Source organism: Desmodus rotundus, chromosome 4 (genome assembly GCF_022682495.2).
Source record: "Desmodus rotundus isolate HL8 chromosome 4, HLdesRot8A.1, whole genome shotgun sequence".
NCBI classification, from domain to species: Eukaryota; Metazoa; Chordata; class Mammalia; order Chiroptera; family Phyllostomidae; genus Desmodus; species Desmodus rotundus.
Window position 1 is genome coordinate 102192215 of NC_071390.1, and position 121896 is coordinate 102314110.

Below are 121896 nucleotides of genomic sequence, written 5' to 3' on the forward strand. Positions count from 1 at the left end.
AATCCAAATATTGTCGAAGAGCATTTTGAAGAAAATGTTTTTAGTACACCTGTGCATATACATCAAAAAATAGACTGAAGGGAAACTAGTTAAGTAAGGTATAAATATAAAATTATCGTATAAAACAGTACTGATTAAGCACATTTTCACCTTTACATGCTTAGTTTTAATAATTAAATCAGGTAAACATCTACTTTCTTAATAGTTGTCAGAAAAAAAAAAACCAACCTGTCCTGTTGAGGCTTTGTGCTTCTCTTCCTATGCTGGAAATATATAATACGTTGGACGGAAATTAATGTGCTAGCAATGGGGTAGATAGAGATTTGAAATTTTAAACCAGTAGCCTTCTGAGAATCATTTTGTCTCAGTTTTTAAACAGCATGTGTTTGGGACTCCCAGTGTTCTTGACATGAACTACTAGACTAGGATGTAGAACCCTCACCGACGAGGCCTTGGGTGCCATTCCAAAGGAATTACGTTCGAAGAGTGGTTTCCCTTTAACAAACGAGGCAATCAGAGGGACAGCGCTCTCAGGGGCAGCAGGGCAGAGGGCAGGGTTTTTAGGTTGTAAGAGAACCCAACGCCATGCTCTTCTCCTGAAGGTCAGTGGGTATCTTGCTAAATCTCCTATAAAATTACAACTTTAAGCAACAAATCTTAAACTAAAAAGGCAGTAAAATGCATAATCTCACTGCCTATTCAAATTTCAAGTTTCAATTCTCTGGGTTTATGTGTTATACAAAATAATAAATGTAATCATAAAAGTTTGTATTTTTTCTATTAATTCTGTGGTAAACACTCTCTTTTTAACGATTATATTATATTCTAATAATTTCTTAACCATTTCTGTTACTGGCAATAAAAACTGTTTCTAATTTTTGCTGCCACGAATAACATTACAATACCTATTTGTATGATTAAAACTTCTTTTTTTAGTGGAGAGATTATTCCTCTAGGGAGAAATTGCCAGGAGTGAGATTACATGGTCAACGCCTATGAATATTTTTATGGCTGTGAAATGTGTTGCCAAATTGCTTGCTAAAAGAGTTGTACCAAATGCAAGTTGGCTCTTAATTAAAGGTCAGATTTATTTTGATACAAGATCAACATATGTGTTACATTAAACTGAACTACTTATCAGCTGGTGAGAAACAACACCTATCATTTCTTAACATATAAAATAAGAACAAAATGCAGGAATCGTGCCCAAGTCTGTCATACTGTGAGTGGGCCAGGCCATCGCAAATCTCGCTTCTGTTCCTTCTGGTCGTAACTGCAAAGTAGAGCCCTTCTTCCGGAAGTTACATTTTGGACAACCTGTGGCCTAAGACCCAGAAATGAAATTTCAATTCTTCTTTTTGCCTCAGTACAGATGGGAGGATTGAGGCCATATATATATATATTTGTATATAGTCAGAGTGATCTTGATTTTACTTTGTAATCTCCTTCATTTGAGGGAATTAAGAATGAATTTTATAGCTGGTTTCCAAACTCCAGGCAGTCAGATTCTGGTGTATGGTTTAAAAATACTGCACACAAAGGGTTTCTTCTGCAAAATGCCAGAATTGCATAATTTTGTTATTCTTGGTTTAGCAGATACATTTCATGAAAGGGCTGAGTGCATACATAAAAGCACCCAGGGAAACCGGAGCCACAGGTGACCTATGAGAGAATGGATCCTTTTCAAGACATGGATTTAATTCAGCTGAGCTATCACAGGATCTGAGATTTAGTGTTTTAAAAATTGCTCAAGGATGTCTTGGTCTTAGCAAAGGTGACTAAATCACTTCCTCTCTTCTTTCTCCAATATTTTGCATTCATTCTAGGGGTTGTTTTCTCTACATGACTTCCCTGTGCTGAGTACTATGATTTAAACTTCCTTGAAGATCAGGACCTCTATTTTTCTAATGTAATGGCCACCTCCTTTTTTTATATATATATATAGTCTCCAGACACATCTTTATGGATCACTAAAAAAGATGACTTCATTTCTCAAGTGACACACGTTGTGGCATTCACCAGCAACCAGAGCGACCTTACCAGGTGGAGTTTTAAATGTTGGGGAGATACCAAAGAAGCTGGCAAGAGAGAACAGGAGGGTGGATGTGACAACCCATGTTTTCCTGTTGGGGTTCTGGTCTTGGGAGCCAGCGTGGGGGATGGGCGCTCACCTTAGCATTGTTAGTGAATAAAGGGGCTCGAGAGAGCAGGGGTTTCGGCAGGTGCCCTAGAGTCAGAAAGATGTGGAGTACGTGTCCGTCTCCATCACTTCATAACTCTGAGACTTTGGGCAAGATCTTTAACTTCTCTAACCTTGGATTTACCTTCCATAAAATGGAGTTAATGCCTACTTTCCATAGGAATTAGATGAAAGCTTTTCTTTCAAATCTTACTCCCGATGGTGGCTCCCAACTGCTGGCAAGCAAAGGTAGCTGAGGTTTAAGAAAAAGCACGACTTTGTATTTTCTTCTAATTTTACTTCTGGTATGATGGACTCAATGAAAAAACTTGTATATATAAAATATTTAGCAAGTTTGTTGGATACAAAGTCAAATTCAATTTTATTTCTATAAAAGAACAATAAACAACTAAAAAATAAAAATGAAGAACTATTTATTTAAAGAGCACTTAAAAACAATATACAAATAAATATAACAAAAGATATGTAAGTTCTACACCAAAAAGTTAAAAACATTGATGAGATAAAGACCTTCATACATAGATTGGGAGATTTATTATAGTCAAGATGTCAGTTTGTCCCAAATTGAACTCTATATTCAGTGAAGATATGTATGGAGAAAAATGAACTTCATCTCCAGTCTCATGTAATATACAAACATTAATAAAGATGAATCAAATCTCCTAATATAAAAGCTAAAATTCTAATAGTTCCTAAAAAATTTGGAGAATATATTGAGAGATTGGAGTTGGCAACAATTAATTACAGTGAATGCGCACACAAAATGTAACCGTAAAGATAACAATTGATAAGCTGGATTTCATCAAAATTACAATTTGCTCATCAAAAGACACTTTTAAGAAAATGAATAGACAAGCCATGGACTGCGAGAAGATATTTGTAATACATAGACCTGACATACATATTTATGTATTTGTAACACATGGATCTGGATTTGTATCCAGAATATATATAAAGAACTTCTACAAATCAATAAAAAAAAATAAGAAACCCAATATACAGAAATGCGTAAAAGATTTGAACAGACATCTCACAAAAGGAGATACATGAGCGATCAATTAACACATGAAAAGATGGTCAACCACCATTCATCGGGGACAGGTGAATTAAAATGTCAATGTGATATTAAGCACATCTACTAAAATGTTTAAAATTAAAAAGCTTGACAGTACCAAATGTGGGTGAAGATGCGGAGCAACTGGAACTCACATGCATCGCTACTGAGTATAAAATGGAGCAGACATTTTGGGAAAAAGTTTTGCAGCTTTTTATGAAGTTAAACACATACCTACCCAATGAACCGGCAATTAGGCATTAACTGAAGAGAAATGAAAACATTCATTGATCCTAACCTAGAAACAATCCAAATGTCCAACAATGGAAAAATGGATAAACAAGTTGTGATATATTCATACAAAAGGATACTTTCCAACAATAAAAAAGAATGAAGTACTGATATAGACCATAATATGGATGACTGTCGAAAACCATTATGTTGAACAAAAGTCAGACACCAAAGGGAACTCACTCTATGACTGCATCTATATAAAGTTTAAGAACAGACAACACTAATCTCTGATGATAAAAATCAAAACAATGGTTGCCTGTGGATGTGGGTGAGGTTGGAGGGAGCACAAGGGAAACTTCGGTGGTAATTTATACTTAAGATCTGTTCACTTAATTACAGTTAGTAGACGTAATGAATGCATCTGAGTCCAGTCCGGCTGGGGAACCAAATGAAAGCAGCTTAATTTATTTTGTTTCTCTGGAATTCGAAGTTCAAAAGCTATATCATTGACTCAAATATTTTCTCGCCACCATTTATTTGGTACATCTTTGCAGTTTCAAGTGGTAGACCATGATTATTTTTACACAAATAATTTCAGTCCTTGAAATTTAAAAAAGGGAAAGAAGATACTATTTCACAGTTCTATAAATATAGTAAGAGCAAGGGAAGAGCAGCCAACTATGGTTTACGTTTTCACTAATTTCCAGAAAGTAGCTTTAATTACACGAAGTTTCTAGCACTTGTAGTACTCTTGTCATGCCTTTGAGTGCTATATACTTAATGGCACTATGCTTCTAGACTCAGCAGAATTGGAGGTCAGGGGAAAGGGCGTATTGTGGATGATAGAAAAGCAAGAGTTCTTTCCCTAAACATTGACATTTTTAGAAGTTAAAATACCTGAGTGATTGACGAATGGGGCATTTTTGGTGGACCATCAATTGACCTGTGAGCTGGACCCTTGTAATCAGAGGCTCTTCATCCCTGCCCCTGCCCCCATCCTTGAATTATATAGTCCACCCACCATTTCCCACGAAGAGCTATTGCAAAGACACAGCCTTGACAGAGCACTGTGTTGTTGAGACCATCTGGACAGTAAAAATGACTGAACCTGGTTAAGGCCTCTATACAGGCTTTTAAGATACTGACAGGTGGGTACAGAGGCCAACTCTACTTGAGACACTCAAGCCTTGTCTGTAAGTTCCCTTGATTATTAAACCTGCCAACTACCTAGCTTGTACGAAAATGTATGTAGAGAGCAGGTAATTGTGATAAGTTTGTTGTGCAGTGCCTGCCTTGTGTGGAAATTGGAGGAGAATATTGGGAACCACTCTAACTGGTTTCAGAAGCTGTAACCCCCCCATGGCTAAGGCTGAATAAAAAGACCTCGGGACCATAAGCCACTAAGGAGACAAATGTTATCTTCCCACCTGGGGCGCCACCTCTGCCCCCTTTACTTCATCCTGCTTGGCCTCAGGCAGAAGATTGGTTAGCCAATGATGGGTAAGATTCCTCGAGGGAGGGATGACCTAAGACAGGTACAGTTGTGAAGGGGCCATCAAGGAGGAACTTGGGGGACTACAGAAAAAGGGGGTGATGGACCGTCACTGCTCGGCTTTGACAGAGCCTGAGCCCTCAGTCTATCTATAAGAAGTCTCCTAATCTCTTGGCTGCCTCACTTCCCCCACCTGACTTAAGCCTGAAACAATGCTGGAGGTGGGTGCAGCCCTGTGCTGGAAAGGGCAGGTTCCCTGGGGGATGGACCTGAGAAAGAATGCATAAAACCCTGTGAAACCTGCTTTACTAAGAATGTTCTCAGTTTTCTGATAAGGGTCTCAACATGAAATGAGTTTGTTTCCCAAAGTTTTATAGCCCTTTAGCTAACTGACCCTGACTCAGAATAAGCCCTCATAGTTCTTTGAATGTTATCTGTTGTTTGATCATTATTGCCTGACAATGCTTGATGAGCTTTACCTGTATTCCTGTGCAAATTGAACCCAATAAAAACCCATTGAGGAAGAAGCTCAAGGCCCTTCTCCTCTGAGAGACTGGCCATCCTTCCTTCCCAAGCAGATCATGTCTTGGTAGAATTATTCTCATCCGTGACAGCTGGGGGTTCTCTGCTGGACAAAGCTCCCCCACAGGAGAACCCATATTCAGTGATTAACATTGTCAAAAAATGCAAGTAACTAGCATTGTTCAAGTAAGAGTGGTGTTTTTTCTCTTTTGTGGCATTGTAGATTTCTGTTGGCCTAACATTTCATTTTATTGGGAACCCATTTTCTACCTGGTCTTTCTTGACAAGGTTTTTTCTCCTACTTTAAACAGTTTCTAAATAAAATTCTGCATTTCAAGAGTGAAGAGTAAAAAAACAACAACAACAACAACAAAACTTGCTACCTACCAATCTGGGTTTGTCTGCCTCTTTCTTTGTTCTCTCCCTGCCCCCTGAGGGATGGGAGTCAAAGGGTGAGCGCAGTTTCAGGTTTCATCTGGTGAGAACTTCTGAGATTGCAAACCAGCACGCATGCTGAGATTATGTAAATAAATGTAGTGTAGTCTAAAATTAGCGTGTTTTATAAAAATGATTTAGTTTTCTTCTTTTTTACACACTCATCTACTGATGGACACTTGGACTGCTTCCACATCTTGGTGATTGTAAATAATGCTGCAATGAACATAGAGGTGCCTATGTTCTTTTGAATTGGTTTTTTTTGGTTCCTTTGGATATATTCCCAGAGGTGGGATCGCTGGGTCAAAAGGCAGATTCACTTTTAAATTTTTTGAGATATCCCCATACTGCTTTCCACAGTGGTTGCACCAATCTGCATTCCCACCAATAGTGAAAAAGGTTCCCCTTTACCCTTCATGACAGTGTGGATGGACCTGGAGAACATTATGCTACCTGAAATAAGCCAGTCAGAGAAAGACAAATACCATGTGATTTCACTCATATGTGGAATCTAATGAACAAAACTGAACTAACAAGGAAGATGGGGACAGACTCATAGAGAGCAGGATGGCAGGAAAGGGGGTGGGGATGTAAGGGGTGGAGGGATTAAGCAAAAAGGAAAAAGGACTCATGGACATGGACAACAGTGTGGTGATTGCTGGGAAGAGGGAGATAAAGGGGACTAAATGATAACGGAAAAAGTACAATAAAAAATAAAAATAAACAAAAAGACATTTAGATTCTGTTGTTGCCTCATAGAATTATAAACTATATATTATAAATTATGTCTTCTTTGTGTATATCCAGTTTCTGAAGTCTTGTTTCTTCCTCTTGCTCAGAGGCAACTTTCTAGGTACTGAGGGTGGGCTGAGCTGAAACATGGAACACAGGCAGGATCCCTCTTGTATGTCTTATTGACCAAGTGTTTTTAAAAATCCGATTGCCTGTGGTAGAACCATGGCACTACTTAATCTGTGCATTACTTAATCAGACAGTGACTCTCCTTTTTAAATAAATTAATAGACTACTTTTTGTAAAAGCACTTTTAAGTTTACCGAAAAATTGTGCAAAATGTACAGAGTCCCCAAATTTGCCTCTCCTTCCCCTCCTCCCACTTCCCCTGTCATAGATACCTTGCATTAGTGTAGTACATTTGTTACAATTGATGAGCCAATATTGATGCATTTTTAATTAAAGTCTTCCGTTAAATAAAGCCTCTGTATTTACATTAGGATTTACTCACTGTATATTCTGGGGGGTTTTGATTAATTTTGAATGACATGTATCTACTTGTAGGTATCACACAAGATACTTTCACTGCCCTACAAGTCTTCTGTGCTCTGCCTGTTCATCTCTCCCCGACTTCCACTGTCCCCATAGTCTTGTCTTTTCCAGAATGTTGTAGTTGGAATCATCATAGAGTATGTAGCCTCTTAAACTGGCTTCTTTCACTTAGCAATTTGCATTTATGATTCTCTCATGTCTTTAGTGTCTTGATGGTCCATTTAATTTTGTTTCTGAATGATATGCCATTGTATGGATGTATCACAATTTGTTCAGCCATTCTTCTATTGCAGGACATCCTGCTTGCTTCCAGTTTTTGCAATTATGGATAAAGCTGCTATAAACATTCGTGTGTAGGTTTTTTTGTGGACATAGTTTTCAACTCACATGGACAAATACCACGAGGAAAAACTGTCCTTTTTTAATAAAACTTTTACATCTGGCATTAATATTTTGATACATCATAATTTGCCCTTTGTAGCTGGCTCCTATGCCCTCCCAATTACTTTCCTTTAATACCACTGCAGTTTCTGCCACACATGAATCACGGGAATGCCAGACACATGTCAACAACGTTGCCTCTAAAAAACAAGAAAATGTTTGAAAATCTTACAGGAACTGTCTTGTACTCTTGATATTTATTGATAGACATGGCCTGTGAAATAGCCTGTGTACTGTTTCTGCAGGTGGATGTTAATGCTAATAGTTATTCCTACCAAAATCCTCTGCCTTGTCATTTCTGGTTCCTATAGTCATAGCCATAGGCATAGTATAAGTTCTGCTTTTAATGATGTCCCCGCCTGTTAATTCTGACCCAAAACACTGTCTAATAAGGAGAGAATAATGACTTCAGAGGTCATATGATCTATAAATATACTTGATACTGGGAAATTTTCTTAGCCTTCCTGATCTTCAGTGTCCTGTGAAATGGGCAATACCATCCCCCTTGCAAGGCAGTGTTGAGGGGTGTGAATAAAGCCTGGCACAGTGGGGCAGCCTGCTAATGCTGTGGTGGTGGTGATGTTTGTACAGCAAACATATATCCGAGGAGAATACGGTGCTTTGTGCTTCAACAGGGAAGTTCTATCTGAACAATAAGAATGACGACCAGGTCACATAAACATGTCTCCCAATAGCCTCCCTTCTGTTGATGTCCACTCACACCTAAGAGCTGTCTCCTTGCCATTTCTGACTCTCTTACTGACCTGCCAGCAGAGTTTCCTCCCATCCAGTGGTGTCCCCTTAGGATCTAAGGATCTAATAAGTAAGCATTTCATTTCTTTGTCCATTCCTGTTCCACATCCTTGGCCTTCCTTCTTCTCCATGCCGATGTGAGGCTTCCTAATTATCATGCGAAGCTTTGCTGCATGTTCCAGTCCCCTGAATTTGTCACAATTCCCCCTTCTTTAAGAAACCCCCAGGATACTTGGTGACTGGCCATTCGTTAGCTGGTACTCATAAACTATTTTCTGCTGTTGTTAGTCAACTTGAACTTAGGGAACCCTGAATTCTACTTCTTGAACTCCACACAGTGTCCTATCATATATAGCTGTGCAATGAATGAATTCATTAATTTCATTCAACCCCAGAAACTAAACGGTGTTCGGCAGCTCAAACCCATAAAGCTTTAACAGATTTCGGAGCAACTTTAAAATAGTAAGGATATTCATTTGCCCAGGACAGTTTCAGCTTTAACTGGAAGAATATAGACTTATCAGATATCTCTGAAAGTCCTTTCAAAGGGGGTGGCTCTGTCCATTGACTCTCTATGTGGGCAATCCTGATTTGTCTGTGGATTAGCTGGGTTTGATCTTTCATATCAGTCACCAGTCTCAGCTTCCACCACAGGCATGTTGAGTCTGTCATCTCTTAAGGGGCATGTGTGACAACATTAGCCCAGGTGATATGTGACTAAGAAAGTGTGCCTTTCTTCAACTCCAAATAATATGAGAGATTCCAGGTCCAAACAGAATATAGTGGTGGATTATTTCATAGTTGTGTTCCTGTTATTCTCCTCTCTATAGCTAGATGTTTAACTGTCCTCCAAGCCAGGGGTCCTCCAAGCCAGGGGTCCTCAACCTCGGGGCCATGGACTGGCACCGTTCCCAGTATGTTAGGAACCCAGACACAGCAAGAGGCGAGCTTGAACGTAATGCATGCTTGAAATCATCCTGAAACCATCCCCTTCACCCCCCATCTGTGCAAAAATTGTCTTCCACAAAACTGCTTCCTTGTGCCAAAAAGTTTGGGGACCACTGCTCTAAGCCACTTCTATTGCTGTCACCTGTGAAACTGGCAATGAATTGTGCTGAAGGGGAAGGTTATTAGCAAGGGTAGTAATGTAGTACAGGTTATTTGTAGGACACTCATTCTGAGTCTTGAGTCTGAGTGAGGTCCAGAAAGCAGTGGAATATTCCATGTGTCCCCCCCCACCCCGCCACCCACAGAGGACTTCTGTTGCCCCCTGGGTCTGTTTCTCCTATAAGGGTTGGAAGCTGCCTGGCAGAGGCTGGCTGAAATGAGAGATATCCTGCCTTTAGCTGTTTCAGAAAAGTGACCCCAGTATTTGAGGAATGATGAGGACAGAATTAAATATGAATAGAAGGCTTGGACTAGTTCCCGTTTTCCTCCATAACGGGTATTCACTGGTATGACTGTTATTTTTGTGACTATCACTTCATCTACATTTTGACCAGCACTTGGAACGCTACCTCTGGGCAACTTAAATGACAGGCTGTTTTCCAGGATGAAGTAAACTGGTAGAAATTTCCATTGTTCATCAAATCTGGTGCAAATGGTTTGCCTGAGCTAGATATTTTGGGGCCCTAGGTGTACTTCTGAAGAAATAAGTGCTGTTGCTGCTCCAGGTAGAAAGAGGTCAAGGAGACAGCTAATCGATACTTTAGGCTTTTGTTATCCAACACTGTGTGAGAAGATAGCCTACATTGTTCAGGAAGGAACAGCAGTCAGCTCTGCTGGATTCCCACTGCTTCCCAGATTTTGCACTATTAGCTTATTTTTTCCAACACGGTTCTATAATAACAATCCACTCCTTTCCCTGCACTCCTGGCCCCTCACCATATTTTATTAGGCACATGCTGAAAGAAAAGGTGTCTGTGCATACTGTTCCTCTTCATTTGGCTCGAGGGATTTCCCTTTGATTTGGAAAGAATAATCTTTCAAATTCCGCTATAAAATATACAGGCGAGAGAAAAAAGATTACGCTCCAGGAATGAGCACCAGTGTTGACATTTCGTTCAAAGAATGAACTAAAGGTAAATTTTCTGTCGTATTGCTCAAGTGAACGATCAATTACTACAAGTCTGAATTATCAGCAGTGCTGCTCACCACTGACTATATATACAGCATGGTTTAACTTTGTCTCCATCCTTCAAGATACTAAAACGTAGCTAATACTCAGCAGGTACCTGCAGGACACCAGGAGCAACTCCACAGCCGCCCTAATTGCTCTCTCCCTGGTTCTGCCCAGAATATTTATGGTGAGTAGCCAGTTATCTCTTCTTTGGCAGCCGGCCTGCTTTCCTGTGGGGTGGAATTGCCCGCATTCGCATTTGCAAACAGAGGCTCACTCAAGTGTCACTAAAGGAAGAGGGGGTGGAGCCAAAAGGGCTTTAAAAAGGAAAGGGGAGTCATTCCACTTTTCAAAAAGAGAAACTGTGTTTGGGGAGGAATCGGATCTTCATATTTCTTCTTTCAGCTTCATCAAGGGTTGTGGTTGGAACTTTCCACCAATTCTTTCCTTTTTTTTTCTCCCTCAAGCCTTGACCGCTGCGCTCTCCGTCTGTCACAGTGGAGTTAGCCTCCAGAGCGTGCAGGTTAAATTGCGAAATGTGTCATCAGGATGTCAGGTATTTCTTACTGGTTTCCCAAAAACTTAGATAAAGAAATCTTTCCTAGAGTGTCCCTTTCAGGTCGCATTTGGACACTGTCTTGAGTTGAAGCGGAAGGAGGGAGAGGGCAACAGCAAAGAGCCCCGGAAAAAATGCTCCAGGGCTACAGGCCAAGCCCGGTGAGCGTGCCCGGGGTCCGACGTACGCACCTTGCCATGCTCCACCGAAGTCAAGTCATTTTCTATTGAAAGTTCAAGCCCACGAAGATCATGCTGTTCTACCTTGTCATTCTGTTGCCGGTAGTTTTTAAATTCAGTTTTGTTAGTCTCTCAGCACTCCAGCCCTGGAACTGTCCCTCGGGAAATGGGGATTCTGCTTGTGCGGGTAAGTAATTCCACTAAACGGAATTCATATCTTCTTGGAACTGCCCTCAGCTACCTGTTCATTTTGTCCTGTAAAGTTGGGCATTTTTTTCTGATTTGTCTTTGGGTGTGTATATTTGCTTAATTTTTGTTTTCTAATGTTTGTATAGTTTCTTACTGGCTGTTAGAGCTACTCCGCTACCGGCTATAAAAATTCTCGTGTCTCAGACTGTGTGGGGGTAAATGTGTTTCATGTTAAACTAGATAAACATTTCTTTTCATGTCTTTATTATGACATAAGGAGTAACTGAACACTTAGTTGATCAGCTTTTTATTGGAAACTGGGGGAACAGATGGTGTTTTTTTTTTAACTGTCTCTCTTTAAAGCATAAAGAAAAACACCCTCTAGTAACGGTGTATGAGAACTCCAAAGCTGCTAAAAAATCAGTGAAAAATGGATGAGAATTGGGAACAAATGTGATTCTATTCTGAAAGCCAAGCTACGCTTCACCTTAGACCTCCTGCCACCCGTCCCCCGCCCACTCTTCCCTTTCTGGAGCTCTGACCCTGCTCCAGGTTTTTAGTAACAGGTGCATTGTAACTTGGACAACTGCTAAGAAATGACAATATGCCACATGCCCCTCCCACATTAAGTGGCCTTTAATTCAGGAGAAGGGGGAATTTTTACTGAATGCAAAATAAATTTCTGCTTGAGGGCATTGCCTGAATAAACCTCTCTCTCTCTCTCTCTCTCTCTCTCTCTCACTTTTGATTCATTTTTATGGCAGTCGTTTCCATCTGTTACAGAGTGTGAACTGCCCTGACATTCCTTTCTTGTCATTTTGCCCTTTTGAGAAGGGATCTGGCTCTTGACAAGAGATAAACTGAGGAAATCATAGTAAAGTGTCCAGGAGAAAAATCTCTGGACGACAGCACAGAGCAGTGGGAGTAAAGAGGACAGTTCTGAGCTGGACTGCGGCGTTGGGCTCCTGCCCTGGCTCCTCATGAAGGAAGTTACCAGGGAGGAAGTCAGGTTCCCTTGCTCTGAATATGCAACTCTGTCCCCAGGCCATGCTCTAGATCTTGTCTAGTGTCTTACTGGCTGTTAGAGCTGGACCAGGTGAGCAGAACCCGAGGGTATCGGAAGAAAAGGCTAAATTCTCATGATCTCTATGACCACAGCACCAGAAACATTTCCACGTTTGTGTTACGTACGCAGTAAAGTCTTGCTGAATGAATGAAGAACCTTTCCTTGACCTGCTGCTCACAGAGTTTTAGAGAATAGCAACAAAAGGGAGTGACTAAAGACAAAAATGACCTCCCGAGCCTGTTGCTCAGCTGTTGGAAGCAGAAGTAAAAACTTTTGGATGCAGATGTGTCAAATGGACTGGAGCGTCCCTGGGTTGGATGAACTGTTCCGAGAGTAGGTGGCCAATGACTAGAATCAGGCACGGCCATTTGCATGGGACGTGAAGGGAGATGGGAGCCTGCCAAGGGGCAGAACTTGAGAGGGAAAAAAACCCCCATAGGAATGAACTTTTACACATAGCTTTAGAGTCTCTGGGAACAACCCAATTCCTGCTCGAAAGTGAGCTCGTGCTCCCCGCCATGACTGCCCATGGCTCAGAAGTGTTCTTGTGGGGCCAAATGCCCCAAGTAAACTTGAAGGCCAGGGCAGAGACAAGGAGTTAAGGGGACTGTGTCAGAGTGGCAGGAACACAGGTCTGAGAAGCAAATACATCTCATTTCAAATCCATGCTACCCACTTAATACTTGAGTTATGCTGAAATACTGCGGGGAATACAAACGCCTCCCCTTTCAGGATCGTGGCAGGGATCACATGAGACACCACGTGAAATGCCCCCAGCGAGGAGGCTAACAGGCTGTGCTCGGTAAATGTCCTCTTGGCTCCACGTCTTGGCTAACATTCTTTGATCACATCACACCCTGAGACGCTTCATTTGAGCAGTGCAATGACATGGCAGAGACCTCACGTGGTGTGGAATGTCTGGATGCCACTTTGTGACTCTGCCTCTTTGCTCCCTTGATCCTTGCATGTCACTGGTTTAAACCGCCTACTTTACACTCCGTGTCTCGTGTTAGCTGATAACTGCCTGGGTCATACCCCGTGCCCTTTGCATTTCAGAGGATAGTATTTCTCCTTTCTAAATAGATATGCCATCATCACCCCCTCCGCCATTAAGTTCTGCTTGCCTTATTTCTTGCCCTTGGCAGCAAGAGAGACTACCTCTGGCCAGCCTGACCCAGCAGAAAGAATGCTTTGTGGTGTGACAAGATTCAGGTAACTTTATGCAACGTTGTCACTCATGTGACTGCTAGCCGAATAAACCAAGCGATAACACAGAATTGGGTTTTCTTTTCATTACCTGCCCCGGCCCCCCACCACCCCCAGCCCTCCTGCTTTTTAAAAAAAATCAACTGAGTATTCTGCCAGCTTCTGTTTGAGCCACAGTAAGCAAGAAGAACAATAAAGAAAACTGCTGGCAAGTAGCTTCGGAACTAAGCCTATTTTGCCCTGGCACAGAAATATCAGTTGAAAAAAGGAACTGTTCCTGTTTGCTGTCTCTACCTGCATTATTTATATGAACTTTCTTTGTAAAATAAAGGGAGAAGGAGAAGTACAGGCCAAGCCTCAGAGAGTTGGCTGCAGGAGGGATTGTGGGGCACTAGGTTACCCAGCTGACAGGCTGCTGTGGTCCAGCACCTCCCCTGCGTCCTGGGACAATCCAGTACTGGAGGGGGGAAGGGAGGAGTGTTAATCCTCCAGGGTGGAACAGTGCCCTGATTGATCCCCTGGGGTGTGAAGCTGTAGCTTCCTGGTGAAGCAAAACAGGCATATGCTCCCTAGTTTATTAAGCTCCATGTTTCAGTCCCTTTGCTCCCCTTTCCTATTAATAATTAGTTAACTACTGACTGCAACACATCTGGGTCAGAGTCTCTTCTGGGGGTGGAATCCAGGCATCATTTCTTTGGTATCCTCCCTTGGTGATTCTGACGGGCATAATGGGCAGCCTCAGTTCAAGACCACTAAGTTCATACATGTAGAGTGCATAAAACAGAGCCTGGCTTGCAATAGCACTCAGGAAGCCTTAACTGCTGTTAGCATTTTTATCATTGTTAAAATAATTTTTATTGGTGGTAATTGTACGAGGATTTTCCACATGTGGCTTGGTTTCTTCTATAATAATTGAACTTTTTTTATACTTGGAAAATACCACATTGAAAAATCTGAGATAGTTTTACAATATTAAAAATTGTAGTCAAGATAATTTTAACATTCATAGCTTGTATTTTTATTACTAGAAGTAAAGTTTATTAAAAATGCAAAAACTTATCAAACTGACTTGAGTAAGTGGCCTCGCAGAACTGCGGCTCCACTGTTTGTCTTTCTGGGACATCAACTGATAGAAAATTCCACTGACTGCAGACTAAATGTGCTTGTAGATTTCTTACTAGTAATAATTTTATTTGACAACAACAGTGAAAACAAGACACTTGAATGTGATCATTTATATTTCATATGTATTTCACTTTATATTTGGAACCTATTTCTCTAAAGTTTTAAAGAGATGTGGAGAGCATATAAATAGTTCTTTAAATGAATTTCTATTTTGGACCTAGTTGGGGGTTTTCATATATATGACATTCAATTAGAAGTCAGAGGTGCGAATTCTTTGTGTTCAAAGCAGAACAAATAATTGATTGTTTCCCATCAAAATAAATGAACAAGTACTTTGGTTTAAAATTTGCCTTCATGAATATCCATTTGAAATAATTTCTTGTTTAGTATGAATGGTTTTTATTTTTATATTAGTAGTCTCCAAACTCCATTCCATCTATGAAAAATTAAAATATGGACATATGCTCTCAATGTGTGTTTATTTATCAGTTACATGTTACAAACATTACACTACACATAATATTTCTAATATTTTCTTTCCATTCAATAGTGAACCTTCTTACAGTCTGTAAGTGGTACACATCCTACTTGGGAGAGACTGTTCTAGAGAAATAATAAGATGATGGAATAAATGCTTTATCTTTCTTAGCTCTTAGCTCCTTTCACTTAGGCATGAAGACATAAGCAAAAGCATTGCTTTTTTTTTTCTTCTTTTTCCTAAGTAAGGGGGAGTTCTTCATAGTGAATGACTTTTCTCAGAGTGAATAATGGAAGAAACAAAATGTGCTGAGATCCTTTCACAAGCACCAGAAGGAGAGATCACAGTCCTAAAGATGGGCTGCAGTTTCAGAAATTCCAAGGCTGCATGGTGCTGGAGTCACCATGTCTTAGGATTTTAAAAGGAAAATGGTCTGTGCCTTCATACTGTATCCTGAGGAAACCCTGTGTGTCTCTCCTAAGACAGAGGATTTCTGGACATGGGAATGCTGATGTGGAAGGGGTGGCTCTTGTGTTCCTCCTGGCTCTTCCACAGAATTACTGACCTTCTGTGTGCCTTGCTTCCGCCCTATGCCATCCCTTCCCCGCACTTCCCAACCTCACGCTGACACCGCCCTGGTTTACTTCTCTAAAGAGCCAGTGTTATGAATCGTGAGGGGACAGACTTTAACTGAAAGTTTGGGGGAAAAAAAAAATCCTGGCCCCACCCTGATCCAGCACATCAAACAACTAAAACTATTTTTTCATTCTTGTTTTTAATTCACTTCTGTTCTTACATTTTAAGTGATTTTTCTCTGTGGGAAGACTTACCATCCATCTCTCTCAGGTGCCAGCCTTCTGCCTTCTTGGCTGACCTTGGTGAGGTTGACCTACACCGAGCCCTCTTTCCTGGACCCCCTTGATCTGTTGCGGATGACCTACACACATGCAGGACACTTTAGGTTCCTTCCTCCTCCTCCAATTCTGTTTTCCCGATCAGATTCTGGGCCTCCTTTTTCAATAAAAAAAAAGAAAACCTAAAAATTACAAAATAGCATACTGAAGTGTTTTAGTAAACAAAACATTGTTTCTTGGAAGAAAATTCTGTCCACTGGTTTTAAACCAAAGTTTTCTTTTTTCTCTCCACAATGGGAGAATGTTAATTTTGAGACAGAAGCAAAGCTTTTCGAAGGTAGGTCCCAGGTGTTGGGAAATCATCCGGAGGGAGGACACGTCCCTGTAAGCTCAGGCTATGAAGGAAGGCCGCAGTTAGGGAGCCATCTTCGGCCTCCTGCGCGCAAGTCAGAAGTGAGGCAGGACACTGGCGTCAAAATAGACTGTCATAGACCTGGTGTTGCCCAGAGGTTGTAAGGTATTCTCTGTATTGTTCTTTCCTGTTATATCCGTTCCTTAAAGACGGTCGTATTAAAAGTTGGAGATTGATCCTGTACTGAGGAAAATGAGGCCAGACCCATGTTTTAGATGAAATGGTACAAAGGATGGCAGGTGAGAGGGACCGTCTTCCAGAAGCACTGTGGTGTCACAGTGGTGTGGCCGGAGGTGGAGGAGGTCAGATGAGAACCACTGATGGGGAAGGTGAGAGAGGCAGAGTGTTCCTCAGTCAGTGGTCAACTACTTGGGGTATCAAATAGTTTGGACTGGGAATCACTCACTATATAACCTTTTTTTTATATTTGTCATTGACTTGGTAGTTTTCTTTGTACCAGTATATTTAGATTAATTTATATGTTGTCCCTAAATCCAGATAGTTAAAAAACCAGACATTAGCCTTCAGACTAAAGGTAACAAAAAGTTCTTACCTGGAGAATAAGTCTTCTAAAGTCTGTTCAACATTCTTAACCTTTTAGTCACTTTAATTATAGTGGAGAAAACTAGGAGAAGAAACTAGTAATTTTTCAATATGTGTAAGTTACCTGATCTAAGGTATCTCAGCAATTATTTTAATGAGGTAGTTTTTGTGAACTTGTTGTGAACAAAAAAAATCTAAAGACTCAATAACTAACCTCAACAGCTGGAAACTACTGCATTGGAGAGGTTTTTCAGAACGTCCAGGCTAGTTTTAAAGAAGGTACTTTCTTTCAAAGAATTTCTACATTCTCAAATTCTATGAAACAGCTTGATATTGACTTTAGTTTAGTTATTACTCCAAATTTGAGAAACTCTAGAACTAGGGAATAAAATGTTAGTTTAATTATGTTGTAGTGTTAGAATTAGAATTAATTTTAAGAAGGAACCAGGAACAACAGCAACAAAACAAAGATGAAAACCTTGACCATTGGAATGTAATTGTCCCCATTGTCAATTTCTTCCTTGCCCTCAAATCAATACTTTACCCAGAATGATAACACGCTCACCATGAAGGAAGTATTACTGGATTTCAGGTGAGCCAGGAATGCAGATTCATTTTGTACAGATTCTCTGTGAACATTAGTGTTAATAGTGGCTTTGCAGCAGACCTTTCCACTCCCGTCCCCAGCTGTCGCACTTGCTGGGGCCCACAAAAAGACTATGATGGAGATCCGGGCCTCGAAGAATTAGCAATGTTTTTGTCAACTGTAGAAAAAGAAAAAAGTTACGTCAAATAGAAGAGACATTTACACTTCTTGAAAGATCTCACTATATTTGAAAAGACATTTCTATTTTATTTTATATGGACAATGTTACTAACCTTTGACAGCAATTTTGGAATAATGCATGTGAATGTCTTTCTTTTGGAGTTTTCTTCCTTTACGTTGTCATTCAAAGATTGCCTTTGATGCTGGAAATTACTAATGTATAGAAAGTTCAGTCATTTAACTAAATATAAGGCAGACTCTTCTGCTCTCATCACCTTTGACCTTACTAAGCCTGGAGTTTGAATTGGTGTGTGAGTCTGTTCTCACTTATGACCTTGATTTTCTGATTCTCCCAAACTTGGCCAACCATACTAATGTCTCTCAGTGTCCAGGATTTCCAAGCATTTCCCAGGACACTTAGTACACTGGAATTTGTGTGAGTGTGAAGGCATTTGAGACCCAGCGGACTTCTGTGACAGTGACCCATGGTGTGCCCTGATTTGCAAACCCGCCTCTCAGTGGCAGGCGAGCAAAGGCCTTTCAGAGTAAAGACCCACCTTCCTCTTCCATTCAGAACAGCCTGGCATGGTGCTACAGACCAGCTTTGTGTGTAGGAAGTGGATTTCATCACGAGGTGGTTCTTTTCATGAGTAGATGGTCGCTAGGATACGGACAGCTCTAACAACGTCATGGCAGCTGCCTGTCCTTCAGCACATGGTCTATCAGTGGGGAAACAGTGTTTTATTTCGTTCACTTCGACACTCTTCTGGTTAAAATTTCTAACGCATGGAGAAGGATCTTTTTTCTTCCATAGATTCCATTCTTGTATAAACAGATCAGAGACAAAAGATCAACGAAACTCAACATTGTCATAATATGCGGCTGCTGACACCAATCCTGTGTATTTGGGGCATTTCCCTTATGAAATTTAAAAACATGCCCAGAGACGGAAGCTACCAGGGATCTTCTGGTGTTTTCTGCCTTCCTCCGAAGCACACAATTATTCTGTTGATTATAAATATTCAATACAAAGGAATTTAAACTCTCCTTGTTCAAGGAAGTTGTAACAGTTACTGTTATTAATGTGGATTGGCCCAGTATGTGGAAATACATGTCTTTTAGATTTAAGCACTATTGTTGAGAATTTAAAAAACTCCAAGTGGATCAAAGGCTTAGGTTTGAAAACAGATCTGAAAAATTGACTGAAACTTATATTTCTTGGTTATTCTTGGTTATTTCTTGGTTGAATTGTGGTAAAGTTTACATGTAAGAGGAAAAAAAGTTATATGACAAAAATTTCAGTCTAGAATCTCAGTACATTTAAAAAGCATCTGACAATATTCAAGAGAGAATGATAAGTGACTGTCTTTCAATATTGATATACAGAGGTGGGAAGAAGGAGGTTAATAAATAATACAAGGAAGGAAGGAAGGAAGGAAGGAAGGAAGGAAGGAAGGAAGGAAGGAGGAAGGAAGGAAGGAAAAACTGTGTTTCATGTACTTACAACTGTAAGTTGTAAACCTACATTTACCCACCCCTGTTTTATCTTCTGGAGCAGAAAGCTTTTAAACAGAAGCACACTGTGAATGGATGTCTTTCTGTAACATAAGCTATGTTGATGTATATGAAATGACCAGGTTTTACATCCAGCAGACAGGATGAAATGCCATTTTTGAAACAAAGGATAAATTTCAAATGGAATAAATTGTGGTTGGTGCTATACATAAATGGATTGATGTTGTCATGGGAAAAAGTGGGGCAGTTTTGGGCAAGTGGTTCTAATGTCACACTTGCTTGTTACTGTAACTTTGCATGAAAGGGTCCTCTCACCCTTAGTCAGTGCACTGTGCCTAGCAGGTTGTGCGAGGCCTCAGCGCTTGAAATTAATAAGGTCCAGTTATATGGCTGATATGAGTTACTGGCACTTACCTCGTGAGATTGTTATGAAGACTAAATACATTAATTCATATGAGGTGCTTAGAATCTTACCTGACACAGCGAGTTCCCAGTAAATATTAGCTATTACTCTCCACCAAATTCCATAAACTGAGACATTAAAAACACCTTTGCTTTTGTAAATTTTCTAACCCTACTTTGCAAAATTTCAATGATGCTTAGAGAAATCTAAAGTTCGTTTATTGGGATAAGTCAAGTCCTAACAATCATCTTACCCAGGGTGTTCTCTGTGACTTGTTATTACCTTTATTTATTTATTAATTATTGGGGGTGACATTGGTTAATATATTACATAGGTTTCAGATGTACTGTTATTATCCTTAATGATAGACTGTGGCACAAAGTCTTCAATTAATTATTTTTTCTAAGTAATTATTCTTGCCCTTTGTCACATTTGCTTTCAACATTTCTAGAAAATTATATGGCATAGTTTTTCTTGATATTTATATAGCTAAACACAGCTGGAGCACAGAATTCAGCACTGGTCAGGGTGGGATTAATGATAACAATGGAATTGAATTCAGAAAACATCTACACTCCAACAATTCTTAATTTTGGGGTTTTTTTTTGTCTATTTGTGTAGGAACTCTCAGAATGTGGTATTCATAGGCAAATACTTACTTGTTTGGCCTTTTAGTTTGAGCAACATCATTGTAAAATTAGTAAAAGGAGAAGATAATATGTTAATTACAAATATGACTCACACCAAATTTTGAACCTCTAAGAAATTTTTTACAGATTTAATCAATTTATTGATTTTTTTAGACTTCCTTCAAAGAGTTGAACTTTTAGTGTCTCTTCCAGGGGATAGTTTGCTTTGCATTGTAGGTTTTTTTCCTTTAGCAGAGCTCATATTGACCCTAGTGATTTGGCATTTGAAGTTTAGAGAAGCAGAGAGAAGGAAATATTTCACAGAAAATAGGAGTTAGGGTGAATAACATCTATTTATGAATTTACCATTATCTTAGGCTTCTTTCCAAAATGCCACCAACAAGGAGACCATCAAATTTGGTGAGACAGGCAGGATAGGAATTGACTTGATAAATGTTAGATTACAAAGGACCTTTAAGATCATCTGACCCAACTGCCTCATGTTACAGGTGAGGGGTTGAGATCCAGGGAGATGAAGTAAGTCATCAGGATCCTATAAGACCTAGAACTCAGGACCCTGGGCTCTTATTTTATAAAATTCACCACACACATGTCACCTCCTATGGTTGATTGTTGAAAGCCCACCCATGTAATGATTAGCCCTTTCTACTGAGAAGTATTAATAGTATTATGTTGGGAAAGTCTTGACTGCTGGAGGGATGGGTGTATAAGGGACTAAATAGTAATGGAAAAAATACAATAAATATTAAATAAAATACAAATAAAAGAAAGTCTGTTACTATATCTAGTTCTTTATGTTGAAAGCATCCTGTAAGTAGGATGGAGATTTCCATTTGCATAAATTATACCAATATATTAATTCAAGTCAATTAAATAAATTTTATTCGACAGGAATTAAGTGTTGGGATGGACACTGGTAACATCACTGACCCAGATGCCCATGGTTTCCTGGGGGGATGGGTGGGGCTCCCGGCTCAGAGGCCCAGGTGGGAGTGTGCTGCAGCTATCTGATGACTCACAAACCATGCAGCAGTTGGATTTAGCAAAACTAACTCTTACAAAATCCAAAAAGGGGCTTAAAACCCTTCTTTCAAAGGAACTAAAGATTGCAGCCAACCATGCAAGTCCAAGAGAACAGTAAGGGAGGGACAACACTGACGCTTCTCTTATTCCTAGAATAAGCTCTTTGTTGACTTATTGCGTAAGACGGAAAAACAATGTAAATCTCTCTAGAGTTGACAAAAAGACAGCTTTCAAAATGGACTTATGTTGATTGTTAGTAGTAATGAACCTCACAACAAGTTTAAAAATTGCCTCAAAATATTAGTTAAAGGTAATATGAAGCCACCAGGACAAGCAAGCTGTTGAAAAATAAATATTCAGAATGTGAAAACAACTTTTATGATTTTTACAGCTGTGTTCAAAGTTATTTAAGTTATTTAAATATTTTAATGATATTTAAGACTACATTACTATGATAAAAAGTTAGAAGGCTCTCTTGAGGCTTCTGACATTATAACAAAAATGGAAAAGCCTTGTGCTGTTAACAAAATATGTGTTCCTTTTGCTTCCTGCTACAGTCAACCATCGCCAAGAACATGTGGGAAACCACATGACAACAGATTAAAATGCGTTCTTTTGTTAGCAAATACTATTGAAAACTTCACAAAAAGCATTACTAAAATTTTCAAGAAAATAAGCATTAGAAAAATTACACAGCTGAATGAAAATAAAGGTGTTTTCTACCATATCTCAGCTTATAGTATTTTCTAAAACCTGAGTTAACATTAATGTGAAAATATTCTAAGCACTTGGCATGAGTTAATTTATTTAGTCTTCATAATAGTCCTATGAGATGAGTGCTGTATCATCTCCATGTTAAGGATGAAGAAACGGATGCACAGAGAGGTGAAGTAATGAGCTGAATGTATAGGGAAAGGGGAAAAAATGCCCCTTCCCTCCTCTGGTCATTTTGGCTGGTTGAAAAATCAAATTGACATGGGACAGATCTACAAGAGAAAATAAAATTTAATGGCATGTGCAGAGAAACCCTGCATACATGAGAGGTTTAGAGCCAGAAAGTTAAAATGGGATATGTGTGACATTCTGAGCTGGGATGGGGTAAGTCACCTTCAGAGGGTAATTGCAAGAAAATAAGAAGAGCAGCTGTTCAGTAATTAGTAGCTTGCCCTGCCATGTAGATAGGTCAGAGAAGGTTATTTATGATAATCTCTTATTATGGGCAAGGCCCCTAATTCAAATTCTTCTAGGTAGTTAAGAAGAGGCAGAGTTTCCTTTGAGCCTGCAGGGTTTCAGTTGCCTTTAGCTCAAAAATAATCTGCGTACCACAGAGGCACATCTTGGGGTGACTTGTCTGAACCCCTCCAGTCACTCAGCTAATAAGCAGTAAAGCCAGTAAAGAGTCAACATGGGTACACTCTGTGTCCAGTGCCGGTGATCTTAGCCACTCTCGTATATGCCTGTGACACTTTTTCATTAGCCAGTTTTAAAAAATGCATCAGAGAAGAAATTTCCTCCGTGGTCAATGACTTCTTTACATATTAACAAATGTATTATGAATGCAGCGGTGACGGGCCACTGCACTCACTGAAACGTCCACAGAAGGGCTCTCGGGGGAGCTCACATTGGGCCTAGAACGCAGCTGGCCGCAGTCTCACAGGGAAGCAGCGCAGGAAGGAAGTTGAAACTGGAACTGCACGAAGTGCGATGGGAGCTATTGCTGTCATCACTCCTATGAAAACAAGAATAGACTGGATTCTTCATAATACTTCATATGGGATGGGGAACAGGCATGAAAATATTTGTCCCACGTGCTTCCCACAGAGTATTTTGAACCAAAGCATTTAAGAGCGCAATCAAACACTACAGGGTTTTCTTTTTTAAAAAGCAGAAGCATTTCAATATTTTGGACCTTTTCTGTGATAACAAATAGGTATCACTAGTATGTTTTTCAAAAAATAAATAGAGCAACAGAACTCTCTCCCAGTTAAAGGTGACATTCTAACAGTGAGTAAGAAAGTGACTGCTGATTATGAGAAATTCGTGTGTGACGAGAACAGTTGGAAACAGATATAGGAAATTTTTCCATTGTTGTGAGATTAGGTTGTTTAACAAAGTCAACATATCATCTCTTAAAAACTCTCACATGTACAGTATTTTTTTTAAAAAACCCTGTAAATTGAATTTTCCAAACTATTTTTAAAACTTCCAAGTAGAGAATTTATGTCTTTTAATCTATTTTTAAAAAATATATAAAATATATAACGCTTGCTGCACACTCTGCATCAACTTTTCCAAGCTCACCAGCCTCAACTGTCAAGTGCAACAAGGACAAGAACAGGCTACATCAGCCCTCCGGTGACAGCCAGTTCTCGCTGGACCAGACCATGGCCTCCGCCTTCCGTGCACCTGGTGTAGTGTCAGCCTCTCCCTGTGCAGGAGCTGGGAGGAGTTTCCCTCCCACCTTTGCCATTCTTCAAGCTGCTCACCCCTCTGTTCCCAATGTGCAAGGGGCCCTGGCCCCTCTGGCCATCCCACCGGTGACAGCAGCCGATCGCCATCCCAGGCCTGGCAGGGGCTGCAAATTCTGTCCTGCTGGTCAGCAGCCTCAACCCCATGACAGTTACACCCCAAAACCTGTTTAGTCTTTTCAGTGTGCATGTTGATGTGCAGCAGGTGAAGATTTTGTTCAATAAGAAGGAGAATGCCTTGGTGCAGATGGCCAATGGGAGCCAGGCCCAGCTGGCCACGAACAACCTCACCAAGCACAATGTGCACGGGAAGCTGGTGTGCATCACGTTCTCCAAGCACCAGAACGTGCAGCTAAGGACTACGGGAACTCAGCCCTGCACTGCTTCAGAAAGCCAGGCTCCAAGAACTTCCAGAACATCTTCCTGTCCTCAGCCACCCTGTACCTCTGCAACATCCGCCCTCCCTATCTGAGGGTGACCAGAAGACCCTCTTCTATAGCTCCGGCAGTGCTGTCAAAGGGTTCAAGTTCTTCCATAGGGTCTGCTGGATGACGCCTATCCAGATGGGTTCAGTGGAGGAGGACGCCCTGGAGCTATGACCGGCACAACCACAGTCTGGGCGAGAACCACCACCTGCGGGTGTCCCTGTCCCAGTCCCCCATCTAGGCCCCACCACCAAGGACTGGCCTGCTGGAAGGTCCTGGTGACAGCTTTCATCATTCCAGAAAATAGCCACTTTAAAAGCAGCTGAAGTGACCTTAAAAGATCAGAGATTTTTTTTTTTTTAAGAGAAATCAGTTTACCTGTTTTTTAAAGAATTAAATCTTGGGGGGGAAAGGCAGAGAACTGTACTTGAACAACAATAAAATAAAAAAAAAAAAAATGAAATCTAATTCACCTTGCTCACCTGGGGAGTGAGGGTGCCAGGCTCAGTGAAGGCAATATGCCTGCTCCTCCCTGGCCCCACCTGCCTTCTGCAGCCTGTGGGGTAGGTGGTCCCAAACCTCCACTCCGCTTTCTGGTGCCTTAAAACCGACTGCTCTGGCAGAGCCTTCCCGCAGTAGCAAATGCTTATCGGTTTGGGGACTGAGCGGACAGCCTCCTGTAGGGATCATGTGCCTGGCATGGCAGGAATAGGGTCTGCTGACTTCCCGACCCTCTTTTTAATCAACTGTGTGATTTGCCCCACCCCTGGCTTGAGGTGCGCCTCCTGGGCCGAGATCCCTGAAGGTACGTCCCTGGAGCTTCCTCAGCTCGAAGCTTTGTTTCGTCATAAATCCCTGCGTCGTGCCTAGATGCAGTTGCAGACATCGGTGCCTAGCAACATTTCCAGTTGACTGCGTATTCTAATCTTCATTTATATGCAACGGAAATAGTTTAAGTAACTTTTTACTTAACAAGATGATAAAAATGGTTTGAGTGTAATCTAAATTCCCTCCTATATGACCTTGTATACTGTACTTTTAATTTTATTCCTTGTACTTAAGTTGCAGGGCAGGATCTAATTTCCAGGGCAGACTGGGGGGGGGGGGCACTGAGGAGCCAGGCTCTTCCTAGAGAGCCCCAGGCCTGAGGCCTCCAGGTGCTTTACACCTGTCTTCTCTCCAGGAGGACAAGGGCTCTTAAATTTTCAGGGTTTCTTTCCTCCTGCAAATTTGGGACCAGAGTTTTTTGTTTTGGGGGTGCTTATAAAGCTGGGACCCCTTAAGGTGCAACAACAGCCCGTGAGTTTAGCTGTCTCCTTCACCTCGTGTAGTCCTGCACTCCTGGGTCCCAGGGGCTTCCCTGTGCTCAGACCTCACGCTGGCCCACCCTGCTTCCCAGGGCCGGACCCCTGAGTGTTCGTGTTGGGGAAGGACAAGGGTGTAAATATGTATTATTTTTTATACCTGATGTAAGACATGAGGGGCAGGAGACACAGTTTTTTATGGTGACACAGATACATATTTTGATACCAGCAATTACAGGCTCAGCATTATAATGTGGAGCATGGCACATTCCACTGCCTGACCAACAGCTCGTGATGTGGAGAGAGATGAATGAAAGTGATTTTTAAAATAAATAAATAAATAAATAAATAAATAATATAATACCTTCTGGTTAGTTTGCATTTACCAATTAAAATCTAGGAAGATAGAAATTTGCTAGTCTAATTCACCAAAATTTGTGAATAATTGATGGATTTAGTTAAAAAGCATATTTTGTGATTTTTATGCATACAGCCAGTGAAGCATTTTTTCATTTGATGCAGATATAATTATAACTATGAAGTATCTTTGTTGTCTATGATGTCTATCAATCACTAAAAATATCAAAACATATGGAATTTTGATCAAATTTTTAAATTCCTATGTCAAATTCAATCTTTTCAGTAAATAGAAACTAATAAAACGGTAGGCATAATCTCAATTTTTGACATGCAGAGGGACTTTGGGGCTGTGGGACCTGTCCAACGGGACACGTCCAGCAGAGAGCAAAGAATATAGTAGCAAAACTCAGAAGACGGATTTCAGAGACGTGTGTGTGTGTGTGTGTGTGTGTGTGTGTGTCTGTACCACCTGGGAAACTAAGGCTGGCAAGAGTATTTTAGTCTGGTAGCAGTAGCCTTTAAATAAAATTGAGCGTAATTTATTCTGACAAGCTAAGTGATATTCAAACATGTTTACTTAAGATGAAAAATTCCTGATAGCACAGGAACCTTAAAACATGGCTCACTGTTCTTCCAAACTGCATTAATATAAGATTTTTAAAAAAGTTATGTGAACTGTGGTTTTAGCCAAGAGAAAGACACATAAATTAATGAGTTGGACTAGAATATCCAGAAGTGAACTTATGCAAATATGGTCACTTGATCTTTGATGAAGGTGCAAAAGCAATTCAGTGGAGAAAGGACAGTCTCTTCGGTTAATGGTGTTGGGTCAGTTAGGCATCCATGAGCAAAATGATGAACCCCAACCTGCACTGTGCACCTTATACAAAGATAGACTCAAAATGGATCATAGATCTAAATTTGTTGGGAACTGCCCTGCCTGGTTTCAGAGGCTGTAACCCACCATGGTTAAGGCTGAGTCAGAGTTGGGACTATAAGCCATTAAGGAGAAAAAGCTTATCTCCCTGGCAGGGGAGCCACCTCTGCCCACTTTACTTCACCTTGCTTGGCCCTGAGCTTGACCAGTTAGCCAATGACGGGTAAGATTCCTCAAGGGAGGAACGCCCTTAGACAGGCATGGTCACGAAAAAGGCCCACAGGGAAGGACTCAGGGGGCTATAGGAAAAGGATTTGCCCCTCGGCTTTGACATAGCCTGAGTCCTCATTCTGTCTGCAAGAAGTCTCCTAATCTCTTGGCTGCCTTACTTCCCTTGCCTGACTTAAGCCTGAAACAATGACAGAGGGCGGTGCAGTCCTGTGCTGGAAAGGGCAGATTCCCAGGGGAATCAGGCCTAAGAAAGAATGCATAAACCCCTGTGAAACCTGCTTTGTTTATACCCTCAGCTTAAATGATAAGGGTCCAGGCCTGAAATGAGTTTGTTTCCCAAAGTTTTATAGCCCTTTAACTGACAGTAAGGAGGAATAAGCCCTCAAAGTTCTCTATATGTTATCCATTATTTGACCCTTACTGCCTGAAAATGATTGATGAGCTTTACCTGTATTTCTGTGCAAATTGAACCCAATAAAAGCCCACTGAGGAAAAGGCTCTGGGCCCTTCTCCTTTGAGAGATCGGCCATCTTTCCTCCCCAAGCAGATCATGGCTTGGTAGACTTATTCTCATCCGTGGCAGACGGGGGGCTGCAATAAAGCTCCCCGACATAAAGCGAAGATGTAAAACTATAAAACTTTTAGAAGAAAACGTAAGAGGAATCTTTGTGTCCTGGGGTTAAGTAAAGGGTTCTTAGGAATGACACCAAAAGCATGATATAAACAAAAAATTGATAAATTGTACCTCGTGAAAATGAAAACTTTTGCTCTGCCAAAGGCAATGTCAGAGGATGAAAAGACAGCTGCATGTTGGGAGAAAACATTTGCAAATTACACATCTGATAAAGGACTTATAACCAAAATATAGCTTTAAAAAATCTTTTCAATTGCAACAACAAGAAAATAAGTAACCTACTTAAAAGTGGGCAAAGGACTGAGGCACATACTTCACGAAAGAGGATATACAGATGGTAAATAAGTCTATGAAAAGGTGCTGAACATCTTTAGCTGTGGTAGGCTGAATGTGGCCCCCAAATATGTCTGTGTCTTAGTTTCTGGAACCTGTCAATATTACCTTACATGGTAAAAGGGACTTCCCAAATGCCGTCTGAGATGGGATGATTATCCTGGATTATCTAGTTGGACCCTAAATGTCCTTATAAGAGGAAGGCCATAACATCAAAGGAGGAAGAAGGCGAGGGAAGCCGAGAGAGATTGGAAGATGATACGCTGCTGGTTTTGAAGATGGAGAAAGGGGCCATTAGTCAGGGAATACATTGAATTGGGATGCAATATATTATGGAATTAGATATAAAATTATCCAGGTGATGTAATTATAGGAATCCACTTAAGGGGACCCACTTTCTAATCAGTTCCTGGAACATGGTACAGAGAATCTGGCCTGATGGTGAGCACCGCTAGAGCAGGGTTTCCTGAATGGGATTCCTTGACACAGTTGAACTACGGGTCACTGAACAGTAAGAGCTTCAGGTGAATTCAATTTATGACAAGTAGCATGGTGTTGAAAAGTGAGAATCTGTACTAGAAAGACATGGCTTTAAACCTCCACTTTGTTATTATTGGTCATGTGACTATGGCAATCAACTGTTTAAACTTCAGTTTCTTCTTCTGTAAAGATGCTGAGAGCCCCTACCTCCTCTAGTTTACCCAGTGAAATGAAATAATGCTTTCCATGTGTGACCCCAGAGATAACACAAATGTTGGCTATCACTCTTCCAATGCTAGTCACCACCCACCTTCTTGGAGAATCAAAATGTGTAACAGCACATGAAATCCTCTGAGAAGTCCTGTTGAAAAAAACAATTGTGTAGAACCTGCCAGTCTCAGTTACTATCCTGAGAACGTGGGAGCAGGCCTCTCTTTAGGCTTGATAATGAGAATGCAGTTGATATGAGGGCCAGGTAGGGGCTATCTCAGCTTCAGATGACACATTTCTGCCACTCAGTCTCTAGGGTGGCAATCTTCATTCACAATTTTCAGGAAGCAAAATTGAGCCCCAGAGCGTGCTTTACAGAATTACGATTTAAATTTACATCTCCCCTTTCTGAATGTATTATTTCTGAACCACTTGGCATCTTTCTGTCTCACCTGCCCCGATTTCTGACGCTCATGAATAAACTGAGAAGGTTGCGATGGCCCAAAAGGGAGATGCGTGCCCTTTTAAGTATCATAACTGAAAAAAGAAATGAGGATAGTCTTTCTGAGTGAAACAAAGCTTTCCGCACTTCATAAAACCCACGCTGTCATTTATGCCAGCCCCTTCAGAGGTGGCAGTACGTGAACCCCTCAGGGCCTCCGGCAGGAGCAGTGTGAGGAGGCATCAGTCTTTCTGCCCACAGGTCCATCAGTTTAGGTCCATGTTTTTTCATGGGGTCATTGAATCCTGAAGATCCAGAGCTCCCTTTTCTTTCTTTCTTAAAAAAAATTTTTTTTTAAATCCTCACTAAGAATATATTGATTTTGGTGAGAGATGTGGAAGAGAAACATCCTCGGTTGTCTCTCTCACACCCCAACAAGGAATACGACCCGCAAACGAGGCATGTGGCCTGACCCGGAATCAAACCCACAACCTTTTGGTGTCCAGGATGATGCTCCGAAACTGAGCTACCTGGCCAGGGCCAGAGCTCCCTTTTCACTCTTTGTTCTGTGAGCCTTTAGTCTGTCTCCAGGTTTAGAGCAGGAACCTATGCTGGTCAGGGTAGGTGGCAGAGTTGGCCTGAGAGAAGACTAAGATTTCTTGTCAATCTGGTTGTCAGCATCATTTATGTGTTAACTAGTTCCCATGAGCCTTGGCCCCAAGGCCTGCAGAAGACAGTCCATTTCTTTTCCCGCTGACCTGTGTGGAGCCACTCCTGTAGACTCAGAGCAGATGACGAAGGGCCCGTTGTGAAATAGTCTGTGTCTGCCACCCGCTTTAGTCAAAGCCTGCTTTTTCGTAACTGAACTCTGAGCCATGCAGGCCCCGGTTCCTGGTAGTCACTAATAAAAATCCTCACCATGCTCAGGACATTCTGGGCTCCTGTGTAACTCCTGAAGATCCCCTCCCAATCCCCAGGTTGAGAAGTCAGAGGTTCCAATTGGTTTCTTGTGACCTGTTTGCTGTCTTTGGGGTTGTATTCCTTAGAAATGGCGTTTGATTTTCTATGCACTTTCCTCTCGAACTGCACCCAAAATAAATGCTGCAGGTTTTGACGTGGGAAAGTTTAGCTGTTCAAACATGCACACCCTGCTGACATTCAGATCCCCACACTTACCACACACCGTTGTTTATAGTCTTGGACAGGTCCCATAAGACACTAACCTATTTATCGTTTCCAGCGGCGGTACAGAACAGTGGTTATGTCACCAGGCCTAATTCACAGTCTTTCGTTTTCTTTTAGGTCATGTTACATTTCATGTCTGCAATGAGTGATACTCAGCCCAGGCCCTGGTTTACATAAAATGATGCAGAGAATATAGGAAAAATGAACAGTATTTTGAGGGAAGTGGAATTAAAATCCGTTACACAAAATGAAGATGGTAACATCTTGACATAAGACAACCCAGACCAAAGCAGGAAAGAGTACTGGATTGGGAGTTTGGTACCTGGGTTCTAATTCCAACTGTACCACTAACTAGCAGTGGGACTTTGGGAAATATTATTAAATTTTCTCATTTGAACTAGATTGATGATTTCCAAATTCACCAAAATGTGAGAATCACCTGGAGTGTATATTCAAAAGAATAGATTCTTAGCCCTCAGCCCAGACACACTGAACTGGACTCTCAAAGGAAGGGACCAGGGAAAGACACACACACACAGTGCCCTGCGGGGCTCCTCCGAGGAACCAATCTGGGGAAGCACTGAATGAGGTGATAACTAGGACCTCCTGTCCTAAGAGGCTATGATAAAGCCTAGAGGCTGTGATTCACAGTGAATAGGAAAAATCTGAGGATAAAATCTGTTCATTCATATTTGTTAGTATTTTACCAATGTTCTTTATTTGTCTTTTGAGAAGTTACTGAAGTTAATGCTATGGTTTGTGTTTTATGGCTCTAAGTATTCTCCAGATTTCTCCTTTCTCTTTTACTCACTGGCAGTCAAATCTGGCCTTTCCTGCTCCTGGGGTTACATTAAAGATAAGTGAGGTCGGCAGACGAAAGTCTGTTTTTGCTGTTGTTGTTATTGTTAGTAAAATAACTACCATGGGATGAACTCTGCTTTCATGAATTTGCTAGATCTGCTAGTGTCTTTGGCTTTGTTCCTTTTGGTAAAAGCCCAGGCAAATAGACAAATTACAATTATTTCTGCATTAGTTAATATGTTTATTTAAAAAATGTGAGCACCTATTATATACAAAGCATTATGCTATGTTCTGACTAAATGTTTAGATTATCTTTCCTTTCTCTCTTTTAACTGTTATTTTATTTTTTAAAAGATTTTATTTATTTATTTTTAGAGAGAGGGGACAGGAAAGAGAAAGAGAGGGAGAGAAATATCAACGTGTGGTTGCCTCTCATGTGTCCCCGACTTGGGGGGACCTGGCCCACACACCCAGACATGAGCCCTGACTGGGAATCAAAGGTACGACCCTTTGGTTTGAAGCTTGCACTCAGTCCACTGAGCTACACCAGCCAGGGCCTTTTCTCTCTCTCTTTTTTTTAACCTGGAAATCTCCCATTTAGTTATACTTTTAAATGCATAAAATATTTTCTTGCTCTCATCGATGTAGCAACATATTAGGAAGTTAATAATATATGTTGGGAATATTTATTTAGTTCATAGAGAATGTCTGATACACATTTCAAAGAGAGGACTCCACAGCAATCTGTGGCCTACAAATTAGCTTGGTCAAGGGTGCTTTTCCTGTTGCCTTCCCTTTCTCCGTGACACATTGCTATGGGAGAGAGGGGCTATGCCAACATTCTAGTCCATGGGTTCAAATCTCAACCATGGCACAAACCTTAGTGAGAACTTGGCTGTGGAAATAAGCAAAGATGAATCACATTTGTGTAGTGCTCCACAATTAATGATGTATTTTCACACCTGTAATTTTATTTATTTCCCTAATAATCCAATGATATAGGCAGGGGGTCCTGTGAGATGCCCAGAGGAGCTAATGGAGCCTGGACTGGAAACCAGCCTTCTGGCTCTCAGCCCAAGGCCCTTTCCGTTTCCTCTGTGATCCCTCTGATTCCACAGCTGAGGCAGCAATGCGGAACAGGCTCTCCTACACATCTGTGCAGGGCGTTTGTGTCAGGGAAAAGATATGAGAAGAGTGATCTGAGCTAATTCTCTCAGACATTTATGCCGGCATCTGTTTCAAACTCTAATAATCTTACGCTTCTTCCTTCTTCTTGTGTCTCTATTCTGACATGTCCTCTAAAATAGAGTCAATATTTTCTGACTGTAGAACACAATCCTTTAGTAAAATATTCTTAATCCATCATTTTGCTTAATACTTGGAAAGCAAATACACGTATTATGTCATATAAATGTATTAAAGTCTAATGTGAGAACAGAAAGGAGTACGCCCGGCAGGGAAGCAAGAATATGTTAGAATTGTCTCCAATCCCCCGCACATCCTATTGATTCCACAACTGTCTGAAGGCAGAGTGGCAGGAGTCTCCTCACCCTCAGACAGAAGAGACCGAGGAAACTGACCTGGCTACAGTGGGTGGAACGGTTCCCTGGCAGCATCTCGGAGTTTCAAAGGCAAGCTTTCCGTAGAGTCAGCCCGTAATTTATGCTGAGGTTTCATAGAGTGGTGTCAGGTTCTCATACAGGTGTCAAGTACTTGGGAGTCAGAGTGGCCATGTGGCTACCACCTGAAATAGGACAGGGTCCCAGGTATCAGGTTAGGGAACACGGCAAGGCCTTGCAGGAATCAAGAGATCCAGTGAGGTGCTCCACCCAGATCCAGCAAATAAAAATATAGGGCACTTAGATAAATTTGAATTTCAGGTAAAGTGAATAATTTTTAGGGTAAGTGTGTCCCATGCAATGTATGTGCAATCCAAATTTAGCCGAGCACCCCGTGTTCTATGGCAATGCTAACAGGGACAAAATAGCTCAGAGCTTTCTCAAGGCAGCACCGCAGTCTCTCCCGCTCGCACTGAAGACCGCTAGTCCTCACCATCTTCTTCCCCGCCACTGCCCTGAAGGCTCTGCTCCTGAGTGCGACTCGCGGAGGGAGCACATTTCTAAAACAATAGCATCTGTGATATTTCTAACCTGCGTAATTAACACGTACATTCCTGTAGACCATTTCCACAGTAGAATGCTGTAGGTTGTTTCTTTTTGAACATAAAACACCATTTTATAGATAAGAGAAGAAAGTGCTTTTCTCTTCAAATGTTTCATTTTCATAATTTGGCAATGTTCATTTTTTACAATCAATTTGTGGAGAAGATAATTTACAAAGTTAATTGTGAACATGTATAGAAACTCTTTATTCTCTATATAGTAGTCTTTATTTAAAATATAAAGCCAAGAATTAAAAATTAATAATACTTGTGTTAGTTGTTATGGGGAAGTATTTTGTCTGAATCAAATAAAATGTCATTAAAATACACAGTTCAGTTTCTTTCTTCCCACTCAGGTCCTGCACCCTTCTTAATTTTTTCTCATGGAAATAGTATCTTTAGAATTGACCTGGAAGGAACCAATCATGACAAATTGGTGACAGATGCTGGCGTGTCAGTGATCATGGATTTTCATTACAGCAAAGAAAGAATCTATTGGGTAGATCTAGAAAAACAACTTTTGCAAAGAGTTTTCCTCAACGGGACGAGGCAAGAGGTAAGGTACCAATTCCCAAAGTATTTGAGGGACTTTTGTATAAGCTGACAAACATGGTGTAGTTAACTAATAACATATAGATAAGTGAAAATTACATTAGAATTTGAATGTGTATGTAGCATTTGTAGGTATTTATTTAATCTGCATCTGTGCCTTGTTATTGAGTAAGCCTATGAATATGTTATTGTTATTCAGAAGCTACCTAAACTAGAAAGTGAGGATGCCAATGTAATTTTGGAAATATGTCAGCTTATTAAGTCAGATCACCATTTTACGGTTAAAGCAGATTATTTACATGATTATTTTTTACTCATGTGGTTCTCAGTTGGGGAAAATTTTGCCCCTCAGGGGATATTTGGCGATGTCTGGTAACAGGGCGGGTTGTCACAACTGGACCGGGGAGGGGGGAGGATGTGCTACGGCATCTAGTGGGCAGAGGCCAGGGATTATGCTAAACATCCTTCCATATGCAGGACAGTCCCCATGGCAAGGAATTTTCCAGCTCCAAATGCTAATCATCCTGAGACAGAGAATTCCTGCTTTGCCTATCTAGGGTGTCTGTTGCGGGTTTGGGCACCTGATATTTAGGAAGAAAAACTTTTTCTTTGTATTCTCAAGGTGTTTGCACTCTGAAAAAATAAAGGAGAGAGATATTAAGTATTTTGCTTCAAGTACATATAAAAGATGTTTAATCTTTCTTTTGAACAGGTAGAACACTTAAATAAGTCCCAGGAGGAATGTTCTTTCTATTCCTGGGAGATAGATTACAAAGAGCGTGTGATTTAAGAAACCTTACGCATTTATTCCCAGCACAAAGTGCCCACTGTTTTTGTGTTTTCTTTAAAACTAAACCTTCTCTTTTCAATTATCCCTAAAAGCTTCAATTAGGTGCTAATCTGTTTTATCGCATCTTTAATACTTGCTAATCTCACTTTTAACAAGGATGGCTGCTCATTACTTTCCAGCCATCTGTAGAATTGTTTCAAAATCTTAAGTCTAAGAATCTGGAGCATTTCCCATCACAGAATAGGAAAAAGAGTTAAATTGTCGTGAATTTATATCAAGCCATTGGGAAAGGATTGGCCTGATGCCTAAAACCCACTATGATATCCCCACCTTTGGGTTAAAACCTTGTTTATAAAGGGTAACCATTAAAATGTAAACAATTTCCTTGGGTGAACTATATATTAATATATTAGCAATTGGTTAAATGGATTGATCAGATTACTCTGTTTGAGATGTAGGGATAGCATAGGCTCGTGAGAATGCTAGATCTCTACCCAGATGCATTCAGTGTGGTCAGGTCAGTAGCTGGAAATCAGCAATGATGGGAATATTTACACCATGGATATCTGCAACCGGTAACATTGCGGCTTTGCCCCTCCTCCCACCCTCCACCCCCAAAAGAGACTGGCTTACCTGCATGCCATGGAATTAGGAGGTAACAGAGGTCTCTGTTGGGTGGTTTTCAAATGAAAAAGTGAGGAACACTGCCCAAGAAAAATAAAGAGAAACCTTGCTCTTTGGGTCATAGGGTCATGTGCAGGGGCACTGGGGATTGTAGAAAGGGAGGGGCCTGGTGGAGAAGGAGGGGACAGAAGAAAAGTGGGGCCCTAATGAGAAATTCATATATGTCAGAGTTCTGCACACAGACTCCAAAGGAATCTTGCCAGAATTTGGTAAAGCTTGGAATTGGATTCAGGTGAGAATCTGGAAAATTCCATTAGCAAGTGGAACTGAATAAACAATCTTTAAGGTAGCATAGAAATCCCACTGTTACTATAGTTGAAATTATTAATGCATTATGACTGATTTCCTAATTTTAGTAAGTACAGAATGACTTTCCATTTCAAAGCCATGCTGTTAATTCTATGCCCAGAAGTCTTCACATGGGAGGGTCGACACCGCTGCGTCAAACAACGGCACTGTCGCTGTGATTATCTTACCATTAAAATAGTTTTGGAAATGCACAAGAATGACAAGTACTTAAAAGAATAGGCTTTTATAGAAATGATTTTGTTGTGAACGGGGAAATGTTAGTAACAATTTTGAAATTTGATTTTTACAGAAAGTATGCAATATAGAGAAAAATGTTTCAGGAATGGCAATAAATTGGATAAATGAAGAACTTATTTGGTCAAATCAACAGGAAGGAATCATTACAGTAACAGATATGAAAGGAAACAATTCCCATGTTCTTTTAAGCACCTTAAAGTATCCTGCAAATGTAGCAGTTGATCCAGTAGAAAGGTAAATTCTGCTGTTTTCAGATGAAAATTCATAAAATCACAACATTTGACTCAAAGGGACCTTCTCATTGAAATCAAGGCCCTTGTCTATAGTACAAAAACGCAATTTCCAATGGGTGGAAATGGTGTTTGCCTGGACTCGAACCATGGCCGACTCCCTCTACAAATATCACCCCCCACTACCATGGCTTCCGGCTGTAGAAGCAAAATTCTCCTCTCACTTCAAATCACATGGAAAATCTATTAAAGGGCAATAAACATTTGTCGAATTGAATTTTCATTCACAATAGTCAAACTTGTCCTGTGCAGACATCTGGGGACTGCTGAAACACAGAGAGTTGGCAATTCAAGTGACCCGACATTCAGTTTATGTGTCTAATTAATGTGTTTGCCCACAGGTTTGTATTTTGGTCTTCAGAGGTGGCCGGCAGCCTTCACAGAGCAGACCTCAATGGTGCTGAGGTGAAGATCCTGTTAGAGACGTCAGAGAAAATAACAGCCATGTCGCTGGATGTGCTCGATAAACGGCTCTTTTGGATTCAGTACAACAGAGAAGGAAGCATTTCTCGTATTTGTTCCTGTGATTATAATGGAGGTTCTGTCCATTTCAGCAAACATCTTACACAGTAAGTTTTGTTTTTGCTGTAAAATAAAATGATTTCCATTTGAAGTCTGTGTGATAGGTTAACTGTACTGTTCCTACTTAAACCAATATAGTGGTTTAGTAGAGATTTTGGAGACTTGAGTTCAAGTCCCAGACTTACCATTTATTACACAAGTCACTTTGTGCAGGTTACATGACTTCTCTTATGCTCAGTTTCCTTTAATATGGGGATAATAACAGTACCTATTTCTTGGGGTTATTGTGAAAGTTAAGTAAATAAACAAAAATAATTAACAGAGTATTCACATATAATAAATTTTTACATGTTGGTTATAGTTAATGTTTCTGGAATTATTATGTCATGCATGTGTGAGGTCATACACATTTGATTTGTTACCTTGCCAGGAACCAACCAATTGTCTTGCTTTTGGCAAGAGGCAGAAATTAGTCCGAGTGGAATGGACAAAACCACAAGTCTTGTCCTGTTCCCATTTTCTTCCCTATTTTATTTCCACCACACTTATGTGCTGACTAGCAAAAGAATGAGACAATGAATCTAGAGCTAGAAATAACATCCTATTACTTCAGGTTATGACTACATAAATAAAATGTTAAACTTAGTACTTGTTTCTAACCACCCCCCCCCAAAAAATGGAAAATGTAGGTCATTAAAATTCAACTAATAAATTGAAATGAAGCGAAACTTTAATAAGCCCAGGAAGAAATATTTTGCCATACTTTATGGGGTTTTTTTCCTGTTGTTTTTTAGGCACAATTTGTTTGCAATGTCCCTTTTTGGTGACCGTATCTTCTATTCAACATGGAGAAAGAAGACAATTTGGATAGCTAACAAACACACAGGGAAGGATATGGTTAGAATTAACCTCAACTCATCATTTGCACCACCTGGTGGCATTAAAGTAGTGCACCCATTCGTGCAGCCCAAGGCGGAGCATGACGCTTGGGCCGGTGAGTCATCTTTCACCTTGAACAGGATCTGGCACTCAGTTGCCTCCTGTCCACTTGTTCAAGCCAGACACTGTGGAGCTATCCTTGAATTTTCCCTCTGCCTCATCCCCAATTTCCCATCCACCTCCCAGTCCTTTCCACCCCTTCTCTCCTCCACTGCCTCCATCACAGTCCAGACAGCCAGCATTTCTGCCCTACTGTAGTGGCCACTCATCCGCTAATCCTTCTCATTTCCTCTCTTGCCTTTAAATAGTTAATTTGATCCACTCGCTTTTCTGCTTAAAATCTTTCAAAAGCTTTCCTTTGCATTTAGATTGAAATGTAATGTTTTGCCTGGCCTACCAATATTTGACCACCCTGATTTAGCACTCTTTCTCCTCCTCCGCTGGCTGGACTCCAAAAGGGGTCTTTCCATAGCTCCTCCGAATGCTGGGCTCTTCATGCCTTTACACTCCTGCAGCCCCTCTTCTCTCTGCCTACACTTCTCGTCACCTCTGAGCTTAAGTGTCCTGTCCTCAGACAGGCCTGCTCTGGGCGTCCGGTCAAAGTGGGCCCTCACCTCCTATTTTTCTTTTGCTATACCTTTCATTGAACTCCTTACAAGGTGAAATTACATATTATTTTGCTTTCTTTTTTATTTTCCTTCCACTCAATTATAAATGCCATGCAGGAAGGCACCATGTTTGTTATTTATTTATTTTTTAAACCCCCTATATTCAGTGGTTGTGTATTTATTTATAAATTATTGTAGATAATGTTAGTAAAATGAATGGATTGACTGAATCTAGTCACAGTTCCAAATTTCTGTCTTTAAATCTAGTCTTCTCCATTTGAATTCTTTAGCATGCACTTATTTTTTTAAGATAGGCTCCTCAATATGGCTTATATACCACAAAAATGGTGTTACACTAACATTTGTTTTGTGTGAAAGTTTTATTTTAAGGTTTTCAAATAGACTTAATTTTATCCCCAAAGTAGTACATAAGGTTTTTGAAGCAGAGATGGAAATGTTTGCTTTCTGTTCTTCCTAACTGTTGGATGCCACTGGGGTTTGGTGATAATGTGGGAAATGGACTCGGAGTCCCTAACACAATTTGTACAGAAATGTGAAGTTTGTACCTGCCCCAGACATAGCTCCTGAGAGAGCTGTGGAGACTGAACAAGAAGGCAGGCGTGAGATTTCCGAAGGAAGGCTGGAATCTAGGGGGAACTGGCATTATTACTTCTTATATCCTCAGGAAGGTAACCAGTAGTGTGAATGTTTCTTATCTGATAATGACTATGCTTTTAATGCAAGTAATGAGGAAGTGTCACGAATAAAACAAATTCCAAATGGTGAAGCACTTATTCAAATAAGATGTTTTTTAAAAATTGATTTACTTGAATTTAGAAAGCAAGAGTTATGGGAAATAATTCAACGGTGGGTTACAGCATAACACTAAATAGCAACAACCTAGTGGCAACACTATAAAATAGATGGTGACCTTATGCCGGGTACCTTCCAGGGGAGATTTTGACTAAGGCTGTCTTCAAACTCATTGCCCAAGTGGTGATGACTCCTAACAAATTGAGAACCAATAACTATTACTGAATAAGTAACTATGAGTCTCATTCATAAGAGTTATAGATGTGTCCAGCCTCCTCCTCATCACCATGTCTTACATTTACATGTAACCTCATAGTTTCCAACATCTTTTTATGGCCATTATCTTGTTGGTTTGTCACAGCAACACTGTGAGACATACAGGTCAGCAATTATGGTAGTCATTCCACAACTGAGAAATCTGAAGCCTGCAGAAATAGAGTGACTTTTCCAGGGCTGCGCAGCTTGGTAACGATGGAGCTGGGAAAACTTCCTGCTGATCAATCTGTCAGTTTAGTGTTCTTCCTCCTATCGACACTTTAGTTCTTCAAAGTCCTTCACTATTACCCAGCTTTCTTGATAAGGAGTTCAAATAGGATAATCGAAAGCATGAATTTCAAAAGAAAATCTATAATAATTCATTACAGAACAGCTTCAAACAATGTGGCAAATAATACAGTAGAATTTGGCTGGGAAGCCCGTGCCGGCTGCAGAGCTGCAGACAAACCTGGACTCCAGAGGCAGTTGGCAGTGGAGCTACTGTCTCCCGCTGTTGACCAACGGGTGTCATCCACACGTGCCCCAGACGCACAGGGCTTTTGATTTCAAGAGCACTGTTACCTTTGCCATTATGAAAGTTTTGAATTGTTTTCTGTGCTTTTTCGAGCAGGAATTCTTCACCTGCGATTTAGTGTCTGTGAATCTCTTGATTGTGTGTGGTAGATGAAAGTATGCATTTGTGTCCCCAGGGATATGATATATAACTTTCACCAGGTCCTCGGAGGGCCTGAGATCCTTCACATCTACAAACATACTTCTCTGGAGGATGGCTGGTTCCTCCCAATAACAGGCTTACAACCGAGGCTCCTCTGCTGGGGAGGACAGTAGGAGTAATTTGGTTTGCAAGGCATGTAGCAGTGAGTCGTAGTGAGACAAGGAGTTAACAGAAATATCATTGATATTATTTTTGTTATAAAATGTAAGTATTTATACACGTAAGAACATAAGTAAACTTTGTGCAACGTGCCTACACTACCATTTATTAGAATGTTCTACAAAACACTAGCTCCGTGGGATTTAAAGAGATTATTTGGGGAAAAAACATTTCAGGGTCAAATGATTTAGACAGGCTGGGTTAATAAAGTTAAACAAGACTTTTCTTAAGTGATTTCTCAGAACCACTCAGATGGGTAGGTGCCTTGTTAATATGTAAGGGCGGTACGACCTGGGACATTCTCCTATTTTACTTCCTGTGCCGCAGCCCACTTGACTCCCAATATATTTCCAGCTCGGGCCTCTTTCTTAACATTTAGACCATTTAAAAAAAAAGACGGAAGCATGGTGAAAGTTTAGCTGCAAAGATCCACTGCAGAGTTAAGCTCTGAGAATTCAGTCATCCATCTGAGAGCCTGCTCTCAATTTCTTTGAAGTTAATTTTGAGATCATATGACTCCCTGTTTTTAATTTTTTGAGATATTTCCATACTGTTTCTTACAATGGCCATATGACATTCTCCCCAACAGTCCACAGGATTTCAGTTTCTTCTGGTTTTATATAGTTAAAACTTATCGATTCAAATTCCCAAAGCTCTTTATTTTTCATAGAATCTCAGCAAAATATGGATTGCTATATATTTCTAACATATTTGTAGATAGCTATTGACATTTTCTTAATGACAGGGTCCCATTTCCACATCTGTCTGGGGCAAGCATAGGGCTGGTTTGGGGCACAGCTGGGTTTGTGATGCAGGTTTGCCCTGACACCAAACGGCTGCCACTTGAAATGCCTTTTCAATGGCTGGAATGGCTCTTTATCAATTTCATTTTCTTTCCTGCTGTCGGCTCTCACTGCTTGCTGGTTTTCACATGCCTGGCTGTGACCTCACTTTATCTTCTAATCCAGGGCTTTTTCTTGCCATTTGTTTATTGAGGAAACCAGATCCTTTGTTTTGTAGAATTGTTCACATTCCGGATTTTGCAGATTATATCACCCTGGTGTCTTTAATGTGATTCTGTATTTCCTTGAACAGATAGGTTAGGCTGAGGAGCCTGATCAGATTCACATTTTTTTTTTTTTGCAAGAACATTGAATAGGTGCTACTGCCGCCAGTACTGTATGCTTCCTACTGGCCACACCAGGGGCATGTGGTGGCTGGTTGGCTGGTTTTTGTTCTTTTGAGATGTGTAAGATTCCTCAGCAGTTCTGGTGTTGCCAACCTGGTCCATCCATTATAAAGTTTCCCATCAGCCATTTGCACAACAGCTTTAGAAGCTATTGTTTAACATTGCCTATAGCCATTTTTGGTTACTGGTTCAAAGTGAGGGCATTCAAGCCTATCATCACTTATGCGTTTATTAGCTGAACAAATTATTTTTAAATTTTTATTGTATTTTTTTCCATTAGTATTTATCCCCCTTATACCCTCTTCCACCCCCACCTGTCTCCCCCAACCCCCACAATCACCACACTGTTGCCTATGTCCATGAGTCCTTTTTCTTTTAGCTTGGCCCCTCCATCCCCTAACCCACCCCTCCCACCCCCAGAGCTATCAGCCTGCTTTCTATCTGTCTGTCTCTGTTTCACTTGTCAGTTCAGTTTGTTCATTAGATTCCACATATGAGTGAAATCACATGGTATTTGTCTTTCTCTAACTAGCTTATTTCACTTAGCATAATGTTCTCCATTTCCATCCATGCTGTTGCAAAGCTTAAAATTTCCTTCTTTTTTATGGCCAAGTAGTATTCCATGTGTAAATGTCCCATAGTTGTTTTATCCACTCATGTACTGATGGACACTTGGGCTGCTTCCAATCTTGGCTATTGTAAATAACACTGCAATGAATATAGGGGTGTTTATATTCTTTTGAATTAGTGTTTTGGGTTTCCTCAGATAAATTCCCAGAAGTAAAATTGCTGTGTCATAAGGCAGTTCTAGTTTTAATTTTTTTAAGGTAACTCTGTACTGTGTTCCCCAGTGGCTGCACCAATCTGCATTCCCACCAACAGTGTGATAGGATTCCCCTGTCTCCACATCCTCACCAGCATTTGTTGTTTGTTGATTTATTGATGATAGCCATTCTGACCGATGTGAGGTGATATCTCATTGTGGTTTTAATTTGCATTTCTCTGATGATTAATGATACTGAGCATCTTTTCATATGTCTATGGGTCATCTGTATGTCCTCCTTGGAGAAGTGTCTATTCAGGTCCTTCGCCCTTTTTTTAATTGGATTTTTTTGGTTTTTTGGTGTTGAGTTTTGTAAGTTTTTTATGTTTTGCATATTAACCCCTTATCAGATGTGTCAGTGAATATGTTCCCCAATTAAAGAAATTTTTTCACATTAGCTGTATGAGAAGAATCTTTTATAGGAAAGGTAAATGCTTGATTTTTCCCCATAATTTATCTGTTTGCAGAATAAGCATTAGTATAGATTACAATGGTGATCTTTCTCAAAGCATCTTTATAAACTCATGGATTTAAAAATATTTGACATGTTTTTATTCATTGCAGTAATATCATTTGGACACTCAAACTGCACTATCTCTCTTTAGGAGGATCCCAGATTGAGGCTTCTAGTCCTCATGGGAGAGATGGCCAATAGGGTCATCTCACTTGCACTCTCCCAGCAACTGCCTGGGAGGTCTGGAAGCTGGGCTGAGGCTATGTCTGGGGTCAGGAGAAAGACAGCTAGCATCATGCAGCTGCTTCTGCTGTCAGGGAATGCAGTGGTTTGGGGTGTGGTGACAATGGGCGTGAAGGATACACACCGTGCATTTTTATTTTGTGCTATGGGCTGGTCAAACTTGTCAGAAATGGGTGTAAAATATAAATGACTGAGTGGGCCTGAGGGGCTCTTCTGAGAATCAAAAGCATTTCTTTAACTGCTTGGAGGCTGCTGATATGTTTAATCTCTGATTTTTAGAGAGGTTTAGATGATTAAGGATACCAAGTACATGAATTCAGGCTGAGTGATTTTTTTTAACTATAATTAAGATAGATTTCCAGTAGCACCAAATGATCATGGTTATATTTTTCTTCCTTGTTATTTTCTATTAACAAAACAGAATAAACTTTTATATTATGCAGTTTGGGAAGTTATTTGAGGAAGTCATTTATTTAGGAACTCACTAATAAGAAAGATAATAAATAAATAAAACAAAAATAGAACTCTGGGTCTTATAGAAAAATATATTATTTATATGTGTAATAATTTTTATATTTATATATTGTATATAATACATTAAATATATGAAGTCTGTCCAGAAGGTATCTAGCCATGTAATATAAAAAATAGAGACATTTATTGGAGAAGATACAAGATACAGAAACATCGTGCATAGGACAATGACGCCTCAGTCTCCAAAGTTCTCACACAGTTCTCCCAATCGCCATCAGCTGACCCATCGTATTTTCCTGAATCTCATCAACAGTCTGAAATCTCCTCCCTTTCAGAGGTGATTTTAGCTTTAGGAAAATCCATAAGTAGCAGTGTACTAAATCTGGGCTGTAGGGGACCTGAGTCATCCAGGTGACTTGATGTTTTGCCAAAAAACTTTGTACAAGATATGTACACTTGAACACTTAGAGGCCATTGTAGGGATAATAACTGGCCTAATTTCAATATTGTTATGTCTCAGGGAACAGGGTGGCCCAAGGGGAGGGAGGGAGATGAAGAACAGCCAGTCAGGCAGGCAGCCAGAACACAAACAACATTAACCAATTAAGTTCACTATCTTACTGTAAACAATTAAAACAGTAACATCAAAGATCACCAATCACAAATCATATAACACATATAATAATAATGAAAAAGTTTGAAATACTGTGAGAATTATCAAAATGTGATGAAGAGACATGAAGTGAGCAATTGTTGGAAAAACAGTACTGATATGCTTGCTCAACACAGGGTTGCCACAAACCTTCAATTCATAAGAAGCCCTAATATCTGCAAAACATAATAAGGTAAGCGCAATAAAATGAGTAACACATGGTAAAGGGATGGGATCTACAACTGGAAGCCTTGAGCTTGAGTCCACATCCTACCCCTTATTCCCTGTACATGATCCTTAAGATTTTATTTTTTAATCTGTAAATGGAGGTTAGTACTTGCTCTACATAGCTCAAGGGCTTGTTATGGAAATCAAATGTGATAATGTAAATGCTTTATAAGTGTTCAAATTTTTTATTGCATATGTTATATATTGCGGGTGCAAATATTTAGCTACAAGAATGATTAGCGTGAATGGGTTCAAATGAAAGAGACTAGTAAGGCTTTGCGGACGAGGCGAGTAGAAAGAAGGTATGATCAGTGGAGGATAAGGAATCCCACGTGCATTGTTTCAGAACTGGGCCAGGGTAAAATCTATAGATTTATCTGGCTGTAGTAAAGCTCCTGAGAGCCTGTGTTAGTCAGTTATTGAAGGAACAGTTGGTAGTGGACATTAAACTCCATGATTAGGAGCTTTAATTTGATCTCAAAACTAATTAAGCCCCACTGCCGGGCTCTGGGAAGGGGTATTATCTGAGGTCAGCAACCGCATTCTGAGTGCCAGCCTCGGCCTAATTTGAAGCTAAAGAACAGCAGAAGATTAAGGAGATTAAACAAAAATATAGCCCTCAATCCTCTATGTTTTGCCACTTCCTAAAATGACCTTTTAAAGTGTTTAGTGTCTGAATTCAGGTCACATCATCAGCACATTCAGAGGACAATAGTGATTGCTCTCCTGCCTATGCTCATCTTTGAAAGGGATGTATGTTGGTAATAAGGTCATTAAAACCATCAGCAGCCTGGTACAGTGGGAAGGGTACTGGGCTAGCATAGTCTGACCATCTGTTTGAGTTCTATCTCTAAGGTTGACTGGAAATTGAAGGAGAAACCAAATAAAGGAATTAAGCTGCAGGTGACACGGGCACAGGTTTTTGTGCATGTGTTCCAGGTGTCTGCAGTACTCCTGTGTTGTACAAGGCCCCATGCTAAGTGGGACTGTAAATGTGAATGGAATATATACCATATGCCTTATTCTCAGAGCTTTATTAATTAATGGAAAAAAGGCAAATATACATAATTGTGATGATGATGGTGATGATGGTGATGACGATGATAAAAACACACACAAGGGCAAGTGAGAGGTGGGAAAACAGTATCCCCCGCAAAACAATTTGGATCTGGATGAAGAAAAGAGCATTTCCTGCACCCTAGATACTAATTATTTTCTTCATTAGTCAGTTTGAATCTCCATTAACATACCATAAACAGTAATTAAAGCTTGAGAATCTGTACAAGTATAAATTTAGAGGAATGTACTGCAGACATCTGATTCTGTATAGAACCATTAAAAAATTTTTTAAGTGAAAGATCTCAGACAATATCTACTTCAACACTTTAATTTCATGGATTAGGGAACTGAGATCAAAAAGAAAAGTGATTTAATGTAAAAGCCAGGGCCAAGAAAGAACTCAGGGTTTCCTGATTCTTAATCTAGCGGTCATCTATGATGCCGGGTTTGGAAATATTTTTATAAGGGATATTTACAGGAAGCATAAAAGTTCAATTTTTTGTTGCCTCAAGAAAGCAATTGTACTGTGGTGCCACTAAAAGTCCAAATCAGACTTTCTGGATTTTTGTTGTTGTTTACTTGAAAGCTTTTTAAAAAAAATTAAAGTTAAAATTACATGATTTTTTAAAAAAGAAATTTGCAGTGGGTATATTTTGTCTCCAATAAATTTATAAGTTTCTAATTTTAGTCATTTACTGTAAATTATTGTATTATTTTTAATTTTGCTTAGTTACAATTTTAATATTTGAAACCAGTGGGAACATGAAAGACAATATAACTATAATTCATAATTGGCATGAAAAAACATGGACAGGAAACAAAATTTTGGAATCAATATCCCAAAACACTCTTCAGTGTAAATCTTAACTTACTTAGTAGGTCTTATTGCAAGAGTGTTGAATAATGGGCAAAATTGATTGTGGATTTAATTCTGTAAAGAGATCTGAATAAACAAGTTTAAAATAAGTAAGGAAGTAACACAGACTAGGTACAAGGAGGTCTTGGTAACCAAGATGAAGGAGAGATGTTTCGATAGAACGTTAGATTATTGTTTCTCAGAGTGTTCTGGAAAGATCCCAGGGTCAGAATCAGTCTGAAACTGTGAAACATGCAGATTCCTGAGCCATTCCCTTGACTTATCAAATTAGAATCCCTAGAATGGGACATGCCCTTCAGGGGGGTCTCAGTGCACACTAGGGGCATTTTCAAGGGGTAAGAATATGTTTCTACTGTGCCATGCTGGTATTGGTCAAGAGAGGTGTTTAATGATTTAAAATAGAAGGAAACAGAGTCAGAGTGAGGAGACATCTACAAGTAGATAAACAGAGACACACATGGAGAACGGTCTCTGCCCCTTGCTCCACTGTGCTCAGGCTCTCGCTGGTTTGTTTCTTGTGCCTTTGACGGCAAGGCTGTTTTCAGCAGCTCTGCCCCTGGGTGTGTGGTTCTTCTCATGATTCAGAGGTTCTCACTGACCTCAGCCGTTTGTGAATCAGGGTCCTTGACACCCATCTTCTTCCCTTGAGGTTACCCCTTGCCGGAGCTCTGGCCTCCATTTCTACCAGCATCCTGGGATCTGCTCTCACATTCAAGCTTATCTCAGTATTTTTCAGAGCATTTTTACAAAGGTCTTGTCATGTTGAAAATGACAAAGAATAGGGAGTGCAATTTGAACAGAGATATACGTGTTACTAGTTTAGCCCTTGACTCTGGCTCTGGTAATCAAAGGTATCACATTGGCCATTTACTGTTCATGGTATTTGGCTAATTCAACCCAAGAACCTTCCTCATTGAACAGATTTTACTATGTACCCTGGGCTACTTTGTAAAACATGGAATGCTGGAAGCAATAAACTCAGACATTTGAGATAAGACATATCACACTGGTATTTATTAATTCTGAAAGATGTTGTTCTTGAAATAATGATCCTAAAAACAGCTAAATATATAGATCTGACCCACAAATATGATACTTAAGAAAAGATATTCTTTTACAATTAGAAAAATAAATGGGTTTTGGAAAGCTGTGGAATCCATCTACAGAAGTCTGACCCGAGAGCGGTGGCCCCCTGCTGCTGTCGCAGGGAGACTAGACTTCTTAAGAACCATGGTGGAACCATGCATTGTCCCGTCAAAACACACCTCTGCTTCAAATAAACCTTCTTCTCTTTCAGACCAGAAACTCTGCACACTGAGGAGAGGTAACTGCAGAGGCAGCGTGTGTGGGCGAGACCCTAAGTCCCATTTGTGCACCTGTGCGGAGGGATATGCTTTAAGCAAGGATGGAAAGTACTGTGAAGGTAATGTGTGGTGGCTCTCTGAAGCAATGACCCTGGCTGCTCTTCGGTGGGCCATCCAGAGCCTTAATGTGAAACCAGTCTTACTCCCCACCTTCTTTACCCAGAAAACAATTTTATCTGCCCTACCCCAATGTTTTTAGCGTGCCCCCTACTGGGGACCTGGCGGGCAACCCAGGCATGTGCCCTAGTCTGGGAATCGAACCAGCAACCCTTGGTTCACAGGTCGGCACTCAATCCACTGAGCCACAGCAGCCAGCGCTACCCAGCCGCCCCCATGTGTTTAAAGCCTTTGTAGTATATTCAGGTCTTTTTTTATTGCTTCTGTTCCTAGATCAAATGCTTTCAAAGGCTGCTCAGAGGTTAACATTAGACAGGGTTTCTCTGAGTGGACTCCATGGACCTCCGTGGGTTTGACTGTGTGCAAAATGTCAGTATTTTCAAATATTTTAAGGAAGTAGTTCCATATAGTCAATATTCTCAAAGAGTATGTGACCCCACATCTTATCCCATGGAGGTCTAGTGAGAATCTGGAGATACTGTGAAGCAGGCTGGCCATCAGAGCTCCTATTTGAGACTCCAGGCCACATTGAACGAACCCAGGCGAACAATGGCCCTTTCTCCAGTGAGCTACTGATGACAAGAACCCAGTGGTAGTAATTGGGGTGAGCCAGTAGGTAAATGTGACACCTACATGTTAAGTATAGTGCCCTGCTTACCTGGGACTAGTTGGAGGGAGCCATCCCATAGAACAGTGACCTGGAAGGCTGTCTGTCAGCTGGAAGGAAGCTGCTGAGTGTGCCCAACTTCAGGTGAGGCCTCCTGTCAGCTCTGAGAGGCTGAATGTTCTACTCCCGCTCTGTCAGCAGAACAGGAATGTTCTATTCTTGTCAAGAACTGTCAACAGTCCTGCTTTAGCTGGCTTTAAGTTGCTGTATCTTTTTAGGGGACATTGTACTATTTTTTTTTCCCAAGGGTAATTCTATATTTGAAAGTTTTAACTATGACAGAATAAAAATGACTTTCATGGTAATTAAACTGACGTATTCTCACCCTTTGCTACAGTAGCAAACAGAGCTTTTCCATGGTCAGGTACAACGGGTATAAGTGAGAACTATTTTGGGCTGACTTATTAGGGGGTACTACAGTTTATTTTCAAAAGTAACCATCTGTGTTTTATTGTTGTCATTGTGTAGATGTCAATGAATGTGCCTTTTGGAATCACGGCTGTACTCTTGGGTGTGAAAACATTGCTGGATCCTATTATTGCACATGCCCTTTAGGGTTTGTTCTGCTTCCTGATGGGAAACGGTGTCACCGTAAGTCACAACAAGTATTTATTGCATTATTGCCTTCATGTTCACTGATGTGTCTGAGGTGGCTATGGTCTGGGTTGATGGTCCTGGATCAGCAGTATGCATCAGAGTTACCTTAGAGTTTTATTTTGCATTTTTTTTTAAACATGAATGACTAGACAGTGCCCCAGACCTATTAAATCAAAAGCTCCAAGGTTGGGAAACAAGTTTCTTTATCCATATTTTAATATATTTTATTATACAGGGTAGAGCAAAGGTAGGTTTACATTTGTTTGTATGAAAAATAATACAGCCCTGACTGGTGTGCCTTAGGTGTCGCAAATAAATGTTTTTGAGTTTTTTGGGTAGATACCCAGAAGACAGATTGATGGTTCTTATTGTAACTCTATTTTTAGTTTTTTGAGGAACTGCCATACTGTTTTCCATAGTGGTTGTACCAGTTCAATTCCTACCAGCAGTGAACGAGGGTTCTTTCTTCCCCACCACCTCTCCAGCACTTACTATCTGTCTTGTTGCTAATAGTCATTCTAACAGGTAGTTTTGATTAGCATTTCCCTGATAGTTAGTGAAGTTGAACATCTTCTCATCTGATAGCTGTTTGTATGTCTTCTCGGGAGAGGTATTGTTCAGGCCTCTGACCATTTTTCAATTGGATTGTTTGTTTGTTTGGCATTGAGTTGTATGAGTTCTTTATATATTTTGGATATTAACCCCTTGTCTGTGCTGTTGTTTGCAAATAACATCTACCTTTCAGTTAGTTGCTTTTTTATTTTGTTGTCAGTTTCTTCTGTCATGTAGAAGAGACCTTTTATTTTGATGTAGTCCCATTCATTTACTTTTGCCTTTACTTCTCTTGCCTTTGGGGTCAAATTCATAAAATGTCTTCTACAACCGAGGTCCATAAGTTTAGTAGCTGTGTTTCTTCCATGTATTATATTATTTCAGATCTTATATTTAAGTCTTTGATCCATTTTGAATTAATTTTTCTACAAGGGGACAAACTGTAATCTAGTTTCATTTTTTCTGCATGTGGCTTTCCAATTTTCCCAGCACCATTTGTTGAAGAGACTTTCTTTTCTCCATTGTGTGGTTTTGGCTTTTCACTTTTTATAATGAGTTGGAGGGGAGAGTTGACTCTAGTGACTTTTTGTCTTCTTTTCAGTCACCAACTTCCTTCCTTCCTTCCTTCCTTCCTTCCTTCCTTCCTTCCTTCCTTCCTTCCTTCCTTCCTTCCTTGCAGGACCTCCACCAACCAATGACACACTGAAGCTGCCAAGATGGCTAGGGGGGCGGGGCAAGAAAGAGCTCAGCTGTCTCTCAGGGATGCTTGTAGCAGCCATTACCAATCACTTCCTGGATTCATTCTTTCTTTTTCTTTCTGAAGATTTTATTTGTTTATTTTTAGAGAGAGAGGAAAGGGTGGAGAAAGATAGGGAAACATCATGCCCCATGCCTCTTATACATGCCCCATCCAGGGACTGAGCCCACAACCCAGGCATATGCCCTGACTGGGAATAGAACCAGCAACCCCTCGCTTTGAGGAACGATGCCCAGCCAAATGAGCCACACTGGTCAGGGCTAGATTTATTATTTCGTCAAGGATTTCAAATGGTGATAGCTAGTTCTAATATTAACTCTTAATTATTAGTTGGAATACCTTTTTAAAGAAAAGTTTCATTAACTATTTGGTTACTGCAAGATACAATTCATACAGTTAAGATAGGATAAATATTGGATTTGCAACAATTTTGATGTGTTTCCACCCACTGTGGTTGTTATCCTTACCGCTGAGCAAACCATTTCCTTTTGTCCAGTGGGAGCTTCTGAAAATGGGTTCCTGACCCCAGTAGTCTTGATAGTTTCCTTTTTATCTGTAGCACATATTTTCCAGGCTTGTCATATATATTCTATGCCCTAGACCTGAATTTAGCAATCTCTGAAGGTATACTGCTTCCTTTAGATAAGAAATTGTATTTAGAGAACATAATCTGCTACTATCACTGCTTCTAAGTCTTTTTGGAATCAGAGCTAGGAATACACTGGTTTTTTTTTTTAAGTGTGTTATGAGTTTATATGAACATTTTCACCTCAAATTTAGAATTACATACTCAGATACCTTCTTATAGAATTCTTATAGAATCTATGCATCTAGCTAAGTAGAAAGGAAAAAGCTAAGTAGAAATGTAAGATGATGTATATTGTCTAGACCTGCTTCAGAGATGATGGAGCATAGGTCAGTCTGGATCTCATATGTGCTTATGAAATCAGGCACAGAAGAATGTATACACAGTAATGAATTTCTTGGAAATTACCTATCACCTTTGTGCCCATCTTTGGAACTTGCCCTTCTTCTAAAACCATGTAGTTTACCTGTTGGCAAATATACTCAAGTGCATGGTGTTATATGTTATAACACCACTGCGTGCCAAGCATGACATACAACCTCACTTGATTGTCCAACTTCTAGAACTTCTGTAGTGTATATTTTACATTATAATGTTTGATTTACTTGGAATTCATTTTGATGTACACTGTAGAACAAGAATTTAGCTTTTGCCCCAAGTCATTAAGTTATTTCTCTACCATTTATTGGATCATCTTTCATATACTCAATGATTTAAAATATTGAGTTTGCAAAAAGTCAATCCAATATTTATTTTTTCTGTAAAATAAAAGACACATTTTTCATTTCACCAATAACTTTATTGATTTGGATATTTTAAGTACATCAGCTGTCTGCCACTATTGGCTTCTAGTGGGTAGAGGCCAGGGGTGCTGCTAAACATCTTCCAGTGAATCAGACAGCTCCACAGTGAAGAATTATTTGGCTAAATGTCAATAGTACCAAGAAACTTCACAAACTACTTTTGACACATTTGATCAGTCACAGCACCTTCTCCACATACTGCACAAATCTTTTTGTGTGTTTCAGTTGCATTTTTACCTTTCTGGAATAGTAAAGCATAATATGCTGAAATTGTTGCATTTCTTCTTCCATCCTCAATATTAAAATGGCTGCAGAAAATCCACTGATTTTGATGTTTTTTTTAAATGCACACTGATATGATAGGTGTCACAATACAATCTATCAAAGTTGTTAAGTTGTTTCCAATGAAGCTGAAGACAGCTAAGCACTACTAGAGCCATTGTACGGAAAAAACATAATGGACTTTTTGGCCAACCCAATACTTTAATCACATACTATATACTTATGTGTACTTGAGTCTTTTCTAAAATAAGTTTTCTGTTTGGTTCTAATATCCTTTCTGTCTCTTCCTGTACTCATTACCCACTACTTTAATTATTGTTTCTTTATGATACATTTTGATATTTGTTAAGAGCCTCCTATTCTCTTCCTACACCTCACTGCAGTTATATAATGTTCTTAGTTTTTCCTACACATACAATTTGTTTTCCAGATGAACTTGAGAATCATTCCCTCAAGTTCCATTTAAAATATTTTGGAATTTTGATGACTAATAACTTTAAAAATATTATTTGACATAAAAGAAACTTAGAGGAAACTAGAATCATTTTCCAAAACCAGGGATTTTAAACATTTTTTAGATTTGAATTTTTTCTTTCTTTTTATATCTTCATTATGACAGTAATTCATAAATGTTTAATTTTTACTTAACTTACTATTTTTAGTATGTAATATTTTAGTGGCAACTAAATTTACTCAGTTTCTACAATCTGATTGAACATTAATCTTGACCTTATTCTTCATTAATTAGAATTAATTTCCTGTCCAAACAATGCATCTGAATGCAGCCATGGCTGTGTTCTGACTTCAGATGGTCCCTTGTGTTTCTGCCCAGAAGGCTCAGTGCTTGAGACAGATGGGAAAACATGTAGTGGTAAGTTTATTTACCATTTGTTTGTTTGAAAATATTTATTTTTAAGTGACAGCTAAAATTTGCGTATTACTGGCAAAGAAGAATAGATTTTCCAACATAACACATCAAAAGATATTTATGCAATGGATTAGCATAGATTTAAATGATATTTTGTGTTTTGTTTGTTTGTTCTGTTTTTAAATAGCACAGTGGGGAGGTTATGAGCCAGGGCTTTGAAATCGTACAGCCTTGAGGGGGCACTGCCAGTCACTGGCAGTGTTGTTTCGGACTAGTCACTGCTCTCTCTTGCTCTCAGTTGCCTCATCTGTAGAGGTTAATGATACCTGCCTCCTGGATTTGTAGCCAGGATTAACCAGATGGTGGATGCAAAGTGCTTAGCCTGCTCCTTGCACCTATAAATACCTTTTTTTCTTTTACCTTCATAGACTTAAGCATATAGAGGGATAGCCGTAACTGTAAATTAGCACAAGACTTACATGTGACTTTTTAAAAAATAAAAGTAAAGAAAGCAAAAGAAGTCAAGAGGTCAAAAATGTGAGAAAGAAAAAAATATATTACTTACTAGGAAGAATTAGACCAATTGCCAAACTCACCAAAATGTATTTCATATTCCAGCCAGCTGCCAATAAGCATGTTCTTGAACTCAGTGGTAGAACAAGAGGACAAGAGCCCTTGGGGTATGAAGGGTTAACTTCAAGATGTTAGGTTACAGGGGAGAGGGGTATAGTGACATTTAGCTTCTAATCTCTGAAAAACAACTTGATTGCAGCAGTGTGAATGATTGTAGAAGTGTTTTTAAACATCAACATATACTTGGTTCACCTCAATATTCTGATAGAAAATTGTTGTATTTTTGAATGATATAGCATCATCACATAGCATCATTACCTAATTGTTTTTTGTAGGCTGTTCATCACCTGATAATGGTGGATGTAGCCAACTCTGCCTTGCTCTCAGCCCAGTATCCTGGGAATGTGGTTGCCTTCCTGGGTATGACCTGCAACTGGACAAAAAAAGCTGTGCAGCTTCAGGTTGGTGCTGTGGGTGTTCGCGTGGGTCTCTGCAAAAGTGTGAGAAGATAACACTGCATTTAGAAAGACAGAGCATTAAGTTGCTTTTGGCCTCTGGATAGAACGTCTGACTTTTTTATTTTTGGAAATAAAAAACAAATTACATTATAATTATAAATAGGATATATAATAATCATATAAATAATAATCATGTTTTTGAGGAATATTCAGAATTTAATTAGCATTCAGCAAAGACTTGCTATAACATCAAGTGTGGCATTCCAGTATATGTGAAAGTCATGACCAGAATAGATTTCAACACTTTATAGTTAAGAGGAATTGAATAAATATTTGTTGATTGATTGATTACATTCAATTCTCCAGTGAATGTAATAATAATAATAATACTTCAACAAAGTTTGTTTATTTTTCATGTCAAAATTTAATATGAAGTTGTATGCTCCAACTATTTTTTCATCTGCTGATGTTACATCTCTTGTGTCCTCAGCAGCCTTGGAAATCCTAGATTTCTACCAAATTGATTTCATCTCTCCTGATGTTTCATCATGCTTGTAATCTGGGAGAACATTAACATAATGATGAGCCTGCAGAGCTTGCCTTAGCCAGAGCTCAATACTCTGAACTTCCCAGGGCCTTCGTTAATATAGCCTACTCTGAGCTCTGACAATTAACAAGGGTCTTGTTATTAACTCAAATATTCAAGCTCCCCTTTTAGAAGTGCTCAACCCAGAGAAGGGCATTTATCTGGACATGAATTAGTACAATCTGCTAATGTTAACATGTTTCAGTATGTGTGAATCAGGGAGATCACAGCACTGGCACGTCTATCCTTTAGTTCTGGTGTTGGTTATTTAATGCTGGCTCTTTCTCTAAGTAACTTGCACTTTAAAAGCAGGCCTCTAGACAGGGAGGAATCCGGTGATGAAATTCTGGCACTCTTACCTCATGGGAGAGAAACTCTTCTCGCCTGCCTTAACCTACACACACTGGTGGGAAAGTAAGAAAACAGCTACTGCAGAAATTAAGGAAGAGGGCGCAATGCAAGGGAAGAGTCACCAGTGCCTCTTGGCTTTCCAGGCACATTTTAAATGGAGCCATATTTGAATTTGTTTATCAGGACCACAACCACTTTTGCTGTTTGCCAATTCTCAAGATATTCGACACATGCATTTTGATGGAACAGACTATGTAACCCTGCTCAGCCAACAAATGGGAGCAGTTTTTGCCCTCGATCATGACCCTGTGGAAAATAAGGTATGGTTTTGTCACTTGAACAGATGTGGCTGTGCTTTAAGAACAGAGTAGGGAGTTTTTTCTTAACAGATGACCTGGGTTATTTGGCAATCCTCTGCTAAGTTCGAAACCCTTAGGCACGGAAAAATTTAAATATAGACATTGAAACATCATTTGAGAAATTTTAAGGATTTTCCATTATCATAACCCTGGTTCTTGATGTGATTCAGCCATTTTGGTGGAGATTATTGAACAGGATCTCAAGTTTAGTTTTGTTTCTGGACATGACGGGGAGCCTAGTCCAGAGTCATACATATGGTGAGAAGACCATACACAGGGAGGAGTGGCAGGTAGGGGTGGAGCTCAGGAAGTATGAGTTAGTAATTTGCATTTGATATATGTCATTGAGGGAGGGAATTCAGGGACCTCTTAACCATGAAAATCAGGAAACATAAGTTTTATGGCTCATTTGAGAGTAGCAGTCTCACTCATGAAATTATTTGTATAATAATCACTTTTCTCATGAAGTTTTTATATAAAACTTAGAATTTTTATATTTTGAACCCAATCAGCTGACCATATGATCCTTGCTGGTTGTATTTGTGCTAAGTTAGAATGTGCTGGAAATAATATGTTATAACATCTTTTGGGGATTTATTACCCATATTTATAAATTTACATAGTTATTAATTTCCCTCCATAATTATTTAGTTATTACTAGATTAATTCTTAGAATTTTAAACTTTGTGCTTTTGTTTTTCCTGATTTGAAGCAGTCTGGTAAATGGCCAAAAATGAAGGAAGCAAACTGATTTGTGTTTAATTGGTATGATTAACGGTCAACTATAGCTACTTTTGCAAATAGAAGTCGAGTAATTAAACACTCGTGAACACTTCGTCTTTCCTTTCCCTGAGCTGAATCTATATGACTCCATGGAAGAATTATATTAACAGAAAAAAACAATTAATAGAGAAAATCAGTTCAAGATTCACTTATTACCAAACTAGTCTTTTTCCTGCGCAGGGTTTTTACAACTAGGTAAATAAGAAGCCCTAGAATGAACTTTACGTTGTGTGGCCATTTCAATTTTTCTGGTCAGTGCTCTTACTTTCTTGCTTTTCCGACCATCCTCCTTGGACCCGCGGTGTTAACATCCCCTGGAGCTTGTGAGAGCTGCAGACTTGCAGGCTCCACCCCGACAGCCCAGTCAGAGTCTGCATCTGAGGAAGACACCCCCCCCCCCCCCCCCCCCGCCCCCGCCCCGGGGGACTTGTGTGTCCATTCCAATTTGAGAAGCAGCGCTCTAGCGGACTGTTTTGGAATATGAGAAGCACCCATTTTGTATTAGAAAATAGAACCTCTTCTATTTTATCTGGAAAGGTTATAACCCATTATTTAATGAATCACCACTTTGTGAATACTCATGGATTATAGGTTTATGGACATATGTGTACTCTCAGTTAAAATCCCACATAAGCTATTATTAAATTGTAAGCTCACCCATAGCAGTTTTTACCATTCTCATGAAATACTTGTACCTATTTGATAGTCTGCATACTAGACTGAAAAAAACCTTTGTACCTGCAAGGTATGTTCTGTTGGACAATGTCCAATATGGATTAATTAAAATGCAATTAGATAAGGTTAGAGATGAAAAAAAACTTTAGCAAATATTTAGCCTAACTTCATTATTTTTACAGTTGAAAAAATTGAGGTTCAGTGACTTGGCAAGGTCATCAAACAACTGAGTGACAACACTGGTAGGAGCCCGTGTCCCGACTTGCAGTGAAGCGGAGCACTGTGGGCTGTGCAGAGAGGACACAGCCCAGCCTGTAGTTCCCGTTAAACTGAAAGCCATTGCTCCCTTTCAGGCTGTAAGAGCCTAGGGTTCAAATACAATGGCTTTGTTGTTGACCAATGATCAAACATGAATAAGTTCCCAGTCACAATAGAACTATGTGCCAGGCACAGGGCTAAGGAGGTTTTGTTGTCATTGTTGTTTTGTTTGCTTGTTTGTTTTTATTGTTGACACTATTTCAGATGGTTCCGATTTCCCTCCTCCCCTTGTCCCTCTACACCAAGCCCCCAACCTCCGCCTCGGTCTCCACCCCATTATTGTCTGTGTCCATAAACTGGGCATATATGCATGTATGTTCTTTGGCTAATCTCGTCCAGTCCCCCCCTAAGGAGTTTTATGTGTAAAACTAATGTACTTGGTGTTATTATCCCCATTTTGTCAATAAGAAGACTGAGACTCCGAGACATTGACTAACTCGCTAAGTTTACAAGTATCTGGGAAACAGCACAGTTGAAGTTCAATTGCATGTGTATCTATGTCCGAAGCCAAGCTCTCAACAATTCCACTGTATGATACTCACCCCATTTGTACATATCACATATTCATTTTTAAAAACAAATCCTTCAGAAATGCCTGTGTTCTCTTTTGTAGGTATACTTTGCCCATACGGCCCTGAAGTGGATAGAGAGAGCCAATATGGATGGTTCCCAACGAGAAAGGCTTATCGAGGAAGCAGTTGATGTTCCAGAAGGTCTTGCTGTAGACTGGATTGCCCGTAAACTCTATTGGACAGACGGAGGGTATGTTCCTGTTAGCCATGTGGGATGGGAGTGATGGGATAGGTAATATTGCTGGCTTCATCCTCCTCTTTGAACACAGAAAAATACCCCACACGTGCTGTGAGAGCCCTCTCCCCTGCTTCGGAAAGAGAGGATACTAACCACAGAGCACCTCACAGGGCGGTGTCAGAGATGCTCTGGGCTGGAATGATAGTTTCCCAGAGTCACTTAAAAACAGTGAAACGGTGGCCAATCTGAACATCTGGTACCCATGCCATCGTGTTAAGTTAAAAGAAAGGAGAGTTAACTAGGATTTCACATCTGTGACATCAGCTGTGCCAACATGGAGGGAGAAGTCCCGGGACACAGGTTTATATGCTTGCAGATAGGCTTTCTATGTTCCAGAAATTCTCTTTTGGTCTGGATAACCCATGGAAACAAGTGCATTTTTAAAAATGAGCCAGATGTATGATGTGATGTACAGTTATTAATAATATGGCATATCTATACCAGAGTGAGTATATTTTCACTCATTCTTTTATTCATTTAACCATATCTTCATTCTTTTATTCTTTGGGTGTTTATTTATTAACCGAAATGCTCCAGATACTGCACTAAGAACTTTATACCCATGATACCATCCAGTCCCCAAAAGATGTTTTCTCATCCCAACTTAAAGATTGAAAAAATTGAGAATCAAAGAGGTGAAATAACTTTATCAAAGTCAAACAGCCCACAGGTAGTGGATCTGGGATTTGAACTCAAGGACAACAACTTCCAAAGCTAATGCTTTTAATAATCACAGACAGGTACCACCTCCCCCGATCACAGTTGATTACAACGTGCTCCACCCGGAGTCATATAACAAATGAAAGTCAGCTTCAGTTGTAATAATTCTCAAAATCATAATAATGGCCTCCTCTGCGTTGAACTGACTTAAAAGGACATTTAAAATGTCAGCTGTGCCTGATAACGGAGCTTGTACACGGCTGTTCTCGGAAGCATAAACGTTGATCAGGACAGCAGATGTCAGTCGCTGTGGACCCCTCTGAGGGTGCCAGGTCTCCTCATATTTCCCACACTCACTTGGCACCTCTAGTTTTACCAGTGTTTGACTCACAGCGCCGGGGGACCTCCTGCGGAGGTGAGGCCTGCAGGGCACACACGGGCACCGCATCCCGGGGAAGCAGTCCCTGGTTCACTGGCTTCAGTAATGACATGCCCTTCTTAAGTCCTCTTTCCTCCAAAGGCAGCTGCTAAACGAAAACCTTTAATTTATCTGGAAATGAAAGGTTTATAGTTTGAAAACCTTGATATTAGCTAGAAATTGGATTTAAATAACTGAGATTCCAAGCTTGTGATATTAGATTATATGGTAACTCGTAACCAATAAAAGAACCAGAGTGGATGCTTCTAGTTTATATTGGCTTCAGAAAAGACAAGATTCAAATTAACACCTAACAGTAGGAAGGAGGCTAATTGATAATTTCACTGGCAATGCTACTATTTTGTACTAAGGAATCCTGATTCCTAAAGTCAATTGCCCAGTAAAAAAGAATCAAGAGGGTGAAAATATGTATCTATTTGTTCATTCTTTTGAGATAAAAACTACCATGTGGTAAAAATCGGTTTTCCAGTTTTCTGGATGGCCAACTGTTGCCCTGGAAGGGGTGTGGGTCTTAGAGGGTCCCAGTGATGTTAGGACCAGTCAGGTAGCGGATACAAAGAGACAGGTGTTCCAAGACATTAAGGGTTGTGCTTGAACTCAGGTGAGCCCAGGGTCCACGATCCTCTTGGCTTTCTCATTACCGACACCGGAGTCTGAGACCTGCTTTCTGGCTGAATCAAATAGAAGTATAGTGTTGAGCTAACAGCTCCAGAGTCAGGAGTTTATGTTGGTGTCAGTTCTTATCACCTGACCCCTGTTCAAACAGTAAGAATTTAGAGATGACGTCACAGAGTGCACAGAACCAACAGTCACAAGCTAGTCGCTTCAGAATTCCTTCGCTCCCAGACAGGGAACAGGCACAGTGACAGTTGTGGCTGAGTGACTTTGACACATTGAGTTCAAAATACCTTCTACCCAGCAGTATCTTTCTGACAACCACTTCATTTGGGAATAAAATTATCTTTTAAAAGTGGCATTGGAATATAAATGGTTTAAAAATTATCCACTGCCCTGAACTGCAAGTTTGTATAGCATGTTTGACCCAACACAGGTCCTGAGCCATTTTGCCTTTACCTCCCTTCTGCCTGTAGCCTGTGAGGAGGAATTTATATAACCCCTTCCCCACCCAGTGGCTAGAAAGTGTGCTCTAGTAAGCCACCTGCAGAAGGTCTCCTTAGCATTTTGTAGAATCAGGCAGAGAGAAAGGTCCTGCCTCATGCTTCTGGGCAAGCCTGCCTCATGCAGACATTACCTACAAGAACAAGAGGGTAAGACCTTCCCAGATGTTTGCTCAATGCCTTTAAGATAGTTTTATTTTCTAATTTGTAGCAGGGAAACAGGGCCAGCAGGCAGCACACAAGAACGAGATAGGCCCTTCTCAGATGTCTGTTGAATGGGTTAAAGGTAGTTACACTCCCTAGTTTCAGTAGGGAAATGGGGAATGGGCAGCCTCTGGTGGGAAGGGGTACCGCTCTCCCTGCTCTGCCTGTGGTCCTGTTTGCTCCAGAGGCTGTTCAGAAGCCCAGGTTGCCCCATAGGCCCATGACGGGGTCAGCTTTACGGGATAGATTTTCGTATTTGATTCCATCCAGTTTTCTCCATCTTACTGCCGCTGCCCTAGCTCAGTCACCATCATCTCTTGCCTGCCTTGTACCCTCCACGCTAACGCCACAGCAAACTTTCTAATGTGAGATTATGACTGTTCCACACTAGTTTAGGTCTCCCAGACTTGGCACCTGCTGAGGCCTCTGCTTAGGGTGCTCTTTCCCTGTCTACTCACCTTCCCTGTCCCTCTCCGGCTCTCCTGCTCAACTAGGAGGTCGGTAAGGACAGAGCCAGGCTATTGTGTCTCCAGCGCATCAGCTGATCCCTGACATATAGAGTAGTGCTGCTCAGTAATTATTTGTCTGATAATAAAGGGTTGTTTCACAAATAAATGGAAACATTAGGAAATAAGAATTTCCTTCTCTGCTTGATGCCAGAGCATTATTTTTTTAAATGTAAAGTTTAGCAAATAATAGCTTAGTACTCTTAGTTTTATAAGTATCCTGTGGAAGAAAGTTGAAGTCGACATGAATCCCCCTTCCTTGTGCTGGCTGTCTCTGTGGCCCTTGGAGACTTACTCTCTCTCCTCCCTGGGATCTGTGTCCGTGAGGCTGGCACCTTCTCCCCGCTGGCTGCCGTTGGCTCCAGAGGAGATGGCAGGTTGTGAGCAGAAAGGGGTGGTGGGATTGACACTACTGGCTTCATCCCTGCCAGGCCACTGACACAGTCCCCTCTTACCTTACCCTTTCACTGTGCGTTTTCATTGCCTGGGGTCCATACTGGCATGTGGTAAAGACAGGCGTTTGGTCCTGATCTGGGCGAGAGTTCAGAATGCTTGTCTTTGCATTCAGTAAGAAACAAAGAAACAGAGTATTTTCATTTAAAAAACAAAGTTAGTGTAACAAGCCTCTTTATATGACATACATTCTAGGAAATCTGTCATTGAAGGCAGTGATTTAAATGGAAAACATCGTGAAGTAATCATTAAGGAGGACATCTCTCAGCCACGAGGAATCGCTGTTCATCCAATGGCCAAGTAAGTACTTAGGAAATTCAGATGCCTTTCCGCAGTTGTCACATTTAAAATGTTAATGTCTAAAATCTGTACTAAGATCACAGGTGGTCAGTGGAGTCAGAAATGAAGAAAATCCACTAGATTTGTCCATATTTTCAGAAATGATGTGGCTACCATAATATCTTCATTTTTAAATGTCTTTTCATTTTCTATTTTTATATGAAAATGTTATTGTCTAGATATCCTTTCATTTTATTCAAATTCAATTTCTTTCTGAAAAGAAAGGGGCTAAAATTTATTAATCAATTAGACATAAGCCCAATAAATGGCTTTCCTTAAAAAGCTACACTATTACATTCTTGAGTAGAAGAAAACATTTAGATTGTATAACTTATTAATTCTATTCAGAAAAATCATAAGATGAGTTCAAATGATAGGTCACTTTTAGAATTAGACAAGAAGAAATAAAAATCATGAAAGATTAGAAGATTCTATGTTGTTCAATATTAATTAGTGATAAATGTTGGTTTAGGTTCAGAGAATTAAGGAGAATCACCAATTTCTTCCTATATTTTAAGAAACAAAGATAAAAATGAACTCTATTTTATTTACAATGGTCTATGAGAAATAATACATTGGTAATAATTGCCCTGGCTGGTATGACTTAGTGGGTTGAGTGCTGGCCTGCAAAGCAAAGGGTCACTGGGTCAATTCCCAGTCTAGGGCACATGACTGGGTTGGGGGCCAGGTCCCCAGTGCGGGGAGAGTGAGAGGCAACCACATATTAATGTTTCACTACCTCTCTTCCCCTCTCTAAAATAAATAAATAAAATCTTTAAAATATATATATATATAGGTAATAATTGATAATTGATATTAACCATTTCTAAGCAGACCAGAGAAAAGATATTGACCACAAAAAATGTTTCTCAGCACTGTTATAGGATGGATGTAATGTGCAGAACTTAAAATTAGCCAAGGTAGTTGAGTACATTGTGTGAAACTGGGTAATAGATAAATATGCTCTTCCCCTTATGTTGTAGTTTTACAGGTACAGTGAGTTTTACATTCACACAGCAGAGGGACAGGCTAGCAAGATATCATTGCTTTTTGCAGCATGAAACGCTAATTTGAGAGTATGCACTTGAATACATCTTCAGTTAGTTATATTCTGCGGAGTGTTAAATTAATAATTCCCATTTTATCTAATGACCTGAGTGTTAGTTCATCATTTCCTGCCCAAGATGCTCTACCTAGAAAAGATAAGCTTTTGCTTTGGAACAATTATTTGTTCAATATACAGTGCTATACTTCTTTCTTCTATATTGTTTAGTTTATCCTAAAGTGATTTAAATTGACATTTCCAATGATGAAGGAATGGGAAAATTTTTGTGCAAATTTTATTTGTTGTATGCTTTCTTGATTAAAGGAGATTGTTCTGGACTGATATGGGGATTAATCCACGAATTGAAAGTTCTTCCCTTCGAGGCATTGGCCGACTGGTTATCGCCAGCTCTGGGCTGGTCTGGCCCAGTGGAATAACGATTGATTTCTTAACTGACAAGTTGTATTGGTGCGATGCCAAGCAGTCTGTGATTGAAATGGCCAATCTGGATGGTTCCAAACGCCAAAGACTTGTCCAGAACGATGTAGGTGAGGCTTTTGGATGGGGGGTTTCTTTATCTTGCCTGAGAGTTGATGAGTGTTAAATACAAAATGTGTTCATACACACACGCCGTGCACACACACTCCTAACCATACGGTGAGACAGGAATAGGCACAGACAGGCCAATAGACTTCTCCACGGATTTATGAGCTCCAAGTGTTACCTGAACATTGAAATACTGGATAAAAAATAATGACGTATAATCACTTCTCTATTCCAAGTTTTCCAAAAACCAGAATGAAAATATCAAAATGTTTAAAACTTCTTTAAGAATAAGAACTTGATTCAGCTGTTATCTTTAGAAAATGTCATTTTCACAACAGTGATAATATCCCCTTCAGAGATTAGTGAATATCGGTTGATAACATGTACAAAGATTGATATGGTTTTCCTCCTTATATAGTTTCAGATTTTACATGGGTTATCATGTGTGTATTTTCTTAAATATATTTAAAACACTGTAGTTATGGTAACTGTTTAAAAACAAGTACAAGTGGCTCTGAGATTCATGGAGAGATTCATTTTTGACTCAGGGAGTCTGCAAAAACATTTGAACTGGGCCATGTGGTAAATAGGTGGTGATAAAACTGTGTCATTTGAAATAAGGCTGCAAAAATTGGTATTTGTATGTTAGTCTTGCCAAGATATGTGGATGAGCTTAGTCCTGAATGTACTAGAGAGCCCTCACATGTTCTTGAGCAGGAAATATATTGAGGTTGGTATTTCAGGATAACCACTTAGGTTTTCAACAGTATGAGAGTTGTATTGGAAATTTAGAGAGAAGGAAATTAGTTAGGAAACTACAAAGTTGTCTAGACAACAGCTAATGAAGGGCTGAGCTAGAATATTGCCGCTTAACAGTAAAACAGAGGACTGGAGTATTTTCTAAAAATCACTGTGAATTTTAAAAAAATGACCGGATTTACTAACAGATTGGAAATAGAAACGAGGGCCAAGGGGATGTTAAAGATGCTTTGGAGCTTTACAAACTGGTTGGTTGGGAAGATGAAACACATGGGGTTTTTTTTTGAGGAAGAAGCTGACGAGCTAATAATCTGTATAAGATATTTATTTTGCTCATTTGCTGATTTTAGAGGTAATGAATTTCTAGATTTGTATTATATATTAAGTAGATCAAGACAAGTCTAACTGAAAATTTTACATACTTCTAAGTTTCTTTAAAAATTAAAGAAGCTTACTGCTTCACAATAAGCCATAAACTTGTGTACAATTCTGGACTTTATTCATCCATGCACATAACAGATATTTATTGAATCATTGTGGGAAGCAGATGGACAATGGAGAGTTACACAAATATTGTTTCTGTGAAGTCATGGGTCTATTTAAAAAATTCATCTGCCAGATAAATGTGAAATTATAGCTTTGATATGTGAATGCCCTAAAGGATTTGAAATTTTCTAAGCAGAATGTAAAGACATAATATTCTAAACCCCAAATCATAACAGATATTTAAAAAAAATAATTTGTACTATTACTCTAATCTGTGACTAATGTAACTTCTTATTAAAGGCCATTATCAAATAATTGAGAATTTTTAAATGTCTGAATAACTATTCCCATCACTACAGTGCCATCTAAAGGTATGTAAATGGTGGCTTCTCAACTGCCAGTTCAAGACTTTTAATGTAAAGATCGAAGGAATTTATTCTTCATTTTAAATGCAATTGTGGCCCTTTCATAACCAAAAAGTAAGAAGTATTATGTCTAGTGTGGGCTATTTATTGAAAAACTAAAGCTAATTCTAACACATTCTAACATGGATGAACCCAGAAGACATTATGCTAAGTAATAAGCTAGTCACAAAAGATAAATATTCTATGATTCCACTTATTGAGGTATCTAGAGTAGTCTAATTCATAGAGACAGAAGGTAGAATGGCCTTTGGCAGGGACTAGGGCAAGGGAGAAATGAGAAGTTGTTGTTTAATGGGTATGGGGTTTTAGTTTTACTAGCTAAAAAATTTCTGGAATTTGGTTGCCCAACAGCGTGAATGTACTTAATGCTACTCAACTATGCACGGGCTAAGATGGTAAATATTGTGACATTGTTTTTTTTACCCAAATAAAAAACCCAATAGCTTTATAAAATAATTCCTTTGCTGCATGTATGGCCTTAATTTGGGACAGTGGGCTGGAGACTAAAATAAATCTTAATGGCCCTGGTCAGTAATGATGGGTGGAGGCTCCCCGTCACCTGGAGAAGGCATTTGCATTTGCTGCCAGAAGAGGGAGACATTCATTCTAATCCACCAAACCCATCTCTCCTTGCAAAGCACCGCCTGGGGAATGTGACAGGATGTGATTAAAGCTTCTAAACTTGGGTGTCTTTAGCTTTAGTCTTTAATTACTTGATATGGTATATTACAACATTTCCTTTCTCACTAAATATTAGAAAATCTTATCAGAGCAACTTCAGCATCAGGGGGAAGTGGGTTTAGTTGAGGTGGGGTCAGAAGGGCCAACCCAGGGGTTGGTAGTGATGAAAATGGCAGCAGCAGATAATAAATGACTTTCAAAACACTTGGCTAAAAATGGAAGGAAAGAGACAAAAAGAAGCCAGGAGGAGTAGTCAAGGGGATGAGGAAATTCAGATGGGAGAGACCTGAAGATATTTATTCATTAGTTACAGGAAAGAAGCTAGTAGAATGAAAAGAATGAAGATGTAAACAAAAGGGATAATTGACTAAACAATGGCCTAGAGCAGGCAGGACAGAGGACACCAGGAGCACAGGTCAATGGGTGAATATTATTAGATAAGAGGCAAGATAGGAAAAGAGGTGGACGTCCAATGCAGGGAAATATGTTGATAGAGCTGGGAATTCGAGGACACTCTTATTCAGTTACCATATTTTTTGGACTATAAGACGTGCTCCCTACCCCGCAAATTTGGGAGGAAAATGGGGGCGTGTCTTATAGTATGAATGTAGCTTACATGGATCACTTGATGGGTGGGCAGTGGTGGAGCAGGGGTTTTTTTCCCTATTTTCCTTCTCTAAAACCTAGGTACATCTTATGGTCCGGTGCATCTTATAGTCTGAAAAATACGGTATCTTAAATTTTTAAATATCCTTACAGCAACCTGTGAATTAGTATACTACCTATTCCTGCCATTCAAAAGCCAAGGAACTGAAGGCAAAGAGGGCTAAGATTATTTGCTGGAGTTTAGTCTATAAATAGTGACAGAATCACACGAACACAAACGTTGTTCAGTGATTCTCATCCAGGTGCTGTTGCAGGGTGGGGCCCAAGTAGGTTTACAGTTATTCGTAAGGAAAATAATACAACAATTAATAAATAATAATACGAGAATAAACTCTGTAATTTGCGTACTCACAACTATAAATCTACTTTCACCGCACCCTGTACATCCATGAGGCCACGTTCTCCAGTTCTTCGAATGCTGGGTGACAATGGGCTTTGTGAGGACTTCACACCACCTGGTTTCCATGCTGAGACGAGGTTGCCCGTCAGGTGGTGGCTCGTACCTTGCTTAGCAGCTATGTTAAATAGTTGATTTAGTCTAGGGATCGCATGAACGTTTCAAGCCTTGTCCTTTGAAACATATTCATGGCAAAGACAAGATGGATGACGTGGACGGGAACCTCTTGCAGGTCGCCCATTTGCTGTGGCTGTGTTTGAGGATCACGTGTGGTTCTCTGACTGGACTGTGCCATCGGTAATAAGGGTGAACAAGAGGACTGGCAAAAACAGGGTACGTCTCCGAGGCAGCATGCTGAAGCCCTCATCACTGGTTGTAGTTCATCCATTGGCAAAACCAGGTACACTGGACATGTTACACAGTCTTTCTTTGACTGGAATCTACAACTATTTTAATTGTTTGATAGCAAGGGAGGAGGGGAGATTTTGCCATTCTCACTAATCTAGGGAGATATTAAAATTTCCTGAGATTTAGATTTTGTTTATACTAAAACTGTCTGGTAGTGAATTTGGGCTTTAGTCTTCCAATCTCATTTTCCCCCTCCTGGACAGCTGTTACTTATGTGGTCCTTTTAAAAGACTCTTGGGTTAAAGGAACTAAGGGTGGGGGAGGGGGAGGGGGAGGGACAATTTAGACACATGCAGTGGGAGCTTCGATCTACACTGGGGCCTTTCTCTGCTCCCCGACAGTGCCAGGGAGTGAGCACATAGAAGAAGCTTCTAGTGACTTACAGTAACTCTTCTTTCCTTGCTGCCCTTTGTCAGTTTGACTAGATCATGAGCTAGGAAATAGGAATTTCATTAGCCTAAAGAGCTTCTTGGACAAATGTACTGGTTATACTTAAATAACTCATAAGATAATAACATTCTGAACTAATCTTAATGGCTCCTTATAAGAAGTCTTCTGAAATAGCTCTTCATATGGGCTCCACTTAGATACAACGAGTTTCTTTCTCCAAAAGCTGTACACTGTGATTTGTATCAAGGACACCCTTTTGATCTCCAAGCCCTTCTGTGAATGCATCTCTTTTCTGCCCCACCAGGGGCAGATCCCTGCTTATATCAAAACGGAGGCTGTGCACACATTTGCAAAGAGGAGTTTGGAACTGCTCAGTGTTCGTGTCGTGAAGGTTTTGTGAAGGCCTCAGATGGGAAAATGTGTCTGGCTCTAAATGTCCATCAGATATCGACAGGTAATATAATAAATTATGTGTCTTACCTTGGCCCAGGAATATAGTTTTATTCTACATTGAACCTTATGCACTTGCTGATCTTTAATATTTCATATATTAGAAGCTCCTCTGATTTTAGGGATGCCAAGTGTTTTATTTTCTTCCTCTGATGAGTATGGGCTTCTTTTTGTTAAAAAAATACCACAATTTATTAACTGTATTTTTTTCCATTCTCCTACTTGTACCTCCCTTCTCCTGTAATCACCACACTGTTGTCCGTGTCTATGACTCCTTTTTCATTTTTGCTTGATCCTTCCACCCCTTAACCCCCTCATAACTGTCATGCTGCTCTCTGTTTATGAGTTTGTCTCCATTTTGCTTATTAGTTCAGTTTGTTCATTAGATTCCGCATATGAGTGAAATCATATGGTATTTATCTTTCTCTGACTGGCTTATTTCACTTAGCATAGTGTTCTCCAGGTCCATCCATGCTGTCACAAATGGTAAAAAAAAAAATTTTATGGCTGAGTAGAATTCCATTGTGTAAATGTTCCATAGTTGTTTTATCTACTCATCTACTGATGGACACTTGGGCTGCTTCCATATCTTGGCTATTGTAAATAACACTGCAATGAACACAGGGGTGCTTATGTTCTTTTGAAGTAATGTTTTTGGTTTCTTTGCATATATTTCCAGAAGTGGGATTGCTGGATCAGAAGACAGATCCATTTTACATTTTTTGTGGCATCTCCATACTACTTTCCATAGTGGCTGCACCAATCTGCATTCCCACTAACAGTGCACTAGGGCTCCCCTTTCTGCACATCCTTGCCAGCACTTGTTGTTTATTGATTTATTGATGTTAGCCATTCAGACAGGTGTGAAATGATATCTCATTGTGGTTTTAGTTTTCATTCCTCTGATGATTAGTGGCCTTGAGCATCTTTTCATAGGTCTATGGGCCATCTGTATGTCCTCTTTGGGGAAGTGCCTATTCAGATCATGGACCGGAATTGGATATTTTGGATTTTCAGAACTTTCTATTGATTGTTGCCTTAGGACAACAGTTCTTAATATTTTTGGCTTCAGGTGCCCTTTATACTTCTAAAAATAATTGAGAATCCCAGAGTTTTTGTTTTTGTAAACTACATCTATCAATATTTATATTGGAAATTTAAAAAATTCTAAAAATATCTCTTAAAATTATACTAATATTCCATCATATATGAACATAACATATTTTTATAGAAATAAGTGAAATGATTATATTTTCCAAAACAAAAAAAAAACGTGCAGTAAGAAGAATGGCATTGGTTTACCTTTATATCTAATGTCTGGCTTAATAGAAGGCAGCTGGATTCTCCTGCCTGTGTGTAGGTTAAGTCTGCTGCTGGGTTGTTTTGGTTGAAGCCTATAAAGAAAATTTGGCCTCACAGAGACATGGAGTTGGAAATGGGAGGAAGGAATATTTAATAGCTTTTTCAGATGCCTTTTTTTGCATTTTTTATTTGATACTATATCAGCACTATACATTTGGTAGTTTCTTGGAGCTTAGTTGCAATGTGGAATCTGAAGCCATATCATTGAACTTTTTTGTCTTCTGACACATTAAAATCCAATGATCTATTTTGTACTTTGAGTGTCTCTTTTATCTTGCATGATTTGGTCGCATCATATTTTGGTCATTTGAAAATTTGGTTGAGTTATGCAGATCTTCCAATTGGCACATTCATGTACAAAAATCACATTTATTAAGTATCACAATCAAACACAACAGAAAAGTTTTGAGTATTGAGATTTTGTCAAGCTCATGGTAGTGCAATAAATTTTCTATAATAGAATTCTACTTTTCAGTTGAAAGCTCAAATTTTATTATGGCAACAAGTACTGTGAGTTGTTTTTCTTGAAATGACAGGCTCACTTCATTCATTTTTTTCAAAAAAAAAAAGCTTGCCAAATCCCCAAGTGTTAATACATAATTTATCAATTATCCTTTCAAGTAAAAATCATGTTCAGTGAAAAAAAAGACTAGTTTTAACTTGCAAGTCAAAGAGCATACAAGTTATTTTCCTTCAGGCAACCATCATAATTCAGTATCTTCACAGATAACAGAGTGTTTTATGTGTACTTCCCACTTTATTATAAGAATGTTAGAGCCAAATATTCCATGGGCAAGATTTTAAAAGATTAATAATTCTTACTTTTTAAAAAATCCTTACCCAAGGACATTTTTTCATTGCTTTTTAGAGAGAGAGAAAGAGAGAGAGAGAAACATGTATTGGCTGCCTTCTAGATGGGGGATCAAACCCACAACCTATGTATGTGCCCTGACCAGGAATCAAACTCAAGACCTCTCAGTCTATGGGACAATGCTCCAACCAACTGAGCCACAATGGCCAGGGTAGTAATTATTACTCTTCATCAAGGATCCTTTTAAATGAAAGAAGTGTGTGTGTGTGTGTGTGTGTGAGAGAGAGAGAGAGAGAGAGAGAGAGAGAGAATGTGTGTGTGAGAGAGAGAGAGCGATTATATGTGGCGGTGAGGAACATGACTACTAATAGAGTTTGGTGCCATGGCTTGATTCAGGTCAAGGCTTTGCAGTTCCACCCATCATGGCTTTTGTCCATTAGTGTCAATCCAGATACAGTGGAAAAAGTCAAATCACATCAAAGTTATTTGCCTTTTATAAAAATAGTTTGACCTTATAAATTCTATGCAGTGGGACCCCAGGGATCCACGCACCATGCTTACAGAGCACACTTGGCGTTTTAAGGGATCCATTTCTCCCATATCTGGGAAGTTGCATAGGTCCCATGCCTATGTTAAATTATGGCTTGTTTATGCCCATCCACATATGTAAATACAAGTAAAATCAGGCTAAAATAAGTGTTGAAAACAGCCTAAAGGAGGAGTATGTATGGAAGGCGTCTCATCAGTTTTTCCCTTGTAATGACATTCTATGATTATAAGCTGATTATATTCATAAGGATTCTGGTTTTTGGGTTTTTTTTGCCAGTACCTAAAAATATCCTGCCTTTCTTCCCTGCCAGCCCCCTCCCTCAACCATCAAGTTGCATAGAGTAAAGCTGGGATGGTGTGGTATAGCCAGTGAGGTGTTCAAAGTCACCAAGACCCTGATAGTTTCCTTGAATGCTGTTACTGTATTCTCAACTAACCAAGAGCCATAAATACAAATTAAACAAAACTTTTCTTGAATCATGAAAGGTATATTAATTATATCTGTTGACCTTCTATAGGTAGTGAAGTAGATCTAAGTAATCAAGAAATGTCATCGGACTTATTATCCGGCAGTCAAGGGTCTGAAGATAACACTACACAATCTCAACATATGCTTGTGGCTGAAATCATGGTGTCAGGTATGAATAACGAGTCTCTAGTACTGCTTTGGTCCCAGCAATTTCCATCCCACCAATCAGAAATTCTGAATTATCTCTCTAATCTAACGTTGGTTAAATCTACACAAAGCTAGCAAAGCCACACTTTGGTCCTTCTTGTCTGAACTGTGTGCCTGAGGAAGATGACTCCATATGAACTTGACTCATTGAGACTCTTTGGACTTAAACCTTCTTGGAAGAAATCTAACTTGGAAACAAAGGCAAAAAATAAGACAGAGCAGACTAGAGTGTATCCCTCCATACCTAGTATTTTTCGTATTTGGCCCATGTAGCTGTACTTCCATTAGTGTAAAAGTAGATAATAATTGATAAGAAAATATAGTTTGTTTCCTTCAGCTGCTCCAGAAAATCCACAAATAGAAAATATTAGAATTTTTCTCCTATATGACACATTTATCACCAAAATGCTAAGTTATTTGTTCAGTATGTAACAACTTTAGAGAACCTAATTCTTTTATATTATATATTCACTCATGAGGCCAGTGGTTTCCAAATTGGATTTAGTTCAGCCTGAGGTCTTCTGCAAGCTCCACCCCTTCTCACTCTAGGTCTCTGACCTTCAGTCAGTGCAGCTGAGTAAGATTTTAACAAAATGTCTGTGACTAAAAATAAGTTTGGAAACCACAGTAGGACATTACATGTGTTTAATCAAATACTCATCAAACTTCCGTGATCTGCTGACTCTTTTGTCAATGTACACATCCCTGGGACCTCATACCCCTCCTCAGAAGAACTTACAGTGTGATTTCTGATAAAAATACAAAGAGGCAGATATTTTTAATAGTGATAATTTGTATGGAGCTTTAGAGTTTATCAGGTACTTTATCCTCTAATTTGATCCTTTATCACATCATTTCTCAGATTTGAAAACTGAGACTAAGATATATGAAGTTAGTGAATTGACCAAAGTTTTTTTTTAAGTTAGGACCAAATAATTAGTTCATGTCAAGAAAAGAAGTACTGAAAACATTGTCACGTCAAGGATATTATTCATTTAACAGCTATTTCTTTGTCAAACTCAGCACCATGCTGAGTGCTGTGGATGCCATGATGAGATAAATACAGCCCCGGTCTCCAAGGTCAAAGTCTGATGTGGAGACAAACAATATGAGGAAATAATATAAGTATTAGCAGTATGGAGAAACTTTCAGAGCCACTAGGGATCCCTAGAGGTTCATAAAGCATATTTTAAAAAAACTAATGTTTGGGAGACTCAAAGACCAAGATGAATGACAGTAAATTAGGCACATAGGTAAGATGGGGGAGGGATAAAATGGCCAAAGATTTGGAATACATATATCATATAGGCTGTGTTTGGCTTCATACATGGAGACTATACTCTGCTTTGTGTGGAATAGGTGGAATTGATTGTTTTGGTTAAAAACTACCTCATCTTTTCATACCTGGATTGTGTTCTTCTTTATCTTTGTCTTCAAAGTTGTAGTTGTACCTGTGTTAGCCTAAGGGGTCTTATTTATGAGTGAGATTTCATTTCAACAAAGTTTCTATACTAAAAAAGATTTTAAAACTCTATACTGGATTTTATGTCAATATATTCTTATTGCCCAAAGACACACAGACTGATATGTAGCAAGTAAACCTGTGTACAATACCACAAAGAAATTCAATCATAAAAAGTTTTGGAGGGCTATAGCAGTGGCATCTAGGAAACAGTGGAGAACACTTCTGCTCCTACCTTGAGCAGACTTCCAGTCACATTGGAGGCATAGGTAGACACACTTACCTCCTTGCGCAACCACAAGAAGAGTTACAACAAAACCTCAAAATAAAAAACACCCAGAACTGTCAGAAAATCAATCTGTATGGAAGTCTGACAACCAACGATGTAAAGAAGCCACCTTTATCCAGATGGGTAGGAGGGGCAGAGGTGCAGAGATGGACCAGAGATGGGTGGAGAGGCAAGGAGATGTGGTGTGGCACAGAGAGGCAGCGGTGGTGGTAGAACAGGTGATCCCACATTCATGTGAGGTGGATAAAAATCAGGAGGGATACCTTGGGAGTAAGCGATCCCAGCCCCAGGCCAGACTGTACAGCACAGGGTTCCGATACCAGGGAGATAAATCCCCAAAACTTCTAGTTGTAAAAACCAGTGTGGGTGGAGTAGTGGAAGAAATTGCCAGATTTTCAGGAGAGTCTGTTTAAAGGGTCCACATGGACTTGGAACTTACACAAAGCCACCCACTCTTGGATTCAGCACCAGGGCAACAACTGGAAGGGTGCCAGTTGCATACGGGAAGTGGCTGAAGTGAAAGGAAAAGGGGCAAGTGCTGGGCAAACCTCCAGAAGCCAGGCAGCAGCATTGTCCCCACTCAGAATCCTCCCCCTACACAGAGCCACAAAGTGGTGAAGTGGGTTGCTCCACCCTATCGAATACCTAAGGTTCTGCCCCTTATAACTTAACAAGTGCACTAAGACAAGGAATCAAAGCAGCTCTACCTAATACACAGAAAGAAACACAGCAATGTTGCCAAATTGAGGATACAAAAAAATATGGCCCAAATGAAAGAACACAACAAAACCCCAGAAAAATAGCTAAACAAAATGGAGATAGCCAACTCGTCAGAGGCAGAGTTCAAAACACTGGTGATCAGGATGCTCAAAGCACTCATGGAGTATGGCAACAACATAAAGGAAGAAATGAAGGTTACACTCAGTGAAATTCAGAAAAATCTACAGGAACCAACAGTGTAAGGAAAGAAGCCAGATTTAAATCAACAACTTGTAACATAAGGAAGAAATAAGCATTTAGCCAGAACAGAAAGAAGAAATAAGAATTAAGAAAAGCAAGGATAGTGTAAGAAGCCTCTGTGACATCTCCAAACATGCTAACATCCAAATCATAAGGGTGCCAGAAGGAGAAGAGGAAGAGGAAGAAATTGAAAACTTATTTGAAAAAATAATAAAAGAAAAGTTTCCCAATTTGGTGAAGGAAATAGGCATACAAGTCTGGGAAGCTCAGAGAGTTCCAAACAAGTTGAACCCAAAGAGGACCACACCAAGAAACATCATAATTAAAATGTGAAAGGTTAAAGATAAAGAGAGAATCTTAAAAGCAGCAAGAGAAAAGCAGAGAGTTACCTACAAAGGAGTTCCCATAAAACTGTCAGCTGACTTCTCAAAAGAAACCTTGCAGGCAAGAAGTGACTGGCAAAAAGTATTCAAAGTGTTGAAAAGCAAGGACCTACAACCAAGATTACTCTATCTAACAAAGCTATCATTTAGAATGGAAGGGCAGATAAAGTACTTCCCAGACAAGGTAAAGCTAAAGTTCATCACCACCAAGCCCTTACTACATGAAATGTTAAAGGGACTTATCTAAGAAAAAGAATAAGATCAAAACTATGAACAGTAAACTGACAACAAACTTGCGACTATCAACAACCGAACCTAAAAAAAGAAAAACGAACTAAGTAAACAACTAGAACGAGAAAAGATTCACAGGAATGGAGATCCCATGGAGGGTCTTCAGTGGGGAGTAAGAGGGGAGAGAATGGGGGAAAAGTACAGGGAATAAGAAGCATAAATGGTGGATACAAAATAGACAGGGGGAGGTTAAGAATAGTATGGGAAATGGAGAAGCCAAAGAATTTATATGCATGACCCATGGACGTGAACTGAAAGGGGGGATTGCTGGAGGGAAGGGGGATACTAAGTGGAGGGGGACAAAGAGGGAAAAATTGGAATAACTATAATAGCATAATCAATAAAATATACTTTTTAAAAGTTTTATTGTGAAATTTACTAAAATCATGAGTTATTCAAATTCATGAATAAAATTTAAAATTCTTAATGTGGCCTGTTGGGCCCTAGATGAGCTAGCCCTTACACACTTCACCCACCTAAACGTGTGCCCTTCCATCCCCAGCCTTCTGTGACCTGCTTCAGTTACCCTGACCTTACCTGTCACATGCAGGTGTTGTTGTGTTCTTGTCCCACAGTGCTCTTCCTAACCCCGTCAAATCCTGCAAATCCTTCAGATTTCAGCTTTATATGCTCCTACTCAGAAAGGCTTTTCTAGTCTCCTGTCTGGGTGAGGTGAGAGCTACTTCACGGACTATAGTAGGTATTGTTTCATGAATAGTGCTTATCATAGTTGTTCTTCAACACTAGAAAGCAAAGCTCTTGTCTGTATTCTCCACCACTGTATTTTTGGTCTGGCATGTATTAGATACTTTTGAATAAAATTATTAATTTTATGAACAGGCCCCAGAATGTAGTTTTCTAGTGTGATAGGCTAATTCTGATTCAGGCTGTCACAGTATTCTTCTTCTTTATCATCCTTATTTACATAGGCATAATATTTTATAATTCTCAAAGGAATTTTTTTAATCTCTTTTTTTTCAAGTTCTTTCAACAGGCATGTGAAGTAGACTGGGCAGAAATCATCACCTGTATTTTACAGAAAAGGAGTGTAGAGCCTGGGCATTCCTTCCTTCTAGAGCTAGTTTGTGACAGAAAGGACTTTGGCTATAGCCCATCCCTCCAACAACTGCATATCCATTGCTTTTCATTATGCAAAGCAGCCTTAATGTTTGCAAGTTACCAAATAAATCCTGAATCATATTCTAATTTAAGATAATTGTGCAAGTGATTTAAAATGTCTTGCATAATTGGATACTGTCCACCACACACTCTGAATAGCTTTGTGATTTGGAAGCTAGTCCTCCAAATAAAAGCCGAATCAAATGGGTAATTGATTTAGTCTGAAGTTATCCATCTTTAAGAGTCATGAGTGACACATTACCAAGGAAGCCTGAAAGGCATGTTTTCCCACAAGAGCAATCTTACTCAAATAGCTAAGCAAATCAAACACAATTACCCAATGTCTGCATTCACATGGCATCAAATCCTACTTTGATCATTTAACTTTCTTTAAATTTATGGGCAAGTTTGACCTCTTCTATACTCAGATGAGCAAACTTACTAGCGAGTAGACAGATGACAGATTATATCCTCCTGTGGTATGTCAAATCCCCCCAACTCAGAAAGGGAGGAGGCACTTGGAGAATGATTATATACATAAGTAGTTCAAGGGGAGAAAAATTTGCTCATATTTATGGCTCAGCATGCAACTCTGTCCCCTGGGGCATTTGCATTTCAATGGAGTATGAAATGAATTGATCCATTTACAGCATTTACTTTATATGGTTCATGACTTTGTAAAAGTACCTCGAGGTTTGCAAGTCACTACATAAATCTTGATAATAAACATACATTGTGACATACATATTCTATGACTCATAAACCATAATTTTAGTAAATTGACAACAAATCTTTATGATTGAATCTCTTTGTCATGTTAGTACACAAAGCTACTTGCTGTATATTACTCCATGTGACTTTGAGGGATAAGAACATACCAACCGCTTTGGTATGTCATAATGGTTGCGAATGCTCAAATAAGCAATAAACCTTTTGAAATTTGAATCCATTTACTCCAAGCAATTTTATGAATCAAATTTTAAATGCTTTTAAAAATTGTACATTAAGTTCACACAGGGCTATTTGAACACCAAACAGTTAAGACTAAAGATTTGTTGAGAGCATGTAAATGGAAACATATGGCTTACAGATCCTTTCACATGGACATAGCTTCCAGGTCAAGAGTGCTTCTGTTGGAGGGTTAACTTGTCCCAGAACTTAGAAAAGGATGTGCTGGAATGTTCTGTAGAACCCAGAACATTAAAGCCTATATTTGCCTCTGAGGTCTGGAAATAATCTGATGGGGTTCTTGCTGTTGCAGATGAAGATGACTGCGGTCCCATGGGATGTGGTGCACACTCTCAATGTGTCCCAGAGGGAGAGGTCGCCACGTGTCAGTGTTTGAGAGGATTTGCTGGGGATGGAAGAGTATGTTCTGGTAAGAGCAAAGGCCAATGAGCATAATTGTAAAAAAGAGTGAACCAGAAACACTGAGACTGTATGGGTTCCAAATCTCCAGAAAGACTTACATGATCAGCGGGATTGAATAAATTGTTTGGTATCAGCTAAAAAGATAATGGATAGCATGCATAGAAAATATGAAACATATAATATGTTGTTACATTACATTGCGTTTATGGTGAAGTTATGAAATATATGCAGTTGACATTAAGGAGAAGAATTTATAATTTATTTCAGAAGCATGAATTTGAGTTCAAGTCAAACTTATAAATTCAACACTTCCCATAAAAACACAACCATTTTCCCCCCTAAAGCTTAGGTCATAAGTTTTAGTTTAATAAATAGATTGAGATGGATAGCCTTCTATTTTATACTGATAGCCTCAAAATAAGTTAGCAATTACTGTAAAAATCTCAGGACTCATAGTCTGAAACTATGCACAAAGTGATTTATTTACACATACTTAGCTAATCAAATGTGAGAAATCTGTGAAAATTGATTAAGATATGAACTTTATGGATTTGTATTGCACTTGCAGTCTCTGTAAATAGCTGAATGATTGTGTATAAGATTATACTTATTTTTTCCTAGTATGCTCATTTACACCAGGGTTGCCTATATAGTTCGTTTGTTCCTCATTTTCCTACAGATGTAGATGAATGTGACATGGGTACCGCAGCTTGCCCGCACCCCTCCTCCGAGTGCATCAACACTGAAGGTGGCTACGTGTGCCGGTGCTCAGAAGGCTACCAAGGAGATGGGACTCATTGCCTTGGTAAGAGCGCGTGTGCGAGGCGGGTGGGTGGAGGCTGGCCTCAGAGAATCACGAAATGCTCTGGGTGTGGTGGCCAACAAAAAACGGACATAACTGGGGTGACATGCATGTTAAAACTGAAAGAGGAGTTGTGTGACCTGTTCAAAGTGACATATTTCAGTTTCTGGTACACAGTCAAGTTTGTGCCCATGTGTTCTCGCATGAGTCAGCAAAAACACCCTGTAGAGCTAATTTACCCCTCTGCCTTTCTGGTTCTTTTCCCTGGGTTTGAGTTACACCAGTGCCTCATCAATACTCTATACTTTGAGCCATCATGAGGGGAATTGAACATTTTCTTTCTCACCAAATTGCCAATTGAACGGTGGTGAACTACAGAGCTGATACAAGCTTTACTGTGTGTGTGTGTGTATGTGTGTGTGTGTGTGTGTGTGTGTGTGTGTGAAGGAGAGGAGGTGTGGTTCTGTGAAAAGGCTCTGCAGGGGCTCTCAATATATTCACCAGATGAAAGACTCAAGCTCCTGACACTTGCATACAAATAGAGAATGATTAAGACCTCTTTCATAACCACCATCCTCTGCCAAGGTCTGGGAGTGGCTCTTTGGGGGGAGTTCACTTAGTGAATGTCTTGTTCCAGTCCAGGTGTCAGCAGCGTGGCATCACCATACAAGCGAAGACCTGCCCAAAGCCATCATAGCCAGTGAAGTGGTAGTCTGAAGTTTTACAGGGCTTTAAATTGTCTTTTTGAGTATTTACTTTTCTTCCTGAAAACAAAAATCTTTCACGGTGAAGGGCAGATACCCAGATAAGAAGCTATCATACTGCTTTCTCCTATATGTTGAGGTTAAAGATGAAATTTCAGTCAGTTTTCTGGATCTGGTTGGTTTAAATCAGACCTTTAGGAGATTAGCGTTGTGGCGTCCACAGACATCTGTAAATGCTATTTTAAGCACATATTTGGCTATTAGTCAGGAAAATGTCACTGCTCTAATTAAGCAGGCTCATAGATAATTTAGACAAATAGGCTTTATATTTCATTTGCTTTGAGGAAAAAGGAAGGCATACTTTCCTGGACTCTGGATTTTCACTCTGTTACTAACTGCCTCCTTTCCAGTATCAAACACACCACGGGGTGTCAAGGCCCAGCCAACCCCATAGCAGCAGCGAGCTTGTTCCTGTCCTCTCTCCCTCCCTCTCCTTTTCCTTTTCTCTCTTTCCTTTCCTCTCCATATACGTGTATATATGATAGATAGAGAAAGAGAGACATAGATACACTGCTGTATAGAAGTGTTGTTGTCATTCTTATTGCAAAAACTAGTTGTGTTTCTTGGCCGAGGGTATATCTTTGATTTTGCTTCTTGCAAAAGCTCTCTCTCACTCTCAAGGTGATAGTTCACAGAGATAATAACAGGAAGTCAGTCTTTTAAAAAAGATTCAGTTTGAGCCATTCAGGATAGCAATGCAATAGGATAGAGATTTGATTGGCTGCTATTAGTGCAAAGACACAGTACTAGGAGCTGTGAGGAATATCAAGATGATGAAGTCAGTCCTTACCTGCAAGGAGAGTATGATCTTAAAGAAATACATATAGCTGTGATCATTGGTGAAGAAAGTTATGCATCATAAGAGAAGCTAAAACTACAGTGGAAGTTCCAAACTGAAAGAAATATCTGTTAGAGTTTTTGGGAAAGACTTCAGTCAGGAAGCATTATTTTGGGTGGACCTGGGGCATAAGTAAATTTTTTATAAGGCATAAATGTGAAGGGATAGGAAATAACTTAACTGAGCACTAAGTGTAGGTTGTATATGAGAGAAAGCAGAAACTGAGGCTGTTAAGGTGGTGTCCTTGTGCTGTACAGACTGGCTGGCCTAAACAAGTCATTTATTTTCTCACAGTTCTGGAGGCTAGGTGTTCCGCATCAAGGTGCTGCCGTATTCAGTTCTGGGTGAGGACTCTCTTTGACTTACAAACGGCTGCCTTATCGCTGCATACACACATTGCTTCTTCTTTGTGGCTCATGAGGAAAGAGAAAGGGGGAGAGAGAGAAAGAGAAAGAGAGAGAAAAGATGAATAAGAATAAGTATGAGAATGAGAATGAGCAGGAGGAGGAGAAGGAGGAGGGGGAGAAGAAAAAGAAGGAGAAGGAGGAGAAGGAGAAGTAGGAGAAGGAGGAGAAGGAGAAGTAGGAGAAGGAGAAAAAGAAGAAGGAGAAGAAGGAGGAGGAAGAGGAGGAGGAAGAGATGGAGAAGGAGAAGAAGGAGGAGGAGGAGAAGGAGAAGAAGAAGGAGAAGAAGGAGAAGAAAAGAAGGAGGAGGAGAAGAGTGGGGAGGGGAGGGAATCTGATGTTTCTTCTTATAATCACCTGTTGGGTCAGGGCCCCATTCTAATGACCTCATTTAACCTTAATTACTTCCTTACAGGCCCTTTCTCCAAATATAGTCACATTGGGGGGTCAGGGATTCAACCTATGAATTTGGTGGGATACAATTCAGTCTATAACAGGTGGGTTGGGCTCCATTTGTGGAAGACTAGAATCTGACGGTTAGTCATTGGAGCTTTACTTTTCTAGACCAGCCTTGCCAATAAAAATGTCATGTCAGTCATCACACATATAATTTAAAATGTTCTAGCAGCCACACTAGGAAAAATAAAAAGAAACAGGTGAAATTAATCTTAAATATATTTTATTTATTCTAATATATCAAAAATATTAACATTTTAAAATATAATCGATATAAAATTATTGAGGTAAGTTTACATTCGTTCTTATTTTGGTACCAAGTCTTCACCATCTAGCATTGTTTTACACTTCCAGCACAACATGGACTAGCTGTGGTTCAGGTGCTCGATGCACACCCATGGCCATGGCTACCACACTGGGCGGTGGAGCTCTTGGCAGCAGAGAGCACTGGCAGCATTTGAGTCAAGTGGTAGAGTGATGATAGCTGCGGTTTGGGAAGACTAATCTGGCACTGCCGTTCAGGAGTGGAGCGGAGGAGAGTGGGGCACAGGGAATGAAGGAAGGTTGTTCTTACAGTAATGTAAAATCGGAAGACAGGAGGGACCTAAATGTTAGGGTGGTGGTAACTAAGAAAGAAAAAGGTGGATAGTTTGGAAAGAAAGTGATGACTTAGTTTATATTTATGTTAAGTTTATATTTATGTTAAAAAGACAATAATGTTTTATTTGTTATGATCTGAACTTCTAAATATTTGCCTTGAGGTTGCTTACCAATCTCCAACTTTCCCACTGAGCTACTGGTATTGGGAGTATCCTTTCCTTCCAAACAGTAGGAAGACCCCCCAGCCTTATGCCAGGACTTTACATGAATGAGCACGTAGCCGAGTGATCCCACTCATCACTCTCACCAACATTCATGATAAAATTTTTGAATCTAGAAATGTGTAGAGTTCTGAGAACATGCAGCATAACAGAAGTGAAAGATACCCCCCTTCTGGAATGTTGGGTGTTCCAGTTACATGACCTTTTTTTCCTCTCCACCCCACTTTTCTCTTTCCTACTTCCTTTTTTCTGACAGACATTGATGAGTGCCAACTGGGCATGCACACCTGTGGGGAAAATACCACCTGTACCAATATGGAGGGAAACTACACCTGCATGTGTGCCAGCAGCCTGTCTGAACCTGGACGGAATTGCCCTGGTAGGTTGGTGGGAGATCTAGATCCAAAAGGAGGAACTTGATTCTGGAAAATTCTGTACCCAAGTTTATTTGCATTTGAGATTTTAGAAATCATTTGGTCTATACCCTGGCTGCTGTGGCTCAGTGGATTAAGCACTGGCCTGCAAACCAAAGGGTTGCAGGTTCAATTCCCAGTCAGGGCACATGCCTGGGTTGCAGGCTAGGTTCCCAGTGTGGGGCACACGAGAGGCAACCACACACTAATGTTTCTCTCCCTCTCTTTCTCCTTCCCTTCCCCTCTGTAAAAATAAATAACTAAAATCTTTAAAAGAAAAAGAAAAATAATTTGTTTTAATCAGGCTGGTGGGTTTGCTCTCCTGATTAGGTTGATGCTGGGTTCGAGAACGTGAAATGGTCTCTCTCTTTTTTAATTTGATAGCATCTGAAATAAATCTGTTTCTAATACCCACAGTTCAATAAAAGTGGCAACACAGGGGTTCTCTTTAACCATGCGGCTAGCATGCTGATTTGTAACGTCAGTTTCTCGGGCTGCTGGGAAACTGCAGGGCCGGGCAGGTTGGGGAGGATGCCTGGACTTTCAGCATTTTAAATCACTTTCAAGAATTTTAAAATATTACTTTAAAGAGTCACTATTTTTTATTATCTGAATTAGGATTCCAGATCTTTTTTCTTTCTTTTAAAAATGTTTACAGTGGTCTTCACCTGCTTCCTGGACCCTCTCCCCAGAACCCAGTCTTCTCACCACCCGCAGCCCAGCTGGGACTGGCTTCCCAGACCTGGGCACCAGGATCCAGGGCCCTTTCCCCTGCTAGCTATTTATCCCCCTCAGCTCTACAAGAAGGAAGCCTCCTAATAAAGAAACATTCTGTGCTTGCTTGGGTCTTTCTTCCCCTCAAATAATTTGTTCTTCTTAAAGGCATTGGAAGACTGCTAATATTTACACAGTCAGCTGCACATCCTAATGCTTTCCTTTTACCGTGTGGTGAACCATTCAGTGAAAGGGACTTTACCACTTTGGCATTTCCTATGTATGGTAACATTTCCTGTCTCTCAACATGACTAGTCTTGTCTTTGAGGTTTCCCCTGAAACTTAAAATAGTTTTGAGAAGAAACCCTTGTGTGGGAGAAACTTTTGAGACTCCCAGGACTGTGGGGTAATGGGCTGTGTATCGGTGGGTGGTTTATAAGTCATAAAGAGATACTGTGGTTCAGTGAGACCCTCTTAAAGCCAGCTGTCATTTCATACAGTGTGTGTTTATGGATGACAGATGTGCTTTTATAATGAGATCAGTGACTCTGCATGCATTCGGTGTCTTAGGATTGACCATTCTCTTCTTTGTCTCCAATATGCTTTCTGTCAAAACACACTGAACCTGCAGAAAGAATGGCTCTCTTCACGGTGAATGACGCAGAGTCTGGTTCGGAAAGTGAAACTGTGGTGGCTTCGATAGTTCTACTGTCACTAAGAGACACTAGATCACAAACTGTTCACAGCCACTAGTTCCTGATATTGACACAGGTTTCCCCTGCTATCCAAAAGCTGAAATGAAGTAAAGTGAAAGAGCAATTACTACCATTAATTTATACGCAATTTTTTTTGTGATCGAGTTTCATTTTTTAAAATTTTTATTGTTATTCAATTACAGTTGTATATATGCAAAAATTTTTGAGCATTCCTAGACCCCCCCTCCAAATAACCTATCAGTCCATACTCTTAATTATGTCCAGTTTTACACTAAGGGGTAATGCCCTCATCAGCTCTTAAGGTGCCTTAGAACACGTCTTGCGAACAGGTGCACAAAACAAATGGAGATGAAGCGATGATGCTCACAGAGCTCAAAGCTGTGGCAGCTTGCTGCTGAGATGCTCCGTGTGCTTCCTGAGGAAGGAGCTGCTGCGGCAGCTGCTGGGTGCCTGGGTTTCTAAGGGCTCATGCAAAGCAAATGCTGAATGCTATTTTCACTTTTGCCTCTTTTTTATAAAAACAGAAATCCTCTTCGGATTGCTTTTGGTTAGCAAAAACAGTGCACTAATGTAGGTCTTTTGTAACGTGAAGTGGAGTAAAGCAAACTTCCAAAATGCAGGGGGGATACCTGTACCTGGAAGACGCTGATGGCTTCAGAAAATAAAAGTACCACCTTTGATTCTTCTAGACTCGACTCCACCCTCTCATCTCAGGGAGGATGGCCGCTACTCTGTGAGAAATACTTACCGAGAATGTCCCCCGTCGCACGCCGGGTACTGCCTACACGGCGGTGTGTGCATGTACATTGAATCCGTGGACACCTACGCATGCAAGTAAGTCCGGCTGTCTTTCTGAGGCAGAGGTATGATACTGCAGCCCATAACTTTCGGCTCATTTGTAAAATTCACGTTAAGGAAATCTTTCTATAATTAGGTTTTTTCGTAGGGAAAACTATATAAACAAGCAAGTATAAACTGTGAGTGTGAGCTGCACGCTCCCTGCATATCACATCTCTCCCCCCCCCCCCCCCGCCCGCCTCCACCCCGCAGCTGCCAGTGCTAAATACACACTTAAAGAATTGGTGATTTTACCTTTGACTTAAATAACTTGATGTAACTAATGATGCAGTCTGGTAATTAAACTTCCATTCTGGTTAAAAGCTTAGGTTTGTGAGGGAATTCCTTAAAACTTTGATTTATTTTCTGCCGAACACATGGACAGCATCCACAATATGTGTCTGAATTTACAGAAGTGTTGCGGGTTTTCGCACTGGACTTTCTGCCTTCAGTTCTCAAAATTCAAATATATACACATTTTAAAAAAATTTCCTAATAGTTGATGTTTAACCTTTACTGTTTCATGACAACTGCTGGATGCAACCACCACTGCTTTGGGCTCCTTTTTTGTCCCCACGGTGACTTCACAGTGCCATCGTGGGGCGGGGTCAGGCTGAAGCCCGGAAACCGCGAGGCCCTCCGGCCGTACTCACTCAGAGAACCTTCCCCCGGAGCCTGCCACTGAAGGACACGCGCAATGTCTAGCTCTGCACCAGTTGTACTTTGTGCTGCTTTCATATTTTGAAGGCAATATGAGGGAATTCATAGATACCAAACAATAAATAAGCCTCCTAATGCTAGATGCCTGACTTACTGATAATTTTCTCTGTGTCCAAGGAAGGAGTGATACAATGTTCTGTTTCTCACAAATAAATGCTGTAAGTTTAAAGGCTTTTCTTATTTTTCAGCAGACACATAGTCTCAATTATTAGAATTAAGTTATGTTTTGTGACAAAGTGTGTGGCCTTGGAATATGAATCATGTCAGCCTGACAAAAGTAATGAAAAATGCTCATGGATATTAGCAAAAATGACTCAGTTCTAATAAAAATCTGCTTTCATATTCATGTTCTCATGCTGTAATTTTCTCACCTAAGATAAATCTGGTATTCTTGATTTTGAGAATAAGAATGAAGTTGTTTTTACCTGTTCATGGTTTCTTATTCTCCCAAATAATGAAATAATGAAAACACATGTCCCAGTTCATTAGGTCATCTTCTGTTTTTATAAGAGACTTTATGATAATACGAAGGGCACTGCTGGGTTAGGTATTGCAATTAGGATGATATTTCCATTTGGACCTGGTAGTGTCAATTAATTAAACGGTTTAGGAACTCTAGCACATTACTTTTCTTTCTGTCATTAAATCCTGATGAAAATATCATATTCCTCTGGTAATATTTTAAATGCGAGTTGTTACAAAATGACTAACTGCAGATAACACTCAACTCGAAGGACCTTTAATCAAAAACAATATTGAAAATATAACGAGTTCCCATTAATTTGGATCAGGACTTTGTTTTTGAAGTCTGAATTTAATATAACTGTGGTTTAATCAAACATTCAACCCTTCCCTCTTCCTGCCCGATGACCTCACCTTGTATTTTTTTAATCCCATAAAAACGCATCTGCAGGGAGCTTACCCGTCCAACTTCCATTAGAAGCACGTCATAGGGAGAGTTCCACACACAGTGTCCCTAATGCTCTGAGCAGGCTTGGAAAGGGAACTCTTCTTTGTTTGCTTGGAAGACAGGGACCCCCGGCTGCCCAGGAATGCAGGGATGTGAAAACTGAGGTCTCCATGCCCACGGGCTATCTCAGAGGTTCCCTGGACTGGAGATTCTCAGAAGACTCCAAACCTCCTGCGCTCAGAGAGGTCCTCACTTACTCTGATCTGGCTTTGAACCAACCTGCACCCTTCTGGGCAGGTCTTCTTCAGACCGAGATCCCCTAGCACTGGCACTCTGAAATGTTTCATTTAAAAAAATGTCATGTGATCAAATCATTCTGAAAAACGCGGCATACTCTAGCCTTTAATTCTTGATTCGTGATACACCACAATGTGTGAAAAAGTCTTGTTGACCTTTATTTAGTCTAGAGTTTCTTGAAATTACTTGACCTCAGTTAATGAAACATATTTGGCCAGGGAATATTTTGTCTGGTTTAAGAGAAGAACTCAATAACCCGAAGAACGGGTGGTGTGTGGCCCGCCCTTGTGAACTTGTAACATGCTGATGGACAGCTCTGGCCCTCATTAGGCTCACAGAGGCTCAGATATTGCAGCCTGCTGTGGCCTCCCTTCCTTGAAACCCTAAAATCTCTGAGAAAATTCGATGTGTGGCCCATTTAACACCAACCGTTTAAAAGTGTGTGCCAGGCACTGATTGTAAATGTCTATACTCAAAGAGAACTTGAATTAAAACAGTATCCAGGAAAGCCTGGAATCACTTGATAGTCCTTTATGCTTCTTGCAACTCACATCCTGCCATCTCTTGCCTGGGCAGTTCTAGAGGAATAGCTTTCAGAAGCACATGTAGCTTAAAACCCCTTTTGGAAGCAGACCAGTGTAGTAGGAAAAACATAGTCTTTGAAATCAGAGAACCATTCGAATGGCACCTGCTATTCAGTTGCTGAGCAACCTGGCACAAATTACGTAAGCCAGTCTGAGCCTCACTTTCCTCATCTATACAATGGGAGTGTGCCATCAAGAGTAAAGGAAGTAAAAGTGCCCAGCACAGTGTCAAACACATAAGGTGCTTAACGGATGCCAGGTCCTTTCCCTACTCTCTCTGACAGTGATTCACCAAAGCTCCCATGACCAACTCAAGGTAGAACTAGGGCAGAGTCTAGATCCTCTGAGGCTTCGACTCCTGCTTTTTCCCTGTTGTCGCTTCCCACTGCGGGGGGCTGGTGTCAGTTCTCTGTGTATTTACTCCTTCCTGTCCTTTTGGAAGGAGGTGGCAGCATGAATAGATGGATAGTTAGCCCAGGGTGGAGGGGATGAAATTTTTAACAACTGAGCATCACAAAATATTTAACAGGATATGTTTTAAATGTATGCTCTCATGGAAAGTGATAAACTACACTCCCCAAGATCCCAATAGTTTCCGGAAGCATGCATTCCCAGTAGATGGCAGCATTGCTTCATTTACTTTCATCCGAAGGTTCCCAATGTTTGTTGGTTGCTGTTGGTAACTCTAGTAACAATTTTACTACTGAAATAGCAGGATGTTTGTTGGTGAATGCCTCTTTTTTTCCTCCATTTAGTTTCTCCCCCTTGAAGAAAGTAGGGAAATGGTTGTGTGTCGCCACTGAGAGCTTTTCTCTTGAGCCTGTGGTGATTAAAAAAAAGTTTCCTCCAGAGGGCAGGCAGTGATTTCTCGTTCACTTTATTGTATAGCCTGGCCTTAAGTAAAAGACTCTGCTTTCAAACTCTCCCTTTCCTTAGAATTTAGATTTCATTGCATTCTGGCCAAACATTTGTTCGAAAACTCTCTTGGCTCTTAGGGCAAAGTTGCTTTGTGTTGGTCTTAAAGGTAACTCCTCAGGATTTTAGCCTAAGAGTAATTGATCTTTAATCAATGTTCTGCAATGCCTCCTTGAGGCAGTGTGCAAACAGACCATAGGTGAGGTCCGGGCAGCATCAGCTTGTAAAGCAGAATGCTTCCAGCTGACCCCTGATGGATTTCCCATATGCTTCCAAAAAGCTGGGTCTGGACGTGCAGAGATTGAGAGACAGCTGAATACTGCGTCTGAGAAATATAACCGTTTTCGTGTAGGGCTTACAGCTGACCTCTGTTTGTGTGCTGCCACAGCTGCGTTGTTGGCTTCGTGGGGGAGCGCTGTCAGTACCGAGACCTGAGGTGGTGGGAACTGCGCCATGCTGACCAGGGGCGGCGGCAGCGGAATATCACCGTCGTGGCTGTCTGCGTGGTGGCGCTTGTCCTGCTGCTGCTCCTGGTGCTGTGGGGCGCTCGCCACTACAGGTGACACTTTCTTTCCATTGGCACTTTCAGCCTCTAACGAGCCCCCCGCCCCAGGAGAACTCCTACCTCCTCCGGAGGAACTTCTACATCTTTACTATAATGCATTTCAAAGTGGAGTAATAATAACAGAAAACAACAAATGGTGCAGGACTTCCCTGCTCTAAAGCAGCAGTGGTTTTACTTTTCCTTGTCCACACACCTGTGTAGTTTATTTAATGATGCATTTTGGTATTCTACTTTTTTCTCGTACCTGCTTTCCTCCCCTCCACTGCACCCCCACAGCCTGCATCGCTGTCATTTTTTCACAGCTGCCTTCCATTGAGTTGATTTGCCAGAAAGTATTAACATTCGTTCAAGAAAACCAGTATTGCCCTGGCTGGTGTGACTCAGTGGGTTGAGCACCAGCCTGCAAACAAAAGGGTCTCCAGTTCGATGCCCAGTCAGGGCACATGCCTGGGTCTCCAGCCAGGTCCTCAGTAGGGGGCGCGCAAGAGGCAACCACACATTGATGTTTCTCCCTTTCTTTCTCCCTCCTTTCCCCTCTCTAAAATTAAATAAATAAAATCTTCAAAAATAATAATAATTTCAATAATAATAATAATAACTTTTTAAAAATTGCCACTAGTTCTGGTCAGGAGGCTTAGTGGGTTGAAGTAGGTTCAGTATACCAAAAGGTTGTGTGTTCGATTCCTGGTCAGAGCATGTACTGGAGGCAACCAATCAATGTTTCTCTCTCTCACTGATATTTCTCTCTCTCTTTCTCTCTCCCTCCCTTCCTCTCTCTAAGTCAGTAATAAAAGATATCCTCTGGTGAGGATTTAACAAACTGACACTACATTAGGGTGAATGAATTAACATTACACTGCTGATTGTACATTTTCTTAAAAAGTAGGACAGCACCCTCCACTACCCTCAATACTGAGGAACATTGTACGTTCTGTTATAGCTTGTGCTGCACAAAGTCAGTGAGTTCTAACACTTTGGGGCAGAAGGGAACTTTATTGAATTATCTGACTCGATCTCATCATTTTATGGCCAAAAAACCTCAGACCCACTTAACCTAAATGGCCCTAGTTTTCCAGGAATGTACAGAACCCGCACCACCATCTGCTGATAAAAGTCCGGCCACACTTACTGGTACCACATGAACACTCAGGTGTCCACTCTCGCTGTCTTGTATTATGGAGAATTCAAAATAGCATTCGAGACGTGCTTGTCCGGGGCCCTTCTATATCCTGGTGTAGTGGTTAAGAGCATGGGCTCTAGAATAGACTGCACAGGTTCAATTCCTAGTTCATGTTTAAATAACATCAGGCATGTTATCTAAGCTTTGTCTTCAATAATTTCCTTTGCTATGAAAAGGGAACAAAAATAGTACTTCAGAGTTATTGTGAAATTGAGTTAATCTAAGTAAAGAATTTAGAGTAGGTCTGGCATTTAGGACCTGTCTGTTATTATTATGATTTTCTATGAACTGTAATTTTCCCCCAAAGAGTCACATGTTCCAAACCATTTTCTATCTTGAGCCACAAGATTCTCAGGCACAACTTGAAATTTTAATTCAGTGGTCTATCAGGTACCATTGTACTTTGTAGCTTGGTATTTTTTTAAAAAAATATACCTATTGATTATGCTATTACAGTTGTCCCATTTCCCCCCCTCACTCCACTCCATCCTGCCCACCCCCTCCCTCCCACATTCCCCCCCTATAGTTCATGTCCATGGGTCATACTTATAAGTTCTTTGGCTTCTACATTTCCTATAATATTCTTACCCTCCCCCTGTCTATTTTCTACCTATCATTTATGCTACTTATTCTATGTACCTTTCCCCCCTTTCTCCCCCTCCCACTCCCCTGTTGATAACCCTGCATGTGATCTCCATTTGTGTGATTCTGTTCCTATTCTAGTTGTTTGCTTAGTTTGCTTTTGTTTTTGTTTTAGGTGTGGTTGTTAATAACTGTGAGTTTGCTGCCATTTTACTGTTCATATTTTTTATCTTCTTTTTCTTAGATAAGTCCCTTTAACATTTCATATAATAAGGGCTTGGTGATGATGAACTCCTTTAACTTGACCTTATCCGAGAAGCATTTTATCTGCCCTTCCATTCTAAATGATAGCTTTACTGGATACAGTAATCTTGGATGTAGGTTCTTGCCTTTCATGACTTGGAATACTTCTTTCCAGCCTCTTCTTGCCTGTAAGGTTTCTTTTGAGAAATCAGCTGACAGTCTTATGGGAACTCCTTTGTAGGTAACTGTGTCCTTTTCTCTTGCTGCTTCTAAGATTCTCTCATTCTGCTTAATCTTAGGTAATGTAATTATGATGTGCCTTGGTGTGTTCCTCCTTGGGTCCAGCTTCTTTGGGACTCTCTGAGCTTCCTGGACTTCCTGGACATCTATTTCCTTTGCCAGATTAGGGAAGTTCTCCTTCATTATTTGTTCAAATAAGTTTTCAATTTCTTGCTCTTCCTCTTCTCCTTTTGGCATCCCTATAACTCGAATGTTGGAACGTTTCAAGATGTCCTGGAGGTTCCTAAGCCTCCCTTCATTTTTCTGAATTCTTGTTTCTTCCTTCTTTTCTGGTTGGATGTTTCTTTCTTCCTTCTGGTCCACACCATTGATTTGAGTCCCAGTTTCCGTCTCATCACTATTGGTTCCCTGTACACTTTCCTTTGTTTCTCTTAGCATAGCCTTCATTTTTTCATCTAATTTGTGACCAAATTCAACCAATTCTGTGAGCATCCTGATTACCAGTGTTTTGAACTGTGCATCTGATAGATTGGCTATCTCTTCCTTGCTTAGTTGTATTTTTACTGGAGCTTTGATCTGTTCTTTCATTTGGGACTTTTTTTTGTCTTGGGGCACCTGTTACGTAAAGGGCAGAGCCTTAGGTGTTCACTGGGGCGGGGGTAACGCTGGTTGCTGGGCTGTGACGCTGAGCTGTGACGCCGTACGTGGAGGAAGGGCCAAGAGGGAGCAATGGCTCTTACTCCGCTCTCTGCCAGATTTCAGTCACTCCCTCTGCTACCCACAATCAAACTGGGCCCCTCTGATGCTGGTTCCCGAGTGGATGGGCTTGTGCACGCTCTAGGCCCCTGTGGGTCTCTCCAATGACCTCTCCTGTGAGGCTGGGAGTTTCTCCTGCTGCCGCCTCAACCCCCCTGGGTGTTTTCAATCAGAGGTTTGAGGCTTTATTTCCCCGTGCTGGAGGCCTGGGTTGTGCAGTCTGCTTTGCTCCCCCGCTGTTCCTCCGGTTTATCTATGCATGAATGTGGGGCCACAGGGTCTGCTAGTGGTCGCACTGCCTGCCCCGTTTGTTCCACAATCTGTCACCTCTCTGGGTCTAGCTGCGTTGCCAGGAGTCCTCTCCACCCTGGCTGCCTGTTTCTGCCCCTCCTACCAGTCTGGATGAATGTTTCTTCTTTATCTCCTTGGTTGTTGGACTTCCGTGCAGTTTGATTTTCTGTCAGTTCTGGTTGTTTTTTGTTTTTAAATTGTTGTCCTTCTTTTGGTTGTGCGAGGAGGCACAGTGTGTCTACCTACGCTTCCATCTTGGCCGGAAGCCTGTAGCCTGGTATTCAGCCACTATCTTGATGTCTGTGGAAAGAATATTGAATAATCAGTGCTTCATCCCATTGGACAGAATGCCAAAAGAAAAGTAGATGCTTGGCAAATGATAGTGTAAAAAAATTGGGATTAAGAAACTTAAGTTTATGCGTGCCATAATTATTAAGTATTTTTTCTTACTCTACTATGGCATAGTAAGTATGTTTTATGTTCTGTCGATGTTCTTCAGAGCTCTGGATTGAAAACCATTGGCAGATTGCTGGCTTTTATTACTTAGAATTCAAATACCAGCTCGGCTGAAAAATGACTGTAGACTTTACACAAATAAGAGTGTCTTCAGCCTCTGATCCCTGTATACCTAAAATCAAAAGTGACAAGGACTACATCTTCAAAAAGAACACTCATCAGCCCTGGCCGGTGTGGCTCAATTGGCTGGAGTATCGTCCTGTAGACCCAAGGGTCGGGGGTTCAATTCCAGTCAGGGCACATACCCAGGGTGCAGGTGCAGTCCCCAGTCCGGGCATGTTCAAGAAGGCAACCAATCTGTATTTCTCTCTCTCCCTCCCTTCCCCCATCTCTCTCTCTCTCTCTCTCTCTCTCTCTCTCTCTCTCTCTCCAATGAAAAAAATGCCCTTGGGTGAGGATTAAAAAAAAAAAAACTCATCCGAATTCTTTCTTTCTCTCTCTCTCTCTCTCTCTCTCTTTTTTTTTTTTTTTTTTGCTGAAATGCATCCAGAGTTATGAAGTTTTTTCTGAACAAATCTATGGTTACTTACCAACCCATATTACCTATGCCAAATTACTTATGGCTTTTTACCAAGCTTCTGGGCAGTGAAGCTACTTACCCACCACACATTTTCAGCTATGTACCTGACTGCATTTGTACTGTAGCTGTATCGACTCTGATAAAATCAAAATTAAAACTGCCAGTCTAAATATTGCCACATCACTAAAGCATGCCAATAAATACAACTCTAACATTGAGTTTTTAAGTTAGGTGAACTCAGCGACTTTCTTTAGACTCAGATCAGTTATTCTCTGCTTTGTATCAGCCCTTGCCTATCTTGTCTAGATTGCTTGACACTGTTTGTCTTATGTATCTCTCAAAAGATTGTGAAACTAAACAATGTTTAAAGTATTGTTATATTATTACTTCATAAATCTAAATGTCTTGAAACAATAGGAAGTATTCTGTCACAAACTGTAACATTGCTACTTTAAAACTGATTACATTAGCCACTTGCTTCAATTTCCTGGAATTAGCCACACCATTTCCTGGAAACATCCCTCACATTGAATTTGCAGCTCCTGAGACTGGGTTTTCACAGCAGCTCCTACCCTTCTGTTGCCCTAGCTCAGGTGTGCAGACAGGCCTACTGGCCCCGGGGATGCCCTTCTACAGGGAGTTAGGCTTCTGTGGACCCAAGATGGCAGTGCTGTTTGGGAATCTGGAGGCTAGCTGGCGGTCCTCACCACCACATTTCCTTCCTTGCCTGCCCTCCGCAGCTGCTCTGTGCGTTACACACCTGTGTCTCTCCCTCTAGAGGCCACTGCTTTGAGAACAGGGATATCACCTTAACACTAGAGCTCCCTCCTTCTCCCCCTCCCCCCTCATGCATGACACCATGCATTGTATAGACTTAGTGCTTGATGTTTATCAACCAAATAAGTATTTGTAAAACTGAATTTGGGGGCAGGAGATCTAGCCTCTTTCTTGGCTTGGCAACTACGAGACAATATGCTCTTGGGCCTTCCACTCTTTGTGTTATTTTTATCTGTGAGGCCTATGAGCAGAGAACAGCAAACCAGGGGAAGGAGCCTGGGTGTTGTTCCATTATGACCCAGCTCCTGGGCTGCCCTAGTTAGCTGTGTGCCTTGGGCAAGTCACCACTATCTTCCAGCCCCACTGGCTTCACGTGTAAAATGGAGCTAATATAGTGAGTGTCACACAGTAGCTGTGACACATAGACTGCCCTCCTCCCCACCGAACTCTTAAGTTCATTAAGGTAGAGGGTTTTTCTGTTGTTGCTGTTTGGCTGCTACATCCCCAGTACTAGGGCAGTGTCTGGGTTGTAGTTAGTACTCAGTAGATGTGTCCACAAATGAATAAACACAGGGCTCCCCGCTTTACCCCCCATCTCACAGAATGTTGGAAAAAGTGAAACATTATCTGGAAAGTTCTACAGAAAATAATGCCTTAAAAACCCAAAGTTGTGTTTCTACATAGTTTTCTGAATATTTATTCTCTCCCATGCATTTTAAGTACCTAAATTTCAGTAGTAAACATAGTTGTCATCCCTGACCATCACTGAGCGGGCTACTCTAGTTTGGTTTTGAGATTGTCTCACATTTTGGTTTTGTTGCAGGACTCAGAAGCTGCTATCGAAAAATCCAGAAAACCCTTATGAAGACTCGAACAGAGAAGTGAGCATTAGCAGGCCTGCCGACAGAGAGGCTGGGATGGCCTCTTGCCCTCAGCCTTGGGTAATGTGACCAAAGTACATTAAGAAATTGGCTTTATATTAACCCCAGTGCATTTTTTTCTTGTTCTTCTGAGTTCAGAGAGACTGGCAGCTGTCGTCATAGCTTCTAGCGGGTGTTAATGTTGCTGACACCACAGTGAGTGGGGCGGTCCTGGGTGGGTGTGGGGGGTTGGGAACTCTGCCCTAAACTGAAGTAACCCAACAGGTGACAGTAGTGCCATAACTTAATGACACGAGGAACTTATGGAGTCTTTTTTCCCCTATTAAGTAGTTTCTTCCTATAACTTAGATTTTGATGTGTATGTGAAAAGTCTTTCCCAATTTTTAGGTGATCCCCTTCAGGTGGGTGTCTTAAAAACCCAAGGTTGTTCTAATTGTCTTCTTACTTGTGTTCTCACAAACATTTTAAATCCCTGAACTTCAGCAGCAAAATAGTTGCCAGATTTGGCAAATCAAAAATATAGGACACCTAGTTCGATTCATACTAATACCGGAAGTGTAGATTTAAATTAAAATTTAACCAGGTGTCCTGTGTTTTATCTGGCATCCATATGTACTCAGGTTTAAAATGCTTCAGCTCACTTCAGCAATTGAATTTAGAACACTAGAGGGCAGACTCGTGACAGGCTGAACACTTGAAACTTGGAATTTTTGTTTCCAGAAACCTGTCAGAGATAACTTGACTGGTTCACTGTGTGCTGTTGGTATTATTTGCAGGATATGTTGTGGAAGAGGATGGAGTATGTGGCAGGTCCAAAAGGGGTTGAGACTTGTGAGGAAACAGGGAAAGGCTCTTAAGGAGAGGTTATGAAGGGGCAAAGGCACATTTTTGGGTTCTTCCCACATCATTTTCCAGCCTCTACCTCATGTGCATTCCTAGAGAATAGCTTTCCTGTAGCTATTGACTAACTATACTTTTGTATACTTTTGACTAACAAGTGATCATCTCTGCTGCCTGTTGTAGGCACTCAGCATATACTCATTTTATGGTTGAATTTGAGTATGGAAATACAATAAGAAATACAAATTCTAGCCTAACCCTCCCACCAATTGGCTGTCTAATTTTCAGCAGGTCACTTAACCCCTGCTGCCTCTTCAGGACACCAAGGGATTCGAATTAGACGAGCTCTAAGATTCCTTCTATCTCTGGAGATTCCATACGTGTGTGATTCTGGGTGAACTTAGCTGTAGAATGTCCTCAGTTCTTTGAGTCATTATGACTTAGTGGACTTCTAAATTATTTCTAGATTGAGCTTATCTGTCCATGTTGTATTTCACTCAGGTTTTGGGTAGCAAGTTTAATTCATCTGACTTAAATCATGGGAGAAGGAGGTGCACAATCTATGTATATCTTGTTTTTTAAGAAATCGAAATCACTTGCCGTTGTCCTGAGCAGCTTGTCGGCTCAGAGCTGTGGTTGGTGGACTGAGGCTCCCGAGCACAGTCCCCTGTCACCGCCGTAAGTGTCACCGATGCTAACTGCTACTGCAGAAATCAGTGAGAGCAGGAGAGAGCTGAGCACCCAGACTAGGAGGAGAAGCAGCAGAAACAAATCTGGTTCCATCAGCTGCCATCACATCTCAGCCTGGGATTCAGGAACTCAGTTCTTCTCGCAGAGAGACATGTGGTTGGAAATTTACAGTTCAGAAGGCTGAGTTTGACTTGATCCATAAATAATAGGCAGATGCCCATAAATAGTGGGCCATGTATTGATTTTGCAGACGAGGAGGGTGATTAGTGTTGTGGGAAATAAGAAAATGAAAACACGTGTTCAGGGGATCCACTCTTCCACGAGCAACGTATCCTCCCTAATCAACTCCACTCATCATTCCTTTGTACGCTTTTCTCAAAGAGAAATATGAACAAAGTTTTTATCCATTCCCTTTTCTTCCTTGTGTTTCTGAATTATGGGCCCCTTCCTGTGGAGGACCCATTTCTGAACCAATCAAGCTTCATCAGCCAAAACCTAGGGCAGCCCATCCTCTGAGTCACTGATGGTCAGGGAAGGGCTTCACCGAACTATATCCTTTGTCCTGGGGCCTGGGGTCCCTTCTTTTCTTTTCTTTTATCATTGATCTATTTTCATGTCTAATTTATTTGGTACGAATGTGACCCAGTGAACTCCAGCGAGCCCCCATTGCAAGTACCACATCAATTGTGAATAATGCAAATAATAATAAAAATAATAATCATTTTGTTGACTAAAGAGAAATGTTTTCTGAGCCTGCCGTTTAGAATTCTGGTTCCCACACTGTTCAACCATGAAAAAGCATTAGATGGATCCCCACAAATAGTAGTTGCACTATTAGTTATCACTACCCATGCATGACCCCAATTACTCAGAACGTGGCAGCATGTTTAAATGAATTATATTAACTGAACACACACACATTGGAAAAGCTGGAGCACATGCATACATGAGATACTAGTTTTCTGGTCCATTGCCACGGTTAGAATACTTACGGATTCTTGGATTGCTTAAAATAAAATAGCACGTGACCCAAAAGCTGGGGTTCTAGAATTAGGATAGATTGTTCAGTAAAGGTATTGATAGGGGCTGGTTGCTTTACATTAAATTTCCCAATTGAAACTAACTTTTTCATTAGCCAGAGAAATAAATTTGACAGGGTCTTTCTTTCAGCTTTCAGCTTCCATAGGATGAACATGAGGAAGCCATAAACTCTGATTTCACATATGTTGAGATAATTTATGAGTTATACAATGTTCTCTCTCCCCCTCGCTTTTATTGTCTGTAGTTTGTGGTTGTAAAGGAACACCAGAATCTCAGCAATGGGAATCAGCCTGTGGCCCTGCAAGACGGCCAGGCAGCGGATGGTGGCCAGTTTTTCTCCCAGGAGCCTGGTCGATGGTTATCTTCACCTTCATCCTGAATGCCTTCCTGAATGTTAAAGGTCTCATTTAAGTACAGAAACAATAGTTAAATTGGATAAGCTATGTGAGCAGCTGGGCTGTATTGAAATGCCATTGAGCTTCAGAGAAAGATATTTGGACTGGATTCCTGTCTTATGTGAGGTTACTGTGTTCACTCAAAACTCTGAGCAAGCACACCATGATTTGACTCATTTTGAGTTCGGGTGGGTTTTGAGGTCATTCTTGAGGTTTGGGTTTATATCAGTAGCTGTAAGAATAATTCCAGGGAAATTGTCAATGGCTCCTAGAAAATGTGTTTCATGTTGTAGTAGGACAGGTTCCTGTAAATTTAAGTTAATCAGGGGGTTCTCCTAGGGATCAGGGAGTGTTCAGGTCTTATCAGCGGCTAACCCTCAGCTAGATGCTTCGCCCTGGGAAATCTAGCCAGGCCCCTGGGAGAGGGGCCACAAAATCAATCCATGTCCTCAGGCTATTCTGGAACTCAATCTGCCTCAGGAAGAAATGGAGTTAGATATGCTTTGACACAATACCTTTGACAAAAGTTGTGTTATGCTAAGCTTCTTGGGTTTTAGTCTCAGATATCAAAGTTCTGTTTCATAACTTAGAGAACAAGGTTGAATATGCTTTGTATCATAAGCCTTGAGAAAGGTACAGAGAAACTTTGAGCCAACAAAAACAGCTCCAATGCTAGTGATTAAGCTGTACTTATATTTTCTGATATTTGCTGTTCACAAATGTGCTTACTATGATAGTCTCATCAGATTTCCTTATAGAGAGAACAGAGGCTTCTTATTTTAAAAACCTACTCTAAACTTACTGCTCATACATGTATGGCCATGGAATCCAATTCAGTAGACCTTCACTTTCTAATTGAGGAAGACCCTGGGTATTAAGGTACACTTAAGAATTAACTATTAAGATTACAGTAAATATTAGCGTATTATACATACTGTTACCAGTGTTGTTACCTAGATAATGAAAACATTCAACATTTTCAAACGTTGCTTGGATTTTGTTGTTATTAGTAGCATTATTAGAAAGTAATGGAATATCTTATAGTAACATTCTACTTTTTCTTGAAGAGCTAAAAACACATAATTCTTTGTTATAAAGGTAATCCACTTTAGAGGCACATATAATTTTGCAAATTAACCGATGGTACAGTGATTTGACCAGAGTATGGTTAAATTCAGAAAAGAGCTAAGGACTCAGCTGAGTACGCAGGAACAGATTAGACTAGTTCTCTTTTTGTCCACTCTACTGCAAACAATCTGACCCATTCTCCGCGGGCCACTCGTATAACTGTCTCCTAATATGAATGATCACATCCCCCATCATGTCCAGCTGTCTCATAAATGCCTGTGGTGAAAGTGCACGTAGCAATTGAAGGCGGGAGGAGAGTAGAGAATGAGATAGAAGATCAAGATTGGCTCTTTGCCCATTCCTTCCCGGCTCCTGGAAAACCTATTAAAACATAGGTTATATTAGTGGTGGGCCCATAGAACCATATTCATTGCCCTCAGCCACATCAATTGGTGCAGGTTAAGTGCAAAGCACCACAAGAGGGGCAGAGCAACATGCCAGGGGATAGGAATGCAAGTGTGATTAAAGCCTGAGCTCTGTTCTCAAGTCATTGTGGGCCAGATGGGGAGAGAGGAGATGCACAGGGAATGCTAAAGACAACTGTCAGGTAGCACACAGTCCTTTGCGCCATCTGAACCAACCAAACTATTTTAACTTTTAAAAAATTGAGTCCAGAGTGGTCTGGGAATGGGTTCATTTTATGTCGCATATTTCAGGCTCGCTCTTCAACCACTACTATTAAAGTCTCCCTTGTTAAAGATTGGGAATGATGTGAATTCTAAAATTTCTTTGTTTGTTTTTCTAACATATAGGGTCAGTGCAACCGACATCATGGAGGATGGAGCCCCAAGTGTGTATAGGCACAGAGCACAGCTGTAGCATTCCACCGTCCAGTGACAGTGGCTCTGGTCTCCAGAGAATGGAGTGCAGCTTTCCCCTCCTTTCCTATGGGGCACGGCCCATTGCTGGGGGGGTTGCTTAGCCCCATGCTCTCTGGTCAGTTAACCCATTACGGCAGCGAAAGGGCCCCGGATCCACCACACCAAATGGAGCCGATTCTGTGAAAACTGGCAGTTGAAGAAGAGCTAACTGTATGTGTGGATAGTAATACTTAGTTTCAGAAAGTAGAGGAAAATGCAAATTTGACTCCACAATCTGTACAACTAATCACCTGCTGAGCATCCTGGAAACAAATATAAATTGTGTTTTTGCTTCTTCCTTCAAGCAGTCCCACAACAGATTTTCAAGTCAGAGGAACTGGAGCAACCAGTAGACAACTCATTAGAAACCAAATGGGGACACTTGTGCTTTATAAATTGTGTTGTCTTCAATAATCAATAGATTTTTCTCCCCCTGCAGCTCCAGAGGCAATCTGGGATTAAAGCAGGCAGTCCTACTGCTTTAGTCAGTTATAATTTCTTTTATCTGGACAGAACACTTAGCTTAATCTAATCAAATAGTTTGAGTATTAAAATTACTGTTATGATGCATTGCAGGCAGTTAATTTATCACTTATCATTTAACTTATCCATGCTGGTAATTTTGAGGAATGTATTTTAAGTTAATGAGAGATGTACTTATTTAGAAACTTATTTCTTCAGAATTAGATGATTTATTTTTTCTATTTTAAAATCTTTGAATGAAAACATTTTTAAAACATAACCTAAGAGACTTCAGTGCTTCTCAATCACTACTCTCCTTTGCCCCTCGTAAGTTTTTTCTAATGAAAATGGCAAACTTCCCCTTTATGTGTTGCACGGAAGTTTTACTTATTTTCAAATGTGAGATTGTAAGCAAATTGCCAGATTTATTTTCATTATGAACAGCAATTGATTTCTTCTAATTATTTAAATAAAATCATCATAAGATATAAACATTTTATTTATTATCTTGGTAATTTATTAGTACACCTGGTTAAAGTTGAATCAAAGGGATTCACCAAGCTTGCTATTGTTACTCCTTTTTTAAAAATGGAAATTTCTTTAGCTGTATAAATGTGCACAATGTGTTCTAAATAAATGCCACTCTTGCAGCCCAGACATTGTTACCACAACCTACAGGACTGACACAAGAACCGCGGATAGTTCAGGTTTTGGATTGTTTGGTTCCTGCACTAAATGGGCCCTTTGTTCAACTTTTCTTTCATTTTTTTTTAATTCCTTGGACTTGGACTTTGGTTACACCAGAAGTCAGCTTTAAAAATGAGTTGAAGCACTTCTCTTCAAGTGGATATCCCTTAGAAATTTTAGTAAAGATTTGGTGGTGGGGAGGATCACTTACATTGGTTAAATATTCAGTATGACACTTCTGTCTGGGTAATTTAGATTTTTGCCCATTCAGTTTTGCTTTAATTGACAGTCAATACATTAGTGGATCAGAAGACCCATCTATCATTTCTTTTTTAAAAATTATATTTTATTGATTATTCTACTACAGTTGTCCCAATTTTTCCCCCTTTTCCCCCTCCACCCAGCACCACCCACTCCCACAGGCAATCCCCACACCATTGTTCATGTCCATGGGTCATGTGTATAGGTTCTTTGGCTACTCCATTTCCTATACTATACTTTACTTCTCCATGGCTATTCTGTAACTACCTATTTGGACTTCTTAATCCCCTCACCTCTTCACCCATCCCTCACACGCCCCTCCCATCCAGCAACAATCAAAACACTCTCCACATCCATGATTCTGTCTCTGTTCTCATTTGCTTAGTTCGTTTTTTAGATTCAATTTTTGATAGATATGTATTTATTACCATTTTATTCATAGTTTTGATCTCCTTTTTCTTAAGTCGTCCCTTTAACATTTCATATAATAATGGTTTGGTGATGATTAATTCCTTTAGTTTTTCCTTGTCTGGAAGCTCTTTATCTGCTCTTTGATTCTAAATGATGGCTTTGCTGGGTAGAGCAATTTGGCTGTAGGTCCCTGCTTTTCACGACTTTGAATATTTCTTGCCAATCCCTTCTAGCCTGCAAAGTTGCTTTTGAGAAATCAGCTGATAGCCTTATGGGAACTCCCCTGTAGGTAACTGCTTTCCTCTTGCTGCTTTTAAGATTCTCTCTTTATCTTTGACCTTTGGCATTTTAATTATGATGTGTCTTGGAGTGGCTCTCTTTACACCATCTTGTTTGGTACTCTCTGTGCTTCCTGGACTTGGATATCTATCTCCACCAAATTAAGGAAGTTTTCTTTCATTATTTTTTCAAATAGATTTCCAACTTCTGGCTTTTCCTCTTCTCCTCTGGCACCCCTATGATGCGAATGTTGGAATGCTTGCTGTTGTCCCACAGTCTGCTTATACTATCTTCGTTTTTTGGGATTCTTTTTCTTCTTGTTATTCTGATTGGTTGTTTTTGCTTCCTTATGTTCTAAATCATTGATTTGATTGTTGGCTTCATCCACTCTACTGTTGATTCCCTGTAAATTATTCTTTATTTCAATTAATGAATCTTTCATTTCTGACTGGATCTTTTTTATGCTGTTAAGGTCCTAACTGAGTTCATTGAGCATCTTTATAACCCATATTTTGACTCTGCATCTGACAGATTTCTTACCTATATTTTGTTTAGTTCTTTTTCTGGAGCTTTGATCTGTTTCATTTGGGCTATATTTCTGTTTCCTCATTTTGGCAGCCTCCCTGTGTTTGTTTCTATGTATTAGGTCGAGCTGCTATGACTCCCTGTTTTGGTAACATGGTCTAATGTAGTAGGCGTCCTATAGGGTCCCATGGCACAGCCTCACCTATTACCGAAGTTGGGCACTCAAGGTACACCTTTTATGTGGCTGAGTACACCCTCCTCTTGTAGTTGATCCTTGATTGCTGTTGACAGGTCAATGGGAGGGATTTGAGGTTTCCCAGGTGGTGCAGGCCAAGGTCAGCAGCCCCAACATGTGTTCTGCCCAGGGCCACCCTGCATGAGCTAGAAAGCAATCTGAGATGGTTGCTACTTGTGGTGGGCTTAGAGATTCCAGGTGAAGCTAAGCTGTGAATCTTAGCTGACTGCTGCTAGTGCAGGATCTGGGGCCACTTAGAAGAGGTTTGGGGGGGCAGGGGACTCACTGAGACCAGCTGTTGCTTATTTGAGATAATTTATGAAGTTGTGAAACATGAGCCAAGACCAGCCATTTACAGACCCATCTATTGTTTCCAAGTGAACTGACCTCAGAAGAACAATAGTCATAATTTTCCCAATTATCAGAAAATTATATTCCTAAATGTGAATATTTTTTCTTTCAAAAGTGAACATTTTTGAAGCATTAAGGATTTAGATTTTTATATTCTAGTACCACATTCTTCTACAATATCAAAGATAACTAGAGATGACATGAGACCACAATAGCCTATATAAGATAGCATTATCTTTGAACAAGAATATCTTTTCCTTTGAACTTTTCAATGAATTGGATACCTCATAAACTGGGATCATGTCACATCCTTGATCAGGCTCTAACACCAGCTCCCTCCTGGTCACAAGAAAGAAAAAACTGCTGCGTATTCTTCTGTGAGCAAGTCACCATGAAGAGGTAGCTTCCTTTCCTGTGGCTCCATGTCTCTACCAGAAATAACCTCCTTTAAACATTTATTTTTAGAAAGAGCATTTCCATCTAAGGTATTTGATTTGCATTTTTTCCAGACTGAATATTCTTAGATCCTAACTCTTAAGATCTCATTGTGCAAAATGCCTGATGGTAATTTTGTTTGAGTAAATTCACCTACTACATTTCAAATGACATTCTGCCCACCTTTCTAGCACCTAAAGAAGGCTTAGTACACTGCATTGTTTTGAAACCCTATGGCTCTAGTTCCATCTATTAGCCTTGATTTCCAACTGATATTGTTTTCCTATAAATAATTGATTATTGTGTGATAATTGAAAATACATTAAAAGCACTAAATAATAAATTGTTTTTAAAATAACAAGTCAAACAAAAATATGGGAGAAAGGAAAAATAACTAGTCAATTTAAGTATGTGTTGCAGGCAAAACTATATTTTTTTGTTTGTATTACTTTTTCTTGTTCTTTATTGATGTCCTTAATTGAGAGAAGTGCTCCTCTGCATTGTTTCATCCTGAGCTCTTTAGCTCCAGGCACGCTTGAAGCAGAGTGCTTTTCTGTTTGGAAGTTGGTAAAGGTTTTCTACAGCTAGTAGTCATAGTTGGAATAACATAGTTCAATAGGAAACTATGCGAATGATTAACATAAAATTAAATATTCATCATATATGTGAAACAGAGATTTTAAGAAAGATATTAATTTCTAACCAGGAAAATTTCCTAGTTGGTGGTTATTTCCTAGCCCTCCTTCCTCTCTACAGTGAATATTTGGCCTTTCTGACTTGGTTCACTTTCCACCTCTGGTGGACCAGAAGCAAAGTTAAGATGTGCCCTACTCAATAATTAAGTCTTCAGGAGGCATTCTCAACTAAGAACTGTAAATTCTAGATTAATGCCTAAATTATTTAGATTAGTTTTTCAGTTATATCATTTATCTATCAAAACAACGGAAATAGAGTAACACTGTTATTCAGAATTTTAGAGGATACTTTAGACAGTGATTCAAGTGGTTGTACCTTGGTTCTTTAGCTTAAACCTTTGTGTGAAACAACTTAGAGTCACAGCAAGCATCAATACAAGTTAAGGCCTTATTTCTACCACTGAGTTATTGAGACACTCAAGGCCTTACTGCCTCCAAATATTCTTTTATCAATTTGGGATCGCCCTCTATCTCTACCATTGTATAAAACATGTTGAGCAGAATTATGCATTTTCTTGATGACATAAGAGCTTCATTACACATCAACCATAATAGCATTCTATTATTTTGTGATGATCAGAGCTCCTTCAATGTATATTAAAGGTCCTTACACCTCGAATCCAAACATTTTAATCTATTATTTTGATTACTTTTCTTATGGAGGGTCAAGCTGTCAGCTCTCACACTGCTGTCAATGACCTTCCGCAGAAGCTCATCAGCACCTTCCTTGTTGCTTCTGTTTTGTGAAGTTGGTATTCAGATAACCAAGAAAGTTTGCATGGTCAGTAAAATGAGAGTCAGTATATATTAGAGGAGAGCTTAGAAACATTTCCTGAGTAACCCACATAAGTTTTAGGCCTTACATTTTGGGCATGCTGCATTTTTTCCCCCCTATAGCATTCTGGAGAGATTCCAGCATAAGGTGGTGGTTAAGATGGTCTCTGAAGTCAACAGAGCTCGATTTGAACATGATTGTGTCACCTACTAGTTTTACTTTGTTCAAACTACTTAACTCCTCTAAGTGTCAGTTTCCTCATCTGTACAATGGGAAGAATAACACTACTGTTGTCATAGGACTGTTGTGATTTTTCACTGAAGTAATGCACACAGAGTGCTTAGCATAATGCCTATCATAAAATCAAATGATATTGTTACTGTTTTTTTAATCCTCCCTTGAGGACATTTTTTTCATTGCTTTTCAGAGAGAAAGGAACGGAGAGAGAGAAACATCAATTGATTGCCTTCTCATTCACACCCTAAATGGGGGGATGGAATCCGTGACCCTTTGGTCTATGAGACTACGCTCCAACCAATGGGGCCACACCGACCAGGGCTAGAGGTCACTGTTTTAATAGTATTAGTTTATACTATGATGAGATCTTTTTGCACTGCTTCTAACCCTGGCAAATGGCACATGAAGACAGGCAAAGAGCAGAGCCCTAAACCGTGGGTCAGAATTTTAAGACAATAAGCATAAATATCAAGAAAGATTAAATATTCAGCTTGATTTTTACATTAAAATGTCCATAATAGACATATGTTTGGGACATGTGGTCATTTATCAATTTTTGTACGTTGGATAATAAAAAATAATGAGAACATTGATTAATGACTCTATTAGTATGAGATAACACTGTGCAGTTTATGTCTACATGGGAATGGAAAAAGTACTTTTTGTTTTTATCTATTTTTGTGTAAGGCAGGGTGCTCATAAGCAGAAGGAGTCCTTGAGAAACAAATTCTCATGAGGCCTTTACTGAAAATCTCAGCTCACTTTCATAATTCAATTAGTAATTAAATATCTCATGTATTACTAGAATAATCCCTTTGTCTATATATTCTAATGAGATAGTTCTGAAATGTTTGTTGGTAGCTGTTAAGCCAAGTAGAAATACACTGTGGAATGTGGACATTAGTTTTAAATACTTACTAATTTGTTAGAGCTGGACACAGCAGCACAAGAGACACATGCAGTGGCTGCTAGTGATAGGTAAGGAAACATGTAATTAGAGTTCTAGAACCACTTGATTTCTGTCAACAGCAACTTTCCAAAATTTTTCACTATCATTGCCTACATTTATTAGTATTTCCACTGTTGCCTCAATGGTAAGGAAACACCGCCTAAAACTAATGTAATGACCAGGCTGCAATTGAGCTTTTAAACCTTTATACACAAATCTCATTAAAGCTTAGTTCATTCTATAGATGTGTGTATATGTGATAGTTTGTATTGGGATCACAAGGTCTTTGTATGTATGGAATTAAGATATTTTTTTTCTCCAGAGTTCTATCTTATTTGCATTATGCCCTTTAGTTTACAAAGGATTTTGTATTCATTATTTTATTTGTCCTCATTAATTCTAACATCCAAACAATGAGGTTAGTAGGGCACATATTCTTCCCATTTTACTAACTCTGAAAGATTGTACCCAAGGCTTAAGGAGAGTAAAGATAAATAATGAAATACATTACTAGAGATAAAAAATATTTCATAATGATAAAATGTTCAATTTGGCAGAAATACATTACAAATTTAAAATCATATAAATTTAAAACCCAGCCCTAAATATATAAAGCAAAAAATTGACAACTTACAAGAAGTATTGAAGAAAACACTGTCATAACAGGAGAGTACACCATACTCTTGGTAATTAATAAACATAGGACACAAAAATTTAGTAAGGATATGGAAGACTTTAAACTAGAATTATCTGAATCAGATACATAGTACACACAGAAATTAATGAAAATTAATGTGCTATTCTATAAAGTAGCTTCAGTAAGTTTCACAAAACCACATAAATTTGGTAATAGAGGCCATTTTCTTTGACCACAGTGAAATAGAGTTAGAGTTAAATAATAAAGCAACAATTAGAATGCTTGGAAATTGGGAAGGAGAACCAAGATGGTGGCATAGGTAGACACACTGCGCCTCCTCGCACAACCAGAACTGACAGAGAATCGAACAGCAAGGGGGACCGACACCAAGGAAATAGAAAATAAACATTCATCCAGACTGGTAGGAGGGGCGGAGACGGGCACTGGGGTGGAGAGGACTCGCGTGGCTGTGGCGGGACTGAGACTGGTGGAGTGTGGGACCAACCAGGCAGGCAGTCCGACCACTAGCAGACCCTGCGACCCCACATTCGCGCAGATAAACCGAGAGGGCCGGACTCGGGGTGGCGGAGAGCGGGGCAGGCAGAGTGCGGGTAGCACACCACAGCCCCACATTCGAACATAGATAAACCGGACGAAGGACGGGGAGCTAAGCAGACTGCGCAACCTAAGCCTACAGCTCGGGGAAATAAAGCCTGAAACCTCTGATTGAAAGTGCCCCTGGGGGTTGGGGCGGCAGCAGGAGAGACTCCCAGCCTCACAGGAGAGGTTGTTGGAGAGACCCACAGGGGCCTGGAGTGTGCACAGGCCCACTTACTCGGGAACCAGCACCAGAGGGACCCAGTTTGATTGTGGGTATCGGAGTGAAAGATTGAAATCTGGAGGAGAGTGAGGCGGGTGCCATTGCTCCCACTCGGCCCCTCCCCCACGTGCAGCATCACAGCGCAGCGACCAGCATTACCCCGCCCCGGTGAACACCTAAGGCTCCGCCCCTTAAAGTAACAGACGCACCAAGACAAAAAAAAAAAAAAATGGCCCAAATGACAGAACACTTCAAAGCTCCAGAAAAAATACAACTAAGCGATGAAGAGATAGCCAACCTATCGGATGCACAGTTCAAAGCACTGGTTATCAATATGCTCACAGAATTGGTTGAATCTGTTCGAAAAACAGATGAAAAAATGAAGTCTATGCTAAGAGAAACAAAGGAAAATGTACAGGGAACCAATAGTGATGAGAAGGAAACTGGGACTCAAATCAATGGTGTGGACCAGAAGGAAGAAACAAACATCCAACCAGAAAAGAATGAAGAAACAAGAACTTGGAAAAATGAGGAGAGGCTTAGGAACCTCCAGGACATCTTGAAACGTCCCATAATCCGAATTATAGGGGTGCCAGAAGGAGAAGAGGAAGAACAAAAAATTGAAAACTTATTTGAACAAATAATGAAGGAGAACTTCCCTAATCTGGCAAAGGAAATAGACTTCCGGGAAGTCCAGGAAGTTCAGAGAGTCCCAAAGAAGCTGGACCCAAGGAGGAACACACCAAGGCACATCATAATTCCATTACCCAAGATTAAACACAAGGACCTACATCCAAGATTACTGTATCCAGCAAAGCTATCATTTAGAATGGAAGGGAAGATAAAGTGCTTCTCAGATAAGGTCAAGTTAAAGAAGCTCATCGTCACCAAGCCCTTATTATATGAAATGTTAAAGGGAGTTACCTAAAAAAAGAAGATCAAAAATAGGAACAGTAAAAATGTCAGCAAACTCACAGTTATTAATGACCACATATAAAACAAAAACAAGAGCAAACTAGGCAAACAACTAGAACATGAGGGTTGTCAATAAGGGAGTGGGAGGGGGAGAGGGGGGTAAAGGTACAGAGAATAAGTAGCATAGATGATAAGTGGAAAATAGACAGGGGAGAGGGTAAGAATAGTGTAGGAAATGTAAAAGCCAAAGAACTTATAAGTATGACCCATGGACATGAACTATGGGGGGGGAATGTGGGAGGGAGGGGAGTGGGCAGGATGGAGTGGAGTGGGGGGGAAAATGGGACAACTGTAATAGCATAATCAATAAATATATTAAAAAAAGAATGCTTGGAAATTACAAAATATTTCTAAATGGGTCAAAGAAGAAATCATAGAAATTAGAAAATATGTAGAACTGAAGAGTTTTGCAAATTCTATATGCCACAACAAATGGTATATAACCATTATATAAAGTAGATTGAGGGGGAATTTTGTAGTTTTATTTTCTTATAAAGCAAAAAAAACATGGAAAATTACTGAGTTGAGAAGGACTCAACTGAAGAAGTTAAAAAAGAATAGCAGACTAAATCTAAAGAAAGTGTAAGGAAAGACATATAAAGGTAACAGAAATTAATGAAATAGGGCCCTGGCCAGGTAGCTCAGTTGGTTAAAGCATCATCCTGAGACACCAAGGTTGTGGGTTTGATCTCTGGTCAGGGCACATACAAGAAACAACTAATGAGTGCATCAATAAGTGGAACAACAAACTGATGTTTCTCTCTCTGTCTCTTACCCTTCTTCTCTCTCTTTAAAATCAATCAATAAAAATAATTTTAAAAATAAATTAATAAAATAGGAAAAAATAAGAGGATCATGGACATGGAAAACAGTGAGGTGATTGCTGTGGGGAGGGAGGTATAAGGGGACTAAGTGGTAATGGAAAAAATTATAATAAAGATTATATTAAAAAAGGCAAAAGTTAGTTGTTTGAAAACTTTAATAGACATTTGGCAAGATTAACCAGGAAAAAAAGAATGGACACTATATAATTCTATGTATGAAAAGGGCATAAGATGACAGGTGTGGCAGCAACTTAAAAAATAAGAGAATAGTATGAATAACTTTTCGATAGTGTAATGAACAATTGCCTAAAAAACAAACAAAAACCCTACTTACCAAAACTGACAGAGAAATGGAAAACTCAAATAATCCTAAATCCATTAAACAAATTTAAAAATTAAAAAAATCTTTCTACACGGAAAACACCAAGCTTTACATGTTAGATAGCTTTATGCTGTGTCAACTTGGTAAACGTTCCCCCAGATTTCATCCCCGTATGTATTTGTGGTACAGTTGATCATCATGGTTAGGTACCGTGAAAGACAGGTGCACAGGTGCCAGCAGGTCCTCACTCTTTCCCACAGTGATTACTGTGAGGTTGCAGATTATTCACCTCTCCTACTTGGTGTTCATCTCTCTTTCCGGTTGTTGGCACTAGGGCACACCAGGCCCACCGGGAGACCCGAATGCAAAAGTCCTCCATTGACCTCCCCACCAGCTCTGCTTGGTGCTCCCTCTTGAGGATGTGGGAGTGCCTGACTTTGCAGGTTTCTCTGTAAATTTCAACTTCCCATTGCATTAGGAGTGCTGATCTGCTACTTTTCTCCCATCCTCCAAAGTCCCTGTCCAGACCTTACTCTTCCAGCTTCTCCTGCAATTTTATGAGACCTGATTTCTATAATAAATTTTTTTATTCTGTAATACCCTCTGGTTTCTTCCTTGATTAAACCCTGACTGACTGACACAGCAGATAAATTCAGCCAAATATTCAAGATACTGCTAATTCATATCACACAAATCCTTCCATAGAATTAAAAAAAAAAGGGAAACAGGAAGATATGCATATGAGAAATAAGCATTTGAAGTGATGTTCCACATCATCTTTAACTTGCATTTGAAAATAACAATGAGATACTACCACACACCTATTAATATGTACAAAATCCAGAACATTAACACCACCAAATCCCGACAAGGATGTGGAGCAACAGGAACTCTCATTCATTTTGGTTGGGAATGCAAAATAATATAGCCACTGGGAAAGACTTCAGTGGTTTTTAACAACTAAACATACTCTTGCCATATAACCCAGCAATTGACTTCTTGGTATTTACCCAAAGGAGCTGAAAACTTACGTCCACACAAAAATCTCCACATAGACACTTAGAGTAGTTTCATTCATCATTTCCAAAAGTTGGAAGCAAACAAGATGTACTTTAGTAGGTGAAGGGATCAATGGTCATACAGACAATGGAATATTATTTAGAGCTAAAAAGAAATGAGTTGTCAAGCTATGAAAAGACACGTAGAAACCTTAAATGTACATTCCTAAGTGAAAGAAGCCAACCTGAAAAGGCTACATTTTGTATGATTTTGGAGAACACAAAACTATAGAAACAATAAAAAAGATCAGTAGTTGTCAGGGGTTGAGGGGGAGGGATAAGTAGGTGGAGTTCGGGGAATTTTATCGCAGTGAAAATACTGCATGATACTATAATGATGGGTACATGTCATACATTTGTCCAGACTCAGAGAACATGCAACAGCAAGAGTGAACCCTAAGATAAACAATGGACTTTGAGTGATTATGATGTGTCAATGTAGGTTCATCAATCGTAACAAATATATCATGATGGTGGGTAATGTCCATAGTGGTGCTGGCTACGCATGTGTGAAGGCAAGAGGTATACAGGAAATCTCTACATTTTTCTCAAATTTGCTATGAACCTAAAACTGCTCTAAAAAATAAAGTCTTTGTTTTTAGAGGAAAATACTCCCTACCTCATTTTATGGGGTTACTATAACCATTATTTCTAGAGTAGACAAGTATAGTGCAAGAAAGGAAGATTCAGACCTAACTCAATTATGAATAATGATGCAAAAATCTGAACAAAATGAATTCGGTAATATATTAAAAAAATTCCTGATCATGACAGTGGCAATTATATAATAAACATGAAATTGACTAAATAATTAAACCAAGGGGGATAAAAATATTAATTAATTAATTAATTAATTAATTCTTAATTTTAGAGATGGGAAGGGAAGGAGTAAGAGAGGGAGAGAAACATCAATGTGTGGTTGCCTCTCATGTGCCCCTTGTTAGGGACCTGGCCTGCAACCCAGGCATGTGCCCAGTCTGGGAATCAAACTGGTGACCCTTTGGTTTGCAGGCTGATGCTCAATCCACTGAGCCACACCAGCCAGGGTCAGGGCTAAAAAAATATTTAAAATCAATAATGGTAACACAACAAAGTAACAAAATGAAAGAGAAAAAATTTTGATAGATGCAGAAAATGCTTTCAATAAAATTCAACATCTATTCATGACACAGTCTTAGCAAACTTAGAAGAAACGGAAAATTTCTTAAGTTGATGAACAAAAAACCACCAAAAAACCTATAACAAACATTGTATTTAATGACGAAATGTTGAAGGCTGGGGTCAGGACAAGGATGCCCTATCATCGCTTCCATGCAACATTGCATTAGATGTTGTAGACAGTAATCTGTCAGCATGCTAACGTTCCCAAAACAATAAGATAAAAATTATTAAAACATGTAAGGATTGGAAACAAGGAAATTAAACTCATTATTTCTAGATGACACAGTTGTTTAGGGAAAACACAAAAGAATCTACAATTAAATAAAAAGAAGTAACAGAAAATCATTATATCTTAGTAGCACTAACTAGAAAATGTAGTTAAAATATGTATCAATTACAATAGTAGTATATATAACAAAGTAACTATGAGTAAATTGAACAAGGCCCAGGCCCATTATGGAAAAAGTTAAAAACTTAAAAGAAGAAAAGTTAAGGACCAGAGCTGGCCAAGATGGAAGTGTAGGTAGATATGCTTTGTTTCCTTCCACAATTAAAAGGGCAACAACAAATTCAAAAACAAAAAACAAGAACTGCCAGAACAATGAACTGTATAGAAGTCCAACAACCATGGAATTAAAGAAGAAACATTCATCCAGACTGGTAGGAGAGGCAGAGATGGGCAGCCAGGGCAGAGAGCACACCTGGCAAGGTGACAGAAGGGGCAGGCGAAGTGGCCACTGGAGGACTGGGCAGTCCCACATTTGCCTGTGGATAAACTGGGAGGAACAACTGGGGATTGAGACAGACCCCACAACCTAGGGTTCCAGCACGGGGAAACTGAAGCTTCAATTTCTCTGGCTATAAAAACTTGTGGGGGTTGTGGTAGCAGGAGAAACTCCCAGCCTCACATGAGAGTTCACTGGAGAGACCCACAGGGTCCTAGAACGTACACAAAACCACCCCTGCAGGAATTAGCACCAGAAAGGCCCAATTTGCTTGTGGGTAGCAGGAGAAGTGACTGAAATAAGGGCAAGAGTCAAGCAAGTAGCATTATTCCATCTCGGACCCCTCCCCCACATACAGCACCACAACACAGCCATGTGGGTTGCCCCCGCCCTGACGAATATCTATGGCTCCACCCCTTACAATATAACAGATGTGCTGAGATAAAGAAATATGGCCCTAATGAAAGAACAGATCAAAACTCCAGAAAAAGAACTAAGCAATGAGGAAATAGATAACCTACCTGATGCAGAGTTCAAAACATCAGTAATCAGGATGCTCACAGAAATGGTTGAGTACTGACACAAAATACAGGAAGAAGTGAAGATTATGCAAAGTGAAATAAAGAAATATACAGGGAACCAACAGTGAAGGGAAGAAAACTGGGACTCAGATCGATGATTTGGAACAGAAGGAAAAAGTAAACATCCAATTGGAACAGAATGAAGAAACAAGAATTCAAAAAAATGAAGAGAGGCTTAGGAACCTCTTTAAATGGGACAACTTTTAGCGTTCCAATATCTGAATCATAGGGGTGCCAGAAGGAGAAGATAAAGAACAAGAAATTGAAAACTTATTTGAAAAAGTAATGAAGGAAAACTTCCCCAATTTGGTGAAGGAAATAGACTTCTAGGAAGTCCAGGAAGCTCAGAGAATCCCAAAGAAATAGGACCCAAAGAGGAACACACCAAGGCACATCATAATGACATTACCCAAGATTAAACATAAGGAGAGATCTTAAAAGCAGCAAGAGAAAAGGACACAGTTACCTATAAAGGAGTTCCCATAAGACTATCAGCTGATTTCTCAAAAGAAACCTTGCAGGCAAGAAGGGGCTGGAAAGAAGTATTCCAAGTCATGAAAGGCAAGGACCTACATCCGAGATTACTGTAACCAGCAAAGCTATCATTTAGAATGGAAGGACAGATAAAGTGCTTCCCAGATAAGATAAAGTTAAAGGAGTTCATCATCACCAAGCTCTTATTATATGAAATGTTAAAGGGACTTATATAATAAAAAGAAGATCAAAAACTATGAACAGTAAAATAACAATACACTCACAACTATAAACAACTGAACCTAAAAAACAAAAACTAAGCAAACAACTAGAATAGGAACAGAATCACAGAAATGGAGATCATATGGAGGGTTATCAGTGGGGAGGGGGTGGGGAAGAATGGGGGAAAAGGTACAGGGAATAAGAAGCATAATTGGTAGGCACAAAGTAGACAGAGGGAGGTTAAAAATAATATAGGAAATGGAGAAACAGAAGAACTTATATATATGACCCATGGACATGAACTAAGGATGGGGGGATGTTAGTGGGAGGGGGGTTCAGGGCAGAGGAGGATAAAGGGGAGAAAACACTGGGACAACTATAATAGCATAATCAATAAAATATACTTAAAAAATTGGTTATCCTTACAAAAAATAATGAAACAGATCCTTACCTTACACTGCACATAAAGATCAATCCAAGATAGAATATAAACTTAAACGTAGGAGGCAAAACTCTGCAGCTTCTGAAACATTTATAGAAGCACATTTTATACCTTGGATTAAAGAAGAATTTCTTAATAACCTCAAAAGAAAAATATCAACAAATTATTATTAAAATTAAGAATTTCTGTCCCTCAAAATACACTATAGGAGAATAAAAATACAAGATAAAATTTTGAAAAGAAATTTGCAGCAGATTTAATGAACAAAGGATTATATAAACCTAGAATGTATAACTATATCTTAAGGCAATAAGGAAGCGAAGAACAATGCAATGAAAAGATAGGCAGAAGAGGGAAGACAAATGTGACCCCACAACCACATGCAAAGATGATTAATCACATTAGTGGTTAGAGAAATCAAACCGCAATGAGGGACCCCTCACACTTACTGATGGGCAAACATTTTAGTCAGACAAGTCCAAGTTTAGCAGGACTGTGAGACACTGTCGTACACTGCTGGTTACCTGGTGTAATCATCTTGGCATTACCGAGTAAAGTTGGACAGGTTCATATTCTACAACCTAGCAATTGTAGTCTGAGGCATATATTCTAGAGAGACTCTTACTCCTGTGTACCTCAGGGCGCAGAGAAGAGAGTTCATAACAGCAAAAACCTGGAGACCACATATATAACCATCAACAGTCACATGAGTGAGAAATTATTGTATACTTGTAGTGCAGAATACTGTATAGCAGTTAAAATAAGTAAGTTACAGCTATACACATGAAAATTGATTAATCTAAAAAGCAGTGTTTAATCTGAATTAATCTATAAAACAAGAAAGATGAAAATTTTACATACTAAATAATTTTGTCATATGAAGTTTATAAGAAGGTGAAACTAAACAATATGTTATGTGTAGATGCAGACTTAAGTAATAAAAGTATAAAAGGAGCTGTTGACAAATATTCTGGAAGGCAGTTGTCTTGGACACTGGGAGAGAGGACAGTTTCAATGATGGGTATCCAGGGCTTCTGAGACCCCGGGAATGTTCTATCTCTAAGTATGTGGTAGGCACATAGGTACTGTTATTATTTCTCCGTGAACTGCACATAGGTCATAAAAAAGGGGAAAAAGTATACTTCATGCTTAAAAAAACCCCAAAAGAACACAAAAGAAATTGTTCCCAAATTCTACTGAGTACTTCATGGATTCCAAAGCAGAATTTTTCGCATTCCTTGTGTTGGTCTGGGCTGGGTCTGCTGAACTCTGGATCCCTGGAGCCACGGAGCATGCACACTGGGTTAACACGTTTCTGAGCTGGGAATTTTCCTCCACAGCTGGAAGAGCCTGAAGACGGGCACAGGGAATGCAGTTTACTACACACTTTGAACGTTTAGGGCAAAAAAGAGCGATGAGATAATGGAGGATATAAGGACAAAGGCTGTGTACAACCTAGGACGCGATATATAGAAACATTTTAAATTGGCCTTTGGAATCTCATAAGAAATGATCTGGTTTGGGATGGTAAAAAATGATGTTTGCTATTATGGGGAGAAGAGGCATTCCAATTCTGGTGCCTGGATTGGCTTCAAACCTCTCTTCTATTAACAAATCCAACATTTAGCAATCCATTGTTTAGGTTTTCCCCTTCACTTTCCATTTTAATGTTGCTTCTCAAATGCTTGTGCCACCTTCTGTGTTTCTAAATTATTCAGCAGACATACAAGCACCGCACGTGCTTGTTGAGTGGAAGTTGTAAGGAAACGGTCTGTGCTTTCCGCATTCACGAACTCATGGATGGGGATAACTTTTGAAGCAATTAAAAGAAGAGGGAATCAAGATCATAAATGAAAGAAAGCAGAAGCTTCAAGGTGCTCTGTCTCTAACAGCTTTTTAACCCTCAGCCACATTAAAACGTTGGTCCTTCCTCATTCCAGATTCATAGCTCTCCTTAAACTTTGTCACAGGCTCCGGACAACTTTTTATCCCTTCACAATTGTTACAGTCTTCTTGTTCTAAAACTGTCATAAAGCGCAGCAGAGTTCCCAGAGAGTAAGAACGGGAGAAATCTGGACTTCAACAATCACTCAGATCCCCGAAGCAGTCACTCTATCTGCTCGCGATCAGAAGACAGAAACGAGCCTTCATAACCCTACCGCTGCCAGCAGACCACCTGAGAGACACACGTAGGCTAAATGTCGTCCAGGTCCAGCTTAAAGTAGAATTTTCTCTTCCAAGTCTCTGAAGAGCATCCTTTGCCTTCAGCTTTTGGTTTAACATTTGCAGTCACAGGGAGCTTGGTACTTCACAAGACAGGTTTTACATGAAACTTCACAAATTTTGTTAGTTTTGTTAGTTTTGATCTATTACCCAGGAAGCTCACATAGAAGCAATCAGGTGTCAGGAGCAGACTCCCACTGGAGATTCCTGCCCTAAAGACACATTAAATCTAACGTGCCCACAGGTCATAGGGCATCCGTCCAAGATGTGACAGGAAACTTCGCTGAGTCCTAGGACTGGGCAGGAACATAAAGAGTTGGGGTCACTCCTGCAGTCCCTGGCTCCAGGGCCTCTTGTCTTTGCTTCTGTCTGGGAGTCTGCTTTCCCTCTGCTATCGACAGCAGGGCCTTTCAGAGCCTCTGTGTGTCCTGGTAACTGGCCCCCCTGCACTCCATTGGGCGGCGACACCAACCTAGCCCAAATATTACACAACATTTCCTATCAAGATCTCCCTTTCCCATCATCTAGCTTAGTATCTCACAAACTTTAATGTCCACAGAATCACCTAGAGAGCTTGTCAAAATGCATATAATGGTTTGTCAGGCCTAGGGTAGGGAGTGTACATTTTGATAAATTCTTAGCTGACACAGATGCCACTGATCCACAAATCACACTGTGCGGCAAATGAATCAGGATCCAGTCTCCCAATTTCCAATTGGAACTTTCTCCTAGGAACTTCCAATGCCCAGTTCCTAGGAGAAGGGATCTGATCATCTTGGTCCAGTTTGTTGATTTGCTCCCCCTGGGTCTCACTGCTCCAATTAGCCTTTGGCAGGAGGATGATGGACAGAATGCGAATGTGGCCACCTCGGTGGGCCCTTTCAGTAGGAGCTGTGGGTGACTGCGTAGTTCAAAGCCCTATAATACGTCTACAGCAGGGGTCATTTAAAAACCCCAGATCAGTTTTATATAAATGGCCCACTACAGCAGATTTTGCATATCTTGCACTTAGCAATTTTCCTGATGGGAAAGACTGTCATTTCCCCACACAATTGGCATGGTTCTCATTTCCTTTAAACCCCGTCTACACAGTTAAGTTAAACTTGCTTCTGTTGTTTGTCTGAGGCTTATGTCTGTCAAATTAAAATATTCCAGAAAAGAAAAAAATTATGAATTTTCTTTTTAAAACAGGTTTTCATATTTTAAATTCTATTCTTCTGTAACATCAATGAGATTTTGGAAGAAAGCAAAGACTTGCTTTTAGTCAGCCATCCTAAAGTAGGTGATGGCATTTTTAATCTTTGTGATGCCCTGCACTCAGTACAAATTTGCAATTATAATTATAATTGTCAAATGTCCCTTTTCAATAACTTCTTCAGGTGGGCCTGTGTAGCCCTTTCCGTGGTCTGTGATTGATTTCCAAACTGTGTGAATGAAGTTGAGAGGGAAACATTGTGGTTCCGAACTAAAATTTACATCTCCATCCCCCCTCCCCACCATGCAGGGTGCCGAACTCCGCACTAGAGTAGTCCCACCTCATCCACAGTTTCACTGTTTGTGGTTTTGGTTACCCACGGTCAGCCACGTTCCAAAAATATTAAATGGAAAATGCCAGCAATAAACAATGTGTAGGTTTTTAATCGCACACCGTTCTGAGCAGCATGATGAAGTCTTTCGCTGCCCCTCTCGGTGCCACCTTGGATGGGAAGTACCCTTTTCCAGCATCTCCGGGCTGTGCAGACGCTCCCCACTGCAGGCTTAGTCGCCAGCAATTTCAGTGACCAGGCCGGCAGTCCTGGTCTCACAGTGCTCGAGGGCCCCCAAGGGCAAGGGTGGCGGTGCTGGCAGTTCAGAGATGCCAAAGAGAAGCTGTAAGATACTACCTTTAAGTGAAAAAGTGAGTACAGTATGATAATATATTTTGAGAGAGAGAGAGAGAGACCACATTCATATATCTTTCTTATAGTATATTGTTATAATTGTTTTCTTTTATTAGTAGTTGTTGCCATTAATCTCTCACTGAGCCTAATTCCTTAATTAAGCTTTATCATAGATGTATGTGTAGGAAAACAGCATATACAGGAGCCAGTACTGTCTGAGGTTTCAGGCATCACTGGGGGCCTTGGAATGTCTCCCTCATGGATAAGGGGGAACTATCGTACAATAAGGACACTGGGGATGGTGTCAGCATTTTTTACTTCTTAATCTAGATGCCTCCTCCTTGGTAGTGGCAACATAGTGCTTTCCCATTCCAACAGGCCCCAAAGCTTTTTTAGCTTCAAGTCCATAGGTAATTTCTAGAGATTGAAGTCCTGGAAGGGGCGCGCAGTGGAGAGGGGATGACAGGAATGGATGAGAGAGGATCACGAGAAGTCCTCTCATATGATACTGGGGAGGGTAAAGGAATCATTCCAGCTTGGGGAGCTTAAGAAGAAATCCTATAGCAGTTCATTTCAGCCCTGGATTGTCAGAGCTGGTCCTATTGTTCATTCATTTTTTAAAGACTAGTCCTAGAAAAATCATATGATCCATTTGGGGTTTGCAAGAGGTCCTCCGCAATTCAGGGAACTGACACATTAATTTAATCAGAAACTTGACTTATTTTCCATCTCTTCATTTTGTCAATGCAGAGGCATAGCCACAATGGATAGATTTATTTTGGATGCAGAGAAAACCAAAGTACTCTCAGAGATTTGCTGGGCCAAGGAGACATTCACCTGGGACCACTTTAGAGATCGATTTTCAAAACCGCATGAAAAATAAATGGAAGCGTCGTTGTGTGAGTCTGGTTAGCATCTGCACCACTGCATTGTGCATGATCCGGGCCGTGTGCGTGGCGCGCCTACCCATCACACCATTTCAACAGGAGTTTCCATTTTTACCAAATGGTAGATAGCAAGGCCAAATCCATAGTCTCCTCACCCTGGCTGTCTTGGCAGGAGCCTCTCCTGTCCTTTTTTTTTTTTAGCTGTCTGTAACTTATGCTTAGTACAGACGTGGAGGTTTGGTCTCTTCCCTTAGGGGACAGTTTAAGGTGTCTAAACATTTCCTGGTCTTCATATTTGCTCGATAATTTTTCTTTTTGTATCACTGTCATTTTTAAAATTCAAATAAACATTATCATCAGTCCGTCTAAAAGTAGGTCTCGTCTAGGTAGTTAATAAATATGACTTCATGTAGATAGCATAAGAAAAAAGCATAGGTTTGAGTCTTACCCTCTTTTAGTTTACACACATATATACAGAGATAAAGTAAGCAGCATTGTGAAGTTTTTTCTAATAGCAATTTATTCATTTTGATGCTAGAGTATGTCAAATGAACGATTGCCTTTCGTCTACAATTCCAGCGCATTATGAGTCACGACGATTGCCTAATTAGAATGACTTTTGCATTTCATAGGCATTGTGTTTTTGGACACCACAGCAAGGAGAAAGCCCGTGTGCTGTTTTTCCTTTCTTCTACAGACTTAATTTATGCTAATAGCTATTGAAACTCTTTCAGACTGCTGAATATTTGTCTTTAGAATTTTCTCCCTTTGATCAAGATAGTAATTGCCATTGCTAAAAAGTAATTCATTTTGTTTATTCTGACTACGCTCCAAGTCTTTTGTACAGATTTGTTTTATATAACTTGTTCTGCTGCTCTAGCATTCTCAATGTCTTTCTATTAAGGACCATTGTTGAAACCTTGTGAATGTCATTAATTTGTCAGGAAAAGTCCAAATCACCCCTGAGAAGGTTGTCACTGGGCTCACATATTGGATAACTGCACGCCAACAGCTGAACCTTCCCTGCTGAACTTCAGCAGTAGCTCAGGCAACGAGGGAAGCGGTGGCACTTATGAAACTTAGCAAGTTCCGTGATTGTCAGATTTAATTTTTTTCCATCACGTCCTTAACTTAGAGACATATTTGTGTGGTGACTAAGACTTCCAGAAGTCAAATACCCTCTTTTCCTAAAGAATGACTTTCCCGAAGGAGAATAGGGCTCATTTACAAATGTTAGTCAGTTGTTCCTTTGTTTCAGGAAAGTTTGGAATTGAGACAAATTGGAGGAAATGTGTAATTTTTGACATGAACGGTGGAAAGATGGATGTGAACTCAAAACCATAAATTTTTCACTCTGCTTTATAGGCTTAAACAGAGCTGGAATAATATTCCTTTGCAAATGTGAATGGCAAGCAAAGCCAGTCTCTGCTACAGCAGAGTTCGCAGGCTGTGAACCTGCACTAGTGGAGAACGGTGAAGTGCTCTCAAGTGGTACCTACATCAACAGTTTATTTTAATGGTTAGGTGTTTACTTTGCACCCAACAATTTACTATGGAAAATTTCAAAATACAGCCAAGTGGAAAGAATTCTACCCTGAACACTCCAAAACCTCCCGCCTAGGTTCTCTCATTACCATTTTACTATACTTGTTTTACCACTTCTCTGACCAATCTGTCCCTTGATTCAGACACTAATTCATTTATTTTTAATGCATTGCAGACATCAGTGCATTTCTTCTAAAACTCTTCAGTATGCAGGCCACTAATCAGAGTCCAATACTTGTTTATAGTTAATTTTTCTGCATGAGTACAATTTACTAAGTTTGACAAAATGCTTACATAACCTGTGTAATTAAAACACCTACAAAAGTAGAAAACATTACTACCAGTCCAGAAATCGCCCTCCTGCCTGTTCCTTCCTGATCTCTGTCCCTGCCCTCTACCCCCAGGAATGAGTGTTCTGATACTTTTCGCCATGGATAAGTTTCCCTATGCCAGAACCTCAAACAAATGGAACCAAATGGTATGCACTCTTTTGTATAAGGCTTCTTTTACTCAGCCTATTTTTTTCTCCACTCCAATTATCCTACACATCAATAGTTCATTCCTTTTTATTACTGAATAATATTCTATTATATGAACACACTGCAATTTTCTCTTGTCTGTTCCCAGTTTTGGGCCATTATGAATAAGGCTGCTATGAACATTCTTACAAAAGTCACTTTGTATAAAGATATTTTTATTTCTATTGGGTGGGATTGTTGGGTCATAGGATAGGTGTGTTTTTTAGTTTTATAAGAAACTTAGAGAACTTGTATCATTTTATATTCTCACCAACAAGGCATAAGCGATTTGGTTGTCCTAGAATCAGTCTTTTTAATTTTTCCCTTTCTGGCAATGTGAGTGGTATTTCATTGTGATTTTAATTTGATCTCCCAGGTGTTTATTTTTAATATATTTTAGAAAAAAGATAATTAGAATATCAAGTCCATGATTTCAGATATATCAGGCTTGTTGCAGGGCTAAAGAAAAAGAGAGGAATTTAAGATCAAGTTAAATAAAAATACCAGGTAAGTAATAGTTGGTTGGGGGAAAATTGATATAACAAAATTTGTGGTTTATGAACACTTTTGAGAAACACTGTTATAGAGTTGGTCATTTTTCAGACTCTTTTGTTTATTTCCATGGCCTTTTTAAATCAACATGTAATGTTGAAAATCTTTAAGGAATTCCAAAGACCATCACCCACTAGAGAATCATTGAGCTCTGGTATCAGAATTCTACATAAGCCTGGGGTGAAAACAATTTTAGGCATCACCCTTGCTGTTTCGAGTGAAAAGGGGGCCACATACTAAACCCAACAACCTCAGAGGAGGCCTGCATGGTGGCCTTACAAACTCAGAGACCAAAAAGCAAACATAAAAATTCCTATCCAAAAATGAGTCATAGAGGGTAGTGACATACCTGTGTATCTTTATTTACCTTAAGTGAATCTTCTATTGTCTTTTTGCATCTAAAAATGACATACCTGTGGAATGTCAGAGTGATTCCCTTTTTCCAGACCCTCCAGGGTACAACCTCTCACCGCATGCAAGACTGTAGAACCCCTCCTCGTTATCTTGTTCTTCCTCATTGTTATCTGGTTCTCCGGAACACTATCTCTGTGTGCTGTCCAGGTTACCCATGCTGGATCCACCCATGCAAAAGCAGTATGTGTCTCTTGATTTTACTTTTTATCTAATCAGAGAGTTCTCCACCTTGCTTCCTGCCACCTCCCTGATCCACCACAAATGGACTTCATGTAATCCCTTTTACGTCTCCGCCTTTGATTCTAATGTGTAAAACAAGCTGAAAAACTGCAATTCTTTAGAGCGTTTTTCTGTTTTTCTCGATCCACTGAGGTTTTCTTCCCAGCAATTGTGAGTTTGGCTCAAAGAATCTATTATAAGACTTTTTCTAAGGCTGGGCGTTCTTTCATTGACACTTTTGAGACTAGGCTGTAAATAGTCTCATTATATAAAATGGAAACAAAAGAATACTGCATTACAAAGGAAAATAGCAAGACCGGTGTTAGTACCCATTAGAGCCAGCCGGCTGGGTTTGCCTCGCAGTT

The 121896-nt window shown here is 40.0% G+C and overlaps 1 protein-coding gene and 1 pseudogene across 3 annotated transcripts; both read left to right on the top strand.

The window, feature by feature from the left end:
- The first annotated feature begins 10878 nt into the window (after positions 1 to 10878).
- EGF (epidermal growth factor) lies at positions 10879 to 98779 on the top strand. Of its 3 annotated transcripts, XM_045187065.3 has the most exons (24): positions 10879 to 11456; positions 33767 to 33966; positions 36035 to 36216; positions 36614 to 36841; positions 37589 to 37788; positions 47601 to 47726; positions 48920 to 49042; positions 52777 to 52899; positions 53805 to 53930; positions 55048 to 55184; positions 57613 to 57761; positions 61385 to 61489; positions 62898 to 63121; positions 66766 to 66933; positions 67636 to 67785; positions 71022 to 71141; positions 76945 to 77061; positions 77734 to 77859; positions 81396 to 81518; positions 83672 to 83816; positions 87634 to 87804; positions 93739 to 93856; positions 96612 to 96767; positions 98643 to 98779. In XM_045187065.3, the coding sequence occupies exons 1-23, from the start codon at positions 11342 to 11344 to the stop codon at positions 96744 to 96746; spliced, it is 3411 nt and encodes a 1136-aa protein (XP_045043000.2). In that variant the 5' UTR covers positions 10879 to 11341; the 3' UTR covers positions 96747 to 96767; positions 98643 to 98779. The 3 variants fall into 3 exon arrangements, with proteins under 3 accessions (XP_045043000.2, XP_045043010.2, XP_045043006.2); XM_045187075.3 differs by lacking the exon at positions 87634 to 87804; XM_045187071.3 differs by lacking the exon at positions 71022 to 71141.
- On the top strand, positions 23757 to 24653 carry LOC112320277 (polypyrimidine tract-binding protein 1-like; annotated as a pseudogene).
- Positions 98780 to 121896: the final 23117 nt, after the last annotated feature.

What these genes read in the sequence shown, in the direction of transcription:
- EGF (XM_045187065.3), top strand. Translation starts at nt 11,342, where the DNA reads ATGCTGTTCTACCTTGTCATTCTGTTGCCGGTAGTTTTTAAATTCAGT. An exon ending in GCTGTTCATCCAATGGCCAA is followed by an intron (nt 61,490 to 62,897) that starts GTAAGTACTTAG and finishes TCTTGATTAAAG; the next exon opens with GAGATTGTTCTGGACTGATA. An exon ending in ACCTGGACGGAATTGCCCTG is followed by an intron (nt 81,519 to 83,671) that starts GTAGGTTGGTGG and finishes TGATTCTTCTAG; the next exon opens with ACTCGACTCCACCCTCTCAT.